This window comes from Colias croceus, chromosome 8 (genome assembly GCF_905220415.1).
Source record: "Colias croceus chromosome 8, ilColCroc2.1".
Lineage (NCBI taxonomy): Eukaryota > Metazoa > Arthropoda > Insecta > Lepidoptera > Pieridae > Colias > Colias croceus.
The window spans coordinates 190,095-334,273 of NC_059544.1; the positions used below are offsets into that span (position 1 = coordinate 190,095).

A 144,179-nucleotide genomic window follows, 5' to 3' on the forward strand; every position below is an offset into this window, starting at 1 on the left:
ATAGTCTGTCAAAGGAACATGACTGGCAGAAGCGAGGCCTCCGAGGGTCGGCAGTCAGATGATGGATGGTCCAGCCTCCTGAGATCGCTTACGTTGTAAAATGCTTGCGTGTTTACATGTAGGCTATTCTGGATGGAATTAAAAAGCGTGTAAACGTAACATATTTGTTGGTTGTGATTTAATTTGAAAGTTTTTTTCTGTATTTTTTTTTTGTCTGATTGAACAGCCTATCAAATAAAGAATTTTGATTAAGAAAAACTTATTTCTGAAATATATACTGTTATTCGAATATTTTATAAAGTTTGCATAAATCACCACTATGACATTTTACAACATTACCTAGACAGCTGAACCAGAAAACTTTTTTAAGTTCAAACTAAAGCTAGAATTACTTCTAATTTACGAAAACATCATTATAAAAAGTTTGTGGACGTGTTATTGGATTGATTTTTTTTTCGACATACACTTTTAACCGGATGCCTCTTTATACTTTAGACATTAGCCTCCATATGATTTCCGAAAATAAACTACCCAAGCTGGCACAAGCACATTTTGCAATCTCTCATTTTTTGCTACACTTAGCGACGTCATTAAAAGCACACATATCACGTAGTATGTGTGTGGGTGAGAATCATTTTTCACGTATCATGAAGCGGAGGGTAGTGGATTAAAATACATTTCGCTCGGAGTGATAGATGACCTCCCAGAGGAAGGATTGCGCCCGCCCGCCCCGCGCCTGCCCGCCCGTGGAGTCGGTGATTCATGGAGGTATTTATTGTGATGGCTTTTACGCAAATGTTATTTTTAAATATGAAGTGCGATATAATGTTTTATATAATTTAATACCGTATGAATGAAAGCACTAAATTAGCAGATGATGCAGTAAGCATTGAATTCGTAAAAATACGATAAACTGTAAATACTACTACATTATTTAAATAATTATGTGATTTATCGATGTTACAAGTTACATTCAGTTTGAAAAATGATTATTTCATTATTATAAGTAGATAGTATAATTGAATATTATTATTTAACTACTAGTAAAAGCATAACAAATGGAAGTTACATAAACAACACTAATGCAATAAGTTGGAGAAATAGCTGAGCAAATATATCTTATGTTCTGTTTTTTGTGTAAATGAAAACTGATCGGAAAATATTTGTGTGCTAAGTGACTGTCAACAGGGATAAAACATGGGCTTGGCGTATTATAGCCTTGTTATGTTTACATATAAGGTATATCTAATATATAGTACGATTTATCAAGTAATTTTAAAAAGGTAGAGCCAAACCACTGTGAATAATTCGACTTATTTAAAAAAATTCATGTAATCATGATCATCAATTGTCATTTGTTTAACGATATCTATAGTTAAAAACTTTTGTTTTTAACTTTAGGATATTTTATTGCATTCTTAATAGTATTTTTTTAATATTAATATATTTTGATTGAAACATTGTTCATTGATAGGTATACGAAATTTGAAAATAAATACGCTGATTAACATTTTAAACCCATATGTGTAGTCAGTAGGTAGTGTTTAATTTCCTAATCAGATGAAACAAATGGCATTTTTTTCTTTTCATACATGAAAACCACGACAGTCTTATCAGGAACATTAGAAATGCTAAGAATATGACGTCATATACCTAACAAGCGAACATCCGACGCGAGTGGCGGCAGGCGGCAAGCATATATCACGGAGGGTGTACGCAATGGCTTCATCCATTTCCGGCCCCGCTGCGAAATATTTATTGTTACTCATACTTTTACATATTTTATAACATTTCAGTTTTATGGGTTTATTTTGAAGTTATCGTTAATGGTGTTTTTGCACGTTTGTACTATGTAGAGTTTTGGTATTTTTATCTTTTTACATTATGATCATAAAATAAGCAGATATTTTCAATGGCCTTTTTTAGTCATTAATCTTCTCAATTATTTTATTAGATTACCACCGGTGGTTTATTTAATACCTTTGTATAGCGTGATATTTTGTATTGTTATTTTTTTTTACAAAGAGATTTTATATCATTTTTTAAAGTTTCCAATTTTTACTTATCAAAATCTTTACACAAAGATGACCATTAAGTGCATACGTACCTCATACTTTGTATGTATATTATTACCTTATCTTATATCTATGTAACGTATCCATAACCTCAATAAACTATCCTTAGGTATAAACTAGCCAGCTTTTACTGTGTTTGTTCTATTATAATAATGTGACCGCTCCTTCCTTTGAAGACGCGTCGATGTGCCAATATTAGTGTTGTCCACACCAGGAAATTAGTTAAATTGCTTTCCAATACATCAGAGCTATAAACAACGTTGTGTGCGCAGTAACCGATACTCGAGACTTACTAATATCGATGTTTTTACAAACATTACTTTTATTAATTGAAATTGTTGGAAAATTTTGTAAATGATACAATTTTCAATGTTTTTTTGCCATAAACTTAAAATTACTTAGATGTAGATAAAATTTGCTAAGAATTTCTTTGTTTCCTTTTGTTTTTGTTTGATATTTTGAGTGTTATGGTATTTATTAAATTCAGTTTTCGAACGCTTCTACTTAGCAAAAGACGCGGGTTCTAATCCCGCCTCATGATCATTTTTTTCTATTCTTTAAAAATTTTACGTATTTTATTTCAATATTTAGTTATTAAGTACGTACGATATGTTATAAGATATTATGGAGGTATTAAAATACGACATAAACTCTTCTTGAAACAATTGTAAAATATGCAGGTAGTTTACACGCCCGGGCTAGCGAAAGTTGGACTTTAGCCAGCCATCCATTTTTTGTATGAAGAATAAACAAACAACACACACACTTTCGAATTTAAAAATACAACACAATACATTATAAAATACCTTTAAAGCACTTTCAGATAAAAAATCACCAGGTGTTCAAATCAATCTGACACACGCGACAATCTCGTGCCAACTAAAAAACATCTGCCCAAAAAAAGGGTTCAAAAGGGTTAGGGGTTCAACCCTAACTTGGAAGCAGCCCTTCGCAAAACGCCAATAAAAAACGTCGTGCCGTGCATGCGCGGTGTAATTTTAAACAAATTTCAATGTACATTTACATATAATTTACATACGCTGTGCTGTGATTGGCCGGAGGTGCCCGCCGCGGTCCTGCGCAATGCGAGCTTCACTTCAAGTGTCATTTTACAATTTGATTCGCGGAACCGAGGGGCATATGCAAATATATATTGTATAGGTACCTAAACTTGTTCTGTTGACGAATAAGATGCGACGTCTCCATATGAGATGATTTGTGGTGGGATTTTAAGAAAGTTGACAGCGTTTTTTAGGTATAGATAATTGTGCCTTTTCAAGTTTTAACTATCGAATCTAGACAAAAGATAGAGTTAAATTGGTAACCCATAAACGTATCGCTCATCTTGGGAGAATTTTCATTCCCTCTTAGACTTATTAATGATAACTTTGTTTAAATAAAGACGATGAATTCAATCAACATTAGAAAAACAACTCATAGCAAAGTCTACAACCATTTAACAAGAAATAAAACAGTCGTCGAACGGTCAAAAGTTTCAAATATGTCCAATCCAGCCTAATGGTTCGCCGTGAGCAAACAAGCGCTATTTGATCTCCCCCCTCATTAGGGGGACCCTTTGCTACAATCAGGGCTCGCGGGCCTCATTATCGAATTGTTTAAAATAACGAGGGAGGTTCTTGTAACTGTGTTGTTAACGTATTTAGACCAGCTTCGTCATCTCTACGTTACGAAGCATTTCTTTTATAATCTATACTTAAATAAAGAACAGTCGATGAAAATCCAGTAAAAAAGATCTGGCACACGTATCGCTAATGAACATAATCACACAAACACAACAATTAATTGCATATCAACAAATTTGCATTCACACATCGTTCACACTCAGCCGGGTTTATTATAAATCTTGCAGCGAGATAATGAAGCAATTTATAATCAAAGTGCAATTGTTCCGAATGCTCGTCGATCAAGCAACGTCAAAACTGCTAAATGGCACAAACAAGCCATGCATATTGATGAGCCATTGAAGACTCAATCATTTGCTCATTGCCGTGGAAATCCATTGTGTGGCTATTAGAAAGCGGTTATAATAAGCACCGTAAAAAATACCCGTTTTTCCCATGTTTAGGTTAACCCAATATTTAATGAGGAGTACTGTTGACAGCTGCTTTCAATCGTTCCTCACATTTATTAATGTCTCAGTATGCAAATATTACTTACTTTAATTTCCGCACAAGGTATTTAATACAATATCGACTTCAAAAAAGATGGAGGTTCTCCATTCGTCATTCCTAGAGATTTTATTTGAAAATGTTCATTGCAGCAAATAATTTTCAAATTCGTCTATGTTAATATTAATATTGTTTGTAAACATTCCTCATAATGTCTACTGGTTTCAAAAGTAGGTAGATCAATATCTCTGTTCATATTAACATTGTACAGCACTAAGCCGATAATTACACAAAAAACATAAGATTTCTCTACAAATAAATCTACTTGATTGTAAACAAATTAATCAAACGCATCATAAATTTTTATTCGAACAACATTTCCTCGTGTTCTTTTTGTCTCTATTTATTTAGTTATTACGATGTGATGCATCAAAACGGACATAAATCTAATACATCGATACGAAACACCTCAGCGTAAAGCCAGCTCACGCTTGACTGGCTCTCCGTCTATTAACTTTGAATTCGTTTTACAGAATCAATTAGACCTCTACACAGAAGCTTGTTAGCAAGTTATATGGTCGAGAGGTCACGAATAACGAACCATTTGGTAATTAAATTGGCCCCAGGACCTCCCCCCCTCAGGCGGGCTGGACGCAAACATGGCGATCGAACTTTTACAATTACTTTTAGATATTGCTCTCCAATTAAATGACTTGTACCTTTGTGAAAATCGGACATGGAAGTAGGAAATTACGATGAAAATCTTTTATGTTTTGACCTGAGTGGCAAGTTCAATGGGAAAGATACATGTGACACACACACGCACATACAAAATCAATTCCTCACTTTTATCTTTCATTGTATTAAAAAAAAAACATGTTACAAATAAGTTAAACATAGCGTGTAACAATTTGGTATAATGCCTTATCTATATGTTTTCGAAATAACAAACGATTAAAAGGTTAAATTATTTCATGTTTTCGTAACTTTAATTAGAGCTAAACAATCCAAACACGTTTCATGTACTTTTCCATTAACATAAAGTTTCTCATTCCGTTGTAAACTGCGTAAAAAAGTAAACAATACAATAGTGGATGGATGTCAATTACATTTATAGGATGCTGGATGTATAGCGATGTGACTAGACGAAGGGAGTAGGGCCGGGCACAATGCCGGCGGGGACACGGCGGACCCCAGCGCCAAGCGCACAATACAACTACCTACAATTGATTTCTGCTCACTAATTCGCTATTGAAAACATTCAGACTTGCAATTTCATTATGTTGTTTTGTTTATTTTAAGAAAATTCGATTGAGGAAATATACCTAAAGGTATAAAATGTATGATAGATTATTATATGTATTGATAACATCATTGTTTATAAGCATTTCGACAACGATAAATATAAGTTTTCCTTGATGCATATGAAATAATTCAGTTTACCAATGCGTTATTATATTAGGTACCTATGTGTTCAAATATAACTTGGTATAATATTAATTAATAATTAACAAAACACTACTTAAAACATGTAGTCTATACAACATTTAATTGCTTAAAAAACAGTTTATATTTAGAAAACAATATAATTTATTCAGGCTTAAATAAAGAAATAACTGTATCATTTGACACGCTACAATGGGCGCGTGCAAAAATTGAATGGAACGCATAACTTATCATATTATATGAGGAGAAAGTTGTTTCTAGCGAACAAAAAATTGTATGAAGCTATCACTATATGGACACGTAAAGGGCAAGTAACGGGATTGTAGGAATACCCACTAGTTACCGTCAAATTTGTTTTTTCAATTATTTCTTGTCATGTGAACTGCGTTGCTGCTAAATTCAAGATACAATGTATTTTTAATCAATTTCTCCTTTTAGGGAAATCGCATTGGTTATCTAGACTTTGATATATGATTGTGTTTTTTTTTTTGCATTGCATCATTGTATGTTCATAAATTTTTAAATATATTCATCATTATTGATTGCCTCTATGCATTCTTATTTTTCATAACTTTTTAAGAATCCGTCTTAAAAAGTTATGAAAAATAAGAATGCATAGAGACAATCAATAATGATTAATTAAAATGCTGTCGGTATAATTTCTACTTCGTAATTCAATACTACATAGGTACCCAATTGAAATGTGTTCATACCCACTTCATGATATGCATTTTTTTAATCATTAGGTACAATGCAAGTCTTTCGAATAAGTTAGAAGCAAGTTTAAAGTACTCGTTAAGTTAATTTCATTCGTATTCAAATAAAAAGGTTTAAATTCAAACCAACAATTAAAATTAACTCAGTAAATATAAAATTCTGCAACATAAATTTACAGATGTTACACAAAATTATTTTTTTACATGTATTTATTTCATTGAACATACCAGATGTAAATATTTCAAAGTTGTGTTTAGCTGCTCTAGCTTGAACTTCAGCAAATTCAATAACGTAGGTCTTCTGTTGTTCAGTGCTTGTCTGCCAGGACAGTTAATCAATTGGCAATAATTACATATTGTACAAAGTACCTAAAATAAAAATGGTACAATCAGTCTACTGCATTTATTAAAAAAAAAAGTTTCACTTAGTCGGGTACGATACAAAAAACAAAAACAAGCCTGACATTTGGGAGTTAGGCTATAAATATTTTTAAGCTTATCTATTCGATAAAAAAACGAATAAACACTTAATAAAATCTTCACATTGTAGATTTTTATACCAGACATTAATATAGTACATCTATCAGAACTCTAGTTCAATGTATAAATGTTTGAACTTGATTTAACCAAAGTACATCCAAAGAATAAATACGTAATAAGGTTAGCTTGAGCAAGTAGAATTCCCGTTTCAATTAAAAAATATCTCCATAGATGAGTGAGGCAAATTACTTTAGTTTATGAGCATTCTTAAATGCACATCAATGACTTATTAAGGACGCCGCACATGCATTGCTCCCGTTTTTATAACGGGACAGCCATCGGCGGGATCAAACGCTCAAATATGTTAAAAAAAACTAAATTGTGCTTCTAATATATCCTGGGTATTTGATAAATTATGCTACATATATGCAGTAAGGTTACATTTATAAAGAACATGTTAATACGGTGCCTATAGGTAATTAAAGGTGGTAATGTCTGAAACTGTTTTCTTGTGTTGGATTTTCACAAATTTGATGCATGTAGAGACTAAACATTTTAACAGTAGGTACAATATGTGGTCCAGCTTACTGTAAATAGGTATTAGATGAGTTGAATTAAGTACTTATTAAAATAGATTTCAGCACTTCGAAGTTAACCAATATGGAATTATACTACGGGCAATTATGAATAGTGAAACATATAGCTAGAAAAAACAAGTATGAACAGCGACATGTGTCCATACCAAATTTAAATTTTGGATCGAATGTCAAAACAGTTGTTTATGTTAAAAACAAAAATGTCACATTTTTTAACGTTATAAATATTTTTATACAATAGGTAGAAATTTAATTAATAACGCACATGCTCATACAGGCATTTAATACAAAAGCACTTTCTTCGCAGCTTTCTTAAATGTCAATTTACCGTTATACCAATTAAATAAATGAATTAGAGTCATAAAATAATTTCTTTCTACTCTATTGTTTTTGCCAATGTGACATTTCAAGTTCGGTGAAAATAATGACCAATTTATTATATTTAAAACATGTAACTACAGGCAAGGTTGGTATTTCAAGTAAACAATGATAAATTTTAAAATAATGCAGTGTTCATTATTTTAAGTGGCATTCAAAGGTAATACATGTCCAAAAATAAGGTGTAAGTAATTTTTTTTAGATCCATAATGTTACAGAATTTACATGTCGCTCCTTTATTTTACAATAATACATTTTCTGACCATGCCTACATATGGGAAATTAAGAAGATATTATTATATGACGTGTTTAATGTAAAATGCGCTACCATTTGTAGAGCCAAGATTTTTTTTAAACAAGTTGCATTGTGAAATATCATCTATAGATAGTATTCAAGATAATCATTAAAATCTTAATCAATTTGCACTGGCTCTAAACAAGTCAAGGTTTGATTATTTAGCCTTTAACTTCAGACCGTTAAAGTTTTAATCGCAACAATTATAGATAATGTTTATTTGTGATGCATTTTAAACGTTATCTACTTGAGGGTAGAGATTAAATTGGAATGATCTGCGGCTCTCTTTGATGGCAGCGCGACTGTCGGCGCCTCTGCTAAGTATGCTAATTTAGACAATTGGCCCAATAACGGGCCGCTGATGAATGGCCAAATCTTCAGCTCAGGGTCGTTTGATGCGACTGATATGTAAAAAGAAAAAATTGAATGAATCTTCACCGTTTGTTTATTGAACATATTTAAACGAGGAGAAATTTTGGAGTTGACCTCTTGGAGTGAAGAGGAAAGATTAGTTATAGCCAAGTTCGTAAGTAGATTGGATAATTTATTTTCAACATAACGTAAGTACCTAAACAAATTAATTATTCATTGATCCGTACATCATAATTAGCGGCCAGTTCATTACACATGTACAAAATCCTGTTTAGGTACAAAAGGTGCAAGCAGGAACGAGGTTTTTGTGCGGTTTTTCTATGCAAATTCAGAGAAACACGCTAGGCTGTACCTAGGCAATTATCATGATAATCATTGGGCCGCGTCTCGAATTCCATTCAAATTCGGAATCCTTTTATGTTGGTGCACGTCCGTGGCCGCAGCCGGTCGGCACACATCTGCATTGGAATGCGCAGTTTTGTTGCGTTCCTCGGGTCCCGTTAAATTTAAATTTGTTTACAAGGTTACGTGTGCGCGCACGCCGGCCGCGCACGCGGTATGCGCGGCGGACTGACGAATGACAGGTGACGTCGGCGCCGCAAAGGGCTCCCGCACACTGCATAAATATCATCTAGATTCTAAGCCAAGAATTTTATATTGCCTTTAATTAGTCCCTCGTCAAAAGAAATTACTATGCATGCTACAAGAGTATTTTAATTATATTCATTGAAATAAAAACTGTGTTCCACTGTTTGAAGAATGTTTTTAATGGCCGGCTTTTTACCATTATGGTACACGTACGGTTTCCTTTCAAACCAATTTCTGTCCATGTTTTTATGTTCACGTTGAATGCACTAGAGACACTTTTTTTACTAGACCCTATGATGATTATTATTCAAGCATATAATTTCAAAATTATTACGTAGGTACTAAATTGTAAGGCTATACAAGTGAAAGTTTTAATTAATATTAAAATTATATCTATAGGCCGCAACGTTTTATAAATAAATCTTTCGAAAGCAGCACTTTTCAAGTGTCAAAAAATATCTGCGCATATCTTATGGTGGCTTATTATTTTACTCAATAGTAAATTAACGACATATTGTGTACGAAATTGAATAGAAATCATGAAGGAGTGTTTCAATCTGTTCACTTGAAGCTCTCGAAAGCTCGAGGGTCCATGGTCCATATCGCTCGGCTGGTGTGGCGCTCAATAGCGTGGCACTAACGTATGGAAGTTTATTGTTCAATGGCAGAAATACGGAAAAAAATAACTGTGTAAATAGTCGAAAATAACGCTCAAAACTTATAAATATGGCTTACAATCCTTATATATACTTACATCAACTAAGTTTTTAAAAATTCCATGTATCTTTTTGCTTTCTTGCATCTAGAGTGAAGTGAATGAATAATAAGTAGGTACCTACACTCGAATTAGATCATTTCTATTTTTAGCACTCAACGGTAAGTATTTTAGTTTTTTAGAATCATCTGTAATCCGTGCTCATGACCATAAAAATAAGTATAATCAACTCGTTAAACACATTACCATAAAATTATTTGCTTAATTATAATAAGTTAGTGTTGCTGGACCTAATCAATTCAATGTATTACCAGTTACTAAAATACTACATCAGTTTAAACGGAAATGCTTTACTCAACATAGATTTCAATCTCAAATTACGCGTCGCGATGGTAATGTCGAAGTTTGAATTCAACACGCGTGGTTAATCAACTTATGAGAACTCTATCCCGCGGTTTTTCTCCGAGTCTGCATCGCCATGTATGTAAAGGTATGTAGGCGAGGTTGCAACAATATCTCATAGGCGCCACGCACATAAAGCAGGGACATAAAATCATTCGTTAGCTAAACGATCGTGGAAGCTGTGGGCTGAATGGCCGCAATCCTGTATGATAAGTGCGTGTGTGAACCAGGCCTCCGCTAGTGCTGCTAACAGTTACACGGGAAAACTAGTTCTCGATAGGAAATAATGATGACATTCCGTTTCAATTAAGATAATGTTAATATTTTGAGCTGATTTCTTCTCATTATAGAGAACTAGAGTGTCGATAATTAATGTAGAGTTGCAATTATTTACCTACGTATCAAAAATGTATTTTGCAGAAATGTCAAGATTGACAATCATATTTCGTATACATACTAGGTACCTATATAATTATATTTTGCTGTATTTTTCCTAAACTCCTACGTATTGCGTATATAACTTTATACAAGTTTTTACATTTGATTATCACTTGACCGTGTCTTACCGTTGTCTTCATGATTAATGTTTTTAACATACATTAACATAAAATTTAAGGTGTAAATATACTAATTAAAATAGCTTTAATACATAATTAGATGAGAATAGGTAGAATTTATGTATGGAAATAGCATAACAACACAATGTATCGATTTTTTCTTATCCCAATATGAATGATGGCAGACAGTGCGAATAAAATATAAATACGACACAAGTAAAGTTTCCCCTTGGATGTGGGCATTTCGTTGAATGCGTAATAAGCAAGCTATGCAGTGAATGTTAAGTCGGAGGGAGCTAGGGAACGCAGCTACAAAGATGAGACGAGTCTGGGAAATATACGCAAATATTTGCTCACTTTCTCTACGTTAAATAAGTTAGAATGGTTTGAAGAATTGTATCAAATAATATTATATTTTCCTTAGGTATCTTTATTCTTTTACATATCTACCTACATTAAGGAATATATATATAATAATATTACAAGATTAGATAGTAAATAATTATTTAAAGCTCCTTCTATTTATTACCCACTAGTGGTCCGCCCCGGCTTCGCCCGTGGTACTTATTTCGCAATAAAAGGTAGCCTATGTCCTTTCTCGGGTATCAAAATATCTCCATATCAAATTTCATGCAAATTGGTTCAGTAGTTTAGGCGTGATTGAGTAACAGACAGACAGACAGACAGAGTTACTTTCGCATTTATAATATTAGTATGGATTTGCCATAGTTATACCACAGCCTAAGACCACAGCTTGTTCTTTAATGATTTTTTTCACTATTGTTTTCAGGTTACATATATTCAGACAGATCTTCAGAGAGTGGTTATCCAACCTTTTAACGCCATGAATTTAGCCAACATTTATCAAGATCTACCACGTAATGATACTACGTCAACGCCAGTGAATAAATATCCCATAAATCAAAAGAAACATTCTGCGTATAAGTTAAAACACGCACGAGAGATAAGTCGTATCAATTTTTTCCGACACCACAAATCCCTCGCCGACGGCCCGGGGTAAAATATTCGCTTCTGTGAGGAATAACAAGGCTATGGACCGCCACGGATTACCGGCTTTTCTCTTATAAATATTGTTCGGTTTGTATACATTATATTTTAAATAGGGCATTTACTTTGATTTTTAATTAATATATGTATTAAACAAGTAGTCTCATCGATTAGACAGGATGAGGTACCTACCTACGTCAAAATTGCTTACGTTCAAGTACCTACTTATATAAAGAAAGCTTTAATTACCAAAATAAACATGCAATAATTTAGGAGGTATGCTATATACGTTAAATCTGATCGTTTACGAAATTTACGATAATTTAAAAAACATTAACAATTTAAGTAACCAATTCGACAATCCACGTAAAAATATAAAAGGAAAACCGTACAAAAACGCAGCTCTTGTTCGCAAAAAGCGTGTCTCGGCCGCGATGTATATTGTATGAGTAGGTGAATTTCAAGTGTTTTTTCAGCTCTAATGGATTGCCCCGGCCCCGGTCCGCCAGATAAATATCTCACGGTAATCCCGAGGATACGTGCGGTAAAAAACTGAAAATATCCTATCGTTTTTATGTTATAGGTATTTGGAATTGACGATCCCCTTTATCTGGTTGGATCGCTGTTTGTAATTAAAGCAAATTCACTTCAATTTTTCTTACTTCGAGTTGTCATTATTTGCACAGACGAAACGTACTTAGTTAATAGAAATTTCTCTCTGAAGACATGTTCATTGTAAAATGTTAATAAAAAAGCGTGTGTGCCGAGCACGCGTGTCTGAGGTGAAACTTCATTGGCAAGATTCATAGATAGGTACCCAAATCTTCATCTTACTACATCACGTGACGGTATTGCCATGACGCGACATTGAAATTTTACTCTCAACGCGCCTAAAGAAGTTTCACATTTACATTTTCTGAATATTTTATAATCAAAACACACAACAACAATTCAACAAAAACGAATCGGCTTACCATTTCATACATTGAGCATGATGAAAATCTAAATAATAATAGAAATAACACAATAGTGAGAATTGAACATGACAACCTCTTAAAAAAATGATTTAGGTATAACAAGACTATTATATGATAATTGTACGCACTTAATATCTAAGTGTTTGATACACGAAGTTACGTCTTTCTTGCTCAAATCATTATTTTGTGATCATAACAACTCGCTTGGTATTAGTAAGCGTAAGTTCTTCCTTATCTAAAAATCAAAGAATTCAATTATTTGTAGCAATTATATACGGTTCTTTTGAAAAACTGGAATGGGATTCTCAATTTGCATATTTTACAACTTGACTATTAGGATATTTCAATAAAGTACGATTCATTTTGAAGGTAGCTGCATAATCGATATCGAATCATCACATCGCGGCACCGGTATCAGTCACCATAAACAGCAGCATCAAAACATATCGCGATAAAACCAATCAAGCAAAGTCATGGCATGAAGGTAACCATGAATTAGTTCCCTCCCACCACGTTACACAATTTGTGACATCCCCTCCACTTTGCGCTCGACTTGGCAGCGCCGAGTCATCGCTGAAGTATTTATCAAGACCTCACTTTCAGTGGCTATTCCTTAACGCAACTTTATGATAATAGAATTGATTGATTGCCAACTCACGTTACACGGTTACTTAGTCACTGACTTGTAAACGAAAATTTTATTTATGGTCCTCGCTGGATGCCTCGCATTTTATCAATAGATACAGCTAAACGGGTAGAAAAATGGTTGTGGTGAAGTAGGACATGCTTTGCTTAGGGCCTGTTTATTATTAGATACTTTATCTCCAAAATCTCGGTTTATACTTTACACTAGATTTATTTACAATTAATACTACCTAAGTATTACCTACTTAAAAAAAATAAGGCGTTTCAATTCTTTGGAGGCTGTAAACTCAAAATTTCCCTTTTAACTTTCTGACCCTCTAAGTACCTACGTTCAACAAGCACTTGATCTCCGGTGGTGTGAAAATTAAGAGGTAACTTTTAATTACGTGAGACTTCTATGAATAAATTTCAATAGATATGAGTACTTAAATTTAAAATATGATGGTCATTAATAATAATGGAAGTCATATGTTATTACAACAATGGTGTTGACATGCGTCGAGTTTCAGACAACGCTCCTAATGGCGATATCGAGTAGTCGAGGTGATCCATCACTTATTGGTAATGCTCAACCCTTTAATTACCTTCCACTTTCCTAATAGCCATGTTGGAGTACATTATAATGGATCTACGGTTTCTAATACTTTTCTGGTTTTGGTGCTGTGCATAATGTTACTTTTCAGATTTCCTATGATAAGGATTGAAATATATATTATGCAAAAGCAATATGCTCTATAAATTTATCTAAAGTAGAAAAAGGCAATTTCTGAAATAGAGTGCTATTTTTAAACATTTTATAGTTTATAGATCTGTCAAACCGCCAACAGAACATGTTACATTCAGATAGGGTGGTTTTAATTTTGGTTGTGAAGCTTTTCCCGAATTTGATTACCACGTGAAAAAAACGAACACACAACAATAACTAATAACCAACAAAATTATATTATTATACATCAATTTTACAGGTCACTTCAGCGAAACAATAAACAGCGAGACATTCTCATCGCTTTATTTGTAAATAACATTTTTTCGTAATTACCGTGATGTTACGACGCTGTGCGCTAGGACATAACGTGCTGTGGATGCGCCAGGGGGGGCACACTCAAAACTGTCATGTAAACGCATAGACGACAGCGACGCGGGCGATGAGTGGTATAACTAAAATTAAAAAAAAAGCCGCCATCTTGTAATGATGTGCGACTGTCATTGTCAACCATAGTTTTCAACTTTCGGACGGACGTTGATGCGATTTCGAGGTTATCTCATTTGTTTTTGTTAAATATATCTGGTTATCTTTTAAGTTTTTGTTTTGGTTAAGTTTTGTTTTGTTATTTTGTTACTTGTTTTATTGTTGTTAACTGTTGTGAACGTTGTGATCATGAGTTTTCAACGGAGGAGAAAACACGCTAGAAGCTTAGAACTTTTTAAAAACTTGAGAATCCTGCCTCTTGCATGTATTTATATCAAGGAAATTTGTATTTTCATAAAAAAACATCCTCAATATTTTAAAACTAATAAAGAAATTGGAAAATTAACAAGATATATCCAAACAATTTGTTTTTACCGAGGCCAATTAACTTTGTACAAAAAAAATGTTCCTTAGATAGGTATTCAGATATTTAATAAAATCCCAAAAGACTTGCAAGGGGTTCCTCTTCCAGGATTTAAAAATAAATTAAATAAATACTTATTAGAGAATTGTTTTTACAACCTAAATGAATTTCTGTATGATATGAAAAATGTCTAAATAATATAAAATAATGATATTGATATTAATTGATTGACTGTATGACTAATGATTTATGTATAACCTAATTTTAAGTGACAATACTCCTGACTCGTATTTTTACTATAAATATCTAATCATTTTCATTCATTATGTCAATTAATAATAATTATTGTATGCTATGTAGTTATAGTAAAAACTAAGGTAAAAACATGAATGTTCCTTAATTCTGATCTTAATATCTTTGTATGTACCATGTTTTTATGCAATAAATGATTTATTTATTTATTTAGAACAAAAGCTTTAGTTATTTCAGTGACTGCACTGAAATAACTAAAGCTTTTGGTTTTAGCAGATTTTAGAGGTTTTAGCAATTGTATAGTATATAAATCTCAATTTCAATTTAATAAACGTGAATACCGCTAAAGAAATTGTTTTTTATTCTCACCCCTGGTTGCCCTCATTACTTATTTATTATTTACTCAACTTACAAGGCAACTTATGGAGTGAGAGTATGTTTACAAAAATATTACTAACGCCACAAAAAGAGTGTTGTCACGAAAACGACGCTTTTCTTGGTGTTAGTAATATTTTTGTAAATATACTTTCGCTCCATATCTGGTGCTAAATGTCGATATGCATACTGCATATAGCTATATATATATATATACCCCTTTAAAGCATTAGTTATCCTACAAAGTTGCAGATGGCAGCACGTTCCATACATGCACTTATTACCACAGAGTAGCCACTCTATCTCAGTTATACATCCTTCCTCTATGGGATGCGCCGTGAAACAACGATAAAAGATTGAGTGCGTCACGCCTCGCGGGCATTCCGCGGTAATAACCGGACAATATCGCTCTTAACATTTGTACCCGCTTTATTGCAATACCAACCGTTTTTTATAAACTTGCAATGTCGTGAAACAATATTATAAGGTCTTGATTACTATATGGCAGGTTTATGTGCGAATGGTTGACAGGATTAAACTGTACTTAAAAATTCGCATAACGTAATGAAATTTCATATTATTATGGCAAAATTGACAAATAACAGCAATAAGAATGGTTATAAATTATAATCATTCATTTGGGAAATTTGTATAAAAAATACTTCCATTCATAATTAAACGGATGTTCTATAGATCCCCGAATATCCCAATAAATGCGTCTAATACCTAATAAACGACACAATCTTTTATTGTAGGGTGATGTTAAGGATATGAGAAATCAGAACTTTAATATTATCTAACATTAAAACGAAATAACAAAGACTTTAACCAGCATTATGTTCGAATAAAATATTTTGATGGCGGGCGACACGCGGACTCAAAATCATAACGTGTAACGACCGGCTCGATGCAAGTAATGGGCGCCCGGGATGTAACCGTAATAGTAAAATGAGCTTATTATCACATAAAATTCCTTTTACTGGAACACAATGAAACGGGATATCGTTTGACAAATGTCTCAATAACTTCATAAAACGCTAATACGTTGCTAATCCATAACATTAGTGTTAGCTAAATTGACACTTCCGTTTTTTTTACAGCGCTACGTGGTTTGAATGTAATAATTGTAAATTGAGCACCTGTCACAATCCATTGGCCACTCTGCTGACGTGAACATGTGGTGTAAACTCTATTAAGGGCGCAATTCAAATCGCCGGACGCTCCCCTTGTACTTAGTTATAAGAAAAATATTTTTTTACTAGAGTACACCCTATGTGCGGTTTTACTAGTTTAAATCTAATATAGTGTAAGAGCATCAGATGGATGAGAGTAAACTTTTCAAGTAAATATAGAGCATCGATATGTAATGTATGGCACACTACATTTATGTTTTAATTGAAAAAAATCTACTAACACAAGCGCAGTAGGTACTCTTTTTTTACATAGATGACACTAGACTTGACTAGACCATGGTTTACTGTATCAATCAGCTTTAGAGCCTACACGTATTTTTTTTTTATTTGTATAGGTACCTAAATGAAATTTATCTAATCATTTTCATTGATACGAATAATAAAGGCATTGGCGATAAAAATCGTTGCCTTGGTAGGTTCCTGTACAATTAGGTATATTTTAAACATGAACTAATGATAACTTATACTAATACCGACTATAAATTAAAAATTTTTATCACCTTCTCTTTGTCTATAAATATAAAATCTCTCAAATTGCGCAGACTCCAATGCCAGGGGTCGGAAACGATGTGAAAATTTAAACTTAATCCCCTGCATTGTGCACTACGGTCAGGACAGTGTGCTATTTACATTTATTGCACTTGCTCTGCGAAAATAATGCTTTTCACACACGTAATAAGTATTGAAGGAAGTTCAATGAATTTTTTCCTACAATCGTAATGGTCACTTATATTGAATTGTTACTTTATATTTTTTGTTAGGATTATCGTGTCGTGGGAGTGTGTACCATTATCCAGAGCTATAGAATTCTTACCGTTTCTAATTGGGCAGTAACAATTGTATAACATTATTCGTGAGTAACACTTTTTGTTACTATTACTACCTACCTATTATAATCAAATAATATTGTGAACATCTATAAGCAGCATATTCACAATTCTTATTTATGACGGGTAAAAAGTTTTTTAGCTAATTCTTAAAAAAATACAAGTTAAGGTACTCCGCTTCATGTAGTATCAATTCTTTAAATTTATATAAATGATTATAATCCCCATTACGCAAAAACACAACAAAACCATTGAGTAACGCGATCCTTTGAACGAAAATCGCCGCACACCTTCACAAATCGTAATCCTCTTAGAAAACATTTCCAATTTAAAAAGAATTCCTTTCATCCCTCTGAGGAGGGCACGCGTAAAAAATAAAGGAAAAGCGACAGGCTTATACCTACGCACGTGTACCTATATACGTGTACATGCGACGGGGTCCGCTCCTCGATTCCTTACAGGTCGCTTCTTCCGTCGAGAAAGCATCTATTGAAACTCCACTCAGCCCGTGTTAGCTGCCTATTTAGTATAAAAAGGGTCGAGGATTTTGGGATATTTTTTATCCAAGGCCACCCCGGCCCACCTCCCCACACCTTGTGCTTAGGCGAAACCTTTATCGTTTAGTTGCGATCCAATTGTTATAAAGTATTATTTATTGCCGTTTCATGATATACTTGACAAAAATAGAACATTTAGGCAATTATGCAGACATTTGATTATGTTGATTTTAATAGTATAAATACAAATAATTTGTAATCAATCCAGTAATGTGAAATTATTATTACAAGTATCTATTATCTGCAGCTTAGCGAAGTACCTACAGAGATGAGACTAACTCATGTTTTGTATCGGAAAAGGACTTCTGTAGTTCTGTGAAAAATGCTAATAATTGATATCAAGTAGGTACATAAATGGGTACCGTGTACAGATAAAATAAACTCGACAGCATCACAGAAGCGTTATTCATCAAAAAGGAAATGCAGATGAATTCTCTGTCTGTCCCTGCTATAAACTAACTTTGCACTTGTTTAGGTATTAAGTCTGATAAATGCATAAGCAACTGCATGCGTGATGCGATGCCCTACCTAATTGCAATATTTCCCCTGCAATTTCCCAACCCCAAAACATTTCAAATATTTAAAGGTCGAAATGTGATCGCAGCCCGAAGGTCGAGTGACGCACAATTGGATCACATGAGCGGTTGAGATCGCCTCGATCCATCCGACTTCACTCAAATCTACTTATCCAAGCAAATTCGATTTCAATAGCCCTAAGTAAACTTAAATTTGTATCAATTTGGCATAGCTCAGTTGTTACTTTTACCGAGCGACTTTTTATCGTCTAACGTATTTACATTGAGAAGTGGAAAAAATACGCTCCCATACGAAAACTATTTACTATTAGGTAAGTATTCTGTAGAAAAGCAGCTAAAATATTGGATTTTTAGAAATTTCGTATTTTGTTTAAGTAATTACCTACTTATTCTAATTATTACATTAATTACCCAAAAACTGATAAGCATAGGCTCAAATCGTAATTTCAAAAGAATAAGTTTGAAAGCTTGTGATGGTAGCGTATGATAGGTACATTATGAGGAAAAGTTTATGCGAAATACCAACAGTACTAGCAATTCACAAAAAGCGAATTTAATCGTCCTGGGATCGGTTAACCCACGTTACACCACCACCGTTCCCAGAGGACAACTCCGACTTTCCGCAAAGAAAATAGCAATCAAAATTTGATTTACCGCCACCCGCGGCCATATATCAAACCTCTCTAATCCGAACTCGGAGAAAGCCTCAGATCTAAGGGGATACACGTCGAATTGAAAATCTAGCATTGTTTAATATTTATGACTCAAAGCTGTCTATGAATAAATCACACAGAATATAATAATTATGCATAAGATAAAGTTATGTATGAAAACTAAGGTTTTCTAAACGCTGCACTCCGGTAGTACCTATACCTCGTGATAAAATGAGCCGAATCTTTATCGATTATGTAAATTATGGTCAAAGAACAAAATAATAGGTTGTTTTTGCAGAAATAGAAACAAATTCCATAGCTTGTTTTACATTCTCTATCGAATTTCTGTCCACAAAATGTAGCGGTCCGTCGCTCAATATTCAGTGGCATATAAAACCAAATTGGACTTTTTGATCAGCCACCAAATATTCTATGCCGCTCGTCGGTATCCTATACATAAAGAATGAAGCTCCATCTTCAGAATATAATGTTTACCAAACGATGCGATCTTGCTTACAAATGGAATTTTAGATATGATCAGTTTTAATATTTTATATGTGCGCGAGCGTGACTAAATCAATGCGCTATAATCAAGATTAGTGAACGCTTAAAGCCCTCAATAACTGAATGCACTTTGCGATATTCTCTTCACCAATTGAACATTTAGGTACTCAGATACTTAGTCCATAACTATTGAGATGATTACAAAATATCTTTAGGTATATGTTAAAATAACATAATAGGTACCTACTAATAATAAACATTCAGTAATAGGTAAAAAAATAAGATTTTTATCAGGCGCTATTGTAATAATATATCAATTTTGAACATCAAACAACCGGCACCACTTAAATAATAAAGATAAAAGTTAGAGTAATAAAACGAGATTATGAGGAAAGTAACAAAACTAGTATTCCCCGCCGAGAGGACAATTTTGCATCGAGATCGATCGCCGGAGGGTGCAGGAGGGCCGGTGAGGAATGTCGCATTAGGGAGTTTGCATGGGGTCACGGTAAGCCGTTTCCGATAAGGCCCCGAACTTGGACGTTTCTTTGGTCCCGATAGTCAATACTCGCTTATCTGGCCGCCGCAGTCGCCTGCACCGTGCGTGACGCGAATAATGCAAGCCGGACGCCCTACGCTCCCCAAATTGAAATTATTTTTCTATAACGCACGCGAAATAACTATATTTCTACCGTGGACTATTGAAATGTAGACAATTCACCGATGATTGTAATGACTGTTTTAAATTTATTCAGTCTAGGTATATAATTATTTCACTTTTTATTATTTGTTACTTTTTACATAGTTACTTGTAAATAAGTATATTTGAATTTTCAATGATATGCTTATAATTTACAAATTGGAATCATCAAAAGAATGTTAAGAAAGATGCTGCAAAAACAAAACGGGTCGATACGTGGCCTCAATAAATTAACATATATCGAGCTTTTTCCACGATGCTTTCCAACGATGAAGCTTATTTTACATAGGTAATTATTAATTATTAATTGAGGCATGTATAAATGTAGGTATTTGTAACTTAACGTTTTAAAGTTTTAACCCATTGAGCACCGAGCGGTCCAATCGGACCACGACACAATAGATTTTCTATTGTGTCTGTGATTCCGGGGGCTGAGTTATTACAACAAGTCGCAAGTACAGAAGGTTATATCATTCTAATAACATAATGATAAAGAGCCGTAAATAAGCTCAAACTTTCAAGTACACAAGTAGTCTCAAACGATAAGGATTATACTAAACAAAAAACCCCCAAGATTGAGATCTCGAGAGTGTCTTCTCGTGATAAATAACAGTTTCCCCGCTTTTTACCCGGTGAGGGTGTCACGCAAAAAAATGAATAAGGAAATTTACCTAATGGTCCCGATTCTTTATTCTTTATCGCCATTGTGAGTGGACAAAGCTGTAATGGAGGGTTGACGTGAGAGGACTACCGTGAATACTTCTATTCACTACTATTTTTTGCGGGTATTTGCGAGAAAATTGTTAAGAAACATTTTTGAAATATTACGTTTATTAACATAAAGTTTTAGTAAAAGATACTGAGTGGATATGGATTTAGTTTAGATTTTATAATGACGTGTTTAAAGTATATCACCTACCTTATTTTAAAAAGAGATTTGGAGAATCTGCACTCGTTAAATAAGAAAAAAATATTCCTTGTAAGAAATCGAGTAGCTCTTTATGAAAATAATATAATAGTTTTGTATAAAATCTAATAAGTCATCTAGTTTTGAAACCGGAGATATGGAAAATTAAAGGAAAATAAATTTTTAGAATCTACATGCGCCAGCTTCCCGCGTGGTGATTTAATTGTATATTTATATTCTTCGTTTTTGCATCGCCCTTTATGAAATCACATGAAAATCCGTTTTGTTTACTTTTGCCGCTATTACGAACAAGCCAAAAAACTTCAACATATTATGTACCTAATTAAATAAAAAATAATAAATTCTTGTATTGTGTTATGCATATTAAACCTATCTTTACAATTAAAATAAAAAAATATTATTCCTTTAAAATTGCATAAGTATTTAATTGATCCAGTATAAAGATTTGAAAATCATATTACATAATAATATTACTTTGCCACATTACAATATTGGTTTCATTGATTGGTATTGATGAAGGTCAAACCTATAATACACTAGCTTTCCGCCCGCGGCTTCGCCCGCTTTGTGCTTTAAACTATCCTATCTCTCAAGTTGGATCGAACTGCACATGGTGTACGAATTTTATTATAATCGGTTAAGTGGTTTAGGAGTCCATTGAGGACAAACATTGTGACACGAGATTTATATATATTAGATTATTAACATAAATAAAAATACTTTAGTCTTATGAGAATTATAAAATTACTCCTACTTGAAATTTAAGAAACCAATAAGACCACTTATTGGTTAAAGCCTACCATATTAAAATAAAATTTAAATAAGTATATTAAAAGTCAAACTTTTGAGTTGATTTTTTTAAATGTAAATTATTTCTTTATTTATGTACAGACTTAATTTATTTTCATATATGAACATTATTAATTGTATCATGGAATAATAATAAAAGCATTAATAGTCCTAAATTTTTTTAAATTTCAGTTAATCAGCTTTATTACTTAATTATTTTTTTATATTAATTATGTTTATATATATTTAAAGCTATCAACTGTTTCCAGGAAAATAATAAAATTGTAAAACTTACCAAAGAAAAGTAACTATATAATATTTCCAACGCCCAATGTACTGCAATCCACACGTCATATTATCTCCCTGGGATAATTTGTAATTCAAATTGTACAAATAGTAAACATTTAAGATGGTTAATATGCAAATAAGAGACAAGCTGTTGGTCTGATAGTCAAAATTGTACTGCAGTCGCTCGGAGAGACTCCGTCTCATGGATCCCTTGTGGCCCAACGCAACTTTGGACGAATAAAATCTAAATTTACAAAACTCTAACCTGCCATTGGCCAGCAAGCCCCTTACCCCTTTGCGCGTGTGCTAAAAAACGAAAGGGTTAAAAAGCTACCCCTTTTTTATCTCACCCTTTATTTTGCATCCCTTTTTCTCTGCGTTGAACAATGTTCTTTTTTACTTATATCAATATATCTCAATTTATAACAGAATCAATAAATGATAAAAAAAATATATGACTTTTTATGAACATAAGTACTTGTATATAAGTATATAATATTCCAAAATACAAATATGAATTTTAAAATTTTAAACATACCTATCTACCTGTAATAATCACGGACTGGCAATATATTAAGAATGCCTTTAGCACCAATTTACATACATAAGCAGCTAAAATATACACAATGTTAATTGATATTAAAATAAAATAAATACTTAATTCAATGCCTCAGCTCAATGCATAGTTTTATTTCAAATTTCTCCTTGTGCTTCTGCAATTAATTAATGATGTAACGCTTTCTCACAATATAGCAAATTTATTGTATTTAAATGTTCATTGCATTTATCTAAAAATGAAATAAATTATCGCAATAATTATTGATCGTTGTAAAGTTTATTTATTTCTGAATGTGACGTCAAAAATTAGCGCGAACTTTTTGTATGTGACTGCTGTCGTTCCTATTTACGTGATAAACATGAATAAAATTGATTGTCGAATTATATTACAGTAGAAATGTATTCATTCTATAGACCGTATATTGACATTCCTTTCATTTCAAAATATATTGTCTACATAATATAATTATAAACCAAACGTTTGATACCTTACTATATTTTTTCGTGTAGAATTAGTAGGTAATCCATTCCAAAAGCCTTCCAATAAAACTCGTCCAAAGATAAATTTAGAAATATTAGTCTAAAATGATATTATGAAACGTGTGTATATTTATTATTTTTTCTAGAATTCAAAATAATTTATAGTACCGCAGGCTGGCCACACAGTGAATAAAAAAGTTTAAATTTATTTCCTGCAACCAACCTGCAACCTTGCCTGTAAGCTGTCACTTGTCAGAACACTTCAGTTAAATGTCATGTGTCAATTGTACTCAGATTTGTAAATGTAAATTGTGATCTATCATTTTAATTAAATTAATATTTATTACTTATTTTATGTATAGAAATCATCAAAAATGACTCTTTACCATTTCGGCAATTGTTTAGCATTAGTTTATGCGCCATATCATATGGCTTACAAGTATTCTGGAATGTAAGCATTATTATCTAGGTTATACAAACTTTTTATTATAAATGATTTCAAGCTTTACTTTTCTGTTGTAGATCTGAATATGCTACGTTGTCGAAATGTGTGTATGCCGGTGGACTATATATTTTCACTCAGCTGTGCAAAATGTTACTTCTAGCAACGTTCTTCCCAGATTACGATAACACACAAGTTAATGGAGAATACGACGTTCTTTTAGTAAGTATTCAATTCACAATATGTATTATTTGAAGTATGAATGGATAAAAACTCACTATGTAGACATTCACACGAATAATCAGGTTTTATCTGGGTTAAAGTTATCACCTAACTGGGTGATAACAGTCACATTCTTATAGGATTTTAAGGAAAGGAATCCAGTATTTAATTTATTGAACTATCAAGTAAAAACATGTAGTATTATCTCAATTGATTCAAATTTTTTGCCATGATTTGGGCTTTAAAATCTTATATTAACACAAGTACTTACAGTATTATGTTCTGTGGTATTAATCAGATTTGTTGTTAATTTCAGGAAATTCTTAAAGCTACAGTGGACTTAGCAGATTTACTGGGTCTGTACTTTGCCATCAACTCTGTGCCTGGGAAGGGACATGCAAAGATTCTCACTGCAGCTATAGGCTGGGCTAGTGCAGAAGTAAGAAAAATTAAACTTAGCTTCAAACAAACAAAATTATAATTTATACTTAATCTGGTGGAGAATTGTTTGTTGCAATGACCACCAGACACCCTAGTCAGCAATACTAAATATTGCAAGCGGCAATTGTAAATTCAACGCAGTCAATTAAAAAACATTTATTCATATTTGGCTGTTATATCATTGTGTTAAATGTTTTACAATACACATAAGTTTGTATAATGTTTTACAATATACAAACTTCAATGTTATAATATTACACTGAACATAGTTTTAGACTAGCATTTTTTATTAATGCAAATGAGTAGAATAATAATTGTATTAAAACAGTACCTAGTAATATTTGTAGGATGACAAAATACAATATGAAATTGGACTTGAGAATGTAGTTCTATTTAAAGAAATTAGTATCATGACAAACTCTATACTTTATGTTGTTGCTTTATTCTCTGAAAGGAAAACCTTCATAAGTAATTGATGAGATAATGATACATGTGTATTTAATAATTATTCCACAATTTTGCAACATTGGCATAAATTTTTCTCGATTTATCCACTCAATTTTTATTTAACTTAATTAATTCACAATTACAAATATAAACATTGCATCTTTCAGGTGATTGTCACCCGCAGTGTGCTCCTATGGGTGGGCGCGCGCGGCTCCGAATTCGACTGGCGATATGTTCGCTCCTGCGCCGAGTCAAATGTAGCGCTCCTGCAGCACGCCTCCACCGCAGCTCTAGTATGGCTGTGGACTCGCAGCGATCTACCCAAGAAACATTCCCCCATAGTCATCACCCTCCTTGCTCTATCTCCATACAGAAGTTTAATAGAAGATGCAATTGCCAGCGTGCTGTCTCTCAGTGCTTGGGCGCTGTTAGCAGTACGAGCTGCACATGCATCTGTAGTAGGTCTCACTGCATTAGCGATGTATGCAGTATTAGCTCAACAGATTGGAATTTAATTGGTTATGTAATGAAAAGAGTGCATGTTAGTTTATCTGGTGTATGTGTAAGTTATAATAAAGATGTGTTGTGGCTAGAATGCAGTTTAAATTTTTGGTTTTATTTCGTAATTATTGTTTTAACCTGTTATTATTTTAATAAACAAAGTTTTAATTCAGTTTGTATTAATTGTATTATTGGTCTTAGCATGATGATAATATATGCCTTCCTCGAACTAACTCGACTATCTACCAGTTAAATAATTTACAAAAAAACAAATATTCTCTTATTTATAATAGGTATTATAGATAAACCATGTATAGTTTTAATCCCCAAAATTATACTCTTGACTTTAATATACTTATGAACTACCAGCTTTTTGCCTCCGCTTTCAGTCACACAGTATAAATTTCAAGGGCTATCACATTTTAGCGCCATCTATCAAAATAACTACATAGTATAAAACCATAAAACAAAGCCGATTTCTTTATCCCCATTGTCCCTATGTATGCAAGCTTAAATCCACAGCTTAAATCTTTAACTACGCAACGGATTTTGATGCGATTTTTTTTTTGGAAGAGTGATTCAAAAGTAAGATTTGAGTGTATAATTTATTAGATTTTTACACAAAGCGGGTGAAACCACAAGCTGAAAGCTAGTGGGATATAAAATGGTCATAAAAATAAAGATTAAAAAATTGTTACCGTGTTTTTTTTTATAAGGGTGATCTATTAATAAAATGGCCTTCTTAAATCCAATACATAAAACTTGTAATATTTGCACACCCAATCAATGGGTAGAATGTATTAGCCACATAACATTGTAATTAAAACATCTAGAATCTGTAACTACATTCTTGCAAATAAATATAATTTGAATTTGAATTTGAATTTGTATTCTCTTCTGACTGGAGATTGTACGTACTATCCTGTGGTACTATCGAAAGACATCGTATTCTACATTCTACTTTATAAAAAGAATAAAAAATACGTCAATCAAATAAATGACATTTGACGGTTGACATATGTCACCAATGACAATTCCAGCCGAAGCTTCTGCTTCTTGCGAAGTTGCGAATTATTTTATTTTCGTGTTATTTTCTGAGTTGCACATTGGTTGTATATTTTTTCGATTTTTATACTAGTTTCAAGTTTCAACTCACAAAATCAAAATTCCAAATTGGGAGTACAACAATATTTGATTAGTGCTTTGAATACTTAGAGAACATTCACAACTTCTTGTGTACCTACTATAAAAAGTTGTTGACGAATGACGCTACGAACTCATGTTTAATTTACCATCTATCCATCTTTAAGATCATTTATATTTGAAACGATAACCTTTAACATTTTATTCATAAATTTCCTCGACAAATTAAGTGAATATGTGATGACCTGTGCCAAGTGAAGATTTATTTACATTATGTCGTGACGGAACTGTAAGAATAATGTTAACGGTATTATTAGTGGTACTTCTATGTGCTATATCGAACGCGGACGTCGAGACGCAGTGCAGTAACAGTACCGAGACGAGGCTTAGCTTCTTGCCAGCTAACGATGAAGTGGATGGAAGGTACCGGGTGGAGTGGTGTACGACGCCTAAATCGAAGGACAAGGTGACGAGCTGGGAGCTCACGTTACGATGCAAAGAAAACACCACCGCAGACAAATGCCACGGTGATGCCTTTCTGTATGTCAGACAGGGCCACTCGTTTTTCAACAAAGATGTGAATATTACACATTTAAATTGTAGCAATGTAAGTGAAATGATTTTCCTCATTTATTGTTATGGAAATTGTAAAATTCCTATTTACATAGTTTGTTGTTAACAATTTGCAGGTATGTTTCGCTACTAACCTTGATCTGATATTCAATGGGACTTGTTATTTAGTTAAGACATTTCTACACTATGGGAAAATCAGCGGCAGTCCAGAAGACCATTTATTTTATATTACAAATGAATTTCCCAAGGAACGTTTCACTAACAGTGAAACAAGGATCTCCATACAGAGCTTTAGCAAGTAAGACATTTTCATTTCTTTTTTGTGCTGAATGTTGTACCAAAATATGAAATTTAGGTAAAAAAACCAAATGAGATGTAGTTTTGATTGTTTTATTGCATATCTCAAATGATGTTAAAATAAAAAGACCTTGAAATTCAAATGTATTCATTCACAACTGATTATTTATTTTTATTACTATGCATTAAAAATTGAAGCATACTAAACATCAATAACAAGTTGTTTGAATAAGGTCATTCAAGGTAAAGTATTGTTTGGAATTCAAAGGAATAGTTGTTGAGTGTAAATAGATGATTGTAATAATAGTTATGAATGAAAGCAATTAAAAAGAAGCTTTTTTTCCCATTTTATGTGAAATTTTGCCTATTCTTATAAAATTCAAAATAAAATGCTGACCTGAGATATTTTGTAAATTTTTTTGTCAAGGGCTATTTTTTCTGAAATCAAGACATTTAGTATTTAAGAGCTAGCGCGCAAGAGCAACTTTTGTCTCCGCAACTATTTTGTCTCTCCCATCAACTCTATGGGGAGTTGCGTCGCTACGTGCGCGCACTTTCTTACTAGCCCATAGAGTTGATGGGAGAGACAAAATAGTTGCGGAGACAAAAGTTGCTCTTGCGCGCTAGCTCTAAAGGCGTGCATATGTATATTAACACAAATATACATAATATATATTTTACTTTCTAAAACACTGAGTTTATTTAAATTATTAAGAATATATTATATTTGTAACCACTATGAGCTCATGTGAATATATTATCTATGATATTTCAGTGAGCATCTCACAGTCAAGTGGTACTTGAGCTACATTCCAGCGACGGACTACACAATGAGCTTATGTGCGCTACTCAACACTACTAATGATGAAGTAAGTTCCACTATAAATGAGATTTAACCATGCTTATTGTGGTGAAACTTCTTTAAGCGCGTTTAGAGTAAAATTTCATCGCAGTCGCAGTCGCGTCATTGCAATACCGTCACGAAAGACGATTTTGGGATCTTTGAATATTGCCAAAGAAGTTTCACTTCTGACACGTGTGCTCGGTACACACACTATTTTTATATTTAAATAGATTTCTTTCACAACTATGTTATAACGTATCTTCACATTAAGAATACTGTATGAAATACCTAAAAAAAAAGAATGAATGAAGAAAGGCTGTTTCTACTCTTATCTAAATATATAATTACTTTGTATGTTTAAACAAAGGTTATTATGATTTAATTTATTTTTATTTCTGGAAACTCCCTGAAACAAAGCAGAGCTAAAATTAAACTTCCTACCTCACCGTTTGCTTTGGGAATTAATGTGTTTATATAAATAAACATCTTCACAGCAAGAATGCTTCAGTGCTTTTACCTTTCGATTTAATAAAAAATCGAGGTTGAACACTAATTAAGCAGAAATACTTTCAAATGTTTGTTTCCAATTTACTTGTGATTACTATTCATTTACTTTAGAAAAAAATATTGTGATGTGGTCTTGAAATTAATAGTTAAATGTACCAACACACACTTGGCCAGTGGGTTAAGGATACTGTTTGTTATTCACACATAGGGGTTGTACAATGAGGAAAATATTATTTCCGCATGAAATATTATTTCCGGCTTAAATATGCTATAGCTTTTTCCCCATTATTAGCCTGGTACAGTCACACATATCTAGATAGTATTGTATTGTATTAGCCTGTTGTATCCCAATGCTGAGCAAAGGCCTCCCCAAAGCGCTTCCATGAATCACAATCTTGTGCTATTGTAGACCATTCTTTATTAATTTGTGTCTATTCCCGATCGGGAATAGACACAATAGATTTTCTATTGTGTCTGTGATTCCGGGGGCTGAGGCATTCAATTGGTCCAGTTCATCTCGCCATCTTTTATTCAACCTGCCGCAACGCCTTCTATAGAGGTTTATTTTAAGACTTTATTAAAATCTATCCATATACTTTTATATATTAATAGCTGCGCTTCGCGGTTTCACCCGCGTGGCACCGCTCCTGTTGGTCTTAGCGTAATGATATATAGCTTAAAGCCTAACACCGAAAGAATTTTTCAAATCGGACCAGTAGTTCCTGAGATTAGCGCGTTCAAACAAACATACTCTTCGGCTTTATAATATTAGTAAAGAAAATAAGGTATAACACTTCATTCTTGGGATATCCCCTTTGTGTATAAAATAAGTTGTATGTAAAGTTAATAGGTAAATACTTAAATGAACAATTACCTAATAAAAAAAAAATATTATCAACTTTTTAGAAAAACAATACTTAATTGCAAAGAGCCCAAAACGTAACAATATCGTTGTTTAGTTAACCACATGACCTTTCGTAAATATTTTACTCTCTCAGTCTATAATAGGAAAAATTCGTTGTTATTTATTAGATATTTAATATGGATAAAACAATCATTATAATATGTATTTCATTATATTATGTATTATGTACATGAAGTTTTGTATAAGGAAAAATAATTTCGTTCCAATTTTTGGTAGTTAGACTCTTTATTCGACACTATGAGACTGAACTAAAGAGATTAATATGTGTTTTAGATCATAACACATACATTTTAATTCATAATACATCACCAACACAGCAACACTTGCTTTAAACGGAACGGTTTAAATGTATTCAAGGACTCAATCGAAAACACAAATAAACCGACCCAATTAGGATCTCGCCGATTTCATCGCTCGTAAAATCCATATAACAATACATAATAATTGGATTATAATAATCACACTATTTTTATGCGTTATAATACGCACCTACAACTTATATCTATATAAAATATTTTGTGATATTTAATATTTTTGCCTTTTTAAGGAATGCGGGGTTCTAGGAACTATTTATCGTAATTATGTATATAATATATCAGCAATTTGCGTCAGTCTATGACGGTCACATAATATGTTATTACTTATTGTTAATAATATTATATATATCATATTATAATAAGCAGATTTTCTAAACGCGGAGTTATTAAATAGTTTTATTTACATATAAAGCGCTTATCGTAACATGTGTTAATTATGTGTGCTTGTATGAGTTGACCATACGGAGATGTTTTTGAATTGCTGAATATTTAATGGCCAGTTGCGTGTTATTAAAAGGTTACTAAACTTAAAAGATAATTTATTTATCACTAGATATATTGTCCGATGGGATTTCCAATTGATATCGAAAAGGTAACAAAGCCAAATAAGCATAAAGTACTTAAATTCACAGCAAAAAAATATCTTTAACTACTTCGATTAAATCTGTTATAAATAAATAATTTAAAAATAAGTATGTATGCCAATGGTGATAATGATCGTAAAGTATACTGTTGATGATAAAGATTGTTAAGACTTAAGTGCACTGTTGGTGATGATAGTGATTGATACGGATCGGATGCTCTTATTGTTGATGGTGATTATTAAGTGTGCTGTTGGTGATAACAATGATTGTTAAGTATGCTGTTTGTGGTGCTAGTGATTGTAAAGTATGCTGTTGGTGATGATAACGACCGTAAAGCTTAGCTGTAAAGTATTATGTTGGTGATGATAGTGATTGTTAAGTATGCTATTGGTGATGATAATTATTGTTAAGTATGCTACTAGTGATTGTAATGATTGTTAAGTATGCTGTCGGTGATGATCATTATTGTCAAGTATGCTGTCGGTGATGATAATGATTGTTATGTGTGCTGTTGGTAGTAATGACGATTGTGTATGTGATGATGGTGGCAATAATGATTACGTTAATGATGATGATGTTTGCGTGCGGTTGCAGCACTGCTGGGACGTGTCGCGCAACTGCAGTGCGGGCGGGCGGCGGCAGAGCGAGGTGCGCTGCTCGCTGCGCGCCGCGTACGGGCGCTACAACATGCGCCTGCAGCACTGCGCGCCCTGGGACACCTCGCCGCTCTTCCGCCGCGTCACCAACGCGAACCGCGTCTTCAGTGAGTGCTATACCTAACACGTATAGAAATTTCCCTGGCTTATAGAATTTTTCCTGACGTTAAGAAATTTTCCTGATGTATAAAAATTTTCCTGGCTTATAGAATTTTTCTTGACGTATAGAAATTTTCCGGACTTAATGGAAATTTTCCTTTCTTATAGAAATTTTCCTGGCGTATAGAAATTTTCCTGACGTATAGAAATATGGCTGGCATAGGCAATCGATATTATGTTATTGTATTCAATCGTGGGGTGGAGCGGCTAGAACACAAATGATGAAAGTAGAAAGAGCACAAAGAGCGGTATTAAAAGTAATGATGGCTAAGCCCATATATTATCCCACTACAACCCTTTACAATGAATGTAAATTACTATCAATTAGAAAGCTCTTTATACTTAACTGTGTTCTTGCTTTTCACAAGCAGACAGACTGGCATAAAATAAAAGTTGAAAAAAGGCGCAAGGATAAAGTTTTCAACTTACCGCTTGTCCGCACCGCAGCTGCAAAACGTTTTCATGATTTTTTGGGCCCACTTCTGTATAACAAAATTAATAAAATACTAAACGTTCGTAATTTGACCTTATCAGATTTGAAAATTAAAATGAACAATTTGTTACTTACCTTGTCTTACAGCGAAACTGAAGATTTTATGAAAGTTTAATCCCAATCACGCATAAAACATATATAAAGAACCGCATATTCACACAATCTCTCAAACAACCGAACATACACAACATACACGCACACTCACACACACCCACACACTTACACACACACACACACACCCACACTTACACACACACACACACTTACACACACACACACACCCACACAAACTGCATGCCCGAAATGTTATTATTAACCTTATTTAAAAATAATCAATTTGTTACTTATTATTCTGTACTTTAGAAAATATGTAAAGTCTACTAGTATGTAAGTTAACTAAACAATACTGGCTAAGTCTGGAGAGGAAGGCGTCTATCGCCTCTAGCACAGGAATGTTCCTAGTTGAGGCGATCGTCGTGTCTAATTTGTTTTGTATTTATGTATTGTTTCCAAATAAATGATTTTATTTTTATTATTTATTATTATTTTTATTTATATAGGAATTTTCCCGACGCATAGAAATTTTCCTCACGTTTAGAAATTTTCCTTGTTTATATAAATTTTCCTTTCTTATGGAAATTTTCCAACTTATAGAAATTTTCCTGACTCATACAAATTTTCCCGGCTTATGGATTTTTCCTGGCTTATAAACTTATAGGAATTTTCCCGACGCATATAAATTTTCCTGACGTATAGAAATTTTCCTGGCTTATAGGAGTTTTCCCGACGCATAGAAATTTTCCTGACTTATAGAAATTTTCCTCACGTATAGAAATTTTCCTTGTTTATAGAAATTTTCCTTTCTTATTGGATTTTTCCTGGCTTATAAACTTTTTCTGACTTATACAAATTTTCCTTATCTATATAAATTTTCTACTATATAAATTTAGTTCTAAATTTAAAACTTATATAAAAAATGTACTAATTCAGAGAGCCTATTACAGTATTAAGGAATATATGGACGATAAAAACCCATGGAGGGTTGTCGCGTTAAAACCACAGGACAGTTCTTTGGCATATTATGATTATAATGTACATATAATGTATTTTGTAAAATTAAATTGTAAAAACTGACATGATTAAAAAGAGCAACTATGGAGTTTCTTGCCGATTCTTCTCCGTAGATACTGCTTTCCGAATCGGTGGTAAATGTTAAAACATGTAATGACGTTTCAAAAGTGCTTCTAAAAGAAGTCCAATTGAATAAATAAATGTTTGAGTTTGAATTTGAGTTTCCTGACGTATAGAAATTTTCCTGACATAGAAATTTTCCTGACTTATGGAAATTTTCCTGATTTATAGAAATTTTTCCTGACTTATCGTAATTTTCCCGACTTATGGATTTTTCCTGGCGTATATAAATTTTCCTGGCGTCTAGAAATTTTCCTGACGTATAGAAATTTTCCTGGCTTATAAACTTTTTCCTGACGTATATAAATTTTCCTGACAGAAATTTTTCTTGTTTATAGAAATTTTCCTGGCGTATAGAAATTTTCCTTTCTTATAGAAAATTTTTCCAGCTTATAGAAATTTTCCCGACTTATGGAAATTTTCCTGACTTATAGAAACTATTGTTAAAATCATTTTTCAAATCTTCCTAAAATTTGAAATTTTTACGACTGATAAAGTATAACCACCCACTTATTCCCACCCACATCCCGTACGCTATGTTCTCTACCCACAGACCGCGCGTGCGCAGAGTGGCTCAGTATCTGAATAGCCATGAACAATATCATCATCATCATTTTTACTGAAAACAATATTCATGTTTTTTTCTTTGCCCGCGGATTCCCCTGATGTTAAATTCGCATTGGTATGAGTCGTTTCACCGCTGCAGCTGTCAAAAGTTACCCATGGCCATGTCACATTAAAACGAATAAACACACTTTCGCATTTATAATATTACTAGAGGTCCGCCCCGGCTTCGCCCGTGGTACATATTTCGCAATAAAAGCTAGCCTATGTCCTTTCTCGGGTATCAAAATATCTCCATAGCAAATTTCATGCAAATTGGTTCAGTAGTTTAGGCGTGATTGAGTAACAGACAGACAGACAGAGTTACTTTCTCATTTATAATATTAGTATGGATTTATAATGTGGTGCTCATTTTTTTGTAATAAATTATCCTGCTAACACTATTGTATTTTCGGTTTAAGACATTTATTTCTCAAAAAGATTACATTGTCGTTGTTTTATTTCAAGTGAACACCTATACAATTTTGTCACGAGCCGCCTCTGATTTTGATATTAAAATTACAATTGACACGTGTTTTAACCAGTGCAATTTGTCAAATAACAATTTATAAGTACAGATCATGTGGTGGAGCAGTCGCTGCGCGTAGAGGGCGGTAGTAGTGCGCTGTGGTGGGCGGGCGCCGCGCTGCTGCTGGCGCTGCTGCTCGCCGCGCTGCTGGCCGCCGCCGCGCGCTGCCGCCGCAAGCCGCCCGTGCAGTGAGTAACTGCACCGTGTCACACTGCACTGCACTACATCGTGACATACTTCCCTAGACTGCACTACTTCGTGCCGCATTACACTTCATCGTTCAACGTGCCACGCTACACTATACCGTGCCACACTGCACAACACCGTGCCATATTTCACTTCATCGGGCTACACTACACTACACTACATCGTATCACACTGCACTAGACTGCACTAGACTGCACTACTTCGTGCCGCATTGCATTTTTTACTTCGTATACTGCACTGCACTCCATCACACTATACTGACAAGACAAAAATTATTGCGGTCTCAGTTTTCACATTTCAAATATACAAACATAATAACAGATGGCCGCCACAAGAGGGCAAAGTGCAGGAGGGCGCTGCGGCCGGCGCGCGAGACAAGATCCTGCTGCTGTACGCGCGGGACTGCGCGCCGCTCATGTGCCTCGCCGCGCGCCTGCGGACGCTGCTGGCGCGGGCTACGGACGGACAGGTGCGTTCCACGTTGCCGTATTTTATGGATTTTGGGATATATTTGAGACACAATTTTTGTTTGTTTTTCTATAAATTTGACCTTGCAGTTTTTTTTTATGGTCGAATTTTGAATACTCTTAGTGACGTGAAATGTGTTATGTGTTTAGGTGTACGACCTCTACGCGATGAGCACGTGGCGGATGGCGGCCAGCGCGCCGGGCGAGTGGGTGCGGCGTGCGTTGGCGCGGGACGACGTGCGCGTGGTGCTGCTGCAGGCGCCCGCCGCCGCGCAGCTGTGCGCCGCCACGCAGCGGGACCACCTCGCGAGTGAGTGCGTTAGCGCGGGACGACGTGCGCGTGGTGCTGCTGCAGGCGCCCGCCGCCGCGCAGCTGTGCGCCGCCACGCAGCGGGACCACCTCGCGAGTGAGTGCGTTAGCGCGGGACGACGTGCGCGTGGTGCTGCTGCAGGCGCCCGCCGCCGCGCAGCTGTGCGCCGCCACGCAGCGGGACCACCTCGCGAGTGAGTGTGCACCACAGAACATATAAAAGAGGTTAGAATGGCAATAATTCGCCGTTCCTATAAGAACCGGTGTCGCTTGTGGGTGTGGCCAAGACCGCGCAAGTCCGCTTACGTACATATTTGCAATTTCAAATCTAGCCAATCATAGCGCCGCACGATCACGTGATTTAAAATGGAACGAATCATACGCATGATGATGATGTGAGCAGTGCTCATATCCTTGGCGCGTCTGCCCCGCCTACGATGCCTTTCTAACTTCTTTTATATGTTCTGTGGTGCGCCCCGCACGTTGCACAGGCGGGCGCCACCTCACTACGTCACCACGCTACACCACTAGCTGCTCACCTTTTTTTTTATAGTGGGGAAATCTTCCAAAGATACCCACGGCCCCCCGGGGAAGGAGCCGTGGGTTATGTCGGATTCTTACCGACTAAAACCGCACTGTGTTCCGTCGAGCCGCTTTAATGATGGGGCCGCGGGTATTGGTTAGAATTGTTCCGCGACACTAGCTGCTCTGGTCACTGGTCACGTTGTCGGCTTGCAGTGGAGCAGCCGCTGCTGGGCCGGGCGGTGGCGCGGCGCGCGCCGGCGGCGGCGGACGCGCTGGCGGCGCTGGCGCTGCGCCTGCTGCACGAGACCGCGCACACCCGCCCCAACCACGCCTACCGCAAGTGCTACAAGGCCACGTGAGTATATCCTAACTGTACACAGTACAATACACACAAACATTTACAAACAAAAATGCATAATAAAAAAATAAAACGAGCGTGTGTGCCGACGTGCCCACGTGTCAAAAGTGAAACATTTTTGGCAATATTCAAGTATATACAAGTAACAAGAACTTGAATTTATATTTTTTGGTTTTATGGCATTCAAATGCTTTATAAATATAAATTTATAAAGAATAGAAAAAAGACAACAAAACAAGAACTTGTAAAACTAGTGCACTTGTTGAACCAGTGAAAGCAATGAACTTGTCAAAATAGTAAAAGTAGTTGTACTGTACCTACAGTACGTATAGATGTAGAATTGCACTGGCTCACCACTACACTCAATAGTGCGGGAACACGTCCATTCCAGTCCGGCATCGGCCGTCGACTGACTAATGACAGCTATGAGCTATCCCCACCACTGGTGTACGTGAGACAATGAGACAATGTATATATCTGTTTCACAGCTACACTACAGTAGTGAATGAAACTACTTTCACAAGTTCACAGCAAATGAATTTAGTGAACTGATTTTTGCTGGCTTGTAGAATGTTCCCGACGCATAGAAATTTTCCTGACGTGACGAAATTTTTCGGACTTATGGAAAACCTTTCTTATAGAAATTTTCCCGACTTATGGAAATTTTCCTGACTTATAGAAATTTTTCCTGACTTATCGTAATTTTCCCGACTTATGGATTTTTTGGTGTATAGAAATTTTCCTGACTTATACCAATTTTCCTGACGTATAGAAATTTTCCGGACTTATAGAAATTTTCCCGACTTATGGAAATTTTCCTGACATATACAAATTTTTCCTGACTTATCGTAATTTTCCCGACTTATGGATATTTCGGCGTATAGAAATTTTCCTGACTTATACAAATTTTCCTGACGTATAGAAATTTTCCGGACTTATAGAAATTTTCCCGACTTATGGAAATTTTCCTGACTTATACAAATTTTTCCTGACTTATCGTAATTTTCCCGACTTATGGATTTTTCGGCGTAAAGAAATTTTCCTGACTTATACAAATTTTCCTGACGTATAGAAATTTTCCGGACTCATAGAAATTTTCCTGACGTATAGAAATTTCCATGTTTAAAGAAATTTTCCTGACGTATATAAATTTTCTGGACTTATAGAAATTTTCCAGACGTATAGAAAATTTCAATGTGTATAGAAATTTTCCTGACGTATATAAATTTTCCTGACTTATAGAAATTTTCCCGACTTGTGGAAATTTTCCTGGTTTATAGAAATTTTCCTCACGTATAGAAATTTTCCTTGTTTATAGAAATTTTCTTCTCTTATGGAAATTTTCCTGACTTATACAAATTTTTCCTGACTTATCGTAATTTTCCCGACTTATGGATTTTTCCTGGCGTATAGAAATTTTCCTGTCTTATCGAAATTTTCCTAGCGTATAGAAATTTTCCTGGCTTATAAACATTTTCCTGGCGTATAGAAATTTTCCGGGCTTATAGAAATTTTCCTGGCGTATAGAAATTTTCCTTTCTTATGGAAATTTTCTAGCTTATATAGAAATTTTCCCGACTTATGGAAATTTTCCTGACTTATCGTAATTTTTCTGTCAATCGAAATTTCCCTAAATTTTGTTAAAAATCATTTTTCTAATCTTCCTAAAATTGGAAATTTTTACGACTGATTAAAGTACTACCAACCACCCACCTATTCCCACCCTCATCCCGTACGCTATGCTCTCTGTCCACAGGCCGCGCGTGCGCAGAATGGCTCAGTATCTGCATAGCTAGCGAACGTATAAACTCGCCCGGTCGTTGGGCGCTTTCACCAGGGCCCTGGAATTATGGAATTATTATTAATTTCATGAACAATATCATCATCATCATTTTTATTGAAAACAATATTCATATATTTTTCTTTGCCCGCGGATTCCCCTGATGTTAAATTCGCATTGGTATGAGTCGTTTCACCGCTGCAGCTGTCAAAAGTTACCCATGGCCATGTCACATTAAAACGAATAAACACACTTTTGCATTTATAATATTACTAGAGGTCCGCCCCGGCTTCGCCCGTGGTACATATTTCGCAATCAAACTTAGCCTATGTCCTTTCTCGGGTATCAAAATATCTCCATAGCAAATTTCATGCAAATTGGTTCAGTAGTTTAGGCGTGATTGAGTAACAGACAGACAGACAGAGTTACTTTCGCATTTATAATATTAGTATGGATTATATACATTATTCATTACTAATCAAGTTTTAATTTTAATTGATCAACTGTAAATTTCCAAATGTTTTACTTACAGTGGAATTCGTTTATAATGACATTGAAGGGAAATATCAAACACGTCATATTAAGCGGACGTCATACAAAGCATTTTGTAGAAAATAAATTATCTCCTGTTTCATAATCCCTTTTGTTAGTATGTGTTTATTTCAATACAAAGAAAAAAATAGAGATAACTACAGATTTAGACAAATATGTAACTAAAAAGGCGTGAACGCCGTACATCTTCGGATATCACAATATGTATAATTCTCCCAAAAACTGTAGAAAGTGTTAGAAATCATTTTGGTCACTATAACCGGACAATTTATTAAAAATTGGTCACAATACACAACAATATGTCACTATAAACGAAGTCGTTTTATCCGACTTTTCATAAATAATTTTATATGAAAACCAATTTTCGCTAAGTAAGTAATACGTCATAACTCATAACTCATAATAAGCGGTTGGTTTACATTCCTAACATTTTTAACAAGTACATATTGTATACTTCCAGCATCAGCGGGTTGAAAGTGGACCTGGCACCAACCATCACACCCCTTCGCTGGTACGAACTGCCCAAGGACATACTACTGCTCCTCCGGGATCTGGACCCGAGTCTGTTCCCCCCGGAGTCCCCCAACACCCCCAACACCCCAAACACCCCCGACACCCCCTCGCCGCTCCACCTCCAGGAGGACTTCAGGCAAGAACTCGAAGAATTCCATCAAGCAGTCGAAGAACTCCTGGACTATGTTAGAGAAAATCCGGGATATTTAAATGATGAAGTGTTGTGTATATGAAAAAAAATGTATTTAAAAAAAGATTACAAACTTTCGGTATAGATGGCGCTGTTGTTTATGTTGTTGTTGTATTGTTGTTTTTGTTGTTAGGTTAAGTAAAGATATGACAAACAGATACTGGTTTATATGTTTGTATGTAAAGTGTGTTCAATACCAAATTGTTGTTTTTTGTACAGTGGTCTCCCGCGCTTAAGGAGAAACGTAATGTCGTATCAGTTTTATTTTTAAGTTAATTTTAGTGTATGGCTATAAATATAATAATAAGAGTACATGATGGCATCAATTTTATTTTATCTGTGTAATTGCACAGATAACCTCAGATCGAGGCATCACTGAAAGCAGCTGTTTAGTTTACATACTTTATCGATAAGGGAATATTAAATAAAAAAAAAAATAAGATCAGTAAGACAAGGTCGTATGCTACCGACATTCGACATTTATTTTTTTATTAACATTAAAATATCCTGAATCAAACTTAAGAATATTGGATAGTTCTCATATAGAAATTTTATAGAAGATAGAATTTACCTTTTGAAAAAAAGAACGTGTGTGTGCACACGCGTCAGAAGTGAAACTTCTATGACAAGATTCAAAGTTCGTCGCCCTACTCCATGACGTGGCGGTATTGCCATGACGCACATAGAAGTTTCACTTAAAAATATCATAGACAAACATAGTACTATTGGAATACAGATTTCTAAAAACAATATTTTTTCGCTTATCAAATATGGGACCACTAAAATAACTTTAATTGGTTCTTATCATTTACTTATAAGACAATCTATATTAAAATGTGAAAAATATTTTTTTATAACATATTTGTAAACATTTCTTAAATTAATCAGATATACAGGGTGTAATCGTTAAGTGTGCACAGGCGATTATTCCGTAACTATTACAGATATCAAAAAACTTTAAACTGATATCGAAAGTATTTAACCTAATGAGTAAAATGGCCATAATAAATTTTTAAAAATAAAACGAGAAATATCTACAAAATTAACTTGAAACCCTCCCATACATTTAGTATGAGATACGAATATCCCATGTTCATGGGTTGATCTAAAAGTAATGATAATCAATATTAAACAAGGTCATTACAGTTATAATAATTATGTAGTTCTCTAGGTAGTCTTCTAACTAGAAAATATACTTTAATATTTTTTTTCCTAAACTTAAAAAAAAAAACTTTGACTTCATCCACAAAAACCCCTCCACGCGGCCATCACTTCGCTGTCGTCTTAAAATAATTTATTGCTAAGAAAGTGTTTCTTGTGCCGAGGAAAGAGATAAAAGTAAATAGGAGCTAGATCTAAAAAACAGGGTAGGTGTTCAAACATTTGGAATGCCGATTTTTGAATGGCAGCCATCGCAACTGACGCTTTGTGATCTGGTGCGTTGTCTTGGTGAAACAGCGTTCAGGTCCGCAGTTTGCCATGTCTCTTTTCCTTACTAACCTACCGCAATCTTTTAATTTGGTCTGTTTAGTAAGAGCCCAATAAAGTGGCTACCTTTTTAAAATATTCCACCATAATTATTCCTTCAGCGTCCCAAAAAACTACCGCTTTAATCTAACCTACTGATTTTCACTTTGAATTTCTTCATCGTCACTTTGGAAGCTCGCATCCAGGACATTGATTGTTTTTTTGGTTTCAGCATAAACATGGTGAACTCGGGTAACGTCCATGATCACAAAACGTGACAAAAAATTATCCTGATATCATTAAAAATTTAGAAATTTACCCTCTACATGTCGAATCGTTGTTTCTTCTTTTCGTCGGGAAACATTCTGGCACGCACGGTTCACATTCAAATTAATGTAAATAATTGGAAACGTGGCCTGTTGATATGATTTTTTTGTGATTACTTAGTGAATACATGAGCAAGCAAAAAACATTTGTTTTATATTTTTATGTGCACAGGAAATACCCAATTATCATTACTTTTGGATCAACCTAGTACATTTAATATGAAAGATTTTAGCTTTTTCTTTCTTTTTTTGGTTTTCTGCTTTAATTACTTCGCAAATTTGAAGGGAAGTTCATTTAGAAACTGTAAATAGAGCTCCTCATTGTATTTCACAATGAGGACATCACTTCGAAAATCTGCTATGAATACAAAATGTATGGGAAATAAAATGTATGGGAGCGTTTAATGTAACATTTTTGGATATTTCTCGTTTTATTTTTAAAAATTTATTATGGCCATTTTACTCATTAGGTTAAGTACTTTCGATATCAGTTTAAAGTTTTTTGGTATCTGCAATAGTTACGGAATAATCGCTTGTGCACACTTAACGATTACACCCTGTATATGATGTGCCTTATCTTTCAGGGTTAAAAAAAACTGCATTATTTTACAGTTATATTAATATTTTAAGATCGAAGTAAGTAAGTAGTCACTTTTGTATATTTTTAGAAAAATATTTTGTAATAAACTCTCAGTATATTTAATCGTATATGTTTGATTGTTGCTAAATAATGTAAAAAAAAACTACGAAGAATTCCTCTTCTTTACTAATACCACAGAATACATAATAGTAGCTAAACGCTACAGAACGGACACTCCCCGCCTCCCGCCAAAATTAAACACCTCACCCCGCACGATCACGCTATAGATGGCCCGCATTTTTCCGTAAGGATACGCAACGAAGATTGACAACATTAATCAAATTGACTTACAAGTCATTTTACATTTTGGATTTTATTTTCGTTTTTCGTGGAAAATGGTTAGATATTGTGCTCTTTACGGATGTATTTCATCAGAAAAACGCGAATTTCTTTACGCTAATCACAAATGTGCCAACCATAAAGCGTTAACACACACATTCGCAGTCTCTACAGTATGACTGTCAAAACGATAATTTTGTATGGAGTGTCCGGGGTGTGCTAATACAACAATAAAAATATGTATATTACCAATGTAATATGTATATATCCAATTTCTATCCCTTTTAGATAAAACATTTATATATCACAAACATAATTACAAATGGGTAACGTAACGGCACCAGTCTTGTACAGATTAAGGAAAAAATTCAAGTTTTTTGCAAATTTCTCATAGGTTTTTTAACTTTATTGGATATTGTTTTTGAATACCTTTAGTTCAATGTTAGTTTAACATAACCATTGTTAGAAAAAAGATTGCAATGCATAAATAATGAAGTTATTTATAAATTAAAAAACCTACCTAAAGTTGTTTCTCCATTTATTTACACTTGGAGAAGACTTATAGTTGTCAATAAAATCTTGCAAATGATGATTGGAATACAATAAATCTGGGATGTATTTATAAAAAATAGTATTTATTAATTATTTTGCATACTTAACTACCTAAATGGAAATGTCTTCCAAAAATTATAGGAATAATACAGAATACACGGGAATAATCCAAAAGGTTACTAATTTTGTTTTATTTCGTATTATAATTATTATATATAGTTTTTTTTTTTTAATCTAAAGTGGGCGTTGGAGGATCTCATTTGTTGTTGTTTTGAGAGAATTCTTTTTCATCATATTATCAACTAATTTTGATTCGAATTTTAAAAACTTACAATACGTATGAAACTACGGTAGAAATAAATATTAATTACTTACATAACTAATTAGTTTCACAAGTGTCGTCGATTAATAATATAACTGCAATATTATAATTTTTTAATTTGTTTACAATTTTTAAAAAATTAAAATACTATCGGAAAAAAGGAAGATGATAAATCTTGATAGTCTGTGCCTCATGTATTTTTTTTTTCTACTCTTTCGCATTTTAAAAAACACGTTAGTTTCGCTTTGATTAGAACGGTATTATTTTTCATGTACATAGCTCTACGGCATAAATTATTATTTATATATTTCATTAACGAGTACAATATAGTTAATACGATTTAAAATGTAATGTATAAAATTGCATGTAGCTATAACATACAGAATGGAAAATATTTATATATGAAACAATATCGTAAGTTGGTGAGTAATTTCATTTTTATAAATTGCAAAGTTGTTTAGTAGTCTTGAATGAATATTTCTGTATATAATTATGTTTAAGTCATATCTTTGTACATTGTCTAGTATTTGTTGTAATTTGTTATTAATACATACACGAAAATGTTATATCCATTTATTTCTTCCCATCCCTTCATAACCCGAGAAAATATGAAAATATAAAAAACTAGCGGTCCGCCCCGGCTTCGCCCGTGGTACATTTTTACGTTTTCTCCATAAGAACCATCCTCGTACTTCAAGAAATGTAATAAAAAAAGAATTATCGAAATCGGTTCAGTTGTTCTCGAGTTATGCGCTTACCAACACATTTTGCGATTCATTTTTATACCTAATATAGATTCAAAACGTTTAAACTGATTTAAGTCTAATAAGACGACATAAGAGACGACATCATAAGTTTTCAAATTTAAATTTGCCGCCATTTTCCGCGTCTCTGTTCGTTGCGTAGTGTGTGAGCGAGACGGCAACAAGAGCACGCACGCAGGTACCTAGTCATGGCCGCCTATTCATTATGGCGAGCGTGAACGGTAATCGCTATGTTATTATGGATAAGATGTAATGTTACATGCTACAATTAATAATGTTGGTATTCATTTATAGAATAGAAAAAATCGGACATTACAACATGAAATCAAAACTACATTACTGTTAGATGGTTTTAAACATATAATTTAAGTATTGATTAAAAAAAAAAGGCCAAGTACAAATCGAACTTGCGCCCAAGGGGTTCCGTACTTTACTATCATCTATAATCACGTTTATTGTATGCGGACCCCCCTTAATATTTTATTTGTTAGTATTCGTTGTGGTAGCGGCAACGGAAATATGTACACTATTTGTGAAAATTTCAGCTTTCTAGCTATGGCGGTTTATGAGATATAGCCTGGAGATAGACAGACAGACAACGAATTCTCACTAATAGGGTCTCGTTTTACCCTTTTGGTACGGAACCATAAAATACAGTAAATTTATTATAATCGATAAACTGTACATTTTATCTACACTAATATTATAAAGAGGAAAACTTTGTTTGTTTGTTTGATTGTAATGAATAGGCTCATAAGTTACTGGACCGATTTTAAAAATTCTTTCACCATTCTTAAGCTACATTATCCACGAGTAATATAGGCTATATATTATCACGCTAAGACCAACAGGAGCGGAGTCACGCGGGTGAATCCGCGCGGCACAGCTAGTTTTAAATAATATCATATTATATGATTTGGTATTGGGTCTATAATAAAGTATAAATACATATAATTTGTCGACTTGAAAAAACGTTCTGGCAAAGGTATGTATGAATTCATGAACATGTTAGCAGGTGAGCGTTATGGTGATAATAATTAATAAATATTATAGATAGGTAAATTACCATTGAATGTATATAAATTAAATTCAAACTATATTTCATTAACTACCTAAGAATGTCTACAAGAAACATATTCAAAAAAAGTAAGTCGCATAGACATTATGTTAGGAATGTCCATACAAAGCTAGCGCGTGCAACTTTTTATCAGCGATATATTATCAAGCCGTCCGCGTCGCTGTTATATAACCTGAAACCTGTATCAATACGGGCGTCTCGCTCTGTCAGCCGAAGCCCGCTTCGGTGCGATTGTTCGAGACGCGGCGGCCCCCTCCCCCTGCCACGTCCCAGCGTTAGACAAAGACGCAACATATTGCATTAAATTTCGATCCTATTCTGTAATGTTTTGTCCAATCGCGTCCGATCTCTGCGTGTTCCGGTTCTTTGTCATCAATGGGTCGCCGGGCGAGTCCATTTCTAGTGCCACTTGAATACAATTTACGCATTATTTGAGCTAATTTTTGATTTTATATGGTGCTGGACGAAATCCCTTCGCTTATCCTTGCGATATCGGTTAGCCCGAGACGTCCAGGCGGACAGTATTCAGAAGAATTTGGTGTTAGGCCCTTTCGGTATTAATGAGCCGTACCCACTTCAGCTGACTGCGTCGTACGCAAGGCTACTCCAACTAAACTAGTAGTAGTCCGGCGTTCGAGGGAGGCGGTCGGGTGCTCGTTCGCGGTAGTGATTTGCGGATATGTCATTGAGGATTACAATGGTTTTGGAACGTTTTCCATAGACTCGAAACAGTTTTGAGAACGTCCCGACGAGTTAAGCTTAATTCGATATCGAAACGGGGAGTGTGCCCGTCGGTAGGGCGCAGTGCAAGTGAGTGTCGCGGTGGACGATAGGTCGAGCTGAGGCTCAATAATGCTCAAATTCTTGACTCATAAGCTACGAACGCATTCGTTGAATGAGGAGAACGTTTCCGAGAAGGTGGGTGTCGACGCGGCCCAGCCGGCTTTGCGTCGTGAAGGTCACACCGCCACCAGAAAATGGCCGCCTCGCTCGCGAGAACAAAGGAGCGGAACGGTTGCCGGCTTCTATACCGCACGATTCGCGTTTATTCAGCCCAAATACTGTTTTATTTGATACTATATTAGTCTGCCTAAACGGTAGAGTAAATATTTCGTCTAAATTCTGAATGCGTGCCGGTGAAAATGAGTCGAGAAGCGGCGTTCCGGTGGCGATGTGTGTGATATGAATGCGAATTGATCGGTTGTTTGAGGAGATGTTTTTATTTCCAGGTGGAGGAGCGAGACTCCGGCACCGAGTCGGACGACGAGGCGGAGCGCGCCGACACCGGTGAGTCCCCTCGGCACTCTCTGCTGGCCGCAGCTCGCCAGCCCGGCCTTTCCAACGTAATGGCATCGTAATACGCACGCACAGCTTGCCGGCCGGCAACAATTTACGCTGACCTCACTAGATACAAATCACTACTCGTATAGATGCATCATGCAGCCGTGCAAACGATTGTTGAGATGTTCGGTGTATAGCTGTTGTAGGCAAATAACTCGATTAGCTTTGCAAATACGAACGCTGCAAAGAAGACAGTGTTCGAATTATAATTTACCTACGTGCTGCATAATTCTAAGGAATAATATTATTGGATTCTTATTAGCATACTCGTTTTGTCGGCTCGTTATATAGTTGCAAGTATTTATGATCGCGTGTATTGTTTATTTATATTATTACCGGTTATTGTGTGTTCGCGATGTAAAATTTTGGGGACCGTCTTATTCAGCAGGTGACCTTGAGGGGTGTCCTTGAACTTCACTCGCCAGTCGGCACATACGTGTGATTACTCATATTACGTTTTAAAATACTCGTTGTGTAAGAACGTAAGTTTCGTAATTTTTAATAAGCATAATATTATAATGCAGCTAATAAAATGGTAATAAATTAAAATTCTCGCCGATTGGAATATAGGTAGGTACCTAACGTGCGATGAAATGAAAATAGGTATTTCTTTAAGAAAGATGACCCTTAAGTAGGGTTTGGATTGACAATATGTTTTGTCGCCGTTCCCCATTACGAGTACCTACATACCGCCTGAAAGATTTTTGGAAAATACCTGAATTGATAAAAATAATTAAATACCTAGGGCCTAGGTAGTTACCTACCTACCTGTAATAATTGATTTTTTGTATACTTACGAGGGTTTTCTGATTTATCCTGTTAGACAAAAAAAAACCTTTTGTACATTATATAAGAATGGTATCTTCTTATATAATGTACCTACGGAGTTGGAACGAAATTCCTTATCGCGCGTTGTGAAAGGGGGCTAGACGGAAAAAATTCTTACGAAAAGTTGTCACGACACTTTTTCTAACATTTACCTACGACCCTTTTTAAGCCTTCGTAATTTTTAAATTATTACAATAATTGTCGTGATGAAAATTCTTGACAAGAAAGTTCAATAGTAACATAATACGTGTACCGTTTTAGAAACATGATTCCATGATATTTTCTCAAAGAAAAAAGTACAAAGTTTTCATTGTTATTTTTTTTTAATGTCTGGCATCTTCAAAATAACAAACGTAAAGTTACAACTTTTTGGATATTAACTATAAAATATACAACCCATACGTTTACCAAGTTAAGAATTTTGAATTAGGTATGCGATGGTTTTGAAATAAACAAGAAATATGTACATAGGTACTTGAAATTAGCGCGCGACCAGCCAATCAAGCGTGAGCCGCCCTGTACCTTCCTACCCCGATCGCTGCACGAGCCAGTCCCGCTTCAATATACCTAAGTAGGTATATAAAAAAATATTACTATAACTTAAAAAAAATAAAATTTTATTACAATTCCTTCACTAATTAATCGAAAGGAACTTCGTTCCATCCGGGTGTCCCTTGACACCTCTCTAGTTTATTTTTTTTTTTATAATACTACTCCTTATATTCTTATGAAATACCTACCTACCTATTTTAGATCCTATTGAACTAAAGGATTGGGAAAAAGGAAAAAAATATACCAATAAGATGCCTTATCAAGTATCAAAATAGGTACCTACTCAGTAGTCAGTAGATAGATACCTTTTTTTTTTTTTTTTTTTTTTTTTTTTTAGTGGGGAAATCTTGCATAGATACCCACGGCCTCCGGGGAAGAGGCCGTGGGTTATGTCGGATTCCTACCGACCAAAACCCCACTGTGTTCCGTCAAGCCACATCAGCGACAGGGCCACGGGTATGTGTAGAATTCATCCGTGACCCCATCAGCGGCAGCCCGTCGCCGGGCCCAAACAAGCTAAGAGCCTGCCAGCTCTACCCTCATGGAGGTAGATAGATACCTACTTAAACTTTATAGTTTATACCTACATGCTATTCATAACCAATTGCTTTTAATTAATTAACTACTAGGTACCCACCTACCTATTATCATTTTTGGCTCTGTTTTAATGGCCTTTATCTACAATATTGGTGGTTGCATTGATATTTACGCAGGAGCATTTCCTTTTTATTATTATTGTAATAATATTACAGAAAGCTACACTTCACTCACTTCTATCTTTCGCGTATATTTATCAAATTTTTCCAATGTTATTAATCTTATCAGATAGGCAGAACGAGCAATATTGAAATGTTTTAAAAACACAAAAGTGATAAGTTTTGTTGTAAACAAATGCCTTTTATTTATTATTATATTATCAATGGCGTGACGTGTTATCTAGCGTATTAATAATACCCATGTATTGGAACAAAACAAAGGCGAGCCTCTTTTATAGTAGGTAGGTACCTACTCCTTATATTTTCTTATCAAATGGTGCACTTCTGAAAAGACATCTCTAATTAGTCTGAAATTTACAATACACACCTACATACCTGTTAATACTTCGAAATAAATATGCAACTTCTAAAACGGCGAAACGTACAAATTTCAATTAACTACCTACCTATAATTATTGTTCCAGATCTTTCCTCTAACAATACTCGACTACCTATCATAGAAGGCATTAAAAGTTTTGTAGTGTAACTTGAATGTACTTTTTACTGCTTTTTCATCTTCATCTAGGTAGCTATCACGTTTATTATCTCTTAACTACTAAAACAATTAACACCATCTATATTTTCTTGTGTAGGTTTCTGTGAGTTTTTTCACGGATAGTCTACTCTACGCCATTAGTATAAAAATTCTGTCTGTCTATGACTTACATTCAATCTGCAATCGCTTCAATTTTCAAAACAAATAATACAATAAAATATGTAGCATATTTTCACATTTTGCAATAAATCTTCGACACGTCACGCAATTCGCGATAACGTTTATCGAGAAAGTCCAGAAAGTCAAGTTGTAGGTCACGTTCTAATGTAATATACAATATACATGAACATTTGCAGTTATGTACATGTAGCAACTATCATACACACAAAATTTGTCTTCGTAGGTTTTTGCACCTAAAATCTAAATGATTATTTTGATTTGAAAATATTGCTAACAAAGAGGCATCAACAATACGTGGATCAAAGTAGGAGGCGTTACTTTTTACGTGCACTAGGTACATACCTATACAAAGTAATATTTATGTTTGTGCTTATTACCTATTTTAGTTTTTAAATGACAGTTTACAAATATCGGCAGTATGTAACAAAAATGTTTAAAATTACTGATTTATCCAAGCAAATTCTAGCGTATTTAATACACAAACATGTCATCGTCATCTAGGTATTTTGATTAGTTTTCCACACATATTATACCTATTACCTTAGCAACTTTTATTATATTCCTTTGTCTTTGTAATATAATTTTACCCAAGTTATTAATTGCTGTCTCATAATACTCTTCATAAAGACTTTCATAGCCACCCAATAAAGCTTTAAAGGGCACGCCCCGGGGAAGCCGGGTAAAAATAGCTATGTAATTATAAGTTAGAAACTGCTACTTATTGCTAGGTACGTCCGCGTCGGTGGGTAGCCAATAATCAGTGACATTGGTAGCTCAATGGCTGCATAATAATTTATTATAAACATTTAATGTACATAGACTTGTAGAAACAGACGTTCATTCAATTTACTCCACTTTAAATGGAGTCGCAAAGAAATACCTCCTAGAAGTCGGCATTTAATTAAATGATTCTATGAAAATTCTTCAATTGCAAGTTTAATATACTTTGTCCACTGACTTGGAACGAGTTTGGGAAATATTTTATTTGGAATAACTGCATTTGCGATTTATCATCGTTACAACTATGATTTCGATCAATAAAACATGTTCTTGGTTCAATCAGGTTACAGGTACCTATAGTTATGATATCGAGCCTGTTGCGATCGCTTATTTAAATGGCTTTAGATTTCTCGAAAGATACAGAACTGATTTATTATAGGTACTTACCTACCTACTTCATGTAGATTTTTCTTAATGGAAATAGTAATTTTGATTTGATTTTTTCTTTTTTTCTAAACATTTTATCACTGCATTGCTGCATCAATATGGATAGTCGCTGTAGTCTTCGAAAGTTTCTCTAAATCTTTATTCTGTTGTGCTCTATATTAGATCAAATTTTTACTAGACTAGATCCTGTTGTTATACAAACGTAATTATATTTGAAAACAACATAAATATTGTTTTAAAAACACGAATAAACAAAAATAATGATACTTAAAACAGATTAGCCGCCGCGCAGTCTGCCAACCCGACGTGACCAGAGCTGACATAATAATTACTTATATATGCAATTGTTTGTGAAATTTTCCATTGATAATAATTCATACTGGTTTCAAGGTTAACACGTAATGCAGCTACTGATTATTGCAATACCTACGCCAACGATCCAACTATGCTATATCTAGAATGTGTTAAACATACCTAGGTGATTTAATCGTTAATTTTATATGTACTAGGAATTGTATTTGTTACCTATATCGTCAGTTGTTTTTGAATATAAATAAAATAAACACGTTTATATTTTCTTATTACAAGAGCAGCGTTATTATTTACCAAAGCTAATGAGAGATATCATCTGAGACAGAACTTTTAAATGTATTGGCAGAAATATAACTAATCGTTTTACTTTTAATTTATCTGAAATAGATTGTTCTAGTACTACAGCATACAGGCACATGTTTGTGATATACATAATATAATATGGCGTCTATTGTTATAGGTATAGATAGCATTTAAAAGAATAATTAGTAACCATCAGCAATAAAACGTTTGTGGATTTAATAATTTAATCACATATCACAAATACCACTGCAAAATAAAATATATTATAAATAACAATAAAAATAGAATTGTTATCTGCCGTATTTTATATTCTACACTCAGTATATTATATAAATAGGCAATTAAATAATTAACGAGCAGTTCGCATCATTGCAAATTATTATTAGCAGACTAATTGACATGGAAGGATCTAGAGTGATCATTTACACTCGCACACTATGTGCGTTATACCTATATACTAAACGGGTTTAATTGAATTTTAAATCATTACTGATACGGTGATACCTTTTTTTTTTTTTTTTAAGTGGGGAAATCTTGCATAGATACCCACGGCCTCCGGGGAAAGGGCCGTGGGTTATCTCGGATTCCTACCGACCAAAACCCCACTGTATTCCGTCAAGCCACATCAACGACGGGGCCACGGGTATAAGTAGAATTCGTCCGTGACCCCATCAGCAGCTGCCCGTCTCCAGGCCAACACAAACTATGAGCCCGCCAGCTCTGACCTCATGGGACGGCGTGAGCGGAACACGTCTCGCGCCGCCTCATCTCACCGGACGATGGACTAAATCCCCGCTCCATCGCCCGGCGCCCCTCGTTAGGGAGGCTGGTTGCGGCCGCGCAAATCAGCAGCAACGCGACGACGACGCCCAATAGGACGTCGACGCCGGATCGGGTCCGCGTGAGGATCCCTCTCGCGAACCCGCTCCGCCTCCTCTAGATCTTTGAAATTTTGTATTTATATTCGTTGATCCTCAAACTTACATGAAAAATAAGTGCCATACTGTTACAAATCGTTTGACTTTCGCTATTTTTCCGACGAGTTCGACTAACGCCCACGCGACTAAGCCGCCGGTACCAGCGTTCACACCATCGTTTTTCTTTTTGTCATTGCGTACTAAGACCCCTGTAGAACCGCCATATCTCCCGGTCTACAAAGGATCATGCCGTGGGTGTCGTAAAACTAATGATAATATTTGACGTCTTGTGCCGATAGGGCTGGCCGGACCACCGCTCGTCGGGTTTTTATAATAAAGCTATTTAACAAGGGAATGTGTTGAAAAGCTTAAGTGGTCATAATTATAAAATAATGCTGGTCACAATCTAAGCCTCACATATATCTTTAGGCAATGATATTATGTAGATAAGTTATTAGCGCCGCTACAGGAGTAGCACATCGAAATATGCCTAATTACTTAATTAGCCACATTTTTAATCAGTTGTCTCTTTTTTGCTCAGGATAGTTGAATCATGCAATCTTACTTTGATATCTAGTAGTGTGTGTTGTCTTTGATATCTATAAATCTCAGCCAAATCAGTTTAGTATCTGTTGCAACGTAATAAACTGCTTAATATCTTTGCAAAAAATCACACTTTTTCAAACAAGAACAATAATTACAGACTTCTATACATCTGTTTAAATCTACCAATTCAATAAAATTATATTTTGTAATGAATCAAAATGCGACCCAAATTCCTATACCTCGCCTACCAGTTTACAATACTATTATATCATCGGTTTGAATCTTGAAATTTAAGTAAAGAAACAAGCAATGTCGTCCATCAGCAAAGGCCATAATTCTTTTGCGACAGCCCTGGCCAACAATGGCGCTATGTTCCAGCATGGTACGGGCTCAGCTAGACCAAATATATTCAGTCATCAATAATTGTCATAAAGTAGCATTTATTGGCGCGTGGATTGTCCGCACTTTTGTGTAAGCATAATGGATTGTCCCCAAAATACCTACATCTTTATTTATTCCATTTACTTCAAATGATCGTGTTTTCGTACCAATAGTACGAACAGTGTTTTGTCATTAACATAAATCAAAATATTGTATGATAGGCTCAGATGATAGGTGATGATAGCGACAAATAAATTTCTATGAGTAAGTAACAGTTTTTAATAATGAATTAATGATCCCACTTTTGATTGTAGGGTAACCAAATTATACGTAATTACATAAAGTATATGCACTGCATATAAATATTATGTCATCGCTGATTTGAACACATACCTACGTCTACATTATTTCTTACCATTTCCATCCATGGTTTCTTTACATCTCCTTCATTTGAAAAGTATATTTATAATGGAATATTTAATATGTATACCTTACACACCAGTAGCGCGTTGTCCGGATTAATTTCCATGTATAAACAATTGGTAATGGCCATAAATAGCGTGATGTCCTTGATGTAACGATGTTTGTTCAGGTGTCACGGTATCACTAGGGAGTGTGCTCTGAACACCACAGACGTCGATACCTACACTATAATCTAGATATATTGACCTTGTTCGCGAAAAAACGCGACGCTTATGATATTTTGTAATAAATTTTACGCGTATATCCTTTGCTATAGACTTACATATCGCATACCATGTTTTAAATTTTAATAATATAATTTGTGTGACCTAATCCAGGCTTGATTGACGCTAAATACATCATGAGCTTTGTAGCTCATAAGCTGTGGAAATCGCAAAGTTCCATTATGACCAAAGGACAGGATTAGCGAAGAAAAGCTGAGCCATTAAAGTGGGAATTTACTAATGTTTGAACTAAAGATACGCCACTACAATGTTGCAGAAGGTTGCAGATTCCTATCGCCTCTAAAATACAATCTCCTTACTGTCCTAACTCCTAGCAGGCTTCAAATGGATTTAATGGATTTAATACTTAACAACTTCTAACATTTATCCACCTGGTTTCATGAATATTCATGCATTTTTCCGTTATTCTTGAACATTGTAGTTTTATTAACTAATTTGCATATTTTTTTCATCGATGTTTATTATACTTCACACGGACTTCAATTACAACATCATCATTTATATGTTATCTTTAAGCATTATAAACTTGGCAAAATTACAAATAGTGTATGTATTGCAAAAAGAAAGTAGGTATCCGCCGATGAATCCAAGCGCGCAATTAAGCACCATATTGCCCCGAACATCCTGTCATGACGAAAGACAATTTCAATAATTTAGCAGGTAGGTACCAAAAACTCGTTCAAGCTCACGGCCAGTTTTGAGCAATCACGATCGGACGTGTGCATTGTATGATAGTATGAATAATTAAACATCTCTCCGAATGTGGATAAATTAATTGGTGTCCCCTTCTTCGGTCGTATAACATGGTGCAGGGACGCCGGATGCCCAGGGCTTGTAACGCAGGGTTTCTCTTTTATTCTCGTTTTAGTATTTCCACTCGCCTCGTGTAACTCCGAGAAACTGTATTTTCTCAATGCGGTTTTAAAACGAATCACTTCAGAAATAAATGATCCATTACAAATCATTACGTCTGTCGAATCATAATTACGTTCGTTATAATGATACCTAACGATGTCTCGCTAAGTATTAAAGTGATCAGACCTTCAATCGAATATTCAGGCGAATGCTCGTAGTGAGTGAGGCGAGTCGCGAAAGGCGAAGTGGAAGCCCTGGCGAGTGAATCGCGTTCTCATCAATTGGCAATCGCGCGGTGAATGGGCCCCAGCCCACATCCCAATAAGGCGGGAGACGGCCACAAAAAGCACTCGTCGCCACAACCGATGTACTATGCTCCAGCGAGCGCATGCATGGCGTCTCTCGCCGCAAAAACACAACCATTCTGTAGTACCCGAGCTTCCAGGAACTTTCTTTTTTCCCAGGCCGCATTCCTGCGACATAAAACTTTTGAAATTGCGATCATTCTAAAAACTGGTTGAATTATGTTTAAGGAGCGCACTGAAAGCGCTGGCTCGACCGATACGTGGTGTTTAGTTTAAAATTTGTTACGCATTCCGCCACATTACCAGTTTTACGATGCGGTTTCGCAACACTAATCTCGACGGCCGCCGCGGCTGCTCGGTTTCTATCAATTTTGCTATTTGTTATTATTATCATTTCGATTGTCAAACGCGACGGTGACCTATTCTTGTTGTTATTTGGCGCTCTTGATTATAATTTACTGCGGTGTTACTAATAACATTCAATATTTAATGTAGCACACTGTTTTGTAAGTGAATGCAGAAAATTATAACCAATCAATATTTCTGATAATAAATCGAACATATTATAATGTTTATAGGCGACGTTGAATCTAAAATGTTATTCGTTGAAAATCATACAGGAAATAATAATAAGAGATACACTGATAAATCCTTAATAATTGTACATATTGAAGCAGTAAATTAAATAAAACGGGTTAGCAATTGAATACAGCTGTTTGTACTTAAACATTAATGGCTACTTAAACGCTTTGGCTAACTTTCAGCTGCGTCTGCGATTATTTGATAGACATTATTTTATAGCTCTTCATGTTACCTATGATATTAAGTTTGTATAACTACAAATTAAATTTATTTTAAGCAGTGGTGGCTCAGTGGTGAGACCTCGGACTTCGAATCGATAAGTCCGTGGTTCGAGACCAGGCGAGCGCGCAGGAAATAAATTGATTTTTCAATTTATCTGCGCATGTTGTAACATCACCACTGCTCGAACGGTGAAGGAAAACATCGTGAGGAAACCGACATGTCGAAGAATTAAAAAGTTCGACGACATGTGTCATCCGCCAACCCGCACTTGGCCAGCGTGGTGGATTATGGCCTGTACCCTCATAGGAGGCCCGTGTCCCAGCAGTGGGAACGTATATGGGCTGATGATGATGATGATGAAATTTATTTAAACGCTGGTTCCGTTCTCCTTTAATAACCACGTATTACTGAAATTACTTTTGATATCTTCATAGGTTCAAAGTAGATCGTGGGTACTAGCATGTACTTGTTACAAAACTCTATAAGTACCTAGTTGTTTTATAATCGTATAACATGGATTATTTACGAACGATATTTAAATTAAAATGACTGTAATAAGATGTAATTTAGCAGATATTCTAACCAGAAAGTTTGATCATCTTATTTTTTATAAGAACACAGTAGATTTAGCCACTACAACATATAGTTTCTCGTATCGTACACATCGCAACAAGCTTGGAACAATCGTGAACCGCCGCGGCCACAAAAAGTTAACAATGACTACGTGATTTCCGCGAGCTTTCCTCCGCTTACGACTTATGTCACGACACGATACCGGTCCGACTGGTTTTTTTCTCAAATATTGTTTTTAGGTACATTTATCACGCTGTAATGAGCGACGTGGACGAGAAATAATACGTTGTAATTGTAAGTATGAATCGGTTGTATCGAACGGAGGAGTTTCGCTTTTTGTATTTTGTATAGTTTTATAGTCTGTAATTAACTAGCTATCCGCCCGCAAACTTAAAAAAATATATTTTCGTGGGATCAGTCTATCCATTGGAAATCAATGAAACGATTAGACAGACGAGGTAGAGGACATTGTAGCAATTTTACCTACTTATACAAAAATTAATGTAGTTGGATACTTTATACAATATTTATTATTTACTAGCTTCCGCCCGCGACTCCGTCCGCGCGGAAAAATTAAGAAAAGTTAATATTTGTTTTTTTTTCTACGTATTTTTCCGGGCTAAAAAGTATCCTATTTTATGCCCAGGATAATAAAGTATAATTATACCAAGTTTCATCGAAATCGGACCGAGAGATTTCATGTGATGTCTGAACATACATACAGACAGACAGACAAAAAATTTTTAAATCACATATTTGGGTTTGGTATCGATCCAGTAACACCCCCTGCTATTTATTTTTTTCAATATTTTCAATGTACAGAATTGACCCTTCTACAGATTTATTATATGTATAGATGTATAGATATTATTATCAAATACTACTAAGATTTTGTGTTGTGTTTTGTGTGTGCAATGCAGTTTTATTTTAGCAAATAATATAAACATAAACTTGCCTACAACAAATATAATCTTTCCATCATCACTTTCAACCTTACATAAATTAAACCGATTATATCGCGAATTAATCTACACTTTTTAGTTTTTATCTATAGTAACATTGCGTATAAAGTGGTGTGTTTATAATTTATTTAACGTAGGTTTCGATATACGTTCCCGCTAGATGGATCAGCTGTTTATCGTCGGGGTCACTGACCTACATCCAACGCTATCGGCTACACTAACCATTTAACTGAAACTATCACACTTTTGATTAAAATGTCTGCTTTGATAATATTATGTACAAGATTTTTGTTTTATTTAATAATAGTTAACACACAGAACGTGGAGTAGCACATAAACATATAATTTAGCAGCAATTTTTAAGCTTTTAAAGAAATAAAGAAAATTCTATGAAAGAATGGAATTTCCATTTTAAAATAGAAATGTTAATAAGTATTATCCAAGATAGATTTGGTGAATTTCAGACATTGTCTGTAGTACAAACATGTCATTATGTCATTATAATAAAATCTGTACAGGATCTGCAATATTCTTCGAGAGCACTATTTCCCGTAGTTACATTTCAAAATATAATAGCATGGATTTGAAATAGAAACAGTAGGTAATTGTTTGATAGGTGTTATTATGTATTTCAACACGGCTCATATAGCAGAAATATATATTTCCGAGCGAAATGATCTGTGTTGAAATTACTCTGGTTCTTAAATTATTATAGTTTCTGTACGTTTGTTGTTTCACTATTGCGTTTTGACCGTAGGTCTTGAATTGAATTAATATAGAAGGTCATTACTCATTAATCTGGTTTTCATTCGGAAAATTTAGACACATCTTAATCTCATCAATATTAATTATGAATATTAATTCTATTTGAAGTCTATAATATTGAATTTTATATAGGTAATACCTACGACCTATCGCAAAGACAAATTCAACGATAACTAAACTTGTTTCGAAATATTTGTTAACTACATACTTTCACAGCCTGATATCAATTAAAACCCTTTTATAAAAGAAGAAGGTATACCTATTGATACATGTTTTATCAATTTAAAAGTGCAGTGTATAGCATAGCTAAATGCTGATTTGTAATGTCAGAGCGATAGGCGACAAGGCTTGCCTCTGGGAGGGACGCGCGGCCGTTCACCCACGCTAAAGGAGGTCGCGGGGCTTGCTGCTCTTCCAAACTTAGCGAAATGTCATTACTTGCACTATAACTAGGATTACCTAGTGTTCGTGTAGTTTTTCAGTTGTCTTAGGAAAAATTTGAATTGATTAATCTTTAATAAGGTAAGTTAATGTAAATAAAGTGATATGAAAACAAAATAAATTATAGGTTCGGTTAGGTAGTTACTAACATAAATTAAAAACGAATTTAAATTTCAATTAATTATGCCACTCTTTGAAGAAGAGGAGAAAGAAAATTTATAAATATAAAATTAGGTTTTCAATTTTCATATTCACGAATTTCAGTTTCCAATTTTCTTTACGTTCATCAAATATTAAAGTTTAATATAATAACTTTTGCTGAAATAGCAGAAATCCTAGATATAGAAATAAATTTGTGTTTAATTACTCTCAGAAGTCAGACCTTAGTTTAGTCAAGTTAGATTAGGCAAGACGAAAGTTTTATAACTTCAAGAAGGCAACGACCTTCCAAAGTACCCACAATTTAGTTTTTTAAATATGAAATACTAATAAATGTCACTTTCCGAAAATTTGTATTATAAGTAGTGATTTCGAAGCCACAGGTTAAAATATCGATTATTCTGTACTTGGAACATTTTTGCCACTAGTTTGCGACAGTTAAAAATAAGTCGTAAGTCGTAACTCGTAACTCGTGAAAATCTAAAGTCTAATCAAATCAGATTAAAGGCTAGTATAAGTCATTTACTCGGGAAATATTAACTTAGAATGCTCCTGGTGACAAAAATGTTAGAAAATATAGCTAGCACTAGTTTATACATAAAATGTGAAAGTACATTGATTCGATGAAATTAGCCTTTTAGGCTGTTCTGCAATGAACTTTGGCATATAATTACAAGAGCGTGTTAAAGGTGTATAATTTTATTATTATTTAATTTACATTTATATGCAATATTATGTGATGATTTACGTTTTACAAGTAACCCTTTGGCAAAATAAGATATATGAACAGTGTACACTGTAGAGTTTCGTGATTCATTTAATTACTGCAATGGTTGTGCGTGCGTTTCGTTCATCTGTTAGTTTCAATACATGAAATTTTATACCACGACTATATAAGTGGGCTAGAGGGCTCGCATGCGTCTTTTGTTGCTACTAGTTTCGACCCGAGGGTTTGCTCGCGTTATGTCGCCTCTACACATAGGCCAGCGCATTCGCCAGCGCGCTGGCGGTGCGCTTGCAAACGCGCTTGTGAGTAATCCACACATTGGAAGGTCGTTCAGTATGGTTTGGTTCATAGAGTAATATAATATATACGGGTATAGAGAGCCCGCTCGCAGAATTTTTTGAAGACCGCTAATGTCAATTGATCTGATAAACAGCGCCATCTATTATCGCCATCCACAAACTTGTGAAATGTATAGCTATAGCTATAGACATCTACTGTATTACATGCAATGGTACTTTGACTTCAGCTTCTTACTATTTTACTTGTATTCAAGTTGAGAGAAAATCAAATAATAAGTAAAATCTTATCACCTTGAATACAGTAAAATAGTAAGAAGCTGAAGTCTAAGCATGAGTTTCAGAAAGGGAGTGCATACAAATAAAAACAAATTTTATTTTACAATAATTTATTTATTTACACTTACAATATATTGTAATTATCATAGAATTGTAAATTTTGACAATGGTACGGAATTTTTAGAAAATAATTGATTTTGAACAGTATTATGTAAATAACAATATTATTTTTTATTTTTTACATGTGTTTATTTTTATATGTTTGTGCTGCTGTTTTTATTTCGTCCTCACCATGATAATATGTGATTTTGCCAGACAAAATCTGTTGATCGGCACCAACTGTATATACAACAAGTACATGAATTACTGTATTTTCAAAATAATTTTTTAATGTAGTTGTATGTTTATCACAATTAAAGGGATAATACACAAATATTATATCAGTAAACATTTTAATTTTTTGTTTCAATCCTTTTTTAGGAACATCTTTCTTCAAAAATAATGTCCGTCACTAAATTTTGTTTGATGGATATATTAAAATGATTTTTTATTCTTTTTATATTCTTTGGAAATTCGTACACTTCACTACGGAGGACTGAGGAGAGGACTCAACTCAACGCGGATCGGCGGATTAATTTCACGAAGAACAGTACAAAATATGGAACAAAATTACAAACAAGCGCAAAGCAAGAAGCAGTCGCCATATTTGTGACGTGATTTTCACAATCAATATTGGAATCAATTCATTGTGTTGCTATCGTAATTATTACCTACTCAACTTGTAAGTTACACAAAATTTAAAAATATTTATAATACAAGTTCAATTAAATAATTAGATATTTAAATAAATGTTCTTTGTCTTTTTTCACATTTTTTTTTGTAATAAATTATTTCTTATCGTTATTATTAATATGTTCTGCCATCTGTGATCGTATAAAGCAACTAATTGTTTTGGATGGCGATAAGAGATGGCGCATTTTGCAAATAAAAACCCCAAATCTGTCATTGTATGGAACTGTCCTACCCCTGGTTTGGTTCGAGCCAATGTGCGGACGTATTCAAAATGGATGTAACAAACAAAGAAATAAACACACTTTCACATTTATAATATTAAAGTAGGATGCTCTTTGTGAAGTAAAACATTGTGAGAAAAACGGCATGTCCAAGAACCTTATTTATTTTGCACTTTTAATACATACAACATTTTTATTTTTATGGTACTTATTTTTTGGGTTCTACAGGCAGTTTTCACTCTGATAGAGCTCAATAAATTTAAATGTTTCCTCGTTACTCATATTGTTCGCCATTTTGTCAAGTTAGGTGTTAATTCACCGCAAGAAAAAAACGTGCACTCTTGATCGCTGCTCCGGTCAAACTGATCGCGCGGCCTATGTGTGGATGGTGCGCCAAGCTTGCGACAAGTGTCCTTTGATGTTTCCGACACCGCGCGGCAAGCTCGCAAGCGCGCTGGCCAACGTTCAAATACCTACCACGAGCGCGCGAACGCCCGTTCTACACATTGGACAAGTGCATGTGCCAACGCGCTTGCGAGCGCGTTGGCCTATGTGAAGTGCCGGCATTATACGAAGAATTCTACAAAAAAATAAACATACTTAAATTAATACCATGATTAATTGACGTTGGAAAGACATAAGAAAAATACATAATTTACAGAAAATTTTACCTTTCGTAAAATTAATATTTGCAAAATTATTATAGAAAATTGAAATCACAAAATGCGTGTGAATTTACCTATGCTTAGACGCGTACAAATGAGGAACCATTCCTAACATAACCTGTAAATATGGCACAACCGATAAATGATTTCCGCACCTCCGATTGTATGCAATAAACTTTTTTCCCTTACAAGAGTTTTCCATTACGCTGATATCAATTAAAGCGGCCATTGTCGGCTGTTCCCTCACACGCTCCGTAAAAACTGCATTGCTAATTGTACTGTAACATTATCGTGTGACGTATGCAATCAATGAAATAAGCAAGAACCATTTATAAGTGCAATGAGTGTATCGGTTGAATCTAATCTGTAGACAAGTTGTCTTTTCTGATATTATGATAAACTAGTCAATTTATAAAATAATACCTACTTAACATCTAAAAAGTCGTAAAAAATGTTAATAGTGTTAGTAGAAATATCAACCAACCTGATTGAAGTAGGTACATACCTAGGTGTTGCGGAAGAATTCTAACAAATACCCGCGGCCCCCTCAATATAGCGGCTCGACGGAACACAGTGGGGTTTTAGTCGGTAAGAATCCGACATAACCCACGGCTCCTTCCCCGGGGGCCGTGGCCCGTGGGTATCTTTGGAAGATTTCCCCACTATAAAAAAAAAGGTACATACCTAGGTAGTTTTGCAGGCAAGAGAAACTCAAGTTTTAAAAAAACTGTTTCTACGCTTCTACACATAACAGAATTTTGGTTTGCGTTAAATACCTAGTAATCTATCTGTAAAGACAAAATTTATAAAAATCAGTTCAACGGTGATGCTGACACCCAATATCGTACCACAGACTAATAATAATATACCTACTACGTATACAAATCGTACCTAAATCCTCTCGTATCTCACACAACGCCATCTAGTTCTAAAATACAAAAAAAAATGTAAAACTGACGACTGATAAGATGAACGTAAACACGTGTATTAGAGGATATAAGCTTCTTGGTAAACACGTTTTTCGTTTGTAAACATTCATAGATAAGTAATTTAAGAACAAAAAAACACGCAAATAGCTATTGTATTGTATGATTGTATCCAACCTCTGGCACTGTAAACCAGTTATTTTTGTGTGATATCGATTGATTAGAGATTGATTGAGACATAATTGTTATTCGGCTTTAATTATAAAAAAATAATGAAAAATTATGTACTTAAGTAACTAATAATTAAAAAGTATGTAATTGTATATACTAATTACCTACTAATTTTTAAGACTTACATTGTTTCGATAATACCTTGATAATCAGTCCCGGATAAAAACTTGATAGTGTCCCTTCAGTGTTTGAGAAAAAACCTCAGAATAACGAATCATTTTCGTTATTCTGAGGTTTTTTCAACCAGAAAAAACAGATAACTGTGACAGCCGACAGGGATTTCCCTGTCAGAAAGATCACGGACAATACGCACGCGTTCAAAAAAGTCATGTGTTCAAAAAGTAACTAGGCATATGGAAATACAATTTTTTTCAAACTTTATAACTATTATAAGATTCGATTACTTAATAAAAACCTATGAGATTGTAGGGAAAGGGGTTTCACTTAGGTATACGATATTTCGGTTAGCCCCGCCCTCCCCTTTAGATCCGGGGCTGTTGATCATTAATATTATTGATATGAGTAAATCTTTCTTTAATAATTATGTCAACTGTCTGTTAGTAAATTACTTGGTAAATTACAAGAATTTTATAAGTCCAATAAAAAAGGTTAAAAAACACCTACTTATAACATGATCATCTCACCTACGCGCACACTTAGAACAATAATCTTAATTCGTGTAACTAATGTGTAGTAATTATTCATTCTATATCAATCCATTTTGATCTTCGATTTCTGATACAAAGATAACTTTACAATATCACTATATGCTTATAAGTGGAGATGCGATAAATCTATTTTAGCTATTTTCAGTTTATCAGTATTGTAACAGTGTTAGAGATAACGCCGATAGAATAATCTACGTATCACAATAATCTGATAAACTGATAGTTTTTATTTCTCTTTGTAAATTTCCACGGCCTTGACTATTTTTTCGAATGATGTAAGCGCGTTTTGATTGGTACATAAAAAATAAGCAGTTTATAATGGAGCGACTGAATCGCGACATTTAGGAGGACCTTCATTTTTTAATATTTACAATGCCCTAAAATCACAAGACAAATAACAATTAAAAAAAAACATATGATTTTACGTCCTAATTTATATCTCTATCATATATAATAAAAAAAAATTCCAAAAACACCCGCAAAAATTACGCAAAAAAATTACAGTAGTTGATGAACGTCCGCGTCATAATAGGAAACGTTATAAAAGGTCCCGTAATTTCTAACATGCAAATGGGTCAATCAATTTTTAAAGGTCCCGATCATAATTTTCACGTATTTTTTTTTTTTACTTAATTTTCAGCATTTTACTATTTCATTTAGAAGATAATTCTTCGTAGATTATGATTATATAAGCAGCAGTGATGTTGATTAAATACATTTGTGGATTTAACTTCACGAACCGATCTATTCACGGGAAATAATGTCCTTTGGACAACTTACACAATAGTACTTTTTTAAATGTTAAATTCCCTTAAGAATTAAAACAAATTCTTCTTATATTAAATAATAAATAATATTTTGATATTTGTTCTATTTACACCGAAAATACGAAATATTTTTATTAAAATTGAAACGAATGATGTCTTTTGAACAACCAAATAATGTTTCATATATAAAAAAGTTTCAGTAAAGCGGAAATAGTGATATTTTTTACAAAAAAACTATTAAGGCGAGGTTGTTACGTATCGTATTATTGATTTTACTTAATTAAAATGAACTGATTCTCGATAAAACTGAATGAATGAAGTATAATGTGATTTTCATATGGGGACATCTTAGTTGTAGTAGTAGCGTCTTGATTTTTGAAATGTTAAAATTACAATTAAACTAGACATAAAATCGCGTAATAAAAATGTGTTCCCGAAACAGCCGAGTAATAAACAAAACATGAACTATTTAACTGTTAAAGTATAAGTTTTATATAATTATTGTCCCAGGGACAACCAAATTGTCCATGGTACAACCACTTTGGTTGACCAAGTGACTGGTTGTCCGCGGGACATTTTTTAAATTTTGAGCCGCCAAGCAAATACTATTGTTATTTTATATATTAATCTCAGCTCACACTAAAATATAGACGAAAGCGCATCTCGTGTAGTATAATTGATAACAATGCATCAAGTACTTACGTTTTAATCAAAGTTGTCTGACGGACTGACAAAAAAGCCACCCCACACTCACCAACAACGCTCGGACGACTGTTGCCGTGATTTTATACAAATCAAAGTGGCGTTTGAGCCCGACAGTTAATTATTGTGTTTAGCTTGTTGTTTAGGAATCTACCGCGCCATAGGTGTTTTGGTTTCATAACTAAATTACGGTTGTCTGTGAGACCTGTGTCATGTAGGTGATTTATGGGGACAAAAGTAAAATGCCTGAAAATCGTATTATATCCAATAAAAAAAAAATGGTTTGTATGTTTGGATGTCAATAATTATGTACTGAAACAAGGAGTGTATTTGGTATTTATGGTCGTGATAGTATGTGTTCGTGATGCGAAGTTTGTTAATGCATTGTGGCATGGGGACAAATGTGATAGTACTGGAAAATTGCATTTAGTCCCTCGACAACCATGAAACAACGCACAAATTAATAAAACAAGTAAAATATTGTTCGCAATAATGCTAGAAAATATTAAAAGGAATATAATTAAAACGAATTTAACTCTTTATGATTTCATGTTTATTAATTATCCTTCAGGGACATGATCCGTACACGTCGGACCAATAAAAGTTGATCGACCCAAATAATTAGTACCTTTAGACCAACACGCATTCCAACACCCATTCAAAAATATAGATGCGTCAAAAAATCGCATTCACAACTTTCCGGCGACAATAAAATCGCACACAACAAAATATCATAGAATCGTAGAAATAGAGGAAAATAGTGCAGACGTGACGACCTACCGCAACAACACAAGGGTAAAGTCATTTAATGGCCGCTGGTTATTAATAGGAAAATCTAGTCGTAAGTACAAAATATATAATACATAATATATACCTATGTATAATAACGTTTTACTCAAGGCCGCGATGTGCTCATTGTGTTACATTTTATTAGCTACATTTAAAAAAATTCCGTCGAGAAAATACAAAGTGGCGTCATCAAGCCATATTGCGAGGAAAATACATTTTCCTTTAATAGCTAGATAATACGTAATATTATTTACTAAATGGATTAATAAATCTGCGACGTTCCTTATTAGATGATGATACTTATCATCTCGTCTCATTAATAAAATAAAATGATTATATTATAGCGTTATTGCCAAAAAATATTTTGTACTAAAATTAAGTTCTGTGTTTGTTTTCGACTTGACAAACAGTTTTTAAGTTTCAACATTAGATGTTTTTAATTTCTCGTAAACTGCTTCTATATTACACTCTATGTTAGTTATCAAAATATTTAATCATTCATCATATTATAAGCATAACATACTCATTGTTTAGTTAAACCTATAAATTAATGATAACGCACAGCCTACTGCCTAAAACAATGAAAAATATTTTACTTTATCTGGCAATGGTCCTTGAATACTAATGCCTGCTAAAAATGGAGTAAAGGACTTTATTGTTCAATCCGTCAAAATGATTGTACCGTTAATTTTTTTATTGTGTCAGAGCAAGCAAAGGGGCAAATGTTAAGTGATCACCACCGCCCATTACACTACTAAATAATTATAATTACTAAGAAAAAGCCTATTTCCTATACAATTCTCTTTTCTTAGCATCTTCACCAACAACTTCATCTATAAACTTGAAACAAATGATCACTTATACACAAAAATAAATTCAATCAAAAACTAAAATATACTTCCAGTTCATTCTATCCTGAATTTTTTAATAACTTACTTTGCCCGAACCAATCAAATATTGACATCGTTGATAAACTTAAATTTAAAGGAAACGTTAGCAAGAAAACCTGTCCCATTAAAGGTTCAAAAGTTGTATTCCTTATTCAGAATGTCCAAACATTTACCTGACCGCGTGGGCGAGGCTGTGGGTAGATGTAAACATTCTAAACTGAACTAGATGGACTTGTCTATAAATATTTTCGGGTTTTAACATTTTGTCTGAACCCAATCTGTGATGTTTTAACTATTATTTAGAACTAAATAGCAATGATCTATTCAATCTCTTCAGTGTTTGCTAATGCTCTAAATATTTTGCTCATTAAAATTTACTCTGTTAATACAAAACTGTATTCCGTTTCTATTATCTGTTTATTTTTAGTAATAGTAATTATTTTAATTTCAGGTGAATATTGCGCCGACGTCATCATGAAGTGGAACGACGTCACCGATATCAGTGAGTCAATTTCTTTTTATATTGTTTGACGCTCGATAAAATGATACGTTTAATTTTGCATTTATATTCCTTCCTACATCGTGTGCATTAGTAGGTATTCGTGGCAGTCACAAAAATACCTCTTCGTGGATAAAATCACGTTCAGTGACATAATTTGCAATGGTTCACGTTCAATTATTATCATGACCACGAGTTGATAAATGTAGTAGATGGAATATTTTTGCACGCACACGTCTGAGATTTCTTAATGCCTCTACGAATTTACCTCTCTTCTCAATTCAACAATTTATTTGTAATGATCTTTGAACATGACATTTTTTTCATTGAGATTCTGACCAAGACTGAAAGATACTAAAGCAAAATGAATATTCTGTTAAATGAATACGTAAGACGTTAAACAATCTCCGAAGACATCTCAATCAGGTCGACGTAACAAGTGATATAAAAATAATGGGCAAGACGAAAGTATTGGTTTTGGCAGCCGCCGCCACTCTGCTCGCCACCGTAGTAGCGTAGTACGCGTCTTGGTGGGCGTTTTACACTTTTCGATTGAGATATTTATAGATTTCTCAGTTTTTTAGTTCCCGTCTTTTGAGAAGATACGTTTAGAAAACAATTACACATTGTACTGAACTGTACTGTTAAATTCATGTAGAAAATTATTCTATATGGTCAATTTATTCAAGTTTTCTACATGAATTTAATTTTAATTTAATTTCATATTGAAACATCCTGCCGTTAGTTTAGATAATAAACACGAATAAAAGTCAAAAGCTCCGTGTGTAATTCTGACTTGTTTAAATGTTAAAGCATTAAGCCTAAGCAGAATCCCGCAGAACATTTACCGACATTCCAAGTTTTCACACGAAATTTTCCGGCCATATTACGCTCCAGCAATAAACAGCGTAGTCGTATCGTACTATTTATTTTTATCTTCCGGTGCGTTTACTAAAAATACTCCACGAACGTTGGGACTGCACACAAATTCATTTGGCCGCTGCGTCGTTATGTTTCCTTTATACAAAGTGTTCCTTTTGGCACCGTCCAATTACTTAAAATTATTTGGCAGAGTGGCTAGGAAGTAGCCGGCGATGTGGGCACTGGGGAGAGCTGGGGATGCGGCCAGTGCCACCATTGATACGGAAATAGCGACCGCCGGCCAATGCTGTCGTCAATGAATTAAGGTTAATATCAAGCGGAGAGGAAAATAGATTCCAATAGATACGGATTTTGATGCTCATCTACTTAATGTTATGGCATGACTTTTTATCTCAGGGATTGTTAATTTTCTCAGTTTTTTTTAAGAATTGGTACAATTTCATCGGAATCGTTAATTAGAAACAATTGGCATATTATTATTAAAAAGTAAATCTGTATGTTTGAAATGAACATTGATAAGATTTGATCCATGTGAAATAATAGAGCGTGAATCGATGGCAATATATGTATAGAATCATATCCATTGTATACCATATCTACCTGAGCTTTTCACTGATTAAGAGCAAACGTGATAAGCGTGAGCGTACTCAGTAATGTTAACTTAATTTATGCGCTTCGAAAATTTCCGTGCCACTATTATTAGAATCTGTTTATCCAAACAAATTCAAACAATACGCAAACAAAACAATTTGTGGCTCTTCAGGATTTGGCAAACGAAAGCGCCGAGTGCTCTGACGCAGCCCGTCAAGAAGTTATTAATCTGTTTGTTTGTAATAAATAGCGCCGATAGTTGTGCATTCCGGTGTAATTGTTCGCGTAATTCCTCCGAGTCTGCGGTTTCGCCGTGAGCATTGCGGTCCAGCGTCTGCTCGGCAGGCGCTTTACAATCAGGACCCTTACAATCTTGAGTCTGCTGACGGTCTCGGCTTTGTATTGTTCGAGAGAGAAAAACAACTCGGGCATTATAGACGTCTGCGGTATTCGGTTGATGTTTCTTTTAGGGCTTTAGTACAACTCTGAAATCACTTCTCCTTCAACGTGTAATTACTAATTATTCTGCAAGGAATAAACTTTGATTTCACTCGGTATTCAAATTATTTGAAGATACCATTTCGTATTTAGAATGTGTACCCTAGCATCTTTTAAAGATGTTACCAGAAAATGAATAGCGTTCAATTTGTGCCGGCCGCCATGCTGCTCTCGCCAAATTTCAGATTACATCACTACGCAAAAAATCGCGTGCGCATACAGCGCGGGCGTGCGGGGGGTGTGTCGCGGGGGTGAGGGGCGCGCGGGAGGAGGAAGGGGGGGGGGGGCGCGGTTTGAACGGCCTTGGCCTTGCTCGGGCGGCCAAGGCGAACGGCGGCTCGCAATTATGTATGCGCCCAGAAGTCTAGTGTTTGAGGTTTGTTGACGATGTGCTGTTATGATGATCAGGGGGTGCATCATAACTTATTGTGCTAATTTTTTTCATATTTTTATTTATTTATTTTCGGGCGGGATTGTGTGAGAACTGATACATCATCCAACAAAAAAGAAGTTTAAGCTTTACAATTTTAAATATTACTAGCTGCGCTTCGCGATTTCACCTGCGTGGCTCCGCTCCTGTTAGTATTTGCGTAATGATACATAGCCTTCCTCGATAAATGGGCTATCTAACACCGAAAGAATTTTTCAAGTCGGACCAGTTCCCGGGATTAGCGCGTTCAAACAGACAAACTCTTCAGCTTTATAATATTAGTATAGATTTTGAGCTTTAACTTCTCAAATCTTCAATCTTCCTTTAATCTACATGTTATATTTAACATGGGATCCTCTCAGTAATTGGCTTAGTGATTGAATCTCTTGTTTTTGTTGTATCGACCACTGGGTGTTGCGTGTCAAATATCAAGATCACTTTATCAAATAAGTCAAACCAGATATCGGCTAAACCGGTGGACGCGTCACTTCATTTGGAGCTAAACTTTTTGACAGACTTTTTTGATTTTCTTTATAATGAATTTTTTACATGGTCACTGTATAAGTGTTTGAAATGTTTATATATGAACAATTTTGACAAGACTTTCTTTGAATTTCATATTTTGGTTTTATGCCATTAAAATGATTTACAAATATAAATTTGCGAAGAAAAAATAACTTTCTCTATCTCTTGTCTGTCTAGAGAGAATCAATACAAACTATAGCTATCTACGCAAATTTTCCACCCATTAAAACGGGTAACCTCAACCCCATGATTGCTCTAGCTGTAAATGGGATAATTGAATATTATACCGCATTTCACAACTATTAAAAGTTTGTAATTTCTAAATGAATAATTCTCTAAAGTCATAATTCAAACTCTGGTCTTGATTAGGATTTGGGAAGTATGTGTATGAACTCCATAAGAAAAACATAATAAATATTTTTGACTTATGTAATATAATTACATAAACAACATAATATACATATTTGGTTAAAAAACTAGTTTTGTACAAAAAGTTAATTAATTTCGAAAAGATGACGTTTTATTCGGCACATTTTTTTCTTTTATTTAAAACAACATCGCAGTTTTGCTCCAAAGCTCGTTTTCAGACAAGAAAGTAATGTAATCGTCACGTGAGTCACGCGCAGATTTTTATACATTTACATAAAAGTCCAGTTAAGCTTAAATATCACATTAATGAGATAATAAATATTTTAAAACATGCTGAAACTGGTTTCATAATAATTTTGTAGATAGTCTTATTTATGTTGAAGCCATTCGATTGGGTATAACTGTATATTATTGTGACTCGTCCAGTGTTTTACTTTTATTCCTTTTTTTCAATAATTTTATTAGTGTTCTATGTTTTATGCAAGCTTCGATGGAATTTTAAACTTTTAAACCTTCAAACACAACTTATTAAAATATAAAATAAAAAAAAATCCTGAATATTATTATTTATTATCATCATTTTACAAATGTACAGTTAAATTCATAAAGTTCAATCATGCATATGATACGAAGTACGAACCAACGCTTACGAACGAAGCCGCGGGCGGAAGCAATCTGACAAATTATAAAAATCTAGAGGTGTAAACTTATTTTTTACCAAACGAATAAAATAAAATATTACACGGCTTGGCAAAATGTAAATTGTAATTATTACTCAAATGTTGACTGGAGAGGCACTCTGGATGCAATTTTATGCTAAATGTAAAATTTTAACGCTGTAAAACTGCAAGTGTGTAATAATGTAAACCGTAACGTGGCATTTTTTATTTATATACATTTTGGAAACCACTGATATATGCACAATTAATTAAAATCAAAAAGGCAGATCTTTTTATTACTGGAAAACTAAGCATACCTACATAAAAAGTCATCCTGAAAATTAATAACCTTGTATATGTGTCCACCAAGGTGTCCACACTTTCACATCAATGTTATAAAATAGGATTAGGTATCATTTTTCTACAAAACTTTCAAAACAAAATACAAAGACGGGTTAATAGTTTGTTATAATGTAAGGTTAATGGTTATTTATTGTATTTGGAAACGATGTTAGGTGCAGAATGTTGCCTATAATTTATGTTTCCTAATGAGTGCGCGGCACGCACCTGATATTTAATTACTCAATTAATGTTTTTCCTATAAAGTATTCAAATTATTACTAAGTCTGTATTACTAGTTTTAAAGTGGTTTTAAATATTGCAAGATATACAGTTTTTTGTAAACCATTCAATTTACATGTTTTTTTATTCGAACACAACAAATGACAACAGCTTAGACAATAATTTGATTATCATTATTCATCTTAATTTCGCATTTGTAATGTTATATGGACGATGGCATTAATACGATATCTGATCCTAAAATTCAACAACATACTAATTGATCCATCATTTTCTATAATATACCTAATGCAATATACCTAACCTAACATCAGGACACGACAAAAACCTAATTCACAAATAATTACAGCAATGAAACATCAATCATGACCACTCTATTATCGACGAAGTTTTTGCCTTCCAACAATTCTCTGATTTTATATAATTATACAGAATTTCTAACTAGTTTATAAATTACTTATCTTTTTCCGATGTCACTTACAATCCGTCCAACACAAATCGCGGTTATAAAATTTTTATTAAAAAACTGCCTAAAAAAGTATTTTTTCTGGTTCATTATAACTTTTAATGATTGCAGATTCTTATGTTCTATATTCGTATATATTTAATTTCTACAAGGTTTAACTTTTATTTAACACTTTGACGTAGCCTGTGTTAGTTTTCATTAATAGGTACATTTCATTTATAGGTACTGTACATATAAGGTTAGTTAAAAAATAAAAGAAGAAGTTCTTTTAAATTTTACAATTTTTGGTTTACCAAATAATTATGATAAAATATTCACCAAAGAGAATATTTTGAAATTTAAATTAAATTAATATGGTAATTGAGCCGACAATCGCCGGAAGGAAAAGACATACAAGTAACCCACTAACCACTTTTATTAGAGTCAACATGTGATAATGTGTTTGTTTATAAATATTGTTGGAAATAGGATTATTTACGATGTTTATAATTAATATGTATTAAGTATATGAAGGTATATATACTTACATCGTATTTTTTTACCTTCCTATAATTCGCCAAATACAAAATACCTTTTTTCGCCATCGGTAAAAACACGTTTATTGAATCAAGCCTGTCAAAAGTGATATTATATATTAGAATACGTTAAGGACGTATTTACAAATTGACGCGCATCAATTTTAGGTATTGAGTCTTACTACTACACGTGCACGGCTCACACACACATCGAAATGCGCGAAGCGGCGAAATTATGAGTAAACTGACACGACTTGATAATTGAGCTTATTTTTATTGCTATGTTTTTTTTAACTTTACTTTGATTTGTAAAGTTTGTAACGTTGAATGGTCACAAAAGTAGATACCATTTATCTAATTTCATTGGACAGTGATTGTTTGGTAAACAAGTACTTGCCGAAGTGTACTTCGAAGACTGGTACTGGAACTCATAGACGAGTGGAGCTAGGTGTGCCGAGTTTGGGCTCGTTTTGTTAGTAATGTTGAGACCTTACCTCCGGACTTGATGGAATGACCTGCAGGTGTACTTCGAAGACTGCTACTGGAACTAAAAGACGAGTAGAGCTAGGTGTGCCGAGTTTGGGCTCGTTTTATTAGTTATGTTGAGACCTTACCTCCGGACTTGATGGAATGACCTGCAGGTGTACTTCGAAGACTGCTACTGGAACTAAAAGATGGTTAGAGCTAGGTGTGCCGAGTTTGGGCTCATTTTGTTAGTTATGTTGAGACCTTACCTCCGGACTTGATGGAGTGACCTGCAGGTGCATTTACAAAATATGTTTTATTAATTAATGTAATAATATAGTGTCGACTTATAAAAATACTACAGGTTTGCCGGCAGCTTCGCCTGCATCATTTTTAAATTTAACCCAAATTCGGCGCCATTTTGAAATTCTTTGTTAATTGACCGATTTCGTTCAAAATCGATATCTGAGGATCCTTAGGATCACAAAACAGGAAACTGTTACCAAAATTGAAAAAAAAGTCAACGCCATTTTGAAATTTTCTGTTATTGTACCGATTTCGTTCAAAATCGATATCTGAGGCTCCCTGGGATCGCAAAATAGGAAACTGGTACCAAAATTTTAAAAAGTCAGCGCCATTTTGAAATTGTACCGATTTCGTTCAAAATCGATATCTGAGGATCCCTGGGATCGCAAAACAGGAAACTGGTACCAAAATTTTTAAAAGTCAGCGCCATTTTGAAATTCTTTGTTATTGTACCGATTTCGTTCAAAATCGATATCTGAGGCTCCCTGGGATCGCAAAACAGGAAACTGGTACCAAAATTTTAAAAAGTCAGCGCCATTTTGAAATTCTTTGTTATTGTACCGATTTCGTTCAAAATCGATATCTGAGGATCCTTAGGATCACAAAACAGGAAACTGTTACCAAAATTGAAAAAAAAGACAACGTCATTTTGAAATTTTCTGTTATTGTACCGATTTCGTTCAAAATCGATATCTGAGACTCCCTGGGATCACAAAATAGGAAAATGGTACCGAAATTTAAAAAATTCGGCGCCATTTTGAAATTCTTTGTTAATTGACATATTTCGTTCAAAATCGATACCTGAGGATCCTTAGGATCAAACTCAGCTCTGCTGGTTACGCTGGCAGAAAGATTCGACAGTTAACTGACATAGAAACTGCAAGAATTGTATATTTTGCTTCTTTACCAGCTGAATTTATTAAATTTTGGTACCAGTTTCCGGTTTTGTGATCCTAGAGATCTTTAGATATCGATTTTGAACGAAATCAGTACAATAACAAAAAAATCAAAATGGCGTTGACTTTTTTAAATTTCGGTAAGTACCATTTTCCTGTTTTGTGATTCCAGGGAGCCTCAGATATCGATTTTGAACGAAATCGGTACAATAACAGAAAATTTCAAAATGGCGTTGACTTTTTTTCAATTTTGGTAACAGTTTCCTGTTTTGTGATCCTAAGGATCCTCAGATATCGATTTGGAACGAAATCTCTACAATAACAAAAAAATTCAAAATGGCGCTGACTTTTTAAAATTTTGGTACCAGTTTCCTGTTTTGCGATCCCAGGGAGTCTCAGATATCGGTTTTGAGCGAAATCGGTACAATAACAACGAATTTCAAAATGGCGCTGGCTTTTTAAATATTGGTACCAGTTACCTGTTTTGCGATCCTAGGGATCCTTAGATATTGATTTTGAATGAAATCGGTACAATAACAAAGAATTTCAAAATGGCGCTGACTTTTAAAAATTTTGGTACCAGTTTCCTGTTTTGCGATCCCAGGGAGCCTCAGATATCGATTTTGAACGAAATCGGTACAATAACAGAAAATTTCAAAATGGCGTTGACTTTTTTTCAATTTTGGTAACAGTTTCCTGTTTTGTGATCCTAAGGATCCTCAGATATCGATTTTGAACGAAATCGGTACAATAACAAAGAATTTCAAAATGGCGCTGACTTTTTAAAAGTTTGGTACCAGTTTCCTGTTTTGCGATCCCAGGGAGCCTCAGATATCGATTTTGAACGAAACCGGTACAATAACAAAGAATTTCAAAATGGCGCTGACTTTTAAAAGTTTTGGTACCAGTTTCCTGTTTTGCGATCCCAGGGAGCCTCAGATATCGATTTTGAACGAAATCGGTACAATAACAAAGAATTTCAAAATGGCGCTGACTTTTTAAAATTTTGGTACCAGTTTCCTGTTTTGCGATCCCAGGGAGCCTCAGATATCGATTTTGAACGAAATCGGTACAATAACAGAAAATTTCAAAATGGCGTTGACTTTTTTTCAATTTTGGTAACAGTTTCCTGTTTTGTGATCCTAAGGATCCTCAGATATCGATTTTGAACGAAATCGGTACAATAACAAAGAATTTCAAAATGGCGCTGACTTTTTAAAATTTTGGTACCAGTTTCCTGTTTTGCGATCCCAGGGAGCCTCAGATATCGATTTTGAACGAAATCGGTACAATAACAAAGAATTTCAAAATGGCGCTGACTTTTTAAAATTTTGGTACCAGTTTCCTGTTTTGCGATCCCAGGGAGCCTCAGATATCGATTTTGAACGAAATCGGTACAATAACAGAAAATTTCAAAATGGCGCCGAATTTGGGTTAAATTTAAAAATGATGCAGGCGAAGCTGCCGGCAAACCTGTAGTATTTTTATAAGTCGACACTATATTATTACATTAATTAATAAAACATATTTTGTAAATGCACCTGCAGGTCACTTCATCAAGTCCGGAGGTAAGGTCTCAACATAACTAACAAAATGAGCCCAAACTCGGCACACCTAGCTCTAACCATCTTTTAGTTCCAGTAGCAGTCTTCGAAGTACACCTGCAGGTCATTCCATCAAGTCCGGAGGTAAGGTCTCAACATAACTAATAAAACGAGCCCAAACTCGGCACACCTAGCTCTACTCGTCTTTTAGTTCCAGTAGCAGTCTTCGAAGTACACCTGCAGGTCACTCCATCAAGTCCGGAGGTAAGGTCTCAACATAACTAACAAAACGAGCCCAAACTCGGCACACCTAGCTCTACTCGTCTATTAGTTCCAGTAGCAGTCTTCGAAGTACACATGCAGGTCACTCCATCAAGTCAGAAACTAAATATGAAATTTATAATCCCATAAGTATGAAAAACTATAAATAAAATCTTTCCCTGGTGTGCCTTGGTTGTCGGTGCAGAATGCGTCAATGATCAAGTTTATTAGGTCAAATATTTTGTATACGTACAGCGATCTTTTCGTAAACGAGGAGCTGCCTACAAGCGTCACAGCGTCTACTCACAAAGGCGTCCGAGCGCCGACTAAATTACTAAAATATTTCATTACAAATTTTTGTACAATAAATCAAGATAGTGTCAAATAAAATAACCCTTATTTCCATGCAATAAGTATCACGCGTTACAGTTAACGGCCGCTTTCTATATTGAATCTCAATCCCTAATTTGCTGGTCGAGATTGATATTTCAATCCATTTTCTACTTTTAGTATTTCAATAACCGATCGATGGATCGCTAACTCGATCTTTTTTTTCAATCCATCTTTGGGAGGGCCGATCGGGTTTTTAGATTGGTATTTGTATGAAAGTGAGAGTATGGTGTTTTCTTTAACCGATCTCTGATTTTGACAAATCGATTTTTGAACGTTATAGATCTTTATTTGTGATCCTCCAATTTTGACCGATTGTATTGATAAAAGGCGTGAAAATGGAAATATTTTCAAGTGATAGTGATAGTGATCTTGAATTATTAGCTCAGCTGTCGGATTGGGATAGTAGCGACAGCGAACAAGAGAGAGCTGTGTCCTCAAAAACTTTTCGACGAATAAACTTCATGGCAAGTTTAACTGACGCAGAGTTTACATTCAGATTCAGAATGAACAAAGCCTCAGTAGAATCTGTCTTTAATGAAATAATGCCCTATATCAAAGTGAAATCAAGACGGTAAGAAATTTATTTGTTTGCTCAAATTGCTTCAAAATGTATATAAACATAACCTAAAAATTGGATACATAACTAAAGTACCTATCATTTTCAGGAATAATGGTATACCACCATTGCATCAACTTTTATTGGCACTTCGATTTTATGCATTGGGTACAATGCTTAATTCAGTGGCCGACTTTGCTGGAGTATCCTTATCATCAGCTTGTAGAATAGTGGCAGATATATCTGCTGCTATCGCTAGATTGTATAACAAATATATTTTTCTGCATTCTAGAACTACAGATAAATTTTATAACATAGCTCAATTTCCTAGAGTATGTGGTGCTATTGACTGTACACATGTACACATTCAGTCTCCATGTAGGTATACAAGTACTGATTTGTTATCAATAAAAAATTTGCAATTTACTTAATTACTATTTGTTTAGAAAGTTGCCATACATTTGCTACAACAAATAAAATAAAATATTATGTATTTCAGGTTCAACAATAGGAGAGGAATATAGAAATAGGAAAGGATACTTTTCAATCAATGTCCAAGCCGTTTGTGATGCAGACCTTAAATTAATGAATGTTGTTGCTCGGTGGCCTGGTTCTGCTCATGATGCTACAATTTTTAATCAGTCAGTATTAAAAGGTAAGTAATATTGGGTTTATTGCCCTTTTAAATGTTATTAACATTTAAAATAATATGAATTTCTAATGTATCTAACTCTTATTACAGCCCAGTGTGAAGATGGTATTCTAGGAAATCGCTGGTTGCTCGGGGACAGTGCCTATCCAAACCGGCCTTACTTGCTCACACCTTTGTTAAACCCAGCAACTGCCCAGGAAATAAACTACAATGAGGCCCAGATAAAAACTAGAAACACAATTGAAAGGTAAAATCACCATTTTATAAAGCTTTCACTATACTAGAGATTATAAAAATTAAGTACCTACCTATTCATTTACTTTTTATTAACCAAGTTTATAAAAAAATGTATTTGTTTGTTTAGGACATTTGGAGTCTGGAAACGTCGCTTCCCAGTAATATCCTTGACCATGCGGTTGTCATTATATAACATACAAACAGTTATAATTGCTACCGCTGTTCTTCACAATATCTGCAGAAATTATAACATTGAAGAAGTACCCCCTGAAGTAGAAATGCCAGACGATAATGAAACTACTGTGATATCAGAGAATTCGGACAGTATTGAAAATGATATCAGAAATAGACAAGGACTGATTTCTAATTATTTTTAAAACTTATTACCTACCTATTTATTTTACAAAAATATGAATAGTCTGTCTTGAGATAATTTGTAAATTCCTTTGATTAGATTTTTATCATTAACATTTTGTCTTTATTATCATACCTTTTATTAGCTTCAAATTATTAAACAATGATAATTTCAATAAAACATTAATTTTTCAAAATAGTTTATTTAGTTACATACCTACATAAAATATATTTACACGAAATTATATAATTTTAAAAATCCTCACCCTTCAGCTTCCTTATTTCTAATTTTAATTTTTCATTTTCTAACTCTAATTTTTCATTTACTAGCGTTAAGTTTTTATTCTGTAATAATAAAGTTTCATTCTTCTCTCTCATTTTAGTTTCTAACATTTGTTTTTTAATGTTATAATACTCTGCCAATGCCTTGTTTCGAGCTTGACACCCGTTGTCTGGCTTCAGTAGCTTCCGCTTAACACCACCTGTAAAACAAAAATGCATTAAATATAGGAAAACATAATGTTTAAAATTTCATCAAAATTCTTTTAGTAGTTTTTGCATGGAAAAGTATCAAATATCCATCCTCACAAACTTTAATGTTTATTCATCTTCACAATCTTCATGTAGGTACCTAACATATATGTTCCAGGTCATAGTCTACCTGTGTGCCAAAATTTTATCCATATTGGTTGAGCCAATAAAGCATTATTGTGTAACAAACATGCAAAGTATCACATTATTATTATGTAATAGGATATTACCACTAGTTTTGAAATTCCTTTTTTCAATGGAATGGATATTGGGCGTACCCAGCGACACCAACTCATCCCCAATGCCATTGGCTGGCACTTCATTGCCCATGGACACAGATGTATAATCCATGGACGGCGTAGGATTTTCCACAGACAATGGAGTGTCAATCAATAGCATTGGATGATCAGCTGGCACAATATAAGCTGTCCCAACACTCCCATCACCATCACTATCACCAATAAGTTGGGGCTCAGCATCACCACCAAACCTCACTGTGAGACCCTCTCCAGTGCTGCCCAGTAATGCTGCTACCCTGTCCAGGATCTCATCTGGAGGAAAGTACCCTGGTGGCCCACCTCCAGTCTGGAACATAATTTGACATAATCATTAATTATATATTTAAAAAAATTCCTCATCAACATGTTCTGGACTACCATTTACAGTACCTACTTAACTATAAGTAAAATATAACATAACATCATGCCCTGTATTCCCCAACAGGTTGAGCAGCGGTAGCACACCCTGGCACACCCACATTTTGCCAGTTATGTTTTAAGGCAAGCCTATTGCCATCTACCGGGCACATATCCAGACTCCGGGCAGCTACTGAGAAATTCCTAATGTTAAAACTTAAAAACACTGCCCAACCTGAAAATACTGACTAATACCTCATGCTCAGCAGTCGCTTACAACCACTAGTCTAGTTATTAGACTAACAAGCAGGCAAGGCTAGTCCAAGTTTTGTATTTTTAGGGTTTATCTATTTTAAACTTAATTTACCTTTATCCGTTCCATCCGCATGAGACCAATGCGCTTTCGCGAATTCTTTTTCAAGTTTTCCCACTTAAGACGCAGTTGTTGTGGTGTACGGCGACAGGTGCCTATATTTGCATTGAAGACCCCTGCAATCCGTGTCCATTCTTCTATCTTCATTTTATTACTGGTGGCATTGGTCTTCTTGTTATACAATATCTTGCTCCCCTCAATTAAGGAGAGCAGCCCTTTCGTCTCTTCCTTCGAAAGAGGTTTAGTTTTACTCTACAAACAAATAAAATAAAACTTAGTAAGTTTTGTACGAAATGGCGCGAAATACCGCGCCACGCGTTTATCTTTTACATAGAAAATTATACATTTGTGGACGTGAATGTTTATTGCACGTATATTTAGTATAATTATTTACTTACAGTTTCTGCCTCTGACTCCATTTTTTATTTAACTTTCTTCTTTCCAAGGAACAAACAAACTTGAGACTATAATAATATAATTTTTAATTTTGCCAATGTCAAACTGACTGACTGACGTTTGCGATTGACTGACGTTCCGTTCCTCTTCAACAAAACGTATGTTACTAATCTAACGTTAACGTTATAGTACTTTACCGCTGCAACTTTGCAATCAATTATTATTATTACTGTGTATGCAATTTCTTGTGATTATACATAAAATAGATTAGCTATAAGAAAGCAAACACCATTTTACTCATTAACAATTGCTGATGTTCTTTTACTGCAAATGCGTAAAACAAAACGTTAAGGAGGGCGCAAATTTATGACCAATCCCTTTTTTCTAATGGATTTGGAGACGAGATCGGCTTATTGAAATGCAGATTCAACATCAATCGACGGATCGGATAAAATCTGGATCAATAGAAATCTAAGATTCACGATCGAATATTGAAAGCGGCCGTAAATATGTGAAAAAATAAGATTTGATTTTAATTTTTTTCTCAGCCTATTTGTAACATTTTGATAGTTTTCTTTGCTACCTTTTTGAGTTGGACATGTCTGCTTACTTAAAATATTTTTAAATCAATTTTATTTTATTAAATACAAGAAAAATGTTCCTGTATTCAGCACGATATTGTCAATTTTGTGTGAAAGGGCAACGGAAAATATTTTTTATAATATTATAAACCAAAATTTTCGACTAAAAAATTGCTACCATTTAAAGATTAAGGATTAATCTATCTATAGTAATTATTAGTTAAATTTGGTTTTTTATTATTATGTCGCAAAATGTACCGAAAAACTGCTTATTTTTGTCAGATTCGTAAACGCGTCCTTAACCTTGGAGTCATGTTACGACATAGCGCGTGTGTGTGCGTGGCTGAGCGTGTGTGCACGTGTGTGTAACATGTATACGTTCATTTGCATTTTTTCCTCGGCATTGTTTACATTAAATTATATCATTATAACTATATAAAAAGATTCCGTGATTTTGGCTCGTGTTGAGATCATTCATCATTCTTTGAGAGATGATTATAATGTTTATTAAATAATTATCTATTTGAATAAAATTGGCATAAGGATTCAAATTATTTAAAATTTTAAACTGGATTTTAAGTGTCCAATAAATATGCTTTATACACGGAAATATTTTAGTTTGAATGAAACTTGCAACATCTTCTAGGTATATTCCTGCAAACATTTTTCCATTGCATAATATTTTGAGTTTGTAAGTCAACTCACAAGTCAATCATTGATGTAAATTTCCACAAGTAGGTATGTTATTTTCAAATTTTAATTGCCAACGTTCTTCAAAATTCGGGACATCTTATTATTTTTAATTCTGTTTGTCTTTTTAGCTATGCATTTCGCACATAAAATGGATGTCCATAAACTTTACATGATTATCCAACTAATATCAAAGCATAAGTCTAACAATCACAATCGACAGCATATTATGTGTGTGCGCGTGTGCATGTGTGTGCGTGCGATCAAGTCTGCCCACGCGCAGCAATCACGTCGGTGCGCATTGTATACATTTGCATTATTGTAACCAACATTTTGTTGTTAGTATTTTTTTCTGTTGTCAAATGTTTTTTTTTTGCCGTGTATGATAATGATGGATGGTATTTTAAGAACTGTCAATCATATTATAATTCTGCTTAAATGTTTTTAATTACGTACGTACGTAGTGATAATTTTAATTTATGTAGTTAAAAATTAAAAGTCTGTTCAGGATATACCTAGCTCATACAGCTTATTTTGGAAACTACTAGAACATCAGTGACTAGTGACCACTGACCAGGTAATATTCATTAGCTAATAAATAAAATATAGGTAACTTTATTTGTCTCAAATAAAATATAACTTTAGGTAGGTATAGCTTTTTAATTTTTTATTAGCTCATTGTCATCAATTTTAGAAGCAGATAGTTCATACTTCATTCTACATATTATATGCAGTTACTTTAGTGTTTTCATTCATTTTAGTAATTAATGTTTTTAAATGAAAAAGTCTTCAATTCCCGCAACACGTGGTCACCGTAGCGTTCGTTTCGTGACTCGTTCCCGTCAACCACTGAATCTTGATCTTCGACTCCGTGATAACAATACCACCACACCCCCCACACGAAACTGAACCCTATCCCAATGAAACAAGGCTACAAATGCGGTACACACGTGGTAAGGTAATAGCAAATTGTGCGTCAAGTTGTTCAATAATTCACGTAAGTATGTTCCTCTCACCAAAACCGAATTTTAACTGTTCAAAATGTTTGCTGTTGACACTAAGGTGATTTTGTGAATTAATTACAGAATTTACAGTTAAATATTTTAAACGCGTCGTTTAGAACAAATTCTTATTTGTTTTTTTTTATGGTTGAACTCCAAATTTCAAAATTAGCGTCCGTAAAATTTTCCCATAGGTAATACCTACATAAGGATAAACTTTATCCCTATTTAAGTTAAAAGTGACAATAAGATCTAATAAAACAAAAAATTAGACCTACTCTACCTCAAAATTACGAATATACATCAAAAAGCTCTATACATAAAATTATTATAACGAATTTTTCTTCATTACAGAATATCGACAGAAAGTTTTACCTACATGTATAATTAACGGCTTTTTCAACTTATAACCTTTACGTAACATATCCTATCAATTAATTCCACTTAACTCAACAATTATTCATGTCTTGACAAGTTCAGACATGTTAAATTCTTTGTATGGCAGTCATTGGAAACACTTTTCGAATAAGAATAAGTCACTCATGTCATATTAAGCTTTAGTCAATATATTATTATCCTGTTTTAAATTCAATTTTCAATAAGTACTATACTTGTCTACCTATCCTAACCTGTCTTAATGTTGGTATGAAACTTTCCATCTCGGATATATTATACTGATCACATCCGATACTTTATTCATGCAAATAGCGCTAATAAATGTCCTATAACTTCAGAATCTTATAATACGAGTACATATGAAATAGCAGTACATATTCGAAGTAGTGACCAAATCCAACCACATAGACAAAAGACATATTGGCGCAGTTTTAGCGGAGCCCGGTCAGAGATAAACCAATCTAATTTATTTGGGAGGACACTTGATTGGGACGTGATTATTCAGCCCCGAAGTTTTTAGCTTTAGGAAACTTTTTAATTTTGTACTTTGGAATTAAATTGCGGGCTTTGACCACTGATCAGTCTGAATAAATCGCAGGTAAAGGTTTGGCATCTAAATTACCCATAATACTATGTGTAATAATTGAAAGCTCTAAAACTGTGTAATTTAAAGTTATAATTATAGTGCTCCTGATCTATCTCTTGGTATGGTTGGTATTTTGAGACTTGGAAGTGTTAAAAGTAAGTCTGAAGTTTGATTTCCTGTGTCAGTTATATCAGCATATTATTTCAATCTGTGCAGCAGAGCAAATGAGGCTGACTGCATCTGTTCTAAATTTTTAGCCATAAGCTTTGTTTTGTTTTTCGCTCAAGTAATGATATTTGTAATACTTATCAGAAATAAAACATCTTAAATATGCTCCAAAGCCGAAACTCTAATTTGGCAGATCGGTCGTTCCATAGCAACCAAAATATTGGAAATTTAGCTCCAAAATATAACGTATATATTTAAACGCTCCGTTGGTAACAGCTCCATCAACCCTTTAAAAATAATCTCTTAAACTAACGATTTTTCGTGGTATTTATATCGGAATCTGGTCAGAATTTTTAGACATTGTTTCACTCCACTTATTTAAGGGGGGTTAGGCGGTCAGCGAAAATTCAGCTATTCGGGCCTGAGGTAAGCGGTGAGGGGGTCCGCGTTTAGTATGGAAACAACGTGCTCGAAACTAAAAATCGTAAGCGCCATTCACATTTTTATCAAAAAGTGAATGAAAATATTTAGTATTTTCTAAATCTAAAACAGTCACGAAATCGAGAAGGTAAATATCTATGTATTTGTGATTTTATACGAATTATTATCGTAAAGTACGGTTGTAATGAGCATTTATATGATATTTTAGAGGTAACTTCAGGATTTTTTTTTATCGAGCAAAATTTTTCCAATCGTGTTTTGGAAACAGTCATCCCATCACACATACGTTCTGTAATACGTATTAGAAATTTCAGTGCGAAAAAACTTCAATATTTTCAGTTATAGCTCATAGAAAACAGTCCATTTTGCCGAGTTCACCTACTAAGGGCCCTTAAAAAGCTTTTGAATATGCTTGAATTATTTTATTTGTTCATGAACGAAATTTCTTCTCGATTTAACATTTTCGTCTAGTTTGTTTTTCAATAAATATGCCCTGTATTTTTAAGAGAGGGTTTTAGAGATTCTGCGAGTTTTGTGGCTTTCATAAAGTTTGTCTAATTATTAATTACTAATTTCATAAAATATTCGCAATACCGACTACCTCATTTAAGATTTTAAAAAAATTTTCCTTAAAAATTCATTTTTCATTTCTCTTTTTCAATAAATTTTGTAAATTGGCCTTATTTGGGGATGAGAAAAGATTACAATGAGGATAAGACACGAAATTTACTTATTTTTACTCGTATAATTGGCTAAAAAAATACTAATGGATTTTCTTTGAATTATAGAATAAGGTACAATAACAATGATTTAATTTTGCTATGTTTGGAAGAGGTGAGTTACAAATTTCAATTTCTTTAGCTCTCGCACCGGGGTTTTGTCACTTCTCTTTTTCTCATGAAATTATATCATCCAAATATGAAGAGAATCATTCCTAAAAACGTTATAGAAACTTACGCTATTATAATGTTTTATGTAATTTACAATAAGTGTGAATGACTTATTTTTATTGCCGTCTGGATGGATGTGGCGTTTCACTTAACTTATGAAGTCAGTAGTTTTTAACAGTCGGTGCCAAGTGAACGATCATGGCTTTGACTTATGGCGTGAGTTGATACATTTAAAGCAATTTCCAGCCAAATAACATTATGACTTAAATGCACATAATACAAGGCAATAAAATTTATTGCATACTTTTATTTCTTTCCAGACAGTAGGTTCTTGCTTCAGATTTATTAGGGTTTCTTTAATATGAATGTATATCGTCTTTACGAATACGAATTAATACAAACTACTATCTATATGCACCAGGGCATCAGGGATTATCGTGATTTTGATTTTTTTAAGAAAGTTTGATATATCGAGACGTCCGTACCTATTTGTAGTGGAAAAAGTCAGTTATCTCGAAGACTATCACCCCCTATTGGATCGTCTGTCTTAAATTTCGAAATGTTTATATATTGTTTAAATTATCTGTATCATTTGTTATCTAGATCGCAAATTTTTCTACACTAATAAAAAGTGATCCAAAGGCATGATTGATTACTGTAAAAATAAAAAAAAAAGCGAAAAGAAAATTTCTAATACAGATAACATTTCCAACGCGTACCGGAGCGCCGCGCGGTCTGCGAAGTTCAAGTACACCCCTCCCCCCGCCGGGCGGCTCCCCCTACCCCCCTCCAGACTAAATTCGTACTTGGCTCCTTTGTTGCTAGGCCCCAGCCGTATTTACGTGCAGTTTTTATATCTTCATTACGGGATCTTGCATGTTTTAATGTGCTGGATTGCATATTTAATGGATGTTGGTATTTTTGTAAGAAGCTTCTAGAGATAATGCGGTTTATTTATACGTCGTAAGCTCGACGAGGTAATGTGAGAGATATTGATTTAAACTAACGAAGAATCAAAGATAGAATGAAGAAACTAGATTGCATAAATGGTCTATGATATGAAATAAATATTTTAATGCAAAAATTCTAAACGTTTGAATTTACAAATCAATAGACAACGCCGTAAGCAAAACGTATATTCTATCACACACTAGTTCCTTATAAGACCAGTGGCTATAATATATGGCTAATTTAGTAGCGCTTACCATAATGGTGTACAATGGAATACTGAATACTTGACTCGTGGACCCTGCCCTTGTATTGCTAACTGATTGTGCACCAGATATCGTGTGGCTCTATTAGTTACCGTATATATATGTACTAGTGGACCCTCGCAGCTTTGTCTGCGATTAACAGCAATATTTGTCATTATTGCAACCTTTTTCTTTGATAGCTATAAAAGATAGAAAGAACATAAGAAAAATCACTTTGTAAGGTGGAATGCTTCTGGTTAAAGTTCTTATAAGAGCTACAGTAAACATAAGAGTCCGTAACATAATTATTATACATTGTAAGCATTCTAAAACAAGATTGTTCTCTCTAAATAACATCTTTGTAAACCACGGATTATGCAACAATTTCAATTTGACTATGCCTTGTAACAATGCTCAAATATTCCATTCTAATTTCCAAATAGTAACCAACTACATTATTTTGTTGACAGGTATGAGCGGCGAAGCGTGTGCCTGCGCGCCGACGCCGCGACCGCCCGCCCCGGAGCCCGACCAGCTTTACGACCACCACTCCTCTGAGGAGGAATTAGAGGTATAGCAGGAGTCAGTTAAAAACGATGATATGATAGCAGAAGTCATTTGGATGCTTTTGATCATTGTGTGTTGCACGAATGTTTTGATTGAAGTAGATAGTTTGAACATTCATAAGATAAATGACGGTAGGAAGAAATAATGCGGTGCGAGCGAAATAATAATTGACCTTGATTCCTACCTCAGTCAGGTAGGATTTATTGAATTCTTACCCAATAAAATAAGACGTGGGAAGAGAACGTTTTTAATTACTTAATTCAAATCCAAATATTATGTCGATATATTATGATATAGAGGTAAATACTGGGTGAGGGAGGAAGGATTATCTAATAAGAATTATATATTGTCGATCCATGTAGGTATTTAATGAAATACAGATCATAAATAAATGATTACGTAATTGGCTTAAAATAAACACAAGTAGCATACTCACCGCAATTTGCTAAAGTTGAAGGCAAATGAGCGTATGTAGAAGACAGTGTAGGAATAACAATTGGATGGACCAGAGAAAATTGTACGTGTCAGTAAAACAAGACTATTCTAATGGAAAGTTTAGGGTAGTAGTGCTAGTGGTCTCATAAATGTAGTAAAGAAGTCCGGAATTAACTATACATATATAAAAAATACAAAAACATGCTTAGGGATGCACAGTGCTCTGTATGTTTGTTTTTCAATCATTGACCATATTGTTACGAATAATTTCAATTGGAACAACCAGCCCTCGCTAAATAAATCTTTATGAAAAAAATACCATACGTACGTAGATGAAAGATATAAAAAACACAAATTGTATGTTTACTCGGCAACTCGATAGTAACCTTAACATTGACAAAGACCTTGAGTGTCGGATCAGCGTTGTGCTCACGCGCAGCTCCGGCGTGATTAATAAATATCATTAATTTAATCAGTCGCAGGCGCACGGCTAATTGATATTTATCTTGTGTATGTAGATTGAGTCTAGTGTGTTGTTATTTAGAATGCCGTAGAATTGTCCTGACGTTGCCTTTTTTAATAATTAGCGGGAAGGCGTTTCTTCTGGTCTCGACCTAACTGGCTCGTAGCCATATCCCAAAGATATGAACGACCGGCTAGCCGCTAGTCTGTTATTTTCTATTAATTTAATATTTATTTTGATTCTTTTATTTTTGTATAGTATCTGTGCACTAGATATGTTAATCATATTATGGTGATGAATGTGAGATTTTTACACGCTTTATATTAGCTTCACCTGTATGTTTGTAACCGACTTCTTTGGGCGCGATTTCTTGACTTTGTAGATTTATTGAGGACCGATGACAATACACTAATTTGATAAAATTTTCTATTTTTTAGTTCGGTTTTCTATAAAAAGCGTGTTTTTTAGTTTTTTTTAACTATTATTATTATATTTTCTTTACGTTTATGTAAAGAAATAGTATCCGTAATCCAGTAATAGTTTGTGCGCTGAGAAACTCAAGACAGGATTAGATTGATATGGTTACGTGTAGAGTTACCATTAACAAGTATATTCATTTGGTTCTTCTTGAAATTAAATTGCGTTAGATTCCCTTTAATTGGAGTTAAATTAGAGGAATTGAAGTAAGACTATAAATGTGAATTAAAGAGGTATTTACTAGAAATACCGTTGCGCTAATTATACAGTCCCCAGATCTGTGAATCCTAATATTTCTTGATAAAAGGAGATAGCTTAATTAAAAACTAATTGGCGTTCTGGTCCACTAAACGTTAATCGTTATCTTTAGAATCTCAAGTGAATCTAAAATCTAGGATTCATTTACTAGCATTGATAAGCTCCGACTAGATTTTTATTATGCGTAAAGCTTCTAATACGTTTGAGCTCAAAGCTCACATGTGCTTTCTTTGATGTCGACTAAGCGCTTGAAGAGCTTTCAACACATTGGCCCTCGCAAGTCGCATCACACGAGACTGTTACGTAATCTAAGACAATACGACCTTTTCTTAAGTATTTCTTTGAGCTAACTTATCTCTTAAGTGCAATGTAAAATTACATTGACAAACCCACTGGACACCAGACTGGTTTAGTTTGTGACTTCCTTTTGGGAAATAAGTTTCCAAATAACTTTCGTCCTCATTTGAAGGTTGTTTGTAAAATTTCTTCTAGATTTTAAGGTATACTGAAACGGTATTCAAATTCAAAAATTCAATTTTTTTTATTTGGAACATAATAACAAGGTATGCGTGAATTCAGCTATATCAATGCTCGAAGTATCATACCAATTTGAGGTTCATAATTTAATATCTTCCTGGAGTGATCCATTTGTTCCCTGTGGTTTACGCAATGTGCCTATAAACCTATCAAACGATTTCATTGTGTAGGAGAAGTACATGTATCCAATCAAACCAATATAGGGTCTTAAATCTCACGAACCGCAAGCCATTTGCACACATTGTAAGCCTTGAACCGTAAAAGCTCCAACAAACGTTATATCACACAACTATAAACAGTCCACACGAAAAATCTCTATCAGCTAACGAAGTTTCATCTCCGGCTATCTAATTCCCGCGCTAAGTTGGTTATACCTTGACAACAGCTGTCCGCCTCTCACATGGCACATTAATTCTCAACGACACACCGCAACTAAATTAAACTCCCTCCCCCCTGGCCCCCCTACCCTGCTGTCACAGCAATCGCAACGCCCCACGTCAAGGGAACTATTATGCAGACACTTGAAACTACGCTTTTCTGAAACTCGGAAGGGATAACGCTATTTCCCTATCAGTTGTGTGTGGTCTCGGAATGTAGTTGGAGCTAATTGTTATTTAGATATGCGGAAATGTCAAAGCTTAAAGAGCTTAATAACCCTAATGTCGTATGCCATCTGCAATAGATATCGGGCATTTGCCTGTGTTAGTTTAAAGGTCAATCTTATTTTACTTATTTCTAACCATTTAAAAAAATCAGCTAAAAATGTAAACATTATACTAATCTTCTTAAAAAATTCGTTGGAATCAGTCAATGATACGATAACGAAACATCACCCCACATCACCCGCTTCAAGCGTAGAGTGAACAGGTACCTTCTAGGGAAGCGCGCTCCATCTTAGACCACATCTCAACTTAACATCAGGCGAGATGTTGTGGCGAGATTGTGGATTGTGGATTATGGCCTGTATCCTCATAGGAGGCCCGTGTCCTAGCAGTGGGAACGTATATGGGCTGATGATGATGATGATGATGCTTCCCTATTACCAATAAAAAGCTTGCAGTCACTACAAAGAAGATTTATATAGCCATCAGCTATGTAATTAATATTTTTCAGTATTCACTTCATCTTCGGTAATAAAATTTTTAAAATATTATCCATTAAAACAATTATGACATAATTTTATCCCAACTAATTATTCTAATCAGAATTGAAATAATCTAAAACTCCGCCAAGAATAATTTGGTTAAGACGACTTTAAGAGGAGATCGTATAATATGATTAGTATAATGCGCCGGCCGAGTTTTTAACAAAAACTCGGCTGTTAATGATATTACGTAAAAAGATTAAAATATCAGGGCGGGTGAACGCCCCGTAGTGCAGCGGGTAGCAAAAATTAGTTGAATAAAACCGACTGATGTATCTTTCCCACGTCGAGATGCCTCATACCTGCCCACAGCCTGCCGCCTCTCGCGAGTCAATCAAAATACTTCTCTTCTATCTAGTCTATTGTTTCAATACTTTTATCCGACCTTTTTTGTTGCTTTTCTATCCAAATCGATTTTCTCACGACCATTGGATTTTTACAGAAGAGGCTCGATTATCCGGACTAATTAATGTGGAGGGTCATTCAGATAAACGGAATCGGGATAATTGATAGAGAAAAAGAATTTTCGGCCCTAGCAAATCACTTTCATCCTATTGCTTTTATATTTTTGTCCTCAATATGTGTACATCGAAATCTCTTAATAACGAACGTTCGAGATTTATTATTTGTTATTTAGTAACTTACCTTACTAAATTGAACGTGTCTCAGTTCTAACGAATGATGTAATAACCGTTCCAAAATGCATCCATATAACTGAAGCACGGATAATCGAGACCACACAACTTTAAATACCATAAGACGCTAAGCTAAAGCTCCAACTTTGTAGCGGTGTAAGCCTGGAAGGTAGTAATTTGCAATATGAAAGCGGAGCTCGCGTAGTACAGGGTGTGATTACGAGTACGTGGATCCAGAGCCGCGCTCCCCTCGCAGCGGCCGCGGCGCAGGGTTGTGCAGGGTACGCACGGCGGGTAGGCGCCTCCTCTATTGTTACTTGTTACTCGCAACGTGCCTTTAAGAAGCTCCGACCGACAAAATAGCTGTCTACTGTCCCCTAAACTTTTGTCGCAAACGGTAACTGATATGCAGACATTGAAGTCGAACCGCCCGACATTCGGAACGTGTCGTTCCGACGCGCTAATATTGTATCCGAGTAATGCGATTTCAATCACGTGATGCGCCATTACGCCTCCAGTTAGCGTGCAGATTGTAGACACAATTATGCTAAACGGCACTTTTCACGACTGTGTACTCATCTCCAGTTAAAGCTATTTTGCCCGTTTTAATAGAAAGAGACAAAACAGTCTACGTTTTGTTAGGTCTTCCTTTTTTCGTCTGCTGCTTACATAACATTTGTTTATCTTCCGCTCGGTTGGAAAATTAGAAATTCTTTTGTCTGCGCTTTAATTGTAAGGAATAAACGGACAATGGTGAATAGGTTTCATATTAAATCGTGTGAGATAATGCGCGGGCTGACGGCGTCGCCTATCGTGGCGACTTTGTAGTCGCTTTTGTGAATCTCTTTGGCTTCCTTATCTAAGCTCATTCTTATCGGGGTTTAGCATCGAGAGGCTTTCATCGGAGAGCTTAACGATATGATATATAATTTAATCTCTTTAGCGCGATAGTTAAACGGGAGAGAGTGCGGGTTACGTGTTTACAATATCTCCTCGTCGCGGGAGTATCAAAGACGCTTTGTAACGAGAACTCTTCCAATTTGTGCCGGCGACGGATAGGCATGGGTAATTTTTAGCTAACTAAAATTTGCAGCGGGATTAGTATAGTCGGATGATCTCTTTGTGAGCCAGTGAACCGTGAAATTCGGAGACTTCGTGCGCCTCGCTCTCCGCAACTGTACAAGCTAACTTTGCTGTGAATTACTTAAGTTTTACTTACCTTTCTTTAGTTCAGTTGTACGGATGGAAGTTGTGGATTAAAAAAAATACCTGTTTTAGTGTATCTTTATAGAATTTTAATTGCGAATAAATAAAATTGTGTTTCAGGAATTTGCTACTCTCTGGACTTATTATCTTCTTTATACGAATTTAAAATCAGTGGAATCATATACTTATCATAATTACTTGTATGTGAAGTTAAATATGGGCCATAAAACGTCGTCAGGAAAGTTAGAAGTTCGCGCTCGATCAGCGCGGCAGAGATGGCACACGCGATCCATAAAAGCGCTTCCGATTGCCTCCAAAATGCGTACGAATAGGCCGTAAACGTCATAATAATATTGCGACACGTGATCGAATCGGGGCTTTATCAGCAGTTAGGCGCCCATAACCGTGAGCTAGTAATTTATGCTATTCCATTAGATCGGCCCCTCGTCGTGAGGTTTTTTCGACTCGCATCCATAATGAACGAGCGGCCGGCCGCAGTTTTCGCCGGCTACGTCGAGCCGCTTTTTTCTCGGGGGTGTAGCGGGGCGGACGACTCCGGCCATTAATTCAGCCGTGTAATGACGCGACGCTTTGATGGACGAGAATTGCGACTTGTGCAATTACATGCTGAAATATTCAGCGAAGACGTCGCCCGAGCTCTAACTACCGCTTTTCTTTTCTTCCGTCCCCTCGCTCGCTCCACGAACTCGTTTCGATCCGAGACATTACACCGGGTGACGGTTTTTTGTCGCGCGGCCCGTTACCGCAGCTTCCGCTGGCGGCTCGCTGCGAGCAGAGTACACTATTCACGTCGCTTTTTGTTGCGAATGCGCTTCACTAAATCTATCAGCTCATGCGTTTGGTGTAACTGACCGCACGAGTCGGCCGGCGAGCGGGATGAATGACAGAAGGGTGGTACAGGTGATCAACGGCGGGCCGACGGGTGCAGCAGCGGGCACTGCGCGGGGCGAAGGGCGCGGCGAGGGGCGCGGGGAGGGGCGGCGGCGCGGCGCCTCGTCGCCGGCGCGCGCGGCCCCGGAGAAGCGGCGCTGGCCGGCGGAGCCCTACGACGACGAGCTGGCGGCGCGCGCGCCCTCCTCGGACGACGACGACACTAAGGTGCGCCTAACGACACATTGCCTGACTAACACTTGCCACGCTCTGCGCGATCATTGTACGAGGTATTTTCTATGTCTTATTTTACTACCATTTTTTCAATTAATTCTGTTTTAATGTTAATAACAGTACAACAATTGTAAATATGTGAACGTTATTCTATTCTTAAATTTCAATGAAAGTTCAAAGTAAAAGGAAATTTTGAATGAATTCCATAAAATGTGTACATATCTACATAGGACTACTACGGTAGAATAGTATATGGTATACTATTTCCCATTTCAAAAAATTCTACCGTACCATAGTAAATGCATATTTAGAAGAAAAGAAGTAAAAACCTTCGTACCAGACACCAGCACTCTACTAAAACCAAAGTCTGTAAATGGGACGATAAGTCAGTGAATCTAACCAGTTTGTTTCAAATGTAAACGAAACCATCGTCACACACACACAAACATAATTTCCCACTTTAAACTTACAAGCGATTATTTGTGATGTTTTTCCATTCTCATTCTCTTTTTTATACCCTTACTGAGTCACAATCTCTACAACCCTTCGAACACCATTACAGCGTTATACCTATACGGTTCCAGGTGGAGACGCCAGTGCGATTCCGCACCTCACCACCTCTAGAAGCGCTGAAGCCCCGGAGAGCGGGTGCGGGGGTTAGTTCCGCGGGGCCGGGGGCCGGTGGCGCGGCGGGCGCGGCGGGCGCGGGGGACGCGTGCTGGCGCGCGCCGCCGTCGCCGCGCCGCCGCCGGCTGCCGCTGCCGCCGCCCCGGAGACATCGCCCGGCGCTCGATTTTGATAAAATGCAACAGGTATTTATACACAGTGGCACTAATGTCTGACACGCAACACACGCACTCATATACGCACACAACCACTCGCACAAACGCTCACACACCCAAACACACACACACCCAAACACACACACACACACATACATGCACTCATACAACAAACACTAAAACAAACAAAACACTTTGTACTTTGCACACACACAAACGCGCGCGTGCGCACTCACACTCACTCACACACACGCACTCACATGCAAAAAGATTAAACAATTTAACCAAATTTAAAATATGACATCTGCCAACCCGAAGTCATCATTGTGCCCTAAGTTGTGCCCAGAGCATGAAAAATTACCCTTCAATCAGGATCAAAAGTAATACTTTAATACAGATTATAGATAATTTAAACCTATATTTATGGGTACTTTTACCATCGTAAATTACACTGAATAATAAAGTATGGAATTCATTTTCCTAAACATAAAAGATTTGAAAAACCAAATAAGCAATTATGTAAAGATCCTAATGCATCCAATAATAATTTTTCATAACTTACTTACTTAGCGTTAGTGGCTTGTGCATAATCTATTATCCACACTATTCCACGTTTTTCCAATTAACAGTACTTTCATTTATCATACAATATTTACAACGCGAGGATAATTCAAAACAACAATTTAGCAAAATAATATAAATTGCGTCCATTCTATGCCCATTAGAAAACATTATTTAAATCATATTACCGTGAAATAAGGTTCTATTTCGCTAGGCATATTAAGTTTCACATCGCATAATTAGGGGCATATGCTTACATTCCCACGGCATGCCGCGTGTGTAAATGCCACATTTTTATACGTTAATTTATTAATGACTTCGCGTGCTGTAGTCTTTATTATTCTTTATTCTTGGATTTAGTTGAGGCGAGCTTAGATGCTTATCGGCTGAACGTAATAAAGATTTGTGGTTTATTTCGTGGTGTTATGTCATGCAAACAGGTATGACATGAATATATGGCTATAGATATGAACTCATTGAACCCAGCCGATGTATCATAATAAAAAATTATGTTACAATATTATGTTTGTTTTACGCTAATAAGTTCAGTTTTATTAAATGTCGAGTTCTTATTTCCACTTTTTTATTGTTTCATGTTAGTAATTGCTAATTATGTTAAAATTATTAATTGTATTTATAATTTAATTGTATATTCCACAAAAAAATGCTCCGTGAACATTCATAGTTATTAAACATACCAAAAAATAGCGTGATTAAACATCTCAAGAGTCAAGATAAGAAAAAAGTTACATTTAAGAACAAAGGGGCTGGTTTCATTTAAATTGATGTAACTACAACAAAGATAACAATATAAACAATAATTGCTTTAATATACCTATTCCATGCTTTTTGCCTGTAAAAATCCAGCAGTATTTTTTTTCATAAAGGTCTTGTCATTAATAGAGACAAGTAAAGACCCAACACAGTTCAATACTGATTAAAGCTTGATTAAATCCCCTTTGCATGTGATGCATAAATATAGCCACCCTAGGGTCCTTAACTCAAACAGACCTATTTACGAATAGATAATATTATGACGTCACTTGAATTCCAACATGGCGATCATAAATAACCATAGATACAATGGTTTCCCGCTCAATGAGTGTTTCCCGCCATAACCGCTGTCAATGGGAAATGCGCGCGCATCGAACACAAGCTTGTAACCAAGTACCTAACGAAGCAATGCATTTGCTATCGATTGCCTGTCTCATTTAATAAGCTGCCGCACTCAGAGACGTTTGATGGTTTCTTGATACCTGTAGATTCCCGATATTCCAGTAAAAAGGACTTACTTGAATGACGTTGAAGTTCCATTGAAATTGCTGATGCACGTCTTCTAACGTTATTTGAATTAAATTATGTTTTGGTTCGTTGTATCAAATCAAATATTAAAAATAGTTACTAGAAATGTTCATGTAACGTTTAATGTAAGATAAATTATAGTTTAACTCTGCACTTATTAAGTTTGTTTCAAAGAAATGTAAATTATCAAACTACGTGAGTGATATGCCGCTCCATTTAATATTAATTTAATCTTACATTAAAGCTTGTGAGAAACCCATAATCTTTACACCTTCTCTTTTCCGCCTCGTGGTCGAATTTTTTCTATTCCTTATAAATTTATATATTTTATAAAGTATTTGAATGCCATTAAACCAAAAAAATCAAATTCACCTTCTCTTTTATCATACTTCCTTTCTAAATACGTTCATCTCATTGTTTTTTCGTTGCCCGTTTGAGTAAGTATATAGGTAATATGAATTCTTGTATGAGTCTACAAATTTTCAGTTTTCATAAACACAAATCAATATTACATGATTACATTACATTACATACTTAATTCAATGATTTGAAATATATTTTACAGGGTTCTTAAAATTCATAGTTTCATTGTAAGATTTACAGCTGTAAAAGACGTGAATTATTAGTTGTGGTTTATTACATTTTCCGATATCAAAAGTCATATGTTTAACTGATAAACAGTTGTCTATCACAGTATACATTCTATTATAGAAGATAACATATATTCAGTTAGATGATAGATAAGGTATCACTATCTTTTTACACACCTTCTAGTCAAGTGGATTTATCTACTGATACATATCCCAAAATACATATAAGTTTTGTGTCCCTGTTATCATAAGGAAAATTAATTTATTAATTGTTTGTATATATCATTTAAAGAGATAATTTTAGAGGTGATAACTGATAATGATTAGATGGTAAAGTCAGAGTCATTATGGGAGTTGTAGTACCTAATTTTAATATTGAAGACATAATAAATAGTACGCAAGTCACATTACATAACATTTTGGTTACATTTCTAAAAGATTTATTTTTCTCGTTTAGCTTTTTAAGTTCTTTACTTTTTAGATGTTAAATCCACTTATATTAGGATAGATTTTTTTATTTAGTTGGTTTGTTTAGCCCTAAATAAACTCGGTTACTAACTGGACGGTATTTGTAGTCGCATTCAGCTGCATTGTACGATTTTAGTATTTGTATTCTCTTTGGATTTTCGATTATCTGAAATTATGGAGGGTAGTCCTCTATAAGGTAGTCATACCGCGTGCTAACGTGTGTTTGTGTCAGTTGAAGGTCGGCGGCGGCGGCGTACGGTCGTGGCGCGCGGTGGGCGGCGCGCACGGCGGCGAGCTCTCCGTGTTCTGCTGGTGATGTCGCCGGCGCACTGCAGGTGTGTATCGGTGCTTAAAAACAATAAACTCTACACGTTCGACCAGCCACTCCTGTTGTTATCAGAACTAGACGATGGTGCGTTCGTCGCGAGGTCACAGCGGCTACTAAGGGCGCGCCAACGTGTAAACGCGTCGCAAACGCTTGCCGCAAGAGCCCTTTGATCTATGTCCAAAAACCGACACTCGACCGGATACAAGCGTCCACAAGCTCACGCAAGCCAAACGCCCTCTTTACACGCTTGTGCTTGTGAACACTGGCTGAGCCTTGGCAAGCGGGGAAACGCACCATATCGGTGCTGAGTCGGCGGCGGGCGGTCGTGACACAAATTTATGATTTTTATTTTATTATAATATTAATTACCTTTCTCAATATGGCGATAGCGATATTACGATCGAGAATAATTATTGCACAATGAGATAATAAGGTAATAATAGCACATAATGAGATAATTGTTAAATTGCTTGCTAAGATAGATTGTTTATTAGATCATTTATCTCCTTTGCTATGTTATTTCATTGAATACCTATTGAATAATGGATATAACTTTGTAAGACTTCTTATACACCGAGTATTTCTGCCTATTACACGACATTTAAAAAGCGACTGACAGTTTCCAATCCTATGAATCTATATACAATGTATATAGAACTTTTATAGATTTTTATTTAATTATTACATTATTTTTTAAGATACTAAAATATTTTCTTCTCAATTTCAGATTCAGGGAGTCGCCCGCAAGCAGTACAAGCCTGGCCCTACGCGTGAGTCCGCGCTGCGGTACCGGTACGATACCGGCGCGGTACAGGCACGGTACCGGCGCGGTACAGGCACGGTACCGGCGCGGTACAGGCACGGTACCGGCGCGGTACAGGCACGGTACCGGCGCGGTATCTGCGCGGTACCGGCGGGTGTCGCGGGCCCACGGCTCCCACGGACGATTTTAGACGACTATTTGACTTTCATATCATTGTATTGAATCGAGATCGCTCCAGTGTTAGTTCCTTTACACTCAATGATCAAAGTACAAACTTACCGATAGAAACAGTCGCGCCGACCGAACGTAGTTTTTGGAAGTATTTACTCATTTTGAATACCGCGTTTAAGCCGTTATATACCGGGACGCGACCGGGCGTTTTGTACGAGGCCATTGTTAGTCACGTAACGAGTTTTTTTAATTAGTCGTTGTGAACGGTGTCGTTGTTAGCCCCGTGCGGGTCGCTTGTGGCCCCGTGTGGGGGGCATGGGGCCCGCACGGGGAGGGGGGGGGCACAAGTGTGACCTCACGTTTTTGATCTCGAATTGCGACTGAGACGCCGGGCCTTTGCGCTCAACGAAACGGAGCCCCAGTTTACGTCTCCGCACTTTCTTTTAGCGCAAAATCTCGAGCCGCGCATACGTGATTCCTTTATAGATTATCAAAATATTTTTATGAGTTCAACGTCGACCGGCACGAGCGCGGCGGCCTTTTGTGCAATATGGAGTTTTTTATGGTCGGTTCGGGATCGACTCCGCCCGTCCCGTGGTGTGTACAGAGAGGATAAGATGGCGGGCGGCAACATGGCCGCGCCCGGGCCGGCTCGAGCGGGTTGTCCCTAGCTGTAACTTCCGTTCGTAGTTCATTTAGCGGGGCCGGAGCCCCGTCGCTCCGTCGGGGACCGAGACGACATTTGTAATAGAACGACAAAAATATGTGGTGCGAGTGAATCCAGTGAATTTACGATAGAGACATTTAACAAATTTTGAAGTCGCCGCGCGTCGAGCGGTGTACACTGTACAATGTACATAGCGTAAGCGTAGGCTAAGTGCAGTCTTAGATGTAGTAGGTATAACAAATTGTACGGCGGAGCTCGTTTGTTGATCGTTTCGTGTTGTGTTGTTCCGTTTCGCTGCGATTCCGTTAGTCAGTCGCGCGCTGCGGCCGAGGCTCCCGTTCGCTATATTTTTGTTTACGAGAGCGTAGTTTGTTGGCGAAAAGTTATTTTTGTGAAAGTTTTCGTAGAGCCGAGGTCGCAGTGGCGTCGCGACGATCAGTGGTGATATTTTACAATATAATTTATATTATGTTTTTATATATTGAATTAACATGCGTAATAAAGAGTGAGCAATGGCACATCTTAATCCTTGTTTTATTTTATTTACTACCTTTGAAGCAAACCCAGCTTTCTGAATTAATCCATACTACATAAATAAATGATTTGATTTGATACTACACACATATTTACATAGTTTTCTTAATTATCTACATATATCAGATCTGTTTCCCTGATAATTAATTTTCATATGCACCCGAATATTAATTTAGTACAGACAAGAGATAAAAGTAGATGTAGAAATCATAATATAATAGCTTTTGCTGGCTTGCTTGGCGAAATATCTAAATATCTGTTACTTTTTTGATTTTTCTGTTAAGAACCGTTTATCTTTTTGACCACAAAGCAAATGAAATCATTAATTAACCGTACATGTAGGTATACACATAAATATTTAATACTGGAATGCAAAAACTAATTTTAAATGTTTAAGTATATTATGGTCATACTACTTAGTAGATAATAAACTAGAACAAACATAAATATTAATAATTCATAATGTTTCATAACATGACAATTTTTAAAGAGACATAAAGATGACCAACAGACAACAGTGCGTACTCCATTTATACAGTAGCTTATAACATTTGATAAATTAGAGCCGCTGCAGCAAACACTTAATAATGTAATATTTATAAGCTGTTCAGTGATAACCATAATATGTAATGAACCAAATAACAAAGTCCAGTTCATGTTATTTTAAGTACCTATTCATGATTTTTTTCCTTGTCTTTAATATTAAAGTCTCAAGTATGGAGCAAGCAACGATACGATGTAAAACTGTTAACGAGAGAGTATTTTCAATTCAGCTAAGTAAGTTGTACCACTTTTATCTAACTCATCTTACTTTGAAAAGGAATCTATTATTACAGTATTTTTCATTGATGCACCACATAGCTGTACAAAATACTGTTAAAGTAGATCCTGGGAAGAACTCTTATAAGAAAAATCATTCGCATATACTTTCATACTGTATTAGCGTAGATTTTTTCCAACAAACATGACATAAAACATTGTATGAAAATCTATCTGAACAGTTGGCTATAGAGGCAAGTCTGCTCTGGCCTTATCTACCTATTTTCTAGTATAGAGAGATAGCTTTCTTCTTCCACAATAATCAGAAAATATGTCTATTAGTTTATATTATAAAAAGCATGGTTGTGTATGTTACGTTTTACAATAAAAAACTATTAAGATATAGAAAATACCTCATTTAAAGACCCGCTGCCTCGTTTGCGTTCGACCAATATACAATAAGACCAATATAAAGATTTACAGAAGACACCAAAAATATCGTTAAAATCTGTCCAGCCACACGCACAGAAAAAATTAAAGTAGATACAGCTTATTTTTCAATCTGGGTGAAGCAGAGACATAAGGCTACATTTGATCCCGGAAATCTCACAAGAACTGGACTATGCGGGTTTTACTTTGAAAATGCGTGCGGAAATCTAGTGTATTATAATATGTATAAATTTCGTATTTAAAATTAACAATATTATATAATTAGTACTATGTTATTCAAATGAATATTATTCAATGTTCCAATTTATTGTTGTTAAATAATAACCACAAGAACCTTTTGCGCCGTATATATTTTCAGTACAAATTCATAAAAACTTCCCTTTCACAAATTGCAGAGTTATATAGCAGACAGAGAACAGATTTCGACAGATGCTGGACAACTACGAATAAAATTTAGTGCATTTTAAAAGTTTTTTTATTTCACCCTTCCTTAATTATTACAGACATATCTATACAATTCAAAAACTATCACTACATATTTAATATTAGTATAAATCAAAGTCATCAAGTACGTATGTATGTCTGTCTGTTCGCGATAAACTCAAAAACTGCATCGATTTTTCACTTTCACACATTCTGTTTTCACTAATGGATAGTTTCGTTCTCGAGGAAAGTTTTAGTACATAGATTGCTTAGAGCACGCGGACGAAGCTGCGGACGGGAAGCTAGTTAGAAAAGGCATTCGGACTTAAGTTAAGCATATAGGTCACAATCTATTTATTGAACTAGTAGTCCTTTTAAAATGTTTATATAACATGTCCTGAATAGCTGAATTTTAAGATAAATCATAAATGATTTGAGGACATCTCTTGGAACTAAATAAAACACAGTAGTTATATATTAATAAAATTTATTATTTGATAAGAATGGATCATGTAGATTGTAGAGAATGGAATATTTAATAATAATTCATTATATGTCTATAGTATAAGATAATAAGACATCATACTAGATGCTAGGATCGTTTACAAAATTATTATCATAGTTATAAAATAAAAATAGTGCAGTAGAAATTATTGATTACACATGCACCAAACACAGATATCTGATCATACACTATGTGTTAATAAATAAATGTTAAATTAAGACCCACGTTCCTTTTTTTACCATTAGGTTTATAGCATAAGCAGTCATAGTGTAAATAATAATGGTGGGTTAAGACGCTTGCGTTAAAAGTGACATTCAACGAGCACTACGACACGATTAAATATTTCTAATAATTTTAAATAATATAAATCTACATTGTCTCATAAGTTTAACATTTTTCCTATTTTCATTAACACATTGTGTATCAAGAACAAAGTTATACCATAATCAATCACGCAATTAACATTTTAAATGCGATAGGACTCAATTTTTAATAATAATACCTAATAAACCTAGGGGGTGGGATTTGACTTATATATTGATAAGTATCCCAAAAGGTAAAATCACTTTAGAAAAATGATTTCCACTTATTCATTCATTCTTCAGGCGTATTAATATTCTTCTTATTTGAAACACTAAAATATTTGAGTAAAGTTCTATTTTTGTTTGGCTTCGGAGTTTTTTCCGTGGCGGAATTTCTTCTGGCGGGAATTTCTTTAGGGCTGGCGGGTTGAGGCACTACTGGACTCTTATCCACTTCTACTTTTCCTTTCCTCTCCCTCACCATACGTGTTAACCAATTTGTTGTATCTTGTTTCTTTTTTACCGGTGACATTAATCGCAAATGTGGCGCTTCCCCATCTAGCACATAATTTGGCAAGTTTTTTGTAGGAGTTGTGAAAGAAATTATTCTAACTTTCCCGGGAGACACTTTAACGGGAGATCTGTGCGGGACTGAGTTTGGCGAAATCGGTTTGGGACTCTTGGGTGACAGTAATTTGCATGATTTCTTTTCGTAATTCTTCGTTGGGGTTAGGAAAGAAGATCCCGCTTTGCCAATATATCCCCAGTCACTTGAGACACTGGGCAAAGGGTCTGGTTCTAAACATCTTCTCTTGCAAGAGCCACTTTCTGTGGAGTCTCTGTGTCGTTTTGTGCCGGCCGGCAGAAGTATTGGTTCCTGATCTTCTAGTATCGTCGGCATTTCTGGTTTTAATCTCTTCGCCGCTATTTCACATTCGTCCTCTTTCGAAGCATTCATCAGATCTGCAAGGCAACGTTTCGTTTTTCTGCCCGAGTTATTTTCTTGTGCGCGTACTCGTTTAGCGCTGTACGACCCAGGTGTAGTGATCGACTTGCGTTTTAATGAATTGGGTGTTTTATCTAATGCTCCCCACTGCGGGGGGTGAGAGACATCTGTACGCGGGACTATCTCCGCTTTGCCCTTATATTCTATGTCAGTTTCGGGCACTTCCCGGCCGATCCTCCATATTTTATGTCTCGCGTCATCGCTGCATGTGACAATCTTCATATCTCCTTTCTGACACCAAGACGCGCAAGTTACTTCTGCCCAGTGTCCGACTAATTTCACTATCGGTTCAGAATATTTTACGTTCCAAATATACGCGTTTTTGTCACTACTTCCACTCACTAAGTACATGCTATCTGGGCTGAGGCAAGTCTTTATGTAAAAAGTGCTATTTTCGTGGCCAATGTATCTCTGTTCGGGAAGCGAGTTGTAGGTTGATATGTTAAAGCAGTAGATGACGTTATCCATGCAACTCGCGTAGAGCCGGGTCCCAGCGTCATCTATTATCAAGTTCGTGTAGCCGTTCTTTGTGGAGCTCCCGCAGTATGGAATGGAATGCTTAGGTAGAGGTTCGCGTTTATAAATATTGTAATTTTTACGTAAATCCCAAACTTTGATGTTTCCATCGCACTCGCCACAGGAAATAAGAGTTAAATCATCTTGGAAAACTAGTCCGGTGATACTAATAGCGCGGTGGGTGTCTAATCTGGGCCGTTTAGAGTGTGATCCGGGTGTTTTGGGGGTGAAACTAGCGTGACAGTTCATGAGGCAGTTGTCCGGTTTGAGTGTTTGCGCGGGGTTTGGGGCAGAGCGTACGTCCCACACGAGCACGTGGCCGTCCCTTGCCCCACTCGCGAACACGGCGGGGGCAGAACGCCGGAATACCGCGGTTTTCACTGAACGCGTGTGGTGAGAGAACACGGCTACGCGTCGGGGATTCCCTTCGGAGACGTCCCAGAGACATGCTGTGTGGTCGCCTGAAAAATAGAAGATTATATTATAAAGATTATATTATATTAAATAAAGATTATATTATATAATAAAGTGGAAATATTTACATTTGTTTGTTGTATGATATAACTCATAAAATAAATGACCGATTTTAAAATTCCTTTTTTCGCATTGTGGCATATCGCAATGGAAACTCCTCGAAGTATATTAATTTATGAATAGTCAGGTTTATTATTTTGTGAAATATATTCATTACAATTTACATTAAAAATGACATAACAATATCAAACTATAAATACTTAAAAAAATTACTACTAGCGGTCCGCCCCGGCGTCACCCGTGGTACATAATACATATGAAAAATAGATGTTGGCCGATTCTCAGACTAACCTAATATGCACATAAAGTTTAATGAGAATCGGTCCAGCCGTTATGGAGGAGTATGGTAAATAACATTGTGACACAGGAATTTTATATATAAGAACATTAATAAAAAAATTTTTTCTCTCTCATTTTATCTGCAATCAGCGGTTTTCGCTATTAGCGGATGTGTTGTCAGGCAAAGATTAATAAATAAAAACAATATGTGTCTACTATTAATCATTGCTTTTGCATTTCATTCGTAGAAAAATAGTCAATAAGGAAAAAATGAGCCAAGGAGAATCCTTGTGGATGAATTTACCACATAATCTAATATATTATGTAGATAAACAAATGCATATTGTAGACTAGCACTTCTTAGTCCGAGGTCTCCAAATAGAAAGCCTTATTTCTTGATACTTTTAATATTTTTGAAAATGTGTGACTTAGGCTAACAGTTAAGCTCTACTGACTCTAATATACTTAATCTTTACTATTATTATAAAGCTGAAGAGTTTGTTTGTTTGTTTGTATTCTTGTTTGAAAGTGCTAATCTCAGAAACTACTGGTCTGATTTGAAAAAATAATTCGGTGTTACAAAGCCCATTTATCGAGGACACATACATATACAAAAAGCTTTGATCAGCATATTGCAATGTACACTGCACACATGCCTAATATAAATATGTTGAATTTGAATTAAATTTAATCTTTGTGAGGAGGAGAGTACATGGATACTCAAATTGAAACATTTATTTATTCAAATAGAATCGTCATAACAGTTACCACTATATAAGATAACATGTTTTTTAATCTTTCACACAAAGACAGTGGATCAAATCTTAATGAAATTTGACACAGACATAAAAATAAGCATTTCTCTAAAACATACCTGAAACAGTCACAAAGTTCATGTGTTTTGGCATCCAAGCTAGATCAAACACTGCATTGTTGTGACACTGGAAGCTCTCTACAGAGTTGGCTTTAGCCATTGTTGATGTGTCCTGAAATAAATAAATTAAGCTTAATTAAAACAACACACAAACTTTCCAATTTAATGATAACTAAGAAACCTGTTCTGTGTGTTTTTAATTCAACTTACATTATCTTCATAAAATTATCCATGTAAGTAAATAAACCAAAATTAAAGTACCTATATATCTTATGAAAATTAACGTGATTATGGAGATATGGATATGTATATAGACCGGGAGATATTGACACAAAATTTCGAGTCATTTGTAACAGGATGGCAGTTCTACAGGGGTCTTAGTATGCAATGACAAAAAGAAAAATATTCGTAAATGGCTGCATGACGATGGTTACCTGTGCAAAAGTTAGCCTGGTAGAAATGGCTAAATTGTTTTTTTTTTAAATCAACACATTCGCGTCGGTATGGCGGGCTGTAAGTCACACCGGAAAAGTATAGCATGACACTACCGCCTACTTCTTTTTTATGGGCTATCAGTAAATTCTAAAATCTTTGTGTTACAAATCGTTTGACTTTCGCTATTTTTCCGACGACAACTACGGCGGCGACTAAGCCGCCGGTACCAGCGTTCACACCATCATTTTTCTTTTTGTCATTGTGTACTAAGACCCCTGTAGAACAGCCATCCTGTTACAAATGACTCGAAATTTTGTGTCAATATCTCCCGGTCTAATAATGTAATGGTTCTTGCAATCTTATAAACACTGACCAATTGAAATGAAGCTTTAACTTATAATTGAGAGATAAAATAAATTTTCAATTAATTAATTATGTAAATTAATTAAATTGTAATTATACGTAATAAAAGTTTTGATTTCTAAAAACTAATACATTAATGATGATAATAATTATTTATTAAATGTACTGTCAAAATCGGCTCATATGTACAGTTTACTTAAATTTTTTTTGGTAAGTTATATAAGATATCAAATATTGAATTAATAAACCGCTTAAAATATTATTTAAGATAGACAAGAGCAGTTTCAAACATTCAATGATCTTTCAGTGTTATAGTTTTCCATGATATTGAAATTTTTTTTTATATTAAAAATTATTTAAAATATAAGTGACCATTTGATGGCATTGTAGTGGCTGAATTCAGAAATCATAAGATTTTAGAAGAGATATGGTCGCATTTCGGACTGCCAGTCAAAGTTCAATGTTTTAAGAGAATCTTTGGTATTCCCGATCGGGCCGTTCGGTGGTCAATGAGTTAAAAGCTATTGCTAGTTGTACATCATCTCATACATTAATACAATTTATCAATTTTGAATATAAATGTTACCTGTATGGCTACCCGGCCGTCTTCATTAGCAAGAGCAAGGATATGTTCGTAGCCAGAAGCTTCCGAAAAACGACACGCAAATATTGGGGGATCCTGGTCAAAGGTGGCTGGTAAAGCAGCATTTTGTAATCCATAATACGACTCATCGCTATGCACTACAAAACGCTTCAATATGTTATCGTAATTAAACCGGGAATCTGCAAAATTGCACGTTTTATATTAGCTGTGTGCGCTGATTGTTTATAAACAACTCATATGAAGGGGATTGAAAATTTAATAAAACTTACATATTCCCAGCTGACGATCAATAATGTTCTGCAGATCGTTCATTTTAGATAAAATAAATCACTAACATATCATTTACATTAGAAAAATACACAGAAATTGAACTTATCCATACGATTTTACCCGCAAAAACTGATCGACAGTCAATTGACAAATGACAGTTGCCGCTTCGTACGGTAAGTTCATAAGTTGTAACTTGTATTCATGATTTCTCTAGATTTTTCTATTGCAATTTTTTTACTAAAAAAAAATACTTCTTTTATTTTAATTAGCTAGAAAAATGGGGAGAAAGAGAAAATGGCTGAATTAAATCCTCCTCCTACAGCATAGAAACTCACCAATTCAAATTTAGCACCCCATCAATGGAAATTTGGGTCGAAAATGACCTTAATCGATAGGTTTCTGTTAGGTCCTTTAAGGTTTATTAGGTCCCCTTTAGTTTTTTTCAATTTTGGGTATAAAAAAATACACTTTAGCACCTCATCCATAGAACTTAGGATCAAAAATGACCTTAATCGATATGTCTCTGTTAGGTCCTTTAAGGTCCCACAATTTCTTTGTTAGGTCACCTTTAGTTTTTTTATAAATAATGTTTTAAATTTTGGGCATAAAAAAGTACACTTAAGCCTTAGATCATTAAGTAATGGATAACACTCACAGGCGCTTTCCCCTTTTGCCGAGGTATAAGATTATTCCATCAAATATTTAAAAAGATGGAATAACCTTTCATTTGTAAGCAATTGGTAAGTATTTTTTTATTACGTAAATATCTATTTAAATGCAATTTCTAATAATCGCCGATGTATCGTTTAGTGATATGATCAAGACAAATAATCGAGTCATATTTACTTGATCATTGATGCGGCCCCACGAGACTATCATGGAAAGAAAATATACAAATTTAATCTTTATGAACTAAGACATAAAGGGGCTGTCCATTAATCACGTGAGGCTCGAAAGGGGGGGAGGGGTCCATCAAAACATCACGAAATATCACAAGGGGGAGGGGGGTAAAGTTATATATCACGTGTATTTATTTTTCGACAAGCGCGCGATACTCAACCGAAAAGCGGCGTTACATGTATTTATTTTTAGTCAAACGCGTACAACTTTTTCGCTTAAAGGTATTTCATTACATATTTTTATTTTTATGCCATTCAAAAACAAACTGCAATCTTTCTGTCTACCTCTGAACGTTTATTATAATAGTAGTCTTTAATTTACTATAATAAAATTAGGTGATACTTATACCAGTATTTTTTTATATAAATAAAAAATTGATTCTTTATAGGTACGAAAAAATACACGTGATATAGGGGGGAGGGGGGAGGGGTAGTCTTAAACCTCACCACGTATCACCAAGGGGGAGGGGGGATCAAAAAATACCAAAAAAAACATCACGTGATTAATGGATGGCCCCAAAGTTGTATTTAAAACGCGATAATGAACCGCATTCCTTATGAGACTATCTTGGAAAGAAATACAAATTTAATCTTTATGACCTAAGTGATAAAGTTGAATTATTTAGAACGCGATATTGAACCGCACTCCCCATGAGACTATCTTAGAATGAAATACAAATTTAATCTTTATGAACTTAGTGATAGAGTTGAATTTAAAAACTCGTCGCTTAAAAGATCGTAAATTTTTACGACTTTCGTGACACACATTATTTTTTTGTGAATATGTGATTGTGTTTCATAGTGTGAGTTACCCTCCCCACACCAAAATCAAGTCGCCCCCCCCCCCTCCCCACATCAAAAGTTTAGTAGTTAGAACATTTGCCAGCGTACTCCATCCATTACTTAATGATCTAAGACTTTATCACATCCATAGAATTTTGGGTCAAAAATGAACTATTTCAATGATGGACCTATACGGACCTAACGATAAAGAGATTTTGATAAAATTCGCCAATTTTGCTATGGATGAGGTGCTAAAGTGTACTTTTTTATACCCAAAATTTAAAACATTATTTATAAAAAAAGTAAAGGGGACCTAACAAAAAAATTGTGGGACCTTAAAGGACCTAACGAAGACGTTCGATTAAGATATTTTCGACCCAAAATTCCATTGATGCAGTGCTAAATTTGCATTGGACTCATTCAAACATATGAAATTTATTTAGTTTCAACCAAAGAATACTTATACTCTAAAAAAGAGGTTTCAACATTACTTCATTTCACATTTGTGTTTCTTCAGCTAGTTATAAATATATAATGACCATATCCCAATTTATTTTATTATTTTTATAATATAAAAAGGATTCTTTGTAGGTAATTTCACAATCTTTTTTAAAGTGAAACTTTTATTACATCGCTCGTCTCAAACTTCTCTCAAACGGTCTGTGTAGCGCATGTCGCGTGTATCGCGGCTGTTTTTATCCTATAGTCTATGAAAACTTCATGTTTTGCATTAAATTTATGTTGTCTTTGATATATTCCCTGCTCCTGCTTGTGTTGTGTTGTAATCTGTATTTCTTTTTATTTTCATAAAATTAATATTATTTGTTGTAATTACATATTGTTACAGTGAAAATATACTAATTTTTGTCTATCATAGTGTCCAGTTATTTGCAAATACTTTTATTTTGTTTAAATAATCGTCTCTGATAAAAAGTCAACGCTTAGTTATTCAAAACCTGTACGTTGTAATAATGAGGATTTTATAACGTTTTACATATATAGTTTTTTAAATGTAGTATTGCCAATTTTTATGTTGAGCAGATGAGTGTGATCTTTAACGTAAGTTCTTCCCACATATTCTATACTTATAAAGTATTTGTTGGTGTCCACCGATATGTCGTATGATATAACGAATGTAATAGATGATATACGGTAAAATTATATGTTTGGAACTTATAGGTGCATGGAATGTGAGGAAAATGGCAAGAAGTGTTGTTCACCGGCGAGGGTTGCGAGTGGGGTCAAGCGAAAGCGACGAGCTGATGATGCGGGGAACCTGCGTCTGCCTGTCCCCGATACAGTGCCTGGGCCGCCTGCTGCAAGACCAATGCACAACAATCTGTTCCAATTTCCTGGAGTGGAGTCAACCGAAGCCTGTTTCAAACCATCCTCAAGCAATCCCTTTATGAACAATATGGATGAAATCTCATACTGGGTGTTTACTAAACGTGCGCCTTGCCTCTACGATTATGACAGACTCATAAAGAAGCAGAATGAAGAGGCACAAAATTCCAGACAGATAAGAAGCTACACTTTTCCTACTGAAAATGAAGTACCTTCGCCGAAAAGGAAAAAGAAAAACAATAAGTTGCTGGATGAAGAGTCTGATCTGTCTGGAAAGCGACAAAATATTTACTTTGAAATGCCCCAACCACCTATTTCTAAAGCTGTAGTCAATAACTGTAAATCTGTATCACCTGGTTCTGATACAGATTTCAAAATTAAAATAACTACCAAACCGAAAGAAAAGAAGCCAAAATTACAGAAAAACACTAAAACAAATGTAAATAAAAGAAATAAAATGGTCACTTCAACACCTAAGGTGGAACATCAAAATTTGAGAAGAAGCTCTAGGTTGAACAAGCAAAATATTAACAATAATGGACAGTTTGACAACTCTTTGGAAATTTTAAACGAGACAGTTGTTAATGGACTTCAGAAGGAACTATCTTTGATTGAAAACAAGGAAGATGTATTAAATAGACACGAAGATGATACAGAGAGTAAGACTAAGAATCAGTTTTTAAAAAAGGTTGCAAAAAATGACAGAACTCACAATGGTGACTATGAAGATTACAGTGATGTGTCAGGCTTCACTGCAAACTATATTCGCTCTACTAAATTGCAATCAAAGACACCCAGGAAAGTCAGAAGAAAGACTGGTAGAAACTTGATGCAGGCATCCCGCCAAAATGTTGATCCTGAGAGTAGCAAAATAATTATGTGCGTCAACAAGGCAGTGAATGTGGGAGCACCCAATTCTGGAATCTTAAACCATAGTACAGATTCTTCTCAAAATGTAATTAATCTAGTGACAGTGGCCACTGAAGATAAATCTAACAAAGTAAATCAAAGCACATCATTACTCAAATTTGTTGACTCACATTGTGATAAAACTGCAAATGTTAAAAAGAATTCGGGAAAATTTATCAACGATTCATTCCAATCGGGCAGCAGTGCTGCCTCTCGATATCCAAAGAGGATGAATTCTCAAAATCGCAACTACACTAAACAGGAGAAACAAAATGACAGGAAGGAAAACTCACATGAAAAGTTTGTATATAGAACTAGGAGTCGCAAGAGGCTCATCGATGACTCGTGTGAGCAAGGTAACTCTAATGAGGATAGCTCTAATGCTGTGATTAATGTTGCAAGCCCGGAGCAAAGTAAAATGAAATCTGTGCAGTGCATCGAACAGAACGGACAATTGACTGAATTGATAAGTGAAACCCGGCAAGTTAAGAAGAATGATTTGATATCTGACGTGCCTAAGTGTTTGGGACGTGTTAAAACTTCATTGGATAGAACAAAGCAGTCGTCAAAAAAAGACTCGTTTCGAGACAAGAGCGGATTCGCCACTTGCTTCTCAGACAGTGATAGTGATGGTGAACCTTTGAAACCACGGAAATTTTTCGGTTAAATTACTGTCAACTATAATATGCTGTATGTAAATTTTTGCTTCAAGAAATTGTAATGTATTAGATCATTAGCCGGCCACTTGCCACTTTTAATATACCAAGCATTATATGAGCATGGCAGAAGGATTTGTTCAGTGCCTATATCCGAGCATGTTATATTAATATTTATAATTTTATAGATTAGTGATACTCTAGATTATGTGTACACTCAAATACGTAAGGAGTGAGTTATACTTATGTATGCGCTAAATAAAATTTTATACAACACAATATGAAACATTTTAATGTCATAGGAACTTAAATGCATCACATTTTATATAGAATAATCCGTAATAGATGTTGACATCTAGGAATTATACATGAATTATGATTAAATTTACATTACATATAATAATTTATAATATTTCTATCTTAAATTGTAATGGAGTGCAGTAAACACAAATCAAATTTGTGATTGGAAATTGTATTATAAAGTGCCATTTTAGAAATTATTTCCCCTTCAATATAACCATGACAATGGCATGTTAATTAAGATTTTAGTTTATTTTTAAGTATTATTATTGTTTATTTTGTATTAAATTTTTGTATAATATAATATTTGCTTGTAATTAAAATTGCGCAGTAAAATTAAATATATTATACTCTATTTTGTTTGTTATTTTATAACCATGGCATTGCAAATGATTTAGGCTGTGTCCGCACAGAAGATTTTATTCTCGCGAATTAAATTGAAAAACAGCAAAATATTGAAATGGTTTCAATAATTTGCTGTTTTTTTTTCAATATTCTCAAAATAATTGTTGTATGTAGGGCTCTGTCCGCACAGCAGTTTATCCCCGCCCGGATTTTATTGTAACGAATTAAAATTTAAATCACGAAAACTAAAATTTTATTGCAGGGCGGACTATAAAGCACAATTTGGATATTTCAGTAATATCAATTATTCAACTCAAGAGCGTTAAAATATTCATAATTCCAATGATATAGTTTTACATGCAAGTGACTCTTTTGGTGAGATGAAAATTTTAATGTGTTGTATAGTATAGGTGTTTACTGTTTATATATCTATGTCGTGGTCATATCGTAGATTTGATCATTTTATGATATGAGTGGCCATTTCACGAAATGGTCGCATATCGTGAAATGGCCAATTTAGTTTGGCCACATCATGATGTGGTTTGGGCAGATCAATGATAAGAAATCGTTTCACGATATGGCCAATTAACGCACGGTTTTTTCATGAAATGATCAAAATTATTTGATCATATCGTAAAATAGTTACATTAATCGTTGGTAGAGGCGCTGCAAGCTCTGTGTTTATGTGATAAGATGGCGGCCGCTGGCGAAAATTAAATTATTCGCAGTTAAAAACTTCATAATTCGTTTAATAACAATATTATGAAGAAAGTCATAGCAAAGAATTTACGACGAAGAGGTACGAGTACTATGGAAAATGTGGATATCTTATATGTATTTAAGAAAAAATGCGACTTAAATAAAATAATTTAAGAAAGTACTACTATATTATTATAATTGTTTGTTTTTTAAAAAGCGATCCGCTTCTGGCACTCGCCGGCCGCTGCCGCGGCACGCTCGCTTTACTCGCTCGGCTCGTGCGTTGTTTATCAAAGTCTAACCTAACCTAACCTAACTGTTTTCTATTGCAAAAACGATTCGCTTCTGGCATTCGCCGGCCGCTGCCGCGGCCCGCGGCAGTAACTTAAATGACATTAAACAAGTTTTTAGAATATAGTTATTCTGAAATTTTTTAATATTTTATGGATTCTTTATATTTTATACGATCTGGCCAAATGTGGATGATCAAATCGTGAAACGTTGACGATTTAACGATCTGATCAAACTATGTTGGCCATTTCACGATATGCGACCATTTCGTGAAATGGCCACTCATATCATGAAATGATCAAATCTATTTCTCTCAATTTTACAATATTTATTATGAACAAATGCTTCTTAGGCTCAAAGGAATTAAGGTTGGGTTTTGTAATATAGATGTCGTGGTCATATCGTAGATTTGATCATTTCACGATATGCGACCATTTCGTGAAATGGCCACTCATATCATGAAATGATCAAATCTACGATATGACCACGACATCTATATTACAAAACCCAACCTTAATTCCTTTGAGCCTAAGAAGCATTTGTTCATAATAAATATTGTAAAATTGAGAGATGGGCATTTTCACAAAAATGTATACCCCCCTGATTTTCAACTGTCCCTCGAATTCATTAAATTCTATATAATGAAGTAGTTGCCAGATTTATTTATATATGTTATCAAAGTGATTATACGTATACAATATTTTGTTTTTTTAACAAAAACTATGACAAAATCTAAAATAAAGTTAAGTTAATCATAAATAACAATTGAAAAAAGGGTAATTTTACGCTGTCCCCTGCTTACTCTTACGCGTTTATTAAATTATTTCTTAACTTTTTTGTAAGAAAGGTACCATCTTTTAAGGTTTTATTTGGTCCAGGATAATCAGTTACTGTGATAATAGTTAAAATATAATAACATTATATAACAAAATAAAAGATAAAAAAATAAAAAATAAAATCAAAAAAATTGTCCTTCCCGGAACATTCAGTTGTGTCACCGATTTTCTAAAAAGAAAATTACTGTGGTTCAAATATTTTTGCATTACTGTCAACACCATAGCTACTGCTATGCAACTTATCAGGTTAGAAGCCCTCAGGGTCAAAAAACTGCTTAGAAGGAGTGCACGCGTGTTTGCAAGCCGCAGGGACCAAATTCTTCATTCAGGTATGTGACCATGTAATTAATAATTATATTACTTATAATAAATAAAAATGTGTAGAGTTATTATCTATTAGTGTAACTGGCGAATGTGCTGTACTTTCCTTATTGTAATAACTTGTAAACCACATTTGAGCAAATAAAGATATTTATTTATTTATATATCTATTATTGGAATAAGTGGCGTTTTGAAGAAGGATAAGAAGTACAAAACACCTTCTAACGTTTAAAGTTCGGGTCATCTAATAAGAAGAACCTTCTAACAAAGAACCTATAAGAAAAATAATTAAGTCGTCTAGTTAGATAAATACCGTTGGTAAATACTATAGATAGAATTCAATTTAAAAAGGAGAAGATTTCATTCCACTGTACGACAACCCTAACATTTCATAAGCGGCGTATCAAAAAGGATTATACGAATGGTATAATATGGTCGGCGAGATTATTATAATTTGAATAATAACATTAAAATAATAATAATGCTGTGTGCCGCGCCGCGCCGATAGAGATGTCAACTCTTAATAGATTTATCTGTGGTCATACATCAAAATTATTACGTGTTAGTGTTGTTTAACTGTTTAGTGGGATCGGGGATCATTATCGATTCATTAGTCACCCGCGTCGGCGGTTTTATCGATAACAATGAAAGCTCATCTATTAAACTCTTATACGTTCAGCGGTTCGGGCAATCTTTTCTGTGGGATAAAATGACTGTTTTTAAAGTCTTATAGAGAGGTAACTTATAGAGCGGCATTATAAGATTATTCAAGGTAGCTTTGCAATTGCGATATTAGATTTGAGATGGAGTTAACGGCTAATAGTGTACCCAAAATACGTAGGAAAAAATTAAAATATTATTTTATTCTTCTATATTGAATTAATGAGATAGAGCTAAAACTCTATCTCATTAGCTTTTGTGTACCTAAAAGTTATCTTTATGCAATATTGTTCAAACTTTTCCGTAATAAGCTCTATTATTTTAAGTACATAAGTATTAATATAGTCCATTACTTGGATTTGTTATTTCAAATTAATAAAAATTCATTTGAATTTTATCCCAAATTAACCCTTTTATTCTGAGAGCCCTTTTTTCAATTTATCAAACGTTTTGACAACTAATTACGCAACATCTAAAGTGAATAAATTCCCGTGCAACTGATTATCCTCTCAAATAGGGTTTGATTGTCATCTGTCAAAGTGACAGTGACAGTTCGCTTTGCAATTAAATATTTTGGTTTGTGCACAGCGATTTATTGCAACGGTGAACGGTAAAATATATCAAAATGTCAATACGTCGGAGCAATTAAACAAAACAAACAAGCCCAATTAAATTGATATTATAATTTGCTGAATGTCACTTTATTATTCGAATTGCGTATTTGTAATGAAATATCTCGTGATGGAAAGATTTGATAATAGTCATAGCAGTAACTACTTATTTATTGCAATTAAGACTTTTAGTAACTAGAGATTCGCTCTAAGGTGGTTATCTCAAAATAAATAAAATCTAACTCTTATTTTATATATTTATATTATGTGATATAAGCTTATAAACACAGATAAAAAATGAGATGAATAATTGTCTCAAGCACGGTATTTGTAAAGCCCTGGTTTATTGTTTTACAAACCCATCTGTGTTTAGTGCGGACAATGACGGGACAAATCGGAGGAATGCACGCCTCTTGTGATTCCTTGATAGAGCGGCAATCCCTCTTGCTGTCACATACCTGACTTATCTCACTACACGATGTATAAATGTTTATTATATAATAGTTTTTTCTTGTTTCGTAAGGGTTTGGTTTCTATGTGTAGGTACTAGAATATCGGAAATATGAGCGGTAACGTACTGGCAAGAGAATTTAAACAATGATTTGACAAAAGAGGTTGTGTCTGGAGAATACCAAGAGCTTTTTATAAAAAATACAGCTATTTAACTGTGTATTTTATGTAGCTTATATAAATTTACGAGTATAACATCTTTTAACACTGATATGCTGATTACCAACTGATATGTAAATGACTCATTTCAATGTAGGTATTTTTCTATGTAGATTATCTACATTTCAAGGTGTTTAAACAATCTCACATATTATTATATTCACGTGTTTATATTATATAAATAAACCCTGAAAATTCGCACACATTTCTTAAACAATAGTATTTATTCTAATTAAAAAGAAGGTCGTTTGTATTACATTTGATACAAAACATGAACAACATGAATTTGGAGCGACCTTGTACTTAAGCATAAGTTTATTATTTGATGTTTATTAAACTTTAGAGTTATTGTTTATTGAATTTGTGTTTTTTATTAGTTTAAAATACATATCAATCAAACAGTTGCGTATTAGCATCAGTTACCAGCTACAAATATAACAACAAAGCAGTGGGGTCTTGCTATGTTTCCATGAAATGTTCGTTCCATTGTACGGACACGCAGCGCACTCCATGTTGCGATCATTGTCTTACTGCTTTTTGTGAGGGTAAGTGTGATCCATCACAACGCTACTGCGCGGTTAGGCTGACCTTGGAATGCGTTCCGTTACACGTTGGAAGAATCGAAATTAGCTGTACGGGGTGTTCCTTTTTGACCAGTATTTTTGTAAAGTGTGTTTTAGGGTTTTGGTAGGTAATTCAGAGGAATTTTTATTTGAAATTATTATTCAATTTTGATCTAATCAATCTGATCTATGAGTATCTGTATCAATTATTGAGAAACAGGTAAATTGCTAATTTAATTACTTTTGTATTAACATTTAACATAAACTTTCAAAAATAATACCTACTACTAAATGAGATATATTAATTTCACCACATTTAAGATATAAAATATTTTATTGAAATATTTTTGGACAAAATTTTCTACGTTTATATTTTAGTGAACATCACCCTGTACACAACGGACATAGATTTACAATACGTCATTATTTTAGAAAGATATTGCTGTGTGACCACATTGTCCTTACAGTGGCGCTCAATGGGCAGCCTAATGGTTGTTTATCATTGTTTAAAGCTAGAACAAAATGCGAACAGAGGGGACATGATGTGGCTGAATGGAAACAGATCTGTGCCTCGTTCCGGGAATGAGAAAGTTGACGTTGACACATAAAATGGCGCGAATTGATGGATTGCGACGTTTTGTTTACTTTTTTTTCGTTCGATAAATTTAAACTGAGAACAAAATCTAACATGGTTTATAGTCCTTTCCAGCTAAGATGATTCCTGTGACACATCGATTTTTGAGACGTGTAGAGATGTCTTTACTGAAATCATATCAATTGTTTCCGATAGTCGATAATATTTTATATGGAAATGAAATCGATTTGAATAAAGTACCAAAATTAGTTTTTTCGGCATTTCGCCAACAATTAACTAAGGAAACTTAGCAAACAACAGCAACAAAAAGTCAACAATAACAATTAGTAACAATAACAGAATACCACGTAAAATATCAATATAAAAATGCAACTTGTATACAAGGCTGACGCACTCGTACAGACGATTGACTCGATTGACAAACGATCACAAGATGGGCGCCGATTATATGATTTTCCAACTCTATGATTTTTCAACGATCCATTTCATGTACACGAATTGCGTAGGTATTATATTTGTGTGTTATTTTATTTTATTTTTCATTATATTAAACTAAACAATACTGTTTTTGATTTATAAGCTTAAGATGTTTCATTTTGATATTTTTGGTAATAATGCCGCCATAAAATAAAAATATTATGCACTAAAATTATTTTGGCGTTTTAAACATAAAATACGTAATTCGGAACACGATGAAGTGTCACAGGAATCATCATAGCTGAAAAGGACTATAATAATAAAATAGAAAAAAAAAGTATTGATATCATTGAGATAATATTAATATGGAGACGATACCGCCTACATCACTTATGTTCCACTCAACATACGTCATGTGGCGTAACTGCACTCAGTCGCTTGCTCGCTCATTGGCGCGAACGTCACGCTCATTTTTTATTTGTTTTAAAGTGAAACGCATCAAATATGCCTACGTGTGTGTTACGATATTGCACAAATAATACAAAGAATACGGAAAAGTGCAAAGGAATAACTTTTCATCAGTTTAGTAACTAGATAATAATTTTTAAAACTTAGTTAGAGCAAAATTTTTGGCGGGCGACATTTTGTCATAGATTAAAAATTTAAGATATGACATTGGGCATGAAATAAGTGTTGTTAGTAATAATTGCTGGCGTATATTTTTATAGTATAAAATAATAATTTTACATATTTAGAAAAGCATAGACTGGTTGTTAATTGAAAAAAGGTGAAATCATGAAATATGAAAATCAATTACTCAATCACCAATTTTTTTTTTTGTTAATTGATTTTAATCAAGTTTTTAATTGATATTGTATAAGCTACTGACTTGAACGTATAATTGAATTATTATTTATTTATCTGCACTAATATTATAAAGAGGAAAACTTTGTTTGTTTGTTTGATTGTAATTAATAGGCTCATAAACTACTGGACCGATTTTGATGAAAGGAGAATGCCCATTTTTGGTACTGGTTTTTCTCATGCATCAAGACAACAATACTATTAAAAAAAAATCTCGGCAATTTAGAGGCCTTCTTACCATCGGAAAATATATTTTGAACAGGGAATGTTTTTAAAATCTAATAAGACATGTAATTGTTTAGATCCGTTATTATAGATTTAGTGTCCATTACCGGTTACCACGGTAACCAAGCGGTAACTTATTACATTTATAGCTAAATGTATTAATATCGATTATTGTTTTCATTGAATTACAAAAAAAATCAATTAACATAAAATCACTCTTTAAGGTATTGTTTATACACTGTAGGTTGTTTTAACAAAGATAGTGAAGTAAAATAATATAAATATGTTTATATTAAAAAAAATATTATTATGACATAGCTTGGTAGGTAACCAGTTATTTCTTATTTGTTTCTTTCTTCGAATATGTAGTGAAAAAATGATTCAAACAACAACAACAACATGTAAACCGAATAAAAACTCAATTGGCATTTTTTAAGTATATATTTAGGTTTTTTTGAAATCCGTCCCGGAAGATTTCTGGTGCCTACCTACACTAGCCGATGAACAGATAGACTTTGTCTGAAAGCATAAGCTCTACGCATAGATTAAAATATATGTTAATCGAAAAATAACCTTTGGACGATAAAATGTTACCTAAATCACACATAAACCTAACTAAATCGGGGTTATTTAAGTTTTGAGGTTATTTCACATTTTTCTCAATGTCTTGAAAACCCCTGTTTTTATCACAAAAAAATCAATTGGTAAAAATCTTTTGAATATCGAAGAACCCTCCAAAACCACTCTGGCATTGACGCAACACTGTACTGTGGTCCATACTTTCATGGGCATTCTTCTTTGGCACAGACAATCTTAAGACCCTGAGAAAGAACATAGGCTACTTTTATTGCGAAATATGTGCCACGGGCAAAGCCGGGGCGGACCGCTAGTTCAGAGATAAGTAATTAATATTTTTTCTATTCAAGGTTTCCATGTCTGGGCCGTGAAGAAAGGGAAAAATTATTTTTTTTCTAAAAAAGGCTCAATTTGTAAGGAATAAAACTTCCCATAGCCCTGACTGAACCTAAAACGTCACTATTTACATCATCCTATATTATATGCCAGATATTGTTAGCCCCGCGTAGTAAAGTCAGTTTATACCTAAAATAAATATTAAGTAAGTAAAAAGAAAATTTCAAGTCAACGTGCATGTAAGGAGTGGCACCCAATAAAATAGACAGAATAAAACAAAGTGTCGCCTCTATAGCGGTGAGTCAGTGACATCGCATAATCTATGACTGTCTAGCCGTCATTCGCGCGCCCCGCGCCGCCGCGCTTGGCGCACAGATTTTGTTCGTGGTGTCTGCTCCATGATTGATATAGCTTTTGTGATACCTATTGCAATTTTATGTGTTTTATCTACACTACCTACTAGGAATTCTATTCCCATCTTTCATTGGTAACTTTTTAATTACAATTTGAATATTTTATTATCATTTTATCTCATCGTACTGCATCACGTATCCTCAAATTTTAAAACATTATAAAGATAAAATTTACGCTCGTCTATAGTTTAGAGCTATTAAAATTTTAATGTCCTGTGAGGCAATAAAAGTGAATTGATTTAGTCAATGGAACAAAAATGTACGTTTAGATTCGTAAACTTTATCAATAATGCTTAAATCATTCTTATTTAATTACTTTATAAGCTACACGATAATACCTAATAGTTTTGTAATGTGTTTCGTTTGAGTACATAATAAATACCTGCCTAGTAAGATTCAGAATAGTTTATTACTACGGAGATGAATATCTAAAGATGAATATTTATCTGTAAGTGAAAATTGTGATAGGAACTACTTACCTAGTAGGAACATTATTTTAAACTATGGACAGTTTATCGAACATTGACTTTAATCTGCCTATTGCAAAGTTAAATATTCTTAGTTTTTTCAGTGCCAACGAAAATCATATTAAGTACACAAATTTACTTGAAAATATACTTTGATTTAGTACCATTGCATACAAAAGCATATAACATTTCTATGCCCAAGTCAAACTTTAACATAAACAAATTTCTAATTCCATCCCCCGTTGATCGAGAAACAAAAACCAAAATTGGAAACAATAAATACGACAATACTACAATTTCGTACAACCAAAACAAATTAAGGATTTCTTTGTGGACGATATTCTTTCAATTTTGACCATTCAGGGGCACCATAAAACTGAAGATGCCAAAATATATGAGCGCTGTAAAGCTTGGGTGACCGGCTTTGTGTCACACACAATAAGTTTATTGTCGACGATCGTTTTACGAGAACGTGGCTAACATTAGTTTAAATTTAACAGTTTATTTCCTAGTTCAGTTTCCAATGTTAACGAAGTTTTATTAGAAGTTTTGGGCTAATGTCACATACATGAGAAAATACTGCGAAATATTAGTAGTACCCATAGGTAGTACCTATTCCTGTAGTATTTGTATTAACGACGCGGTTGGCGCAGTGGTAAAGTAACTGCCTACTGAGCCGACGGTCCCGGGTTCGATCCCCGGTCAGGGCAAATATTTGTGTGATGAACTCAATTATTTGTTCTTGGGTCTGGGTGTTATTATCTTTATATGTATTTATTAAATATTATATTTATCGTCGCCTAGTACCCACAACACAAACCTTAATTGAGCTTACTGTGGGACTAGGTCGATTTGTGTAATAATGTCCTATAATATTTATTTATTTATTTATTTATTTATTAAAAAAATGATTTGTAACAATCTACTTAGTTTCATATTTTATTACATTAATTTGTCATGATGAAATTCATACTTACTACTCAATACTGAATACTCTACCTACTTAATTATTTTAAAATTCAACAAATTAATTATAAAATAATTGTTTAATATGACTTTCTAAGTGTATTGTAAATCGGATATCCTACATCCAGTAATATGGAACCTCTGGTGTAACCCCGCAGCACAGATAGTAGGTATAGGTAGTATTTGGATATAAACCACGTAAGTAGATATATTATGTAGCCAGCATTTCCTTATACATAATACATATATACTAAATATATATGTACATAATACATATATACTAAATATATATGTATTACTAATGCTCTAAACCTCAACCAAAAAATCAATACAATTCCTAATTTGTACATATTATTAATTAAATATTATAATGTTTTGCATTAAATGTGTTTTTTGTTTACAGTTTTTAGGTTTAGTGACGTAACAATGACGGTATTGTTTTACGACTGTGCTTTGTTTACGAAAGGGCAATATAAACAATTGTAAAATATAATTTATGGCGGCTTGTGCCCAAATATTTATTAGTTCGAAAGAGTTGAGTGACAGGTTTCTTGTGGATATTGAGTCGAATCGATAGACATTCTAATAAATTATTAATTTATCTTAACTTGCTTTAATTATTATTTATTTGCTTGGTTGATTTTGCTTTCAAAATAGCTGTAGTTTAATAGTTAGGATATGTGATGTTAATTCTACCCATATGGAAGAAACATTTTTGAAGTTAGAGATATTGAAAGATGTAGACGAAATAATATTTGTGAAAGATTTGGCTCTTAATGATTGCTCTGTAGTCTGTATTCACTCGATTTGTTGGCTCTTGTATGATCGGAAGCATGAATTAGCTTTGTATTATGTATAATATAATGAACACAATAGTTATTAGTCTTAATAGACAACGGAAGAGCGAGGTGGGGAGAGCGGTTACAGAATGCGTTTTATTTCTTTTGATCCGTAGTATTTTTATTAGTGACTGCATGTGTGTTTTACAAATTAATGTCTTACCTCTATTGATCTAATAGAATGACAACAAATGCACATGCATAACATGTATTCTATTGTTGTTTATAAATTAGGGAATTATATTCGTTGGGCACCTGTTGACGGATCCTGTAGCATGGTAATTGATGAGCAGGGAGTAGGGACCCCTGGGGCAGGGTCACGCTGTGCGCATGCAAGTTAGAGGCTGATCGATGCTAGGGAATAGTACGTGAACATGTTAGGGAGTTAGAAAATAAGTATCTATATGATAAAACGTGGTATGGGAGACGTATGACTATGTAATCATAGGTACCTACGTTTTATACTGTACTAGCTTACAGCCCGTGGCTTCGCCCGCTTTGTCTAAAACCTAATAAATTATATACTAAAACCTTCCTCTTGTTCACTCTATCTTTTAAAAAAAGTTTTAAAGATTTAAGCATACAATGGGACATAGGGACATAGGGACAGAGAAAGCGACTTTGTTTTATACTACATATATGTAGTGATGACTGTTCATTTTAACTTACTTCATATTTATATGGGAATCATAAATGTTTGTTTCATAATGGCGCATGCGGTCGTTTGAAATAGTTATGTAGCGATGAAATCTCTACCTTTTCAGTAATTTGTACTTCGTTGGAGTAATAAACAGTGAATCCTATTTATATTATAAATGAGAAATTTCGTGATTTTATTTCTTTAAATTAACCCTTAAAAGACAACGTGGATAAAAAAGCTAATCTCTCTTAACTTAAGCCGGTGCACCATACCTCATACCGTAACCGACTCCACGCTTGCCAAAATAAAACATTAATATTATAACATATTATTACAATAACTACACCTGCCTTAATGAGAGAACTTTTCTACCTGCCCCAAGCCTGCCCCTATCAAAATCAAGATATCCGAATACCTTAATTACTTTATCATGCTATGTCAAGAACTGAGATAAACATTTGATGTAAGGATATTTTAAACGCAATGCGACAATAATTGATATTAAAATTTAAAGAAATATGTAGTGATGCAGACGAAGTAATATAATATGTCCACATTACAAAAGCTACTCGTGAGTTTTAAAAAGTGTATAAGTATGTTGTTATTATTATTTATAAATGTTTGCTCTACACGCTCTACATTTAAAACATGTTCGATCATTTTCATGAAAGTAAGGTCTTGTGGAAATTGACCTTAGAGATCTTTCTGATATTATGATTTGACACTTTATTATTGTAATTTATTTAACTTTTCTTCATATTTAAGCACTAGGGAATACAAGCCATTCAAGATAATAACACACAAACATTGTGTCTAATTACCAATCGAACAGTTTCAGCTGACCCAAAAAACAACCCCTAAATCCATAAGTTGTAACATTAGAAAAATTAGAGAACAAACATGACTTAAAACTAACAAGTACGTAATTGCAAGCAAACGCTCACAGAGCACAGTGGGACGCCTATTATCTTCACAAAGAATAAATTAAAAAAAATACAGCTAATATTGAACTCTATTGGTATACAAATAGGGGTGAATTAGGTGCTTAGTTTGGCAGGAGGGTTGGGGTGGAAATGTAATGTCAAGTATAATGGGGTAGTGGAAGGTGTTTTGGATATTTTGTTAATTGTCTGTTTTAAAGTTTACTAGCACAGATAATATAGATACCAGTTTTACTGGTTAAGGGAAGACTTAAATGTGATATTTTTTGTGAAATTATCGAGATAATTGTATTTTTATTCTTTAAAATGTTGGATGCAAATGTGTTAATTTAATACTAGGTACAAGTTTACTGGTAAAGGGATACGACCTAAAAGAATTATCCTTTAAAATATTGGCTGTAATTTTGCAAATGTGTAAATTTAATTATTTGTAGCATAACACGGACATTATGTAGATAATAACGAGAATATAAACATTACTTGCTAGACATTATAATTATATGCTACATGGAAACGTGATGTAATTTCAAATAAATAGTATATTATGGCCAAAGTTACAACGCCTTGTTGTAAATATTTCTTATCGAAGCTCCTCAATTCAATACTTACTGGTCAAGCGTGAATCCGTTGGGCTAAAAGCCAGAGTATTTATTTATTTATAATCTTTATTGCATACAAAACAAATACAAATTTCACACACACAGACAGGACATTTGATGCAAAGGGCGGCTTTATTGCTTCAAGCAATTTCTTCCAAGCAACCCGAGCAACCAATGTATTGTATAATAACTTAAATATTAAAAAATGATTATAAATATTAATTATTATTAAATAGAGTATTTTTTAATAACTTAAATATTTTACTTTCTTTGTAATCAAGTGGTAAAAATTTAACGATCCCGTCCCTATAAAGTTATTAACAAGCTCTTTAATTGGTTTTTATTCCCATAGACCATTTTATGGGACCATTATCAGTCAACATTTTGGGCGTAATGTAGTAAGTAGTATTTCAAAGGAGATGGTCAAAAGAGTTTTTTTTTCAATGATAATTATGCCTTTGCTTTGTTTACAATGTACAATACGTGTATTTGATTGAAATTACCCAAATATACCATTAAAAATGTAGCATTTTTGCTGTCGGATATGTCGCCTGAAATATGACATAAGGGAAGGATAAGATACAAGTTATTAGATATTGTTTAGTTCTTAAGAGGACCATGGTTGAACCCTCGATCTGTAGCTAATATAATAAAATCGTAGTGTATTCCCTCTTTATTTTCTCTAGTCGCGTTCGTGGTAAACATTCCTGTTTTTCAGTATTAAGTAGAAGCAATAATTTCATTTTTTACTAATCAAATAGTAGTCTAAATTTAATTGAAAAACTCGTCCAACTACCCATAAAGGTTAAGTACTGTTTGACACTGGTCGTAATAAATGTCAAAAAACAAAATTGTCTATGGTGCCCGGGTGACATTTTGTAAATTGATTACGCCATAACATTTTTAATGGCGGACCACGGATGCCCTGCCTTCCCACTGTTTCATATTTTATTTACAAAACATATCTTTGTTTATTTTATAGTCTAAAGGGAATAAAATTAAGAATTCATGTAAAAAGAGTCGTTAAAACATCAACGCGAAATGTCTGGTTTAAAAATTGTGTATTTGTCCTAAAAAATTTAACGACTCTTACAACAAAACAAAGTTACAAAAGTGTTCACTTCAACTGTTGACTTCATGTTACATTTTGGTTCTTATCTTTAAAGTCTTTAAACTACTAAGCCGATTCTTATGAATTTTGCACTATTCGCATCATCACAGTAAAAATAATCTACTGGATAAAAGTAGTGTGCTCTATCTAAGGCTCTATCATGCTGTCTTTAAAGTTTCGTTAGCGACAAAATATAATCACTCCAACTTTATTCAATTCTCGAACATTAACATTGACCAATTTCATTCTCGAACATTATTTTTATCCATAAGTGATGAATCAGCACAATTCATGTAAATGTCTGTTACTGAAAAACTTAACAAATTGACTTAAACACTGATTATAATAGTAAGAAAACGTGGCAATATCTTTTAAGGTTTCAAGGCCTTTACATATTTCTCAAGAGTCAAGATGGTAAACGAAGGTGTGGCGAGACGGATAATGTCCAGTAATTGATACGGAACCACCATTCTATCTGAAATGGACACATTCTATTTTATGGACAATAAAATATTTATAACCGCGATATCATCACGTAATTTTAATTGCGGCCCACCGCGCGTTAATTTGGCCTTTACTGTCTTTACTTATTTTGTCGTCGATTTCTACAAGTTGTAGATTAAGTTCTATAGCGTGTTATTTATGGGGATATTGGCTACGTGTAGAAGCCACACTAAAGATAATTTTAATTACCTTTTAACGAAACACTTTGACTTACTAAAAGTTTTGTTTGGGGTAATGTTGAGGCAGTTAGTCAAGCGAAGAAACGAACAAGATTATTTAACTATGTTATATCTAATTTTGGTGTCAATTAATATTAAAAGTATTAAAAAATAATTAAAATGAGACAAAAAAATAACAAATATCTTGAGCAATTCTTTTTATTACATTGTATTAAAAATCTTGTCTAATGGCATCAAATTGTAGCCAATTAAATTAATTACATCTGCATCGTTAAACGGAACATCCGTCTCAATAAAGCACAATACTATTTGTCACCAATATCGCCGTGTTTAATCATAACCCATACAATTAGTGAACGTAACGAGTAAACATCGCGCACGCGCTGCCCAGCTGCCCGCAGCGACTTCCTCTGATCTTTGACTTGGACAATTGCACGCATCTGCCGTCTTGACAGCCCTCATCACCTCCCCAATTAACGGTGACCTCTCATACTCTCACTTGTCATATCGCGGACTGCGCAGATGCAGGTCATGATACACTGGTCATGTTCCCGTATCACCAACAATTATTTGCTCTTTAATCGACGCTTAAATGCTTTGATTTAAGGTCGATTTTTCTATACATAGAGTTTGAAGTGAGTTTGTAAGGAAATATGTTACTCAATCCCCTGTTGTCGCGAGATTATGAATTGAAGTGGTTCGCGATCAACTAGGTGCTTCCGTCGCATCAGCTGTTTATGAACTTCATCATCTTTGTATACATGTGAGTAATAACATTACTTGTACTACAAACTAGTCTACAATATGATTATCCTTCTTTTAACTCCTGAAAAGACAATCAGTCTTGACAGTAAAATGTCAAGACTGATCCTAAAATGTAAATAAAAATTATAAAACTAAACAACGATGACTCAAAGACAACATAAAATCCTGGGTGCAAAAAAAGGTAAAAAAAATAAAGATGAAGAAATCGCGCGGAAACCAATCGTGTTCAGTTGTGTCGACACCGACAAAATGGCATCTGCAAGTTCGAAAGCTAAAATGAATTTGACGAGTAAAAAAGAAAATTCCAGGGAGTTTAGCTCTTACTTTTATGGGCAGAAGAAAAATACGGATCCCTTTTACATAGCAACGTCTCACGAAGAGAAAAGGCCATTGTCTAAAAAGAGTCGAGTTATATCAACGTACCCAACTTTAATCCAGGGTCTTCGCTGGAGTCCATCCGTTGAAAGTTATGACGAGGATTATCAAGAAGAAGAACAAAATGTTATCTGCAGAAACTGTCAGAAGCAAGGTTACAATACAGATTGGAGAGATAACATGAAAACTTTCAGAGATAATATAAGGAGATTCGTTGACAGCAGCACGATGACGCCTCGACTGAACGATGCCTCGTGTGGCGCTTGCTCGCCTCAATCACAGGCTTCGTATACATCCTCAGTTTCAATATCATCAGATATCGCTACCAGAGATGTATCAAACACCCAGGTACGTTATTCGCCCACTCGTATCCTCAAGACACGGGATTACGAATCAAATTTAAACTACAAATATTACGAGAGGAAAACTCCATGTGTGATACCAGAAACTGATTATTTAGATGACTCTGAAGTACAATCATACATAACACCGCCAAGCGTGAGACGAACTAAGCTACCTTTATGTCGGAAGACTGCCATACCATCTGACCAGTGTGATAATCCCAGAAAGATCTTGTACAACGAGGGCATTAGTGACATAGTAGCTAATAACTTTCCCAATTACGGCGCTTATGAAAATCGCATGCAAGAGCCAATTAGACCGAAAAGGAATTACAATAAACCTTCTGTTTTCAGTAGGGGCATTCCATACGCGCATCGGAAGCAATCAAAATATCACTATGATTGTAATGAACAAGATTTTAAGTCATATCGCTGTGATATTGAAGACGAGGTGAAGCATTTAGTGGCCAAGCCGAAGGTACTGAAGTACTGTCAAGCAAAGAAACCAAATAATGGAGATGTTCCCATAAGGATGCCGAAGAAAGTGTTAAGCTCTGAACGGGATATAGATTCATATATTAAAAGAAGACATCGTAAATTTTTTTGATACGATTTTGTCAATTTAAAAATGTTGAAAGTATTTTGTAAATACCAAAAAGATACCAAATATAATATGACTTTCATTTTGATTAATTTATTATATTTTTTCGAAATTCAGAAATTACTACCATAAGGTATTGTTATAAATTAATTCCCAACTGGCAACCCGAACCGAGTGGGTGTTTATAAAAATGAGTTGAACAGCGGATTTGACACACTTTCCGTTAGGCTCTCGGACGTAACGGTCGTTATTGTTGTGCTTAGTTGTGTTAATAATTATTTTGAGTCGATTATTATTTGATTGTTGAAAGTAGACATATAAAGTCATTTTGTAAGGAATAAGACCTTTCTAGGTCGAACTTAAAATCTTTAAGATCAGAATTGGGATTGCCACGCGTTTTAGACCGTTTGCCATCTAAATTTAGTGCTTATTAGTTGTTGTTCAGTTCAGTTGTTCAGTGTTGAAAGAACATTATATCAACCGTAGCGTAATAACGTCCGTTGCGTCCTGTGAGCGGGAGTCATTAAGTACCTTTGGGCTATTGATTAGTCATGGTCAGGTTAGGCCGAGTCGGGGAAGCAAAGTTGTTAAGAAAATAACTAGTTGCTATGATGATAACAGGTCTTACGGGACAGTTCTCAACATGCTACGTGTTGAAGGAGGCAACAAGGGTTCCCAGTGGTTCGATGTGCTGTGCGCTGGCAATGGCACGTGCGCTGCACATCCACTGCACCGCTGCAGTTGCTGACAACGGGCTTCCGGGCTGCTTGCAACCAATCTACGGCGCCGGGATGCCTGCGCGAACGAGAATCGACGGTAGCCACTCACCGCTGCTGTCGAAGACTTTGTGTTTGTGGTGCTATTGTTTATAGACCACTTAGAGAACATACGAGGGTATGGGTCTCTCCGTTTTGAAAGCTTGTGGTGCTATTGTTTATAGACCACTAGAGAACATACGAAGGTATGGGTCACTCTGTTTTGAAAGTTTGTGGTGCTATTGTTTATAGACCACTAGAGAACATACGAAGGTATGGGTCTCTCTGTTTTGAAAGTTTGTGGTGCTATTGTTTATAGACCACTAGAGAACATACGAAGGTATGGGTCTCTCTGTTTTGAAAGTTTGTGGTGCTATTGTTTATAGACCACTAGAGGACATACATAGGTATGGGTCTCTGTTTTGAAAGTTTGTGGTGCTATTGTTTATAGACCACTAGAGAACATACGAAGGTATGGGTCTCTCTGTTTTGAAAGTTTGTGGTGCTATTGTTTATAGACCACTAGAGGACATACATAGGTATGGGTCTCTGTTTTGAAAGTTTGTGGTGCTATTGTTTATAGACCACTAGAGAACGTACAAAAGGTATGGGTCTCTCTGTTTTAATTTTTTGTGGTGCTAATGTGTTTAGGCCACTTAGAGAACATGCAAAATGTATGGGTCTCTGTTTTTTTACAGGTTGTCACTTATGAGAGCACTTGGAGCCACTGTCGTTACGACGGTGTATTACATTTTGAGTTTTATCTATATTCGTGTTAAGTCTGAAGGTATCTAATTCTGTAATAAGTATTTGCTTTTTAATACACCTTGTTTATGGCCGCTTGAGTGCACGCTTGCGTCCATGGCACTGGTAATGGTAAAATAGAGATGAACGTCATTTTTCGTTCCCCTGCGTAAGATATACGCTTCAGGCTATAACGCGAAACTAGGTTGATCGCTAACAATTTTCCTTTGTTTCTGAGACAGCGCTAAGACGATGATGATGATGATGACGATGATGGATGTATCTGATGCTAGTGGTGGAAGTCATGCTGCGGTCGAGGACGCCGCACTGTCAGGAACGGCCGTGTTATAAATTAATTCCCAACTGGCAACCCGAACCGAGTGGGTGTTTATAAAAATGAGTTGAACAGCGGATTTGACACACTTTCCGTTAGGCTCTCGGACGTAACGGTCGTTATTGTTGTGCTTAGTTGTGTTAATAATTATTTTGAGTCGATTATTATTTGATTGTTGAAAGTAGACATATAAAGTCATTTTGTAAGGAATAAGACCTTTCTAGGTCGAACTTAAAATCTTTAAGAGTATCAATATTTAATTTTGCTAACAGCTGTGCTTCATTTCGTGTTCTCAGTAGTGCTCATTGATTTTTTAATAAAAAAATCTGAATTAGAACTAGAACTTGACCCCCTGACTTCCTTTATGACACTCCTACTGCAATAAACATAGCGCCAATTACCTACGATGCAATTTACAATTTACAGAACGAGAAAAACAATTTTTTTATTTATTTCAACCTGTGATTTCAACAGTTTGTTAGATCTACCATAGAAGCTTGCATAGAAGTCTTTTGCCATCACAGTTTGCCATATATGATTTTCAAAAACAGTACCATAAACATACACAGATATCATCTACCATAGATACGCATTTTGCACAGATAGCAAGCAGCATTGCTGACAGCAATAATGAATCACGCTAACCCGCGGCCGAGGGGTCAACAGTACACTTGATTGGATGATCTTACTGCAATTGGTGCACATGCAGGGGGCAACAACATTTGGCTATTTGTATTTTGATGAATAATATAATTTGCATTTGAATGTTTGCAAGATTTGTATAGATTTGAATAAATGTCTATTATTACTGAAGACTGATTTAAAATGAAAATACAGTGAATATATCATAATTTTTATATAATAAAATCTGGTTGAATAAAATATTAACAGAATAGACTAAAATGCAAATCAATTTATATTTTACGACTCGTCAGTGAAAACTGCATACAATTCGATGCAGCAGTTTTTGTGATGCGTACAAACTAAGGTACAAACTGTGGTACAAACACACAATATATTTGTTCTTTAATAGATATGATGAACAGATTTCACCTTGTTACAAGGATATGTAAAAATACCTACCTAACATTAAAGAAGTTAAATTAAGTAGGTCCAAATGTTGGTGACCCCTGACAGCAAGGGATCGGCACGCGTCGCCCGCGCATTGCAATCTGCAAGCTTTATAAAATTGTTATTCATCTCTGCTTTTGTTTTATTTTTGCTCTGATGTATCAGGGCTGAAGTTATATCGATGGTTAACTGTTTAAATTGTTACACTCATACATAGTATGGATCATACATAATAATAACTACATATCTAATATATAAAAATCAATGCCACTTTTCGTTGTAATTCCATAACTCGAGAACGGCTGAACCGATTTCGATAATTCTTTTTTTATTATATTCCTTGAAGTACGAGGATGGTTCTTATGTAGAGAAAACGTTAATATGTACCACGGGCGAAGCCGGGGCGGACCGCTAGTCTAATATATAAAAATCAATGCCACTTTTCGTTGTAATTCCATAACTCGAGAACGGCTGAACCGATTTCGATAATTCTTTTTTTATTATATTCCTTGAAGTACGAGGATGGTTCTTATGTAGAGAAAACGTTAATATGTACCACGGGCGAAGCCGGGGCGGACCGCTAGTCTAATATATAAAAATCAATGCCACTTTTCGTTGTAATTCCATAACTCGAGAACGGCTGAACCGATTTCGATAATTCTTTTTTTATTATATTCCTTGAAGTACGAGGATGGTTCTTATGTAGAGAAAACGTGAATATGTACCACGGGCGAAGCCGGGGCGGACCGCTAGTATAGTATAAAACAAAGTCGCTTTCTCTGTCCCTATGTCCCTTTGCATGCTTAAATCTTTAAAACTACGCAACGGACTTTGATGCGGTTTTTTTTAATAGATAGAGTGATTCAAGAGGAAGGTTTTAGTATATAATTTATTAGGTTTTAGACAAAGCGGGCGAAGCCGCGGGCGGTAAGCTAGTACATAATAATTTACATTTACAGCATTTAAAAAAAAGACACCTTCGATAGGTTTAATTTTTTCCTCGTCGCGTTCGAAACAACAAATTGTGTACCTTTGAACTTTCCATTAGGAAAAACCGTATCAAAATTCGTAGTTTGGTTTTTGATTATGGTCATATTATTTTGAATAGGTACCTATGTAAATGTAGAAAGTGCATTGCGAAGGTGATTGTAATTCTACGAATAATGATTCAGCGTTGATTTAATATGTAATTTCTACTTATTGATGTAAGTACCTACATTTAAATGAGTAATTTTCCAAAAAACGTTAGATTATTTTTTTACGTTTAAATAAAAGACATACTATAATCATGACAACAATTATGTAACTCGTACGAAGTCGGGATAAACAGCTGGTAATAATAATTAAATTATGCAATCGTTTTAATAATTCCAAATTAATTGACTTTTAAACCAAATTATAATTAACATGTTATTCAATAATGGAGCGTGTTTCAAATCGAATTAGACCAAAGGTGTAAACCTAATAAAATAATTGATGGCAGTAAAGATGGACAGGGTCATCATTCATAAAGCTATCAGTTGATACGATCTCATCGTTTTTTGTGCTGCCGTTTAGGATGCGGTTGTGACTGATGTTTGTGGGGAGTTTTACGATTGTCTTACAGATGTTTATCGGGAACAGTTATTATAATTTTTATAACTTTATTATGAACGTGGGGAATATAATTGTGTTTATTGGACGATATGTTTTTAATTTTATGCTTTTTACGATGCATGTTGTCTGTGGTTTGAATAAAATAGACAAGTAGAGTTTATAAGTGTATATAGAGCTATATATATATAATAACTTCATTTTATTTGCCAGTAGCATCTCTATTTAACTTTATTGGACTTTTCGTAACTACTACCTACTGATAGCGTTTATTCATTATTTGTCGGCTTAAACATTCATACCTATTTAAAAATATGCAAAATTAACAAAGAACATCATAATCTTAATTCTTAACCCGAGAATCGAAAGTAAGACTTAAATTATTAGTTTAATTGACTATAATATTATTTATTTTAATTTACTACCTATATTTCTAAGAACAAATTTTAATGAATATAATAGGTAGGTATACTCTATTTCCTTACTTTCCAATAGGTACCATTAACATAACACAAATATACGGTATATAAAGGGTGTCAATATAAATAAAATTTTCCTTATATAGAAAACACGTGTATATAATAAACAAAAGGAGCGTCTAATCGTATTTACATAAAATATTTACCATTTACCTACACGTGGAAATCTGCGGCTATTGTTCAATGTGTTTGTGCGCGAATATGTAAACTGTTATAAGTAAATATGCCGAATTTTCTATTAAATAAAGTGTTGTTGGGACGCGGATGTTTTTCAATATTAATTGTTATATATGTAAGTGTGGTGGCTTATTATTTATAAAGGTTTTCAAGTATAATAAAATTAGGTTGTCTCGATAAGATTATTGTGACCTCACGTTGTTTCGTTTGAACTTTGAAGTATGTGAAGTAATGTAATTATGTACTAAATTTCGTCAGAATTAGGTATTTTAAGTTTGTGAAATCTCTGAAACTTACAACTACTTACCTATATTTATGAGAAATTTGATGGTCGAACTAGATCAGATAATACCTACTTACATACAAATTACCAAAAAGTGAAAAAATCCTATGAAATGTCGCATTCTTTGGAATAGAAGGTTTGTTATTATTATATGTATTTAGTATCTTCTAAACAAAATTAGGTACCGACTACAGTACTAATAATATAATATATAAAGTAAGTAATATATAAAGTAATATTGACATATTGTTAGACTTCTACCACTATACTAGGTATTAATTATTGTCCTATTAAATTATTATTTAAAAAACGCGCGAAACAGCGTTCTACAAAATAAATTGAACACAGTAGAACCAAAACATTGTGCTGAATGAGATTGAGTTGTAAATAGGAAGGCCAGTAAAGATATAGTTATCATCATTGTTATAAGGATGTGTTCACTTGTCTAACAATTGTTGGCTGGCAATCTCGTACCATCCTTCGCCTAGCTACGTACAGCTTCTCAAACTTTATTTAATACTTGTTGCGTAAGAAAATAAGTACATAAAGGTAACGATAATACATAAAATGAAACACAAATGCGGAATTATCACTGTGCTGTGATCTCTGCTAAGACTTTGCATGTGTTAAATAATTGAAGTTAAATAGGGGTTTCATATTTTTACGGGTTTTTACGAATAATATGAAATTAGGACACACACACGCGCATACATACTTACACACATACGTATCTTGAGGTCTCTAACATCGGGTATAGGTACCCGTTAATTTTCTGTTTTCCCGTAACGGTGCATTTACATCAAACGAACATAGAGCTAGAGCTAGAGCAAGAGCATTAATTCGTGATCTTTTAGTGAAAACGAAAACTCATATCCAGTATTGTTCAGTATTAGAACATTGCATAGAATCTTTTCGAACGCACTAAGAACAACGAAGGAATATTCTACGCCTGTTTAAACACTCATAGAATTTGACATAGTGGGGTAAGAATGAGCATTCGCGCGTTTGATGTAAATGCACCTTATACTATGTACCTAGCGGTTGATTAGCAATAATAATTATAAAACACTTTACATTGTGGCAAATTTACATTTATTTATGTATATTCATTTAAATGCAAACCATTTTAACATTAATCACAATACAAAGTGTCTTACTATACATTATGTATATAGGTACCTACTTCTGTAAATAAAATTAATTTATTTACCAGATTAACATACGAAGTCAAATAATTTAAAAATGATCATTAATTTGCACAAATAAATGTGTATTATTTCCACTATCATTAAAGGTAGGCTTTTACACGTGCCAAAAATAACAATGAGACCATGATTAAAATAGTAATTGAATATCAAACGTCCTTTTCAATAATTGAAAAGGTGATATATTAATTTTAGTCGAAAATTAGATCCACACAAGTGTTCTTGTTTGAATTTGAAACAATATTATAATAATTTATTTATTTCAGTACAGATATCCATACAAAATACTATTAAGATATTTACATAGAAACGAAGTACTTAGTTTTTTTTGTGTTTGCGACGAGAGTTAAATTATTCTCTGAAAACATTACAAAATAGTCCAACTAGTTGGCGTCCCCTTTTTGATTTTGCTTAACTGTAATCATAGGTATATCAATTTTATAAATATTTTTTTAGCAAAACCTTGGAGAAGTTGCAAACAGTTTGAGATTATATCCAGGACTAGCTGCTCCGCGCGGTTTCACTCCCTTGGCTCCACCCCTGTTGGTCGTAGCGTGATGATATATAGCCTATAACCTTCTTCGATAAACGGGCTATCTAACACCGAAAGAATTTTTCAAATCGGACAAGTAGTTCCTGAGATTAGCGCGTTCAAACAAACAAACTCTTCGGCTTTATAATACACTAGCTGTTCCTCGCGGTTTCACCCGCATTGCTCCGCTCCTGTTGATCGTAGCGTGATGATATATAGCCTATAACCTTCTTCGATAAACGGACTATCTAACACCGAAAGAATTTTTCAAATCGGACCAGTAGTTCCCGAGATTAGCACGTTCAAACAAACAAACTCTTCAGCTTTATAATATTAGTATACGGTGTATACCTATTAAACCTACCTAGATTAATTTTGCAATATTCAAATGCTTTAGACTAACTAGTGTACATAAGTACCTAGTATTAACTAATACTAAGCGTCTCTCAACAAATCCTTTTAGAAGTAGCAAACAGATAGAGTAACACGAAATCCTTTCTTTATTGAAAGTAAAGTAGTTAGATATTATTCCTTAGTTTGTAGCACTGCAAACGTATCTACACTTATGTATTGAGTATTGACGAAGCGATTTTAGTAAACAGTTTGAAAAACACTAGTGCATCGAGTACGTATAAACCAGTATTTTTCCACAAAAACCTTGGGTCAGTAACAGTTTGAGGAGCACAGCATAGGATATTAAGGAATGTGACAACAAGCGGAGGGCCGTGTCGCGTCTTGTGGTGACGCAAGCGCCTATTGACGCAACAAACACTTATCCAATAAATAGACCATTATTTTTTATAGAGCAGTTATTCTTTAATTCTGGTCGAGTGATATTCTGTTTTTCTACCGATGTTAGGGATAGGCGCCGCTGAAGTCGTAGTGGGTGCTGAAATATTTAAAGAAAGAATAAATACAATGCAATAATTACTTCATCTTTCGCTCCGGCTGTGCTCACTGAAAACCATTTGAAAACATACTTCTTTACTACAAGAACTGAAAAATTCGGAATCTGTTTCTTCGTTTATCTTTGACAAAGTACCTACAGAAACATAGAAGCTCATAGTTCTTAAATTAGAGAAATCAAGAGCTAGAAATAAAGACTTGGTAAATAACGGATTACCTAATTTCGTTGATGAATAATAGCTCAGTAACTAAATTTGAATATATATGTAATTGCAATTGGAATAAATAAAATATGTATACTGTATTGTATAACATTGTTTTCTAATTATTTACATAAGAAAGCATAATGATGCACGATAGTTTTGTACAAAAATGAGACACAATAATTATTTTAAACAAATAATTTGACGTTGGTAACACATTTATTTAATTTTAAAATATAAAAATTCAATATGCTGTCTATCGTAAATTAAACACATCCAAAAATAGGCACATTGTAATTTGTATTTAAATGAAATGCAAACATTGAAAATTATTTTTATTCTTTTCATATTGAACATGTAAGTACAAAGAGCTAATTATAAGAATCAACAGTATTTGTTTGTACAAAATACGCAATCAGCGGCCATTGATACTTATTGAGAAATAAATAATAATTTTAAGAAGCCAAGTTCGGGTCAGTCCGATTAACCTGCGCGTGCGCACCTAATGGAATAACTGTGTACTAATTAACAGATTGTACACTCTAGTTGCATGATGTGATATTTTCGATCTTTTTTATCTACTTTAATGTTATTTAATTAAATAATGAACTTTGTTAACAAGTTAACAAGCTATGTAGCAAAGCCTTTGTAACAAACAAATGAACTGCGGTCGGATGAAATAATATTCAAATTCTGAACGAATCTGGCGATGTAATTTGGCAAAGATAAACATTCTACTCATGAGTATGAAGTCGCAGAATAGAACTAGTAATAAGACCACGTTTTAATAAGATATGAACGTTAATAGATTTAAAAACTACTTCAAAGAAAAGTTCCCAATGGTTCACATACACGCACACACACTTCAGTCTAGCACTCACACACAGCCGCTTGTATTGCGATGGTATCAGATGTCAACGACGCCTAATGCACCAACATTAAAAACGAAAAGCCTATACATCGGATCTGACAAATTTTCGGACAACAATACCGCACAGAATGATATAAGGGTTAAAGGAATTGACAAACATAATTTTTCATATAACAAAACGTTTGATACGCGAAAATAGGCCTTATTGTAAAGCACATAAGGTGGTGTGCAGGTATTTGGTAGGGTAAATGCAGTAGTTGCGGTATAGTACAGGGCTATAGAAGGCGGCGCGTTTGATGGCGTGTCGGATGTCTCAATCGAAGGCTTTGCCGCACCGCCAGATCCACTCCCACACTAGGCGGATTCTGCACCGTTTTTTTTATCAATAATTCATAATTCTCCTTCATTGAGTAGCGTTAAGGGATTACGTTAAAAAGGAAGATTCAACTTGTTCAAGCTGTTATGTTTTTGTCGTCACTTCTTCTATAATACTTTAATGTACACGAATGATACTTATCAATTATCGCGTGAGGTTTACCGCCGACTGGAATACGTGTTGATTGAATTATTTTTGAATGTTAAGTACTTTAGGGTTTTTTATTTATTTTTTTAATAGTTTATCCGAAAATGTGATTTATATACTTATCATTAAATGACTTCAATAAAGTATAATTCTCATATCGTTCCATCTACATCTTGTTGAATAAGTTTTTCGTAATTTCATTGTCTTTACATACTCTGAACTTGTGAATTAAAAACTTATATTCCACGCGATTAAATTCATTCTACAGGTTACTTCACAATTATTACAAGTGCAACTCATTAATTCGAATTAAAAATAACTACAGATAAAACATGACAATGTACAAAACCGTTCATAAATGACATAATTAGACATTTGTCAGTAGGGGTCTATTGCTGGTTATTTATTATTTACTGCGATAGTGTTAAAAGCACGTCCAAACACACATGCCGTCACGGCTCCGGGAGAATAATCGCGTCTCGTAAATCACACGTGTTGAAAGGGTTCATGATGACAATTGTACCCCTTTACCCTATTGTGAGTGATAAGGGAATTTGAACTTTATTATGTGGTGGGAAGGCTGGTTTTTGTAAGCCGGTGTGGAATAGTTATACAGTGGTCTTTACACTAATCGTGTTAATGTATCTTTATTCCTTATTAGTAAAGTTTTTTTTATTGTTTGGGAAATAGGATTTTCCTGTACGTGATATGCCTTGCGAGCGTATTTTATTGAGAAGACAAAGCTTTTGAATGAAAAGTGAAAAATTTATGATTGTTTATTTTTTATTTCTAAGTTTTAAGTTTTCACATTGCTGCTCTTTTTATAATTAATCCAAAAGCTTGTATCGTAATTTGTTTTGCATAAAAACGAATTGTAAAATTGCACACTCAAGTACTAAATGGTACTTCGATCGACAAAGCCTACACATAACGCTACATTGTGCGCAAGTAACCGGAGCCCTACAAGTTAAAGGTTAACAAAACAGGCAGGTCATTCACATAACCACTGAAGCAAGTAGCCCATCTCAACCAGAATCGAACTCTGTACCTCACAGTAATCTCTCTCGACAAACCCAGTAAGCCGGAAAGCGCAAATTATACAACAAAGACCTGAAACATCTGCGAATTCAGCCATCTTGGTTTTTGGTTTTGCGCGCGAAAAGCGCTCGTAGTGTGTTGGAATATGACGACGATATATTTGATATCAGATATGTTTAATAAATGCAACAGGGCGGATGGATCTCAAGTGCTTGCGGTGGCCATGGCTTTTGTGATCACGAATATTGATTTAATAACGAAAAGAAAATTTTTAAACAATTAACTCGTAAAACGATCTTAAATTGAATTGGGAACTACAAATGAATGTGATTTGAAAAGCTGACTTCATCTAAATTTTAAATACCAGCTTGCTACTCACAAAAACATCACAATCATCATCATGATATGAGCTACCTATTTGAGAATGTTATCCCCACAACGAATTAAAGTCCAATATATAAGGTTTGTTCTAATTGAAAAACATAAGAAACGTCATAATTTAAAACAAACTTAATAATGATTAATGACACTAATATTTTTGAGAATAAAACCAATTGTCATCGCGATGAGACGGTTGTCCGCAATTTTTTTTTTATTATAATATTGACTAATTAGTGAATATATGAATTAAATAGTTAGTATATTAAATGATGGTAACCCTATTAAGTTTAGCAACATGGTTCAGATCAAGTGAGCTTAAAACCCTGAAATATCCAGCCTTTAGGCCATCTGTAAACGAGATAAAAAAACTACACACTAAAACAATATATGAATTTATTCAGAATCTATTATAGTAAGTAAACATAATAATATTATGTAAACATGTTACAGACATGTTCAATTACTTAATGACGACATTCAAATATAAGCCAATTACGCAAGTATCTAATCTATATGCAAAATGTTTTACATACTTAAAAATCAACTTAACAATTAATATTTATTTAAAGCAACGCAAAATTTTGTTTTATTTACAAAAGTGGAATGTTATTTTTGAATGGGTCGCATTATATAAGTATAATCGGTAAATAATCGATCAATCGGTAATGAAGTAGGTACAGCTTTCTACTGTACATTAAAACTCGCGCGTTTTCATCGCTCGTGCGTTACCAGCCTTAAACCATACGCCACTACAATATTCACGGATTATTAAGCACAACCCTTGCTCTTAAACGTTTTAAAGGATTTAAAAAAATCTTTAAATATCGCTATCATAGAGCACTTGAAAAGATGTTAAAAGATACGGATTATTTCACCAAATAGTTCGCTTGGGTAATTCGTTTGTGAAATTTAACAGTAATCATATTGTGTTTTATACTAAGTGGTAGTTATTGTGCTACGTCCTTTGTTAATATTAAATTAATATCCCTTCTTGGATACGTTTTTTACCCTTTTTAGTAAGGAGATACGGAACAATGTGGTTGAATGCAAATCTTCTTATATTTTTTCAACGCAAACGATGATGTTGATTCAATAAGGTCTGAAAGGGAATTAATAGGTACAATAATAAGGTTAAAATATTAAATATTTATGAGGTTATTTTCTTTTTCCCTACATTACCTACTTTTCTGAGGTATCTACTAGGTAGGTACCTACCTACTGATTTATGAGAATGACGTGACTTATTATTGTAATTTTAATTCAAATCGTATTCATTTCTATATTTAGAATAGTTAACGAACAACAATTGTACACATATAGGTACCTATATAGGTAAATAAACTTTATTACATTCTTGTGTGAAACTGAATTTTGAGTATTTTTTTAAGAATAAAAAAAATCGATCACTAGGCGGGATTCGAAAGATAGAGGCGAAGGGCGCGGCTTCGAATTCCGCCTCGTGAATAAAATTTCTCATTTATAAAGCATTTGAATGCAAAAATATCAAGCTGTTTGTCACTCATAGAAAGAGCGTTTTTTCAGGCGATCTCAAATCTCGAATCTCGTGACTCATAAAATCCAGAAATGAAAGTCCTTTAGCCATTATACGATGCCATTAGCAATTACACAAGTAGTTATAACACACAATGGCCATAGCACCGAAACACCGCTCCGACACTTATCCGGGCCCGCTATCTGCGCCTCTATCGGAACGATGACGGCCGTTGTTTGTATATCGATTAATTAATAAATCGAGTCGGAATCGAGACATCGAGATGCATCAGAATACGCCGCCTCTAATTGAGGCACGCCGCACAAAGATATCGAATACAAACATCGATTTTACTGACGCGGGCCAACTTTAGAACCAAATTGGAACTTATCACAAAGCAGCAAGGTGCAAGCCTGAAGCGGTGCCTCAAAAGGATGTTTAGAAAAAAGATAACGCAGAACACTAAATGCCGAGCATTTTACCTGTCACATTATTAAAAAATAAATAGCCTAGCCTCGTCTGGGAATCGATAGTTTTTTGATTAATGGAGGTTAAACTCGATTATCTTGTTGGCGATACAACGGCGTGATTGATTGATGGAATCGCGAAACGTTTAACTTGTAAAATATACGATATTAAGCGATGGGTAATTAATTTTGTGTTTCTTCGTTTTGTAATTTGTGGTGAGAGATAGATGATGTTGGCGTATTTCATCTTCATTTTCGGTCATAACTTTAGTGTCGATAAATACATACTATCTGTTTCATGTACCTACCTACTTACACAGATTGTTTTACTTAGGTATATAGAACAAGTAATAAAAACAACTGATATGCTTACATGTGAGCAACGCATGTGAGTAATGAAATAAATGAAATACCTATAATTTTATTAATTTAAGTACCTATCTGTAACTTTACACCTAAATAATAAATACACACACAGACACACACGTACACGTATATTTAAAGAAAGAATCAAGTAGGTGTGTAAATATAAAGTGTAAAAGTGTACCCTTACGTTGAAACTTCTAAGCTGTCTCCTGTAACCTGCGCATGCGCATCCGGCTGAATGGAAATTGATTTTATATAAACTAATATTTCCTGTTGACGTTTCACTGCAGCCTGTAGAAAGTAAAGCATATAGGACACTAGCTTTCCGCCCGCGTTATCAAAGAATAGTTCCCGTTCCTGTGAGATTTCCGGGATAAAACCTATCCTATGTGTTAATCCAAGTTACCCTCTATATGTGTGGTAAATTTAATTGTAATCGGTTCAGTAGTATTTGCGTGAAAGAGTAACAAACATACACACACCATCCATCCTCACAAACTTTCGCGTTTTATATATTAAGTAGGAAGGAAGTAGAATTTTTATCTGGCTTGTAAAATGTGTACAGTTTTCCACAAATAAGACATTGCAACGCTGTGCAACGAATCCGCGGTTAATAACAAAAAATTGCACATCTATTCGCAATCTATTCAGATTGAAATGCACTTACGCCCGCATTGTAACGCAAAGTTATGTGTTTCCATGGTTTTGTTACCCGTTCCCAATTCCCACCTGTCGGAGCTTCCCATAAAGTGCAGAATCGGCGCCTTTTGACACCAAACCCGATCGAAAGACGATATGCACCTACCTCTTTGTTAAGTTTAAAACCTATATGTTAGACAACGCGGTTTGTAAAAAGTGTACGAAAAGATATATTCACTTTGTTGCGATGTTAAAGGCTTAGTGCGTGGATAATGTTTCAGTAACATTGTTAACCTTTTTTGATTGGGTTGATTCTTGCTAAAAAGTTTCGGTCACACGCAGTGTGCTCTATAAGATTTTTTTAATATGATAAAGTTTTTTACTAGTGATGTAAAATTAGCAAAGCAAAGGTTAAAGTAGCAATTCATTTTTGGCTTGTGGTTCTTGATAATATTTCCAAGTCTAAATATCTCCTCTTCTTTTATGCCCAATTTTCTATCAACCTTATGAATAATTATGGTTATCTATTGGATTTTCGTTTGTTTATTGTTGTTGTGTATATACGTATGTCTTGATAAAGATTTTTTCTTTAGTAAGGAATATTATAAGGCATTCTGGAAATGCATCAACGTTGGCTAACTATTTTGAGCACTTATGCGTATAAACCACAGGGCATTTCGATCATATTATAGAATCATAATATACTTATTATTTATACTGAAGTAATAATTATAAGTTGTTTATACGATTTTAAACAAAACCCAAGTCCTGCAAAGTGAAAACTAAAAAAGGAGTGGCAGTAAGCTAATACATGGTGCTTGAATACGACTCGCGGGGTGTCGAGTTACGCTCGCGAGGTGTTGTGTGCGTGTTCGTCTGTTTTGTACACACTGAATGGCTAATTGTTCTTGTAATTATTCAATCGCACTTGGCGTTGGGTTTCATGGTGGCCTTTTGGCAGGTTTTAATGAAAGCGTGGTCTGCTTTTTCGCGGATTGTCTATTTATGGGTCTCAATGGGTATTGTTTTAGTGTACCTTTTTTGGCAACGTTGAGCAGTGTTTAACCGACTGTGAAAGAGACGTTATGGTTACACGATACGAACTTTTTAAAGTGTTTTTCTATCTGGTCTTCCACTTCTGGGCTAGTCTTTATAATGCCTGAATCGATAAGCTTCTGCTTTTACCCCGGCACAATTGTCACAGCTTTTCATTGGAAATAGATTTATATTATATTACATAATACACCATGACGTAGTAGTCTATTGATGTCTGGAGCAAAATATATTTCTATACTAACTAGCAAATAGTATAGTATAGTAGAGCGTAGATCATTCAGGTATCACAGGTGACTGTGAAAAGAAAAACAAATGAAAAGAACTCATATCTTACTTATCGGAGGCTGCGTGTGCGCACACCGACACGCTCGTCTTCGATATCGATTTTATGATACCTTCAGCTAGTTTTGGTGCAACTATATCTTTGTAAATGTTGTTATGATTTTATTTAAAATATTCGGATGGCTCTTTTTTTAGATGTCTTAATAGAATTTTTCATAATATCCGATTCTTTTTATGTCAGTATAACATAAATTACATTTTTTTCAGAACCTACTATGCCCTAAGACTACGCCACTAGCAAATATGAATAAAATTAATACTACGTATTGGCTATGTGCGAAGTGGGTGGTAGGGAACGGCAAATCGACCGTAGCTCACGACGTGGCAGAAATGTGAATTAATTCTGGGCTGTCATGTGTCAAATTGCTTTTATTTATTAATTTTCTTAACTTCCTTTATAATTTTAAGTAAAAACATAAAAATTAGCGATATGGGTCATAAGTAAATGCTATGTCGTAAATTGTAAAAATGGGAAAAACAGTTCCTGCAAGTTTAATTCGTTTCCAACATCAAAGGGGACATTACAGCAAAGACAAAAATGGATAGCTGCTGTGAAGAGAAAAAATTATTTTTCACCAGGAAGAAAATCGCTAGGTATAATATACACACTCACTTTTTCCACTATTTTTTTCAATTTCGTTGAAAAACTAGTCGAAAATCAATATCACAAAAATATCTTCTCATCTTCTAGTTGACATCAGTTGAAATGATTTGACAGATGACAAGTCCTGAATAGTTGCGGCCACTAGGGGCGCTGTCATCGCGCACACAACGAATAAAAATATAAGATTTTCATTTTTTCTTTATCACGGATAACCGCGGTGAGAAAGCGACGCGAGGTAAGTAATGGTGTACAAAATTACAAATATATTTGAAATCAACGCATCCAAACCCGTAGAATGGGTAATGATATATTAAAGCGAACCGAATGACATGAAAACTGTTTTATACGATCCCACTGTCCCGAACCCACTGTCAATCGAACACGCGTCGGTACACACCACTGAACTATCGGACTTTGCTTTTACGTCCTTGAGATTAATTAATAACTTCGATTAGAGTTTTGAATGAAGCCGCTGCTTGAGATATTTGTTTTTATCGAATGATAAA

The 144,179-nt window shown here is 34.5% G+C and overlaps 8 protein-coding genes across 9 annotated transcripts; 6 read left to right on the forward strand and 2 right to left on the reverse strand.

The window, feature by feature from the left end:
* Window positions 1-23,824: 23,824 nt before the first annotated feature.
* On the forward strand, window positions 23,825-25,730 carry LOC123693683 (transmembrane protein 147). Its single transcript, XM_045638872.1, has 4 exons — window positions 23,825-24,023; window positions 24,095-24,236; window positions 24,553-24,675; window positions 25,292-25,730. The coding sequence occupies exons 1-4, from the start codon at window positions 23,947-23,949 to the stop codon at window positions 25,637-25,639; spliced, it is 690 nt and encodes a 229-aa protein (XP_045494828.1). The 5' UTR covers window positions 23,825-23,946; the 3' UTR covers window positions 25,640-25,730.
* Window positions 25,731-26,672: 942 nt separating this feature from the next.
* On the forward strand, window positions 26,673-36,295 carry LOC123693938. Its single transcript, XM_045639208.1, has 8 exons — window positions 26,673-27,375; window positions 27,458-27,639; window positions 28,414-28,507; window positions 31,410-31,578; window positions 34,496-34,634; window positions 34,975-35,122; window positions 35,271-35,624; window positions 36,169-36,295. Exons 1-7 carry the CDS (start codon window positions 27,067-27,069, stop codon window positions 35,529-35,531), a joined length of 1,302 nt encoding a protein of 433 aa, XP_045495164.1. The 5' UTR covers window positions 26,673-27,066; the 3' UTR covers window positions 35,532-35,624; window positions 36,169-36,295.
* Window positions 36,296-45,098: 8,803 nt separating this feature from the next.
* On the forward strand, window positions 45,099-98,644 carry LOC123694101 (glutamate receptor ionotropic, NMDA 2D). The gene is made up of 8 exons (XM_045639409.1): window positions 45,099-45,694; window positions 46,006-46,063; window positions 66,530-66,580; window positions 86,110-86,210; window positions 92,283-92,480; window positions 93,071-93,298; window positions 96,422-96,524; window positions 97,245-98,644. Exons 1-7 carry the CDS (start codon window positions 45,629-45,631, stop codon window positions 96,503-96,505), a joined length of 786 nt encoding a protein of 261 aa, XP_045495365.1. The 5' UTR covers window positions 45,099-45,628; the 3' UTR covers window positions 96,506-96,524; window positions 97,245-98,644.
* On the forward strand, window positions 76,011-77,949 carry LOC123694100 (putative nuclease HARBI1). The gene is made up of 5 exons (XM_045639408.1): window positions 76,011-76,530; window positions 76,625-76,893; window positions 77,015-77,170; window positions 77,258-77,414; window positions 77,532-77,949. Exons 1-5 carry the CDS (start codon window positions 76,295-76,297, stop codon window positions 77,779-77,781), a joined length of 1,068 nt encoding a protein of 355 aa, XP_045495364.1. The 5' UTR covers window positions 76,011-76,294; the 3' UTR covers window positions 77,782-77,949.
* LOC123694103 lies at window positions 78,110-79,771 on the reverse strand. 2 transcript variants are annotated; one of them, XM_045639411.1, is made up of 4 exons: window positions 79,696-79,771; window positions 79,292-79,549; window positions 78,780-78,874; window positions 78,132-78,240 (listed from the first exon to the last, which is right to left on the reverse strand). In XM_045639411.1, the coding sequence occupies exons 1-4, from the start codon at window positions 79,714-79,716 to the stop codon at window positions 78,231-78,233; spliced, it is 384 nt and encodes a 127-aa protein (XP_045495367.1). In that variant the 5' UTR covers window positions 79,717-79,771; the 3' UTR covers window positions 78,132-78,230. The 2 variants fall into 2 exon arrangements, with proteins under 2 accessions (XP_045495366.1, XP_045495367.1); XM_045639410.1 differs by having other exon boundaries at window positions 78,110-78,874.
* Window positions 98,645-100,754: 2,110 nt separating the features above from the next.
* Window positions 100,755-106,100, reverse strand: LOC123694104 (protein lethal(2)denticleless). The gene is made up of 4 exons (XM_045639412.1): window positions 105,972-106,100; window positions 105,685-105,881; window positions 104,301-104,412; window positions 100,755-103,074 (listed from the first exon to the last, which is right to left on the reverse strand). The coding sequence occupies exons 1-4, from the start codon at window positions 106,012-106,014 to the stop codon at window positions 101,384-101,386; spliced, it is 2,043 nt and encodes a 680-aa protein (XP_045495368.1). The 5' UTR covers window positions 106,015-106,100; the 3' UTR covers window positions 100,755-101,383.
* A 2,313-nt stretch (window positions 106,101-108,413) lies between these two features.
* On the forward strand, window positions 108,414-110,892 carry LOC123693764 (pre-mRNA-splicing factor CWC22 homolog). The gene is made up of 2 exons (XM_045638976.1): window positions 108,414-108,713; window positions 108,834-110,892. Exon 2 carries the CDS (start codon window positions 108,838-108,840, stop codon window positions 110,572-110,574), a length of 1,737 nt encoding a protein of 578 aa, XP_045494932.1. The 5' UTR covers window positions 108,414-108,713; window positions 108,834-108,837; the 3' UTR covers window positions 110,575-110,892.
* Window positions 110,893-126,412: 15,520 nt separating this feature from the next.
* LOC123693626 lies at window positions 126,413-128,484 on the forward strand. The gene is made up of 2 exons (XM_045638811.1): window positions 126,413-127,604; window positions 128,234-128,484. Exons 1-2 carry the CDS (start codon window positions 126,437-126,439, stop codon window positions 128,482-128,484), a joined length of 1,419 nt encoding a protein of 472 aa, XP_045494767.1. The 5' UTR covers window positions 126,413-126,436.
* Window positions 128,485-144,179: the final 15,695 nt, after the last annotated feature.

Coding starts and splice junctions, on each gene's coding strand:
- LOC123693938 (XM_045639208.1), top strand. CDS start 27,067: ATGTTAACGGTATTATTAGTGGTACTTCTATGTGCTATATCGAACGCG. Junction 34,635..34,974: donor CGCCGCAAGCCGCCCGTGCA/GTGAGTAACTGC, acceptor ACATAATAACAG/ATGGCCGCCACAAGAGGGCA. Junction 35,123..35,270: donor CGCGGGCTACGGACGGACAG/GTGCGTTCCACG, acceptor TTATGTGTTTAG/GTGTACGACCTCTACGCGAT.
- LOC123694100 (XM_045639408.1), top strand. CDS start 76,295: ATGGAAATATTTTCAAGTGATAGTGATAGTGATCTTGAATTATTAGCT. Junction 76,894..77,014: donor TGTACACATTCAGTCTCCAT/GTAGGTATACAA, acceptor TATGTATTTCAG/GTTCAACAATAGGAGAGGAA. Junction 77,171..77,257: donor TAATCAGTCAGTATTAAAAG/GTAAGTAATATT, acceptor CTCTTATTACAG/CCCAGTGTGAAGATGGTATT.
- LOC123694103 (XM_045639410.1), bottom strand. CDS start 79,716: ATGGAGTCAGAGGCAGAAACT. Junction 79,550..79,695: donor TGGAGTCAGAGGCAGAAACT/GTAAGTAAATAA, acceptor ATTTGTTTGTAG/AGTAAAACTAAACCTCTTTC. Junction 78,875..79,291: donor TGCGGATGGAACGGATAAAG/GTAAATTAAGTT, acceptor ATTATGTTCCAG/ACTGGAGGTGGGCCACCAGG.
- LOC123693626 (XM_045638811.1), top strand. CDS start 126,437: ATGACTCAAAGACAACATAAAATCCTGGGTGCAAAAAAAGGTAAAAAA. Junction 127,605..128,233: donor ATATATTAAAAGAAGACATC/GTAAATTTTTTT, acceptor TGATGATAACAG/GTCTTACGGGACAGTTCTCA.
- LOC123694101 (XM_045639409.1), top strand. CDS start 45,629: ATGCTCAAATTCTTGACTCATAAGCTACGAACGCATTCGTTGAATGAG. Junction 66,581..86,109: donor GAACGACGTCACCGATATCA/GTGAGTCAATTT, acceptor TTTTGTTGACAG/GTATGAGCGGCGAAGCGTGT. Junction 86,211..92,282: donor CCTCTGAGGAGGAATTAGAG/GTATAGCAGGAG, acceptor AGGGTGGTACAG/GTGATCAACGGCGGGCCGAC.
- LOC123693683 (XM_045638872.1), top strand. CDS start 23,947: ATGACTCTTTACCATTTCGGCAATTGTTTAGCATTAGTTTATGCGCCA. Junction 24,024..24,094: donor GCTTACAAGTATTCTGGAAT/GTAAGCATTATT, acceptor TTTCTGTTGTAG/ATCTGAATATGCTACGTTGT. Junction 24,237..24,552: donor GAGAATACGACGTTCTTTTA/GTAAGTATTCAA, acceptor TGTTAATTTCAG/GAAATTCTTAAAGCTACAGT.
- LOC123693764 (XM_045638976.1), top strand. CDS start 108,838: ATGGAATGTGAGGAAAATGGCAAGAAGTGTTGTTCACCGGCGAGGGTT.
- LOC123694104 (XM_045639412.1), bottom strand. CDS start 106,014: ATGAACGATCTGCAGAACATTATTGATCGTCAGCTGGGAATAT. Junction 105,882..105,971: donor TGATCGTCAGCTGGGAATAT/GTAAGTTTTATT, acceptor GCAATTTTGCAG/ATTCCCGGTTTAATTACGAT. Junction 103,075..104,300: donor GAACTTTGTGACTGTTTCAG/GTATGTTTTAGA, acceptor TCTATTTTTCAG/GCGACCACACAGCATGTCTC.